The sequence below is a fragment of the Jaculus jaculus genome, chromosome 2 (genome assembly GCF_020740685.1).
Source record: "Jaculus jaculus isolate mJacJac1 chromosome 2, mJacJac1.mat.Y.cur, whole genome shotgun sequence".
Classification (NCBI taxonomy): domain Eukaryota; kingdom Metazoa; phylum Chordata; class Mammalia; order Rodentia; family Dipodidae; genus Jaculus; species Jaculus jaculus.
In genome coordinates, this window is record NC_059103.1 from 205,007,796 (window position 1) to 205,150,438 (window position 142,643).

The 142,643-nt window shown below is 51.0% G+C and overlaps 1 protein-coding gene and 1 long non-coding RNA gene across 3 annotated transcripts; one reads left to right on the forward strand and one right to left on the reverse strand.

Moving 5' to 3' along the window:
- Nucleotides 1-843: 843 nt before the first annotated feature.
- On the reverse strand, nucleotides 844-5,374 carry LOC123458484. Its single transcript, XR_006635678.1, has 2 exons — nucleotides 5,239-5,374; nucleotides 844-2,949 (listed from the first exon to the last, which is right to left on the reverse strand). It is a non-coding gene; the product is annotated as an uncharacterized LOC123458484 (long non-coding RNA).
- A 466-nt stretch (nucleotides 5,375-5,840) lies between these two features.
- St3gal1 (ST3 beta-galactoside alpha-2,3-sialyltransferase 1) lies at nucleotides 5,841-98,458 on the forward strand. Of its 2 annotated transcripts, XM_045142957.1 has the most exons (10): nucleotides 5,841-6,035; nucleotides 27,053-27,197; nucleotides 62,463-62,515; nucleotides 79,752-79,859; nucleotides 80,270-80,727; nucleotides 88,543-88,739; nucleotides 90,427-90,606; nucleotides 91,854-91,899; nucleotides 92,936-93,055; nucleotides 94,895-98,458. In XM_045142957.1, the coding sequence occupies exons 5-10, from the start codon at nucleotides 80,431-80,433 to the stop codon at nucleotides 95,066-95,068; spliced, it is 1,014 nt and encodes a 337-aa protein (XP_044998892.1). In that variant the 5' UTR covers nucleotides 5,841-6,035; nucleotides 27,053-27,197; nucleotides 62,463-62,515; nucleotides 79,752-79,859; nucleotides 80,270-80,430; the 3' UTR covers nucleotides 95,069-98,458. The 2 variants fall into 2 exon arrangements, with proteins under 2 accessions (XP_044998892.1, XP_004656236.1); XM_004656179.2 differs by lacking the exon at nucleotides 79,752-79,859.
- The last annotated feature ends 44,185 nt before the right edge of the window (nucleotides 98,459-142,643 follow it).

The window sequence follows — 142,643 nt, forward strand, 5'->3', positions numbered from 1 at the left end:
TGCTTGTGGCAATGTGTTGCTTACGGTGATCCAAGGAAGTTCCCTCAACTGGAAAGGCTAGACCCATGGATACTGATGCTTCAAAGCCATGGTTCCCAGGCATCCTTCAGCCCTTGGCATTAGGAAGTGCTGCAGAAACAATGAGGTGTACCAAGCAGGTTCTCATGTGGGGTCCAGCATAAGCCTCTGGGTACCTATGTACCTCGTGGCCTGGAAAATCCACAATGACCAACATTGACATGTTCGGCAGCCCAGAGGGGTCAAGATCTGTATTGCTCACAAGAACACACCAGCATATATTTTTTAAATTTATTTAGAGAGAGAGAGAGAATGGGTGCATCAGGTCCTCTAGCCAGTGCACACGAACTCCAGATGCCTGCATCCCCTTGTGCCTCTGGCCTATGTGGGTCCTGGAGACGCAAACCGGGATCCTTTGGCTTTGCAGGCAAATGCCTTAACCCTAAGCCATCTCTCCAGCCCCCAGAATAAAATTTACCAGGAAATTCTGGCTGAATCATGCCTGCTAATACAGTTATAAGAACTATTAGCAGTAGACTGAGAAATACACAGGAGATCTGGATTGGTTTCCTGAGAAAATGGGGAGCTCTTGAAGCCTTAAGGGTTTTTAGCTTGGCAGGGAGCTGGTGGGAGGAAGAGGGAGTTCTGGAACACGACCATGACTGTGTCTGGCTACAAGCCACAGAACTGGGGCCAGCAGTGACTTAAGCAAAGTAACTTTCTTGATTCGTGCAACAGTCTGGAGGCAGGTTTCAGCGTGGTGTGGCGATGACCAGATCTACTGGTGTGGCGTATGACTGAAAGACAATACCTGACACCATTGACTTATGAAGTGAAGAGTGCTTTATTAACACCAGGGTCAGACAATTCCATTGGTTTAGCTTCTGGCGAGAGCAGTGGACAGCATAACGTCGTGGTCAGATCCATGGAGGAGCAGTCACAACTCCAGAGAGTGAGACAGACAAGTGCCCAAACCCCTTTCTGGAGCATGCGCCAACGACCTAAAGACCTCACATAAGGTCCCACCTCTTAAAGCACAGTTATCTCCACATCTAACTTGGGATCAAATATTAACACATGGGCCCTTGGTGGACATAAACAATGAAACTCCACTGAACCACAACAAGCTGTGTTCTATGTTAAATTTTTCTAGTTCTTGTCCAGCTGAAAGGAGCTTCCTAGGCTTACTCTATGGTTTTCCTTTCTCCTGTTGGGTCCAGGACCAGATCTGGGACCTCACACATACAAGACAAAGGCTCAGCCATGGAGCTGCATGTGGCACCCAGGACTTAAGTCTTTACAGTATGTTTTGTCTCAACCTGCTGGTTCGAGGTGGGGTTCAACCTCATCCCCAAGCAGAGACTAGTGTGGCCCAGTAACAGACACTGAGGCGCACCGGTTTAGTACACGAGAAGAGGTTAGTCGTGGGGGTTCTGCTAGATCAGTGCTTAAAGACTGTCAAGGGTGGAGGGGATGGTGCAAGATTACGAACCCTGTCTCTGTGGAGTGCTGGCCTTCCTCATGGTCACTCAGGGGTGGACACATGATGCCAGGCGGCCCATCTGCATTGCTGACTCATGAGTTTGTGTGTGTGGGGAAACTCAAATATGGGGGAAATGGGAAGTGAAAAAGGGTTGTTTCCACAACTGCTACAATGTGGAGGGAATAAGACCACAACCATGCAGTTAAGATTAAAGGTAGCTCAGGAATAGAGGACGTTTTGGACAAGGAGAAAGCAGAGTACATGTGTGCGTGCGTATACACCCACATGTTGCAGCTTCCTACATACTGAAAACATTGCTTAAGAAAAACGGGGAGTTCTCCAAACTCGTGAGAAACACTAAGACTCATGGGGCCCGTTCCTGAGGTTATGCAAGCAGTGAACTACTGCCGGGGAGAGAAGAGTGGCCCTCTGCTGTGCAGGGAGCTCCGGTGATGCCATCTTCCTGTCAACACCCATGCTGGAGTGGGACTTTCTCGTGAGGCAGTTAGCTGCTTTTGAGTCACCCATGTTCCTGTGACCTCAATAATCTTATTGGTTCACCAAGCTGACTTGTCTCAGTCACTGCCCTGTCGATCTAAGGGAGAATAGGTATCAGTATCCCCCCAGGAAATGTAACACAACTCAATTCTACCCTACACTACACAACGCACACACCAAACCAGAGACAGGCAGTCTGTCCTTCCTGCTGCCCAGGTCTGGCTTCACTATGTTCATCCCTACATTCACCCCTTTTCCTAAGCAAACATGAAACACCTCACAGCCCAGAAACATAAGGAAAGCAGTGTCCCCAAACCCGGAGCATGCACAGTGGGCCAGCGCCTCTGCACGCCTCCGGCAAGCTCTATCCCCTCTTCTTTTCTGCACAATCACCCAATGGGATCAGAACCCATTAGCACCTTTCCACCAGCATGTGCCAAGAAGGGGGAAGGGAGAGGATGCAATGAATTTCCTGAGCCCTCATTACTGAAGGCGGCTTTGCTGTGCTCTGGATACATATGAAGGTGGAGAAGCACGGAGCCAAGTCAGGGCTCCCAGGAGACCCGCTGGGCAGGCACTCCCTGTAATGACTGCTTGGGGTAGTTCTCTGGTAAGGCCTGTTGGGAGACACTCAGCGACCAGAGGAATGCCCACATACACCTCTGGCCCACAGCCCCGTTCCTTCGCTTCCGGAAATGACCTGGGGTGTCAAGGCTGCTGATCACGTGGAATGGCACACAATTAAAAGAGAAGAAGAGGAGGGCCGGCTGGAATATAGCTCAGTTGGTAAAGCACTTGCCATGCACACGTGAGGTTCACAGTCAGATGCTCAGGATCAACATCAGCGCTGGGTGTGTAACCCCCGGGGCTCCGGAGACAGGAGGCAGGGGGAGCGCTGAAGCAAGCTTGCAAGATCAGCCGATTCTGTGAAGTCTTCCTTCAGTGAGACACTGTCTCAGTAAGTAAGGTGGGGAGTGATTGAGGCAAATGCCCAACGCCAACACACGCACACGCAAGAAAATACACACAAGCACGCACAACACGTAAACATAGGAACAGAAAAAAAAACAAAGGGAAAATGTCACGAAAAAGAGGCCACACCATGTTACCTGAAAACAAACGCCATGTAACAGAAAGGAAGCAGGCAGCTGGGGGAATGGCCTTGCCTGGTCCCACCACCCACATTGGAAACAGATGTTTCTTTTCTGCATGTTTCTCCACCACATCACTCAGGAGGGCGAAGCCAACTTCTCACTGTGGAGTCACCCAGGGAACCTGCCAAAACCTAGGGCAGAAACAGGTTTGGGCTCTTGGCTGCAAAGTGGAACAGCTGGATAACCTGGGGCTATTCATTTGCCTAATCTGAACCTCCAAGCAAAGAACATACAAGAATATAGTAGGATAGGAATCTATTAGTATAATTTCCCCCATTTTCCTAAGTGATTCCCTATGCGCCATTTGATCCTTACAACAAAGACACCCACTAATTCACCCAGCAATTTTTTTATTTCCCTAGGTAGGGTTTCACTCTAGGTCAGGTTGTCTTGGAATGCACTGCAGTCTCAGGGTGGCCTCCAACTCATGGCAATCCTCCTACCTCTGCCTCCTGAGTGCCCCGCCCCACTCATCACCCAGCAATTCTTGACTACCATGTACCCAGCAGGGAAATGGTACAGCTAACAGGGAGCAAGGCTCAGCAAAATCTCTGGCTATAGCGTCCTTTGCCAAATCGAGAGGTGCTTGGCCAGCAAGAACGGAGTCATGCAGGCACCAGGTCTCTGTCCTCCCAGTGAAGCAAGCAAGGTGAACCCTCAGGTTGTATTCCAGTGATGAGACACCTGGGCAGTGAGCCAAACTGGTGGGTACCAGGAAAGTGGTCCACGCTGGAAGCCGCTAAGCTAGGAAAGATAGTAGCAGGCTCTACTGAACTATCTGCCCTCCTTTCCCAGAGGCCTGAAGAAGCCAGTTGAGGCAGTGTCTGACCAGTCTCAGAAAGAGCAAAGCTGGCACGAGGCTTCCACTCAGGACCAAGAGCTGACCCCTTGACACCAAAACCAACCCAAGATGTCAGGCGAGAACGCTCAGTTAGCACAGGGCATGGAACTCCTGGGGAACCTCTTCTCCCCAACTTCTGGACAGCAGGGGCAGCCAGGTGGCAGGTGCTTGTTGGCAAGGGTATCTGAAGAAGGCTCACATAACATGGCTTTGGTTCCCTTGTTCCGGCCCCTTTCGTTTCCCCCTGACAAGTGGGGCTTGCCCCTATTCTGTCTCTTCCTTCCCTTTCTAGTGGTTAATTTCCTCAGCCTCTCCTCCCCTTTTTCCTTTTAATCAGTCACCCTTCTACTTCTCTTTTCTTTAAATATATCTCTTCTCCTTCCAAATACATGGAGTTTTCCCCAGTGGCTTCCTTCCACTTCATCCTCAGGGCAGGCAGGAGTGCGACACTAAGTCCTTCCCTCCCCAGCCAGCTCAGCCTGAGCTCTCAGTAGACGCTAAGGGCAGTTGCAAGGGCTCTTTTGCCATGCATGCATGATTTCATCACTACAATACAGACAGTGATAGGCCTCTCTGCAAGCGAGGACAGCGGGACATGAAGCTAGGAAAGCGGAGGAAATTCCTAAGGAGCCCGAGATGGCACCGCAGGAGTCTCCCCCGGGCGGAATCCCCGCGCAACAGCACCGCGGAAGAGTGAGCAGCTGGGCGGCCTTCTCATACCACCGAGGCTGAGCTGAGAAGCAACCCGAGCTTGAAAAAGGAAAGCACCCCCCTACCACCAGCCCGGGGGCGCTTTGCTTCCTTCCTCAACATTCCATGGAAAAGTTGCCCGGGTGATAGTTCCAGTAAGGGGCTAAGAACTGGAGCCCGGATTTTTCGAAATGCTTCTTAAATGCGGCATTCAACCTCCACGACCGACGCTCTTTGACATTCGGAAAAATACTGTTCACCGCCCTCACTTTCCGAATAAAAGGAGGTCCAGATAACCGCACACCTAATCCTCCCAGACCAAAGCCCGGGGGATGGAGGGTGCGATGCCCTCCACGGGTTCCACTGCCAGCCTCGCGCTGCGGGCTCTGCATCCGCGAGGCCAAGCGCCGCGGCGGCCAGGGGAGCAGGGCGGGGGTGCGGGGACCGCGATGGCCCGCTCGGCGGCTCCCAATCCCGGCCGCGCAGACTGGGGATCCAGCCTCCCCGGCCCGTGAGCCCCTCCGCGCTGCTCCCTCACCCTCCCTGAGTCCCACCTGGAGTCCCGCGCCCTTAGGGGCAGTCAGTAGCTCGGCCCGATCGCTAGAAGGGGGATCGGACCCTCTCGCTGCCGGGTATCCGACTGGGGCTCGCCAGGGTTTCCCCGCCAGCCAAGTCCTCTCTTGGCGCGCGCATCGCCTGCTCCCCGGGGCTGGCCCCGCGGGCTCCGAAGCTCGGGCCGAGCCTCGCCAGCCCGCCGGCCTCGGCCCGAGAGCGAGGACGCGCCGAGTGTCCCCGCGGAGTCCCTCCAGGGGCGACGGTCCCGTCCCAGCGCCCGCGCCTCCGGCGGCGTCTCCCCCGCCGGGCCTCCGCCCAGCCCTGCCCAGCCCAGCCCGCGGCGATCCACGTGGCTAGGCAGAGCTATCTTCGGCTCGCAGGAAGCCCCGAGCCCGGGGAAAGCCGGGGAAGAGCCGAGCCCTGGGCGGCGGGAGGGGCTCCGGGGCGCGCAGGGGCAGGCGCTGGGCGGAGGAAGGGGCGGGCCGCGCGTGGAGGAGGCGCTCGCCCGGCTCTGGCGCGCCGCGGACCCCGGCCCTGGCCTCGGCCTGGCCCAGCCCAGGAAGGCGGCCCCTCCGCGGACGCCCCGCCTCCCACTCGCGTTACACCCGGGGGAAGGTGTTCCCGAGACCGCTCCCATCCTCACCCCGCCTCCCGCTTCCCCGGCGCTAGCCTCCGCCGGCGGAGCCCACTATGCCAGACAGTTTCGACACTTTGCAAAGACAAAGAGCCCGAGACCGGAGGAAGGAGCGGAGAGAAGAGGAAGCCGAGGAGGACCGGGAGATGTGAGATGACCCGGGTGAGTATTCGGAACCGGCCGCCTCCCCCTTAGAGGTGCCTCTCTGGACCCCCCTGCAAGCCTCCACCTAGAAACTCCGGCGTGTCTCCCGCGGTCTGAGTGCACCCAGAGCCCATCGCTGCTGGGGTGCGAAAGGGACGGCGGCAGCGGGAGTTGGGGTTCGGGCAAGGTATGTGCTCTAAGTGCGGGGTGATCGTCGTCAGGACCCTGGGACGGAAGGGGTTGGGAAGGTTCTAGGAAGGTGTGACAGTGTGGGTGGAACTGCAGACCCTCGGGGCTGGGAGGGAGGCACTCGGTAGGGATCTCCCTTTATCCCTCTCTCTCTGTCAGCCACAGCGAGCACTTAGGTGTTGGGGCGAGGGTCAGGAAGGAGGTTTGGGCTGGGGGACTCGGGGCTCTTAGGTACTTGCTGGAGAAGCTGTTTGGAACTCAGCCTGGAGCCTGAAGACTGTCCCAGGCAGTCGTCTCCTCGGACCGGCCCCGGTGACATTGCGCCCGGTGGATCTCCCGGTCCGGGGCTGCGAGTAAGAGGAGACGCCACGGGGTGGCAAGGTCTCGGGCTCTCACGAGGAACCGGTGCCTGGAGCTGGAACACCCCGGAGGGCGCGTGGAGGCCACTTGTGATCTGGACCAGAGGCAGTGGGACAGGACAGTGGAGTCTCCCAGTCTGCTGTGAGCTGGCGTAGATTGGAAAAGGGACTTTCGTCCTTCTCCCAACCCCTCTGCCCCGGGACACACGCTGCTCCAGATGCCCGGGAGAAGTTAACGTTTGGGTAGCTGGTTGCGACTTGGTGAGAAGTGAGAGGGTTTCGTGTGTGCCAAGGGAGCACCGCAGGGGTGATGGTGGCAACTCGAAAACTTGGAGTCAGCCCCAGCCCCGTTAGGCTTAGCAGCTGCCAAGAAATAGTGTGATAAAAGTTAGCAAGTTGTATGCGTCCCAGCGCGTGTGACCTGCGCGGACCCGCCTCGCCCCTTGGACAAGCGCACTGTGGACGAACAGTGACCACGAGGCAAGACGACCCTGTAGGGATACAGCTAGTTTGGTGATCCAGGACCCCGGCCCAACTTTCAGCTCCAGTTTTCTCTAGGTTTGAATGTTTGAGCGTGACCTTGCGGAAGGAAGTGCGGCTCAACTCGAGATGGGATTGAGTCTGTTTGTGTCCCGGCTTGGCACAGATGCGCCCGAGGGCACCTTCGCCCTGCTCTACGGCGTGGCGTAGTCTCAGGGGAAAGGGAGCGGAGATTCGCGGGGCTTTTTTTCTTTATTTTATTATTTTATTTTCCGCTGGAACCCGGAGTCTCTCCAGCATCCTACAGGAGGGTCCTGGCTTGCGCCTACTGCGAACCTGGCGTGTTGGCGCTCGGCGAGGCTATACGAAGCGCGCGAGTGGGTGGGTGGGTGGGTGGGGGCTGGGCTGGTCACTGCGTCTGGGTGGGGCGGCGAGTCCCGCACGGCTGTGACCCCGAGAGCTGGGGCCAGCTCGGCATGTCGCTGCATTGAGCATTAACTCGTCTGCCTTTCACGTGTTTCCGCGGAACCCTCGCCTCTCCTAGCTCATCACCCTCGTGGGTCCCCACGCCCCACGGATCTGTGCGGAGATGGTTCCCCAGGGAGATGGTAGAGCGCCCACCCCTCCACGGCTGAGTATGTGAGTGGGTGGGTGGGTGCGGGGAGATTTTCCATTAAGAATGCCAGTCCTGAGCAAGGTAAGAGGCTGTGCAGTTGCCACCGCCGCGGGTGGCACACAGTAGGTGCTGACGCCGAGTGCACTGGCGAGGCCTCTGGGGGGCGGGGAAGGTGCTGGCCGCGGCCGGGGTCATCCCTTCGCCGCTTCCCATTCCTTCTGCCGGATACAGATCCACCCACGCGGTCAAGCCCTTCCCGCTACCTGACGCGTTGAGCACCTACTGTGTGCCGGCCATGTGTCTGGACGCTGCTGGCTGGCGCTGTCCCCGGGTTTTCTTTCTCGGTGCAGCCCGAAGCGCCCGGGAGGCTGGAAAAGGCATGGCGCACTGCCCCCTGCCGGTCGCTGCGGATTCCGTCGCTTGGCTGCTCGGGGTCCGGAAGGCCTGTCTTCCTGCACCTCCGCCTCCCCCAGAGAAAAGAGCCAGGCTGTTTTCTGAACTTCAGAAAAGGGCTGAAAAGACTGACCAAAATTCACCTTTCCGTGTCCTCTGAATGTGCCTCAGTTTTGGGTACAAGGAGGGGGCGTCGCAGTTATCCGCCTCTGTCTCCCCGAGCCTTTCAGAGAGGCAGTTTCCATGTCCATAAAGTGGGGCCATTGCTACCCGCCCCAAATATGCCCACAGAATATATGCCTTACTTGTGACCGTGTGAGCAGATGTTTACTGTGCAGCTGAGGCACAGTGTATCCGGGTGCATATGGGCATGCCCTGACTTGAGGTTTGGGGGACAGGAAGTCCCTCATGCAGCTTCTGCTGATAAAGGCTTTCGAGTGTCTTTGTCTTTGGTATTTAGTCTTCCTGCATTTGTTAAGAGCGGTTCTGCCCCTGTAAGGACCCCGCCTGGGCGGAGCAGGGGCTCTTCAAGCCCCACGGCGTTGGCTGCGGGCCACAGCACCCCACCCAGCTGTGTAGAGCCAGAGAAACAGGAAATGTTGCTGGAAGTGACCGCAGAGGTTTCTGAAGGGGGTAAGAGCTCAGCTCTCTACAGCTCTGTAGCAGCAAGCGGAAGCCGGGCTTTCTGAGCTAGTGGCTATAGATGGGGTTGGCCCCCGCGGCAGGCTCAGACCGCCCCCTCTCCTAGGCAAGCTAGAGCTCCTGAACTGAAGACTTTCACATCTTTGCCTCTGAGCAGTCCTTGGTCCCACAGACACGAGGGAAAAGATCCATGGTGGCCCCTAAATTGAAAGATGGGTTCTTGGTCCTGGATCTTCAGGGCGCGGGAGGATTTTGCGTCAGGTGGCACCGTCTCACCTTCCAGCAAGTACTCCTCCCGATGTGTTAGGACTGTGCCCTAGAAGCAAGTGGCAGGCAGACACCCCCCCACCCCCAGCAAAGAGCCTCCAGATGTGTGCTTTTGACCCTGAGGTCAGGTTACGTCACTGTAGTTGCTGACTCAAAGGGTTTATATTTGGACAGGGCTTTGCTCTATGGAAGTTGAACCTTAATTCACCCCCAAGCCCTTCCCAACCCCCCACTCAAAAAAGACAAACAACAGAGAAAAAGTCCACCATCGGATATCCTGTGCTTGTACAGTGATATCTTTCCCATAGATGTATCCCAACATCCCAGTTGATGCCTGAGACTTTAAGTAGTAAGTCACCCTATCAACTCAGGCATTTTTAAAGATAGGTTTTAAGTTTAATTAATTAATTTATTTGAAAGAGAGTAAAAGAGGGGGGGGGGGGTAGAATGGGCACACCAGGGCCTCCAGCCACTGCAAACAAACTCCAGATGTGTGTGCCACCCTGTCTATCTGGCTTATGTGGGTTCTAAGGAGTTGAACCTGGGTCCTTTGGCTTTGCAGACAAGCGCCTTAAACATTGAGCCATCTCTCCAGCCCAGTACAGGCATTTTTTAAATCTTACACTAGCGTGGTGCAGTTTAACTTTTATGTTAGGCATAATAAGGGATTAAGAGTAATTTATAATGTAATAAAACAGTTATAACTATTCAGCAGCAAAAGTTGCTTATGGACTGGGGAGGTGGCTCAGTTGGTTAAGCACTTGCCTTTCAAGCATGAGGATCTGAGGTCCATCCCCAGGATCCACTTAAAAATACTGGGTGTGGTGGTAATCCCAGTGCTAGGGAGGCAAAGACAAAAGGCTCCCTGGTGTCAATTGGTGAGCTGTAGGCAGGTGAGAGACCCCATCTCAAAAAAAGATACACAGGGGCTGGAGAGAATGGCTTGGTGGTTAAGTGCTTGCCTGTGAAGCCTAAGAACCCCGGTTGAAGGCTCGATTCCCCAGGTCCCACGTAAGCCAGATGCTCAAGCTGGTGCATGTGTCTGGAGTTTGTTTGCAGTGGCTTGAGAACCTGGTGTGCCCACACTCTCTCTCTTCCCCTCTCTTTATCTCTGCCTCTTCCTCTCTCTGTCACTCTCAAATAAATAAAACTAAAAATTAAAAACTATATATACAGCATTCGTGAGGAACAAAATCACCACATGCATGTACACATATACACGCCGTCATACACGCATACACACAGACACCATATGCACAAATCAATAAAAGGTTGCGCAAAACTTGCAAGTGTAGGTTTTTTGAATTCCGGTTCATAGTCTTCGGTTTTATTTGTTTATTTATTTGTTTCCTCTTCTCTTACTCTTTTCGTTGTCACAGTTTTTGATGAGGGAAGTGAAGTGACTCGTGGACTAGGGTACTAGCACAGTACTTTCCAACGAGTCCTTACTGTGTAGCTGTACGTGTTTGCACGGCCCGTGGAGAGCTGACCTGATCGTGAAGAATCCTAGAACAAGGCTTTCATGCAGCCTGGTCCAGTCACGTGACCTGTTTGGAAACTGCACATTCCCTCACAGTCCTGAGAACCTGAGAGCTCTCGCCTGCTCTAATTTGGTCAAAGGAGCCCAGACCTGGGCCCCCGTGAGAGCCTGCATTTGAGCCCCTGTGCCAAGGCTCAATTGCTTTGCAACTTGGCACTGGAGCTATTCTGGGTCCCAGGTCTAGGTTTCACCCTGCGAGGCTGGAGGCTGCTGGCAGTCACCCTGGGTCCAGCAAAGCCTTTCTTTGTGCACACAGCCCCCACCTCCTTTAGGTTTGCTTGCTTTCCTCTTCAAAGCCAGCCTGGATTCCCAGCCTGCCTGGGGCCACACCACAGGCCTGTCCCCTCTCGCTGGTCAGGGTGGCTTCCCACCTTTCTCATCCCTCACTGGGCCAAGTCACTTCCCTGGAGTTCTCAACACCAGTCATTTTGTTGTTGTTGTTATTGTTGTTTTTCTTTGTTTTTTATAGGTGATGGCCCTGAGTTTTTGACACCACAGTCTAAATCATCTCAGCAAAAGTTGAGCGATGTCGGAGGGACTCCCGAGTTAAGCACAGTGCTAAAAGAGAACAGAATGACCTTGCTGGGGCCTCTTTATCCATGAGCTGAAAGTAGCCTTAGAGATTATTGTGTTCAACCCTTTTTCTTTGATGGAAAACTATGAGTCCACAGGAGGGGACCTCACCAAGGCTGTGGGTGACAGAGCTGATAGGTTAACCCTTTATGCTCCGTTTTCTCCAAACCCATACCTTCCAGTTCATGGGAGTTTCAGTATCTTCCCTGGAAACTAGCGCATCCTTTGGGAAGTCTGGAATTTGCCTTCTTTTTGGTTACATTGGTGAGGAGGGTTGGACGGTTTTGATTCTGAGCCTGTGCTTATGGGGATTTATTTTGCTCTGCTTTATTTTTTTTTTTTTTGATTTTTATTTATTTATTTGAGAGCGACAGAGACAGAGAGAAAGACAGATAGAGGGAGAGAGAGAGAATGGGCGCGCCAGGGCTTCCAGCCTCTGCAAACGAACTGCAGACGCGTGCGCCCCCTTGTGCATCTGGCTAACGTGGGACCTGGGGAACCGAGCCTCGAACCGGGGTCCTTAGGCTTCACAGGCAAGCGCTTAACCGCTAAGCCATCCTCCAGCCCTATTTTGCTCTGTATAACTTGCAGGGTGTTGGAGATGCCCCCGGGGTAGAAAAACACATATTCCTTGTCCCCTTGCTGTCCAGTGGGCCCCGATGTCCTGGGGAGATACACTGGAAGATAAAGAATTATACTGTTATGATCTGTACCACTAGGAAAGCAGCAGCATGTGCTGTGAGGGGCTAGACACTAACCTGAAGCAGAGCAAATGGACTCTCTTGTTTGGTACTTTGAAGTTATCCTAAGTGTCTTGTATGCTATGGGTAAGAACAATAGAGATAAGGAGATAGCCGACTTCCCAAAGTCTTGCTGAGGAAGGGAGGCGGGGGAGGGCTGAGGGCTTGGTGCTGAGGTCCGGGATTCCCTCGCTGTGCCCTTTGCTGGGTCTGACTCACATGCTAGGGGCTTACGCAGCCTCGCCGGTCTGCAGGACCCTTAACCTCGCAAGCTTCCATCAGTTGGGTCTCAGTGTGATTGTGTGTGAAGCACAGAGGCCCTCATGGATTTGTTGTGAAAATACAGTCTTATGCTGTGTTTGGAATATTTGACTGACACCCATGTGTATGAACCTCTCAGATTTGGACAGCTGATTTGGGAGGGTGGAGTTAAAGGGCACACACTCACACTCACAGCAGGGAGAAAGTGCTGGTTATTGTGGCCACTGCCACCGGCCAGGTGGGTGAGGGAGGAGGTTAGATTTTTTTGTGCCTCTGTATTCCAGGTTGACAGGACACATGGACGTGTCCCCCTGGGCTTTGGGGACACAGAAAGGATAAAGGGCGAGGGGTTCCATGCCGGGGAGCCCCAGTGCCACTGAGTTCTAACTGAATGAAGTGTGTTTATCAAGAAAGATGGTGGTGTACATCTTTAATCCCAGCACTCGGAAGTTCCGAGGTAGGAGAATCTCCATGAGTTCAAGGCCACCCTGAGACTACATAGTGAATTCCAGGTCAGCTTGGGTTAGAGTGAGACCCTACCTTAAAAAGTAAAAATAAAAAAGAAAAGAAAGTGGGACACCGTGCCAGTACAGAGCCTGTGTGGAATGTAGGACGGGGTCGAAGAGCTCAGAAAGCTCTCAGAAGACCTGGAAACAGGAAGCTGGTTTTGGGGAAAAGTGGCTTAAGAATGACCCTGCGGAAGGAGCAGGGTCTCAGGCTGCTCGGGAAGCTTCCATTTCTCACTCGGCGTGGGTTGTCTGAAACATCTGATGCTCTTCTCTGTGGAAGGACAAGTTCTTAGAATTAATAGCCAGAACAAGGGCCTGAGAACTGGCCCAGAGCACTATAACCAGGAGCGGGGACGTTGGAGGAAAAGGCTCATCAGCCCTAAGACCCTGGGCTGCCTGCCTGAGCCACCCTGTGACTAGGCTGGAGATGGGGAAGGGGAATGGTTCCGGTGAAGTTTAAGGGGTTTGGAATGAGTTCCACCTAAGTGGTCACCATTTGAACACTCTTGGAGACGTTGCTGGTGTCCACACAGTTCCTAGCCAAAGGGCCCAGCCCTGGCAGGGAAACCCAGGGCCTAGATTCAAGAAGTTGAGTCCTGGGTTTGCTCTAAACTTGGTTGTTTAACCGTCTGTTAATCTTCCTTGACTCTCCACCTCTACCTCTGGGAGTTAGGAGGAGCCTGGGAGAAAGGTATATGAGCATACTTGCCTCCCTGAGAATTTGAGTAGCCTCAGTCTTTAAATATCTTGTCACTTTGGGTTTCAGTAGGAAACATGATTGGAGAATTGAATAAGGGGCATTTTTCCAGAAGTGGTAGTAACATTTACGGAAACCAGCAAGAGAGGCTATAGTATTGTGTGGGTACCATCCTGGAGGGGATGCAAGGGGAGGGAGGGGCTAGGATCACTGAGATACCACTTCTTGTCATCCTGATGGGCTGGCAACACAAGGATCCACTTCTCACGTCACCCTTTCTCCAGTTTTTGCTGCTCTGCACTGCCCAGAAGCTTCTACTCATAGCCTGAGGCAGAGAGCTTTTCCCAGTAGCCTATTTGGGAGGGTAGGGTGGAGGCCTGCTGGGTAGTCTCCAGGGATTATGCACACACCTATTATCTGATTGTGCACCAGCCCAGGAGGAGGAATAGATCCCTCTCTGACAGGTGAGAAACCCCAAGGAACTGAAGGTTGAGTCCCTCACCTCATAGTGGGTAGAAGCCCAAGTTTAACCCCTAGCATTAGATCGCCCCTAGTAAAATAAACGTGTCAAAAAATAAGATGGTATCAAGATCTTTTATGTTCTCTGTTGCTATAGCAAAATGTCTAAGGCTGGGTCATTTGTAGAGAAAAACTCGCAGCACTAGAGATGGGATGTCCAAACAGTGTGGCGCGGACTCCGATGGGGTCTCCTGGCTGCATCCCATCATGGTGGATGACATCATGCCTGGAGCATATGTGACCATGGTGACCCAGGAAGCCAGAGTGTGGAACGAAGGTAGTCTAGTCACCTCACACAAAGTCTCAGCTCTTAAAGGTCTTCCCATCTCTTAACATATCCCCCTTTGGGGACCAAGCTTCCAACATGTGACCTCCTGCCTCTGCTGCACACAGTGACGTCCAGTGAAGTCCCATAGCCCCACACAGAGCCTTGCAGATGTTGTCAGAAGCCTCTTGCTGGAAAGCAGAGGGGCCTAGGGCTAGGGTTTGCCTGGGCTTCGGTGCAAGGCACAGAACTTGCTGCTCTGTCATCACATTCCTCACCTGGCCAGGGCCTCCATTTCATTTCCTGTTTTGTCATGCAGGTAGACTTGGTACAGTTGATGCAAAAAATAAACTAGGTTTTTATTGACAGAGTCACCGTACCTCCTGACTCATCAGGATTGCCCAATGAATGTTGGGTTTTTATTCCTATGAAGGTTCAGCTTTTCACAGATTGGTGTGGGGACGTGATACGGTCCATGGAGTCCTTTTAGTATGTTCCGGGTTTTTACGTAAGGTTGAGATATTTATTTGTTGAAAGTTCCTTCCTGTTAGTCTGGGGGTGTTTGAGACATTTCTGACTGTGTGTAAATTTTGTTTTGTTTTGTCCTCTAAAATGACAGCTACCTAACCAGGGATAAGTCTGAACATTTTGAAGTGGATTTAAAGTAAGAGTTAAAAATGATAATAATTCAAACCAGCTGAGAACAACAGAACATTAGTGCCAAGTGACTTGGCGGAATAAAAAGGGGGCTTGTAGAGAACTTTAGGAAAGTCCACATTGTCATAATCCAAGAAAGCACTTACTCTGAATGTCAGTAGATACAGGTAAAAAAAAAAAAAAATCCGAATAGATTGCCTTGTGGTACACTTGGCTGTGTTAAAAACAAAGCAGTAACAAAAATCCATTTGAATCCACAGCGCACTAAGAGTGGCTAAAAATTCCCTTCATGCATATTTATTTAGCAAAGAGCTCTTGAGAAAAACCCAACCAGAAAAAACCAACTGAAACAAGCCAACTGCTTCTCTAGCTGCGAGGATGGAATGACTCCAAAATATTGTTTCATGCTGAACAAGCCCAGAACAACTGCACATGAAAGATGAGAATTCATCTAATTGGGCATTGATGTTTTCAGAAATAAAAGGGTCAGTGGGAAGAAAAGAAACGCACACGACCATGAACACGTGCGCGCACACACGCATGCACGCACGCACGCACGCACACATGCACCTCTTTCTTTAGATCCTCATAAGACTATAGACTGGAGCCCAACATGACTCTGACTTTGTTGGGCAACGCACGAAGGGTTCTATCCTCTGTCCATCGTAGTGGACCATAGTCACTACAGGACCAGAAAGAGCCTCCAGGGTCTGAGAGTTCAAACTTCTGTGTAGCCAGCCTCAGTTCCCCCATTCCTGAGTATCTGTAACCAGCCTCAGTTCCCCCATTCCTGAGTATCTGCAGCTAGGAACCCCCATGGCCCTAGCTCCCCTGTTCCGAGTGCCAGGCTAGAGGACCAGAGGAGAGTCCTCCCCACTTTGCAGATCACTGTGTGGATTCAGAGGGAGAGGTGAAGTCTCATCATAACACCGGTCTCAGTGCCCAGGTATTCTATTGGCCTAAATTTTCCTTTCTGTTTGGTGGGGTGCCCACACATTTGACAGCCTGCCAGCCACAAAGTCTACCCACAGCTGACACACACTGCCCCTACCCTTCACAGCTGCCCAGTACAGTGATGGATGGGTCAGTCCTGTGGCTGGGAAAGGGCTGATCAACCTCTACCGGTGAGCCGCACCCCAGTGCTCCCGTCTGTCTGTCTGTCACCGTTGTCAGCCTGTGCTCCTCCAATCTACGTGACTCAGCCATCCGGCTGCTGCTTGTAGCCCTGGAGAGGAAGTTCTAAGTACACTGGAACTGGAAGCAGGTCTGGTGGGGTGGCAGCTCAGCCCCTGGACGTCCCCCAGCACAGTAACTGCAGGGCAGGCTTTGGGGGGTAATGGGAGGTGGCAGGGTCCTGTGGGAGAGACTCTGTGGTCCCTGAAGAACGACAGCTTGCAGGAATACCCCAGACGCTTGGCTCCATTCTTCGGTGAGCCCGGGCCCACAGGCTCAGGAGACAGAGGGCAGTGGGGAGAAAGCCCTAAGAGTAAGTGCAGGAATGTTCCTTGCACATTTGGGGGCACAAACAACCCTAAAGAATCGAGCAGAGAAAGTGATTTCAGCTGTCCATAATTTCCTAATGCTGGGATAATTGAGAGATGGAGTGTCTGTCTGGGCTTCTGTCGGTCCACCTGGAGCCCACAGTCAGCGCCTGTCCTTGGCTAGGCCATGGGGCACTGTCTTGTCAGATGCTCACCCTTCTGACCTTATAGGCTTCATCCTTACAGCAGCCTGGACAGTCTCTGTGCTTTTCTGTCAATCCCATTTTGACTGATGGCGAAACTAAATCCAGAGTCGCTAACATAGGGTCTCATAACTGGAAAGTGGCAGAGGTGGAATTCACCCAGGCACCATGTCACGTAGCTTTCAGCATCATCCTTCACCCTGTCTCTGTCTGCATTGGGGACTCTGAGTGTGGGGGACGGGTAAGAAAATCATTCCCATGCGTTTGCTGCTGGCCTGGCCCCTCGCTGTGCTGCATTTGGCCTGTATGTACCCTTTAGTGAACTCAGCGTCTTGTCCTCCTGGTTGCAAAGACGTCCTGCGATGCTCCTCTAGCCTCTTCTGGAGCCCAAGGCCAGCAGGCCTGCCCTCTTGAAGGATGCGCTTGTGGTCAGCATTCTCACTGGCTCACGTTGCAGCGTGGCTCTCCAAGTTGATCTGACCTTCTCTGGGCTCTCTTGATTTAAAGAGCTCCACTTCATTCCACTAGTCAGGGAGCGTTCATCTTTTGACAGGTTGGCATGTATTGAATCCAGAGAGTCCGTGGTGCCTGGGGATCGAGGGGGGGGGGGGTGAGGAAACATCATATGAACGTGTCAGGCCTTGGAGACAGGACGGGCCGGCGAGGCTGAGCGGCGAGCGTGCAAGCAGGCCCTGAGTGTCCCCAGCTCCCTGGGCGGGTGCCTTGGAAGACAGGGACATCTACTTCAGCGAGCTGAAGAGTAAGTCGAATGCATGACGCTGGCCGTTCCTCTTTTTGTTTTCTCAATTTTTAACATTTTCCATGATTATAAAAAATACCCCATGGTAATACCCTCCCTCCCCCCTCTCTCGCCTTTGAAATTCCGTTCTCCACCATATCCCCTCCCCATCTCAATCAGTCTCTCTTTTATTTTGATGTCATGGGCTTTTCCTTCTCTTATGATGGTCTTGGGTAGGTAGTGTCAGGCACTGTGAGGCCATGGCTATCCAGGCGATTTTATGTGTGGAGGGAGCATGCGTAAGGAGTCCTACCCTTCCTTTGGCTCTCACATTCTTCCCGCCACCTCTTCTGGCGGTTCCTTCTTGCCAACACCTTCTCAGCAGCGAGGAAGGTGCCTTGCTCTTGTCAGTGGAAGGCATGGCTAATCCCTCCACCTGGCGCAGTCTAGGGATAAAGCCTGTTGCTTAGGAAATACTTGAAGCCACAGACAAGGGTGTCTTTGTGGGGTGTGCAGCTGGTTATTTCTAAAGCCTGATCTTCCATTTCAAAATTCAGTCTTTTGGTGAAAAAGGAAATTAAAACGGAGGGGGGAGATAAGGCAGACAGCTGGGTTGTCCCGCTGCCGCCCAACTTCAAATGAAAAGCCAGCTCCGCTCCCTGTGGTGGAACAATTAGGCAGGCCGCACGGCAGCCTGTTGCTGTCCCTCCGTCTTTATCTGAGGCGCGGAGCCCACTGGGCTTGCAGAGAAACAGATCCTATGCCGGATCCTCAAAGCGGAACGAAGCCTGGGGGTCCGTGGAGCCACTGTGGAATCAGATCAACTCCCTGCCTGGGTGGGGGAGAGTCCTGTGGTGTTTTCCAGTTTTGCGGAGCCATGGGCGTATAACTGTCACTTGGGTTGCGTGGGGAACAGTGTGTGGATCCCATGAGAGGCCACAAAGGCTGTACTCTCGGCATAGTGGGAGATGAAGAATTGTGAAGTCTTAAGTGTTCGCAAAGAGGCTTAGCAGTGCTTTTGTTCAGCCTTCCCCTCCCCCACACTTCAGTTATTCACCCATGATTCACGCATTGATTTATTGATTTGCATGATATAAGCACTAGTTGATTTTGTTTTGTTTGTTTGTTCTGTGGTTTTTCTGAGGTAGGGTCTCACTGTAGCCCAGGCTGCCCTGGAACTCACTACGTAGTCTCAAGGTGCCCTTGAACTCATGGTGATCCTCTTGCCTCTGCCTCCCAAGCGCCGGGTTTAAAGGCAGGCATGCGCTGCCCCGGCTGCCCGGCAAGTGCTCCTTCTGTCTCTGCCTTGCTGTGTGGCCTCGGAGTCAGGTACAGAGCATGAAGTGAGTGGATACGCGGGCAGTGCTTGGGACGGTGTTGCTAAAAGAGTATGCTCAGTGACCTTCCGTCACTCGCCTCACCTGTTCTGACCCTCCTCCTCAGCCACCCTGGAGCCCCTGTCCCGGCTGAGACTCTGTAGACTTGCTGAGTGGACGCTCGGTCCACACTGGCTCAGCAGGTCACCAAGTCCTACTTGGTTGGGACCTTCCCTAAGCATCTGTAGTAGACAGCTCTGCGCTGCTGGGATGAATGTCCAAACTAGACACAGTTTTTAAAATTATTTTTAATGTTTATTTGAGAGAGAGAAAGAGGCAGATATAGTCAAAGAGAGAATAGGCGTGTCAGGGCCTCTGGCCCTTCAGATGAACTCGCCCTGTACATCTGGTTTTACATGGGCACTAGGGAATCAAACTGCTGTATTTAGGCTTTGCAGGCAAGTGCCTTAACTGCGGAGTCATCGCTCCAGCCCACACCAGACACAGTTTGTCGGCTGGACTCCAGGATCTGACACCTCCTTCAGCCAGGTGGCTTGAGATCCAAGTGACAAGTTTATTTATTTATTTACTTATTTGGCTTTTTGAAGTAGGGTCTTTCTCTAGCCCAGGCTGACCTGGAATTCACTATGTAGTCTTACTGGCCTCAAACTCACAGCGATTCTCCTACCTTGGCCTCCTAAGTGCCAGGATTGAAGGAGTGCGCCACCTTGCCTGGTCACAAGCTTAATTTTAACACCTGAGTCCATGGAGGACACACGTTGAAACCGTCGTCACACCATCTGAATTGAAGCCTAGAGCTTTGTCTGGCTTTGCAGCATCAAGGTGTGTTTGCTGAGCATTAGAGGCCCTAGCGGCTGGAGGAGGAACAGAGGACCCTCGGCCTTGTTTTCTAGTCAGACTCACAGGTGCCCTTGCTCAGCCCTTGAAGGATGTTGGTGTCCCTGTCACACTGAAGTGGCTTGCCCTGCCCTTCAGCACGCCAGAGGTGGGCCAGGAGCAGCCTCCAGGCTCACCATCGTGGACAGCACAGCATCCCAGCACTCTCCACACATCTTGGAGGGATCCACTCCAGCGAGTGTGCAGTGGCCTTTGTGCATTCTGACCTACGTCTGTCTGTCCTCTCCCATCCTTCGAGAGTGTCCTCCAGGGGATGCCATATTCGGCATGTTCTGGACCATTTCTCCTTCAGGGCAGGACTGGGGTCACCATCATTATCCACGTTCTGGTTCCCTCCCACTACTCACTCAGCTTGTTCCTACCTTTGGCATCACCGCCCTTGGGCACCTTAGACTTTTCCAGGTCTCCTCCCTCCCCTGCCAACCCTCACCGGCTTCTCTGCTTACCCTGTTTGCTCATTGGCTAGTCCCTTTGCACACGGATCCAGCCAATCTCCCTGCGTTTCCATTCTCCACAAGGTCCTGTTCTGACCCGAACTCCGGTTGGGAAAATCCCATTCAGTTGTCTACAGGGCACAGAGTGCTGTCGTTCCTCGGGTCTAAGTGTGGTGGAGTGAGCCTAAAATGTCTCCCATAGTTTTACGTGTTTGTGATCAAGCCTTATACTTAATCCCCAGCCGACAGAGCCCTTAAGAGGTACACACAGCCTTGCTGGAGGAGGTTTAGCGCTGGGAATGACTTTTGGGATTTTATAGTCTGACCCACTTGCCAGTGCTTGCTGCCTCACTTTCGCTGCTGACGAGTGGCAGGGTAAGCCTCCTTCCTACTCAGGTCTTGCTTTCTGTGCCATGGTGAAACTTCCCTTTGAAGCTATGGGATGAAAATTGCCGTCCCCTCTAGGAGCTGCTGCTGGTTGGGCGTCACGCCCAGCAGTGTGTGTGTTGGGGGGCAACCGCTGCGCTAGGCTGGGCCTCCTTCCCACACAGTGCACTTCTTGAAAGTGGTGCCCAGGACCGCTCTTGCCCCACCCAGGCGGAGCCTTCCAAGTGCTCACATGAGGTAAGCTGTGTTCGTCCTGGACTTCTTTACAAGTGAGCTTAGATATTAGTTTCTATCTCAGTTTCTAGAAGATACTATTCATATGACTGTGACCAAGTTACATAATCTCAAGTCTCCATATACTCAGCCTCAAAATGATGAAAATAGCAGTGCATGTTCACACGTGTGAGCATACCCCCCCCCCCACGGGCCATTATGAGCATTAAATGGGGCTTTGAAGTGTAGGTTGAATGACAGATGACAGCTTGGAAAGTGCTAGTCAGCACTTAAAGGTACTGTCTGCTACTACTGCTAGTGTTCCACGTTATTGCTTTTAAAAATATTTATTTATTATTTGTGAGAGAGAGGTAGAAAGAGAGAGAGAGAGAGAATAGGTGCACCAGGGCCTCTAGCCACTGCAAACAAACCGCAAGCACACATGCCATCTTGTGCATCTGGCTTATGTGGGTACTGGTGAATTAAACCCAGGTCCTTAGGCTTTGCAGGCAAGCGCCTTAATTGCTAAGCCATCTCTCTAGTCCCACTTTGTTTTTGTTGCTGTTGTTTTTTGTTTTTTGAGGTAGGGTCTCACTCTGGTTCAGGCTGACCTAGAATTAACTCTGTCATCTCAGGGTGGCCTTGAACTCATGGCGATCCTCCTACCTCTGCCTCCCGAGTGCTGGGATTAAAGGCGTGTGCCACCACACCCGGCTACACTTTGTTGTTTTAAAGCAAAAGGTCATATTCTTTTTAATCCATTTAATTTTCAATATGGTCCTGCCAATAGCTGGAGCAGATACACTTTGTATCTTACCAACGAGTAAGTCCCAGAGAAGGCAACATTTCTAAAAATCACCCAGCTGCCTCCCGTGTGGCACCCCGAGAAGCCGCCATGGTGTTTTGGAACATAGCATGCCCGGGGCTCTGAGCAGAGTCCTGTAACGTGCCAGGGCAACACTGGTATCTGGCCAGTGTTCAGCCATTCAGATGACCATTTTCTGCTTGGATGAGAAAAGCTATGATTTATTAGGCAAATTGGCTGTGTCTCTCCAGGAATGATGTTGAGTTTTATGTCCAGTGCCCTGCCCTGCCCTGGGAAGGTACAAAATTGGAAAACAGTCTCTCGTGAGATTTACTGTACGGTACTGTGAAGTGGAAGGCACGTCCCGTGGCGCAAGGGGGCTGTGGATGGCAGATGCACTAATGGGGTCAAAGCAAGAATGACTTGTGTACCCGGAGCAGGAGAAAGAAGCACGTAAGCATGATTTGTTTGGCTGGAATTTATCCTAATCTGTGCTTCAGCTTGTCAGGAGGCATGTTTCTTGCCTCTAAATCACAGCTTCTTTTTTTTAAAAAAACTTATTTATTTATTTATTTGTTTGGGAGAGAAAGATACAGAAATAGGCAGGTAGAGAGAGAGAGAGAGAGAGAGAGTGTGTGTGTGGGGGGTGGGGAGGGTACGCCAGAGCCTCCAGCCACTGCAAACAAACTCCAGATTTATGTGCCACCTTGTGTATCTGGACTTATGTGTGTCCTGGGGAGTTGAACCTGGGTCCTTTGGCTTTGCAGACAAGCACCTTAACCACTAAGCCATCACTCCAGCCCTAAATGACAGCTTCTTGCTTGGGTCCTAAGTCTTAGAGAGTTTGGTATCTGATGCAGTTGGCAACTCTTAGTCACCTTTCCATCTCTGTGAGAAAGTACCTGAGCAGAGCTTTGCGGAGGAAAGGTTTAATTTAATGTGGCTCATGGTTTCAGTGCATGGCGGCTGACTCCGGCGCAGTGGACCCGAGGGGAGGCAGCGCACTGTGGGGGCGCATGTGACCCAGGAGGCTGCTCAGTACATGGCAGCCAGGAAGCAGAGAGGAACGGGAAGAGGGTGGAAACAAGAAACATAGTTTGAAAACTGGTTCCCAGTGACCTGCTTCCTCCAACGAGAACCCCACTTCCTAGTTTCCATCAAATTTATCAGTGGAGGGCTGGAGAGATTGCTTAGTGGTTAAGGTGCTTGCCTACGAAGCCTAAGGACCCAGGCTCGAATCTCCAGGTCCCACGTAAGCCAGATGTGCATGGTGGCGCATACATCTGGAGTTCATTTGCAGTGGCTAGAGGCCCTGGAGCGCCTATTCTCACTTATTGTTTCTCTGTCTTACCCCTCTCTCTGTCTCTAATAAATAAAAATTTAAAAATCTTTAAAAATAAATAAATAAATAATCCGTGGAAATAGCCATTGACAAAGTGAGAACCTCAAGAGTCACTCACTTCCCCAAAGCTCTTCAGAGGGCAGCTAAGCGTTTGACCCATGAGCCTTCAGTGTTATTCTGCGTTCACACTGTAAAAGCCACCTCAAGACCAGGGTTGCATTGCTCCAAGGAGAATCCCAGGCTTGGCTTGGTGGCCACAGGTGCCAGCTGTACCGATGCTCCGAGGGGAGCAGAGCTGCATGTCAGCCTCGTTCTCATGTTTATGTGTTATGGTACAGAGCAACCAGGACATCTCTAGTCATACATATGCACAGTGCAGCTCGGTCCATACCTATATTTTCCATTAATTTATTTGAGAGAGAAAGAGACAGAAAGGTGAGTACGGATATGCCAGGGCCTCCTGCCACTGCCAATGGACTCCAGATGCATGTGCCACCCTAGGCATCTGACTTTTATGTGGGCTCTGGGGAATCTCACGATGACCATCAGGCTTTGCAAGCAAGTGCTTTTACCCACTGAGCCATCTCTCCAGCCACGGATCTTTATGGTGAAAATATAACTATTTAGTAACATGTGATCTACATAAGGCCCATATAGCTGTTACCTTCTTGTTGCTGGGACAAAACACCTGCACCGAAGTGGCTTATGGAAGAGTTCATTTTAGTGTATAGATCTGAGGGGAAGTTTCCTCACAGGGAGGGAAGCATGGCAAGTCTGAGCAGGGTCCTGGGTCACATCTCCATAGCAGTAGGAATGAAGTAGTCTGAGCACTGAGCTTGGAGATGGGCTGTTTTACTCACTAGCAATGAACCTCCAGCAATGGTCCACCTCCCAAAGGCCACACAACTTTCCCTAATTCCCACCAGCTGAGGATTAAGTATTCCAAACACTTGAGCCTGCTAGCTCATTTCATTCAAACCACCACAGCCCAATTCAAGTACAGTCACATTCTTTTGTAAAATTTTTATTTATTTGAGAGAGAGAGAAAATGGGTGTGCCAGGGCCTCTAACTACTGCAAACAAATTCCAGACACATGTGCCACCTTGTACATCTGGCTTATGTGGGTACTGGGGAGTTGAACCTGGGTCCCTAGGTATCACAGGCAAGTGTCTTAACCGCTAAGCCGTCTCTCCAGCTCACAGGCACACTCTTAATTGATTGATATTCAGAGATTCATCTCTTGTTCATTTATTCTTCATTTGACAATGATTATTGTCTCCTCAGTAAGGTATATAAAATCCAATATTGTTCAGTATGATAAGCAGTGGATGGGCGTGGGGGAGGAGAGTGATGGTGAGGTGCAGACCCTCCCCCTCTGCTGAGAGGCTCAGTCTAGGGAGCTCTAGGAGGGTAGGGCTGATGAGACACCTGGAGGAGAGAAATTCATGCTGCATAAATGAATGAACCAAGCCAAGGCAGCCAGCCATAGGTACCCCAAGATAAGCCCCTAGCCCAGTTTAGAGTTGAGAAAAAAGCACATAAATGAACTTAAAGGAAGAGTCATTTCTAATTTACATTCTGTCATGTGAAAAGTAGTGATTGGAGCCAGGCATGGTGGCACACACCTTTAATCCCAGCACTTGGGAGGCAGAGATAGGATTGCCGTGATTTCGAGGCCACCCTGAGATGACATAGTAAATTCCAGGTCAGCCTGAGCTAGAGTGAAACCCTACTTCAAGGAAAAAAAAAAGTAGTGATTGGTCTGGGGACGTAGCTCCGTTGGTCAAGTGCATGCGTAACATGCGTGAGACCCTGGCTCTAATTCCCAGTACTGCAAAAAGAAAAATAAAGTGATTGACTTCCTCCGTGTGCCAGGAGGAAGCCCCTCATCTTGGTGGTGGTTTAAAAGGCCAGGGGAAGGGTCCTATGGAGACACTGTATGCTGGGAACTGTAGTCAGCGGGCGGGTCCTGGGAAGTGCTGCATATGACGGAATGTGGAGGGCTCCTGGGAAGCCAGGGCAGGAGAGGGGAGGGTGCAGGCCACTGAGGGGAGACCTAGTTAAGGTTGGCGCAGCCCCTCCAGCTGCTGCTCAGAGGCAAGACCCCTTCTGCCATGGATTTAGTGAGATGGTCCGGAGGCTGCGGCTGGGGCTCCTTCCCCTGAAACTCACTGTAGTAGACAGGATTGGGAGGTGCGTGTTCTGTGGCCTTCCACACTGGGACACTGAACTCCGTGGCTTTCGCTCCAACCCCCTTCCTGTGTCATCCATGTAAACATCCTGTCCCCATCAGCAGCTCCCAGTAGACTGTTTACAGTCACCACGCAATGCGGTTTCAGAGCCAGACCAGTCCTTTGGACAAACCTGGCTTCCCTGGGTCTCTCATCCTGCCACTGTGCATTGAAACTGCTCTCAGGTCTTTCTCCTCCTCCTCAGCTCTACCTCCTTGCCACCACCCACAGGCTGCTCTGCTTCCTAAGCTGCCATGGCCCACCCTGGGGAGGAACCAGGGGGCCTGTGTTGGTTAGTATTCCCTCAGGGCCCGGCACAGCCACAGCTCTGTTTCTCCGGCCCTGGGTAAATACATTCCTTCTCATCTGCCTGGCTTGGCAGGGGCCTCCTTGCCTGTGATGGTCTCACATCCAAATGTGGGGCTCAGCTGGGCTGCCTGGGGAGCCCTGAGCCTCCCCACTCTGTTTCTTCTCCACACGCCAGCCCAGGTCAGGTCAGAGGCAGCAGAGAGGAAGGAGAAACTCAATGCATAAATACTCTGTCTGTGTGTGTGTGTGTGTGCAAGCATGCACGCTCAGGTGTTTGAACCTAGGACCTCAGGAATCCTACACATGTGCTCTACCACTGAGCTGTACATACCCTGCTCTGTACATCAGCACCATTTGAGCCTTTATTTGTATCACATTTGCTGTTGTGCCATTGACCCCAAGCAAGGCCAACGCCAAGCTCAGATTTCAAGGGTGGAGAGCTCGACTCCATCCAGTCTCAGGCGAGGCAGAGGTGCTGGATGTACAGGTGGCCTCTTTCTGGTCACTGCCCTGGCCCTGTTGGGCCAGTTTGCTCATGGATGCTCTTCAGACCGTAGTGGCCCGTCCGTGACATGGGGATCGTGTCATCACATCACATCGCCGCAATGATGTCAGGAGAAAGTGCGTGGGACACTCATTTCTGGTCTTGGGGCCCTGGGTGAGAACTCCGCTGAGGCTCTGCTGTTGTCCTCACTGTCTGAGGAATCTTCACTTTCGTAGTGACATGTATCACATTCGTTTTTGGCCCTTGGAAATTCTTTCCCCTAGCCTTACTTTTTTTTCTTTTTTGGAATGAGTGTGTGGTATGTGTGGTGTGTGCAGGCATGTGGTCAGGGGAGAAGAATATCAGGTGTCCTTCCCTGTCGGTTCATCTGCTTGTTTGTTTGACATGGACACTGTCTAACTGACCCTGGAAGCTGCTGTGTTTGGTCAGACTGGCTGGCTTGCCAGCCAGCACTGGAGTTACAAGCCTGCATGGCCCTACCCAGTTGCTTATATAGATTCTAGGGAATAAAATTCAAGTGGTCTGTCTGGAGAGATGGCTTTAGCGGTTAAGTGCTTGCCTGTGAAGCCTAAGGACTCCGGTTTGAGGTTCGATTCCCCAGGACGCATGTTATCCAGATGTACAAGGGGGCGCACACATCTGGAGTTGGTCTGCAGTGGCTGGAGGCCTTGGCGCGTCCATTCTCTCTCTTTCTCTATCTGCCTCTTTCTCTATCTGTTGATCTCAAAGAAATAAATGAAAACTGAACAAAAAAATTCAAGTGGTCTCAGGCTCTCATGCTTGTGCAGCAAGCATTTTTACTTGCTGAGACATTTCCCTGCTATTTTTCAAGCCTTTTGGGCTTACAAAAATGGCATCTTGGGTTGGAGAGCTGGCACAACAGTTAAGACACTTGCCTACAAAACCCAAGGACCCTGTGGCCTGGTTCAGTTCTCCAGTTCCTGTGTAAAGCCAGATGTCCAAGGTGGTGCTTCATCTGAAGTTCGTTCATTGCAGTGGCTAGAGGCCCTGGCCCACCCATTCTTTCTTTCTCTCTCTGTCTCTCTGTCTGCCTCTCTCAAATACATAATAAAAAAATAAGTATTTTTTAAATGGCATCACATTTATACCTTGTTCAGGTAGTGGCTAAGTTAATTACCCCAACACACACACCACTCCTCTATTATTTCACATTCTTTTTATTTATACTGACTCGGTCACTTCCTCCTTAGTTCTCCCAAGTGTCCCCCACATCCTGTGTTCCATCGCCTTGAGACTCCTGAGTGCATGTTTCTGCCCTGCGGAGAGTGAGGGGCAGAGGAGGTGCCTGTGCAGCAGGAACGTCCGGGTGAGGGAGTGGACAGCTGGCAGGATGCCTTGTCATCATCCTGAGTCATCTGGGCAAAGGGGTGGTGGATGGGGTGAGTGTTAGAGCCAGCGTGTGTTGTCTGTCTTTCATCCTCAGGTCTGACCTTCCCGAATTGGCAATGGCGCCAAGAGGCAGTGGTCCCCTGCAGGGCCAGTGGTGAGCGCGGCGCGGCGCGGCTCGGAGCAGTAGGGCAGGACCATCTGGGTGAGGGCAGAGGTGGACAGTGGCTCAGCCCCCGGAGGTGAGTGACTAACAACCCCCACGCGAGGGAGGCAATGTGCTGTCTTTTCCAGACTCTTCTGTTACTTAGGCTGTGGGACTGAGTGGGGGAGGAGAGGTGTTTCGTCTTCTCCAGATCGTCCCTGAATTACACAGCGGGTGGAGTTGCTCTCTTTTCCTGTAGCACGGAGGGCTCTGCAGGACGAGGTGTGCCCCTGGAAGGGACACTGTCCTGCTGAGGCTCCCGGGGGCGTCGCTCTTTCTCCTGAGACAGAGCTTTGGGTTCTTGTGACAACTGGTGAGTAGACCCTGGGATGGGAGCGTCCTTCAGTGGCAAGTGTGTCATCCCAGGGAAGGCCTGGCCTGACCGCTGCTGTGTTGTGAAGCATGTGTGAAGCCAGGAGACAGATCCGACGAGCCACTTGCTTTGTGCGCCCTCCATGCACATCTGAAGCTGGCCCGGGCTTTCTGGGGGATCGCCCTTTCCCCACCAGCTTCTGTGCCTCTCTGGGGAGCGTGTGGTCCTGGGTGTGCACATGGCCCCTCCACGCCCTGAGCGTGGTGCTAGGCAGTGTGTGCGTGGGGGGGGGTGGTGTAGGGCAAATGCACATGGGTACACACCCATGTGCACACAGACGTTTACATACCCACTAATACTTGTCCACAGCATCTAGATTATTCCTAAAGTGGCCTGTGCACACATGGCATCTACAGTGTTCACACCTATGCCAGAACTTTCCTGAAATTATGGTTATGGCATTCTTGACTGAACACCGTTCCAACTACCACATTTACTAAAATGTGATTTGGGCCCTGTCTTAGACCCTTTATTTTCTGTTACTATTGATGTCAACATGTAACAGGGTTTTGAGGGTTCAGCAAAAGTTTGTGAACTCTAGACTCTGTTATTTGTTTAAATCTTGTTTTAACAAAGAATTGAAATAAACAGACAGAGAAGGATAGAGTGTAAACTATTACATTTATTCAGGGGAGTTCAATGGAAGGAGTGAGCTGAATGCTCCCTAAGTCCTCATGTGGGAAGCTGAGCACGGGCATAGAGGCAGAGGTGACAGGATTCTTTTGTTTGTTTGTTTTTCAGGTAGGGAAATTAGGAAAAAGCCAGAGCTTAAAAAACTAAAAAGTAGAGGCTGGGGAAATGGCTCAGCTTTCAAGGCACTTGCCTGCAAAGCCTAATGACCAGGCTCAATTCCCTAGTGGCCATGTAGAGCCAGATGCACAAAGTGGTGCATGCACCTGGAGTTCATTTGCAGTGGTTAAAGGCTCTGGTGTGCTCATTTTTCCCTCTTTGTTTCTCGCCTTGAACATAAATAAATAAATATTTTTAAAACACACACACACACACACAAAAACTAAAAGGTAATAAGGGAGTAGAAAAAAATATACCTGTTAGGTCAAGATAGGCTTCCCAAAATGTAGTCACCAAAGACAGCAGGATGAAGACAGACGCAAGGAAGTGGGTCATCCACATTCTTCAAGAAACCACCCAGCCTTTATCCTTTCCTTGCCTAACAATGCCCGCCCCCCCTCCCATGATTTCCTGCCTCCTTATCTTGTAAGTCACCTGCTCACTGTTCTGGTGTCACACCCTGGCTATCTTAACCCTGGCTATCTTAAATCTCCCCTAAAGAAGCCTTTTTTTTTTTTTTTTTTATTTTTTTTATTTTTCGAGGTAGGGTCTCACTATGGCCCAGGCTGACCTGGAATTCACTATGTAGTCTCAGGGTGGTCTCAGACTCATGGTGATCCTCCTACCTCAGCCTCCTGGATGCTGAGATTAAAGCATGCACCATGACACTGGCTAGAAACCTTTTTTGTTTTTAATTCAATTTTCCCTTCCTCACCTTCCCCCAACTGAAGAGCACTGAAAAGCCCACTGTCCGGAATCTCAGGTCGGCTGTGCTCCGCTCTCGCGAGTCAGTCCTGGCAGCCTGTGCTTTTCCCGAAGGAAAGCTTTCCTCTTTGCCTCCGAGTGGTTTGCCTGGTCTTGGTCACTCCTGACCCTTACAATATCCTTGCCAGAGTTGGAAAGACATGGCCCTACTTGTATTGGGACCCCTGAGATTCAGGCTTGGAAAGACGAGCAACCAAAAAGAAGAGGAAAGGGAGGAAGCTGCTCCCACCCAAGGCCTTTATAATTTTTTTTAAATTTATTTGACAGAGAATGGCTGTGCTAGGACTCCATTATGTGCCCCTGGCTTACGTGGATCCTGGGGAATCAAGCCGGAGTCTTTGACTTTGTAGGCAAACACCCTAACCGCTAAGCCATCTCTCCACTCCTATTTACGGTTGTATTATAGTGTGCTTAACCCTCAGGCTCAGGTGAGTTAGAGAGCGCTGATGGGTCTGGGCTCGGGAAGAGGCTAGCACACCTGAATAGGGGGCGAGAGAGAGCTACTTGGATGGGACTGGATCACAGGCTGAGTCCCAGTTCTGTTGAAACAGGTGGTGTGACATCTTGTTTGGTTCCCTCTTTGGGCCATCTTCTGACCCGGAACCTGAAAATAAAGCTACTTGGCTAATTCCCTCCCAAACCCAGAGGCCAAGTACAGATGAGGAAACTGAGACCCTGAGAAGCTGACAAAATGGTGACAGATCATGCAGTCAGGAAAGGGGCCACTCACCGTGGGCACCTGTCGGAGTGCTGCCTGAGCGGAAGGTCCAGGAGCTCCTCACACACACAGGACGAAAAGCAGAACAGACCATGGGTGTCTTGGGTACGTTTTTTTTTTTTTGTTTTTTTTTTTTGCTCTGTCGAGGTAGGGTCTTGTTCTAGCCCAGGCTGACCTGGAATTCACTATGCAGTCTCACGGTGGTACTCAAACAGTGATCCTGCTCCCTCTGCCTGGGATTACATGCGTATGCCACCACGCCCGGCTTTGGGTACTTTTCTTTTTGACACTGTGACTCAATACCCATGTCTCAGTTACCCTCTTATTGCTGGGACATGGGAGGTCAGGGTTTGTTTTGGCTTATGTCTCAAGGGGGCATTTCATTTTGGCAGGGGCAGGCCACAGCAGACATCTTGTCTCAAGTGGCTGGGTCTGAACACTTACTGACTGGGCTGGATTCATCATCCACAAGATCTGGGCTGGTGGGATGGCTTAGTGATTAAGGTACTTGTCTGTGAAGCCAAAGGATGCAGGCTCAGTTCCTGAGGACCCACGTAAGCCAGATGCACATGGTGGTGCATGCGTCTAGAGTTCATTTGCAAAGGTCTCATTCTTGCTGTCTTTCTCTCTCATTAAAAAACAAAAACAAAAACAAAACTCGCCATCTGCCCCAAGTGACGCACCCCCAGCAAGGCCCCGCCTCCCAAAGCCTCCACCAGCTGGCGGCACCAAGTAGACGTCTTAATCTTAATGAACATTCAAACCACCACAACCTGACAAGAGCCACTTAAGGGAGGGCAGATTTATTTTGGCTGCCAGGCTAGGGGGTTACAATCCACCCTGCTTCCAGCTGTGGAAGCAGGAGCTTGCTCCCATTTTCACAGTTGGGCAGATCAGAAAAGAGAGAGAGAGGGAGAAAAACCCACGAGGCTCCTATCCCATGACCCACATCCATAAAAGTTCCCTAGCTTCCCCAAATAGCACCACCAGCTGGAGACGTGAGACTAAAGGAGGACATTTCCCAACCACACCATAACCGAGGGCGTGTTCATTACGAGGCTTCCTGGGCCCTGGCCCTGGTGATGGCAAGCTAGTGGACTGTTGGTGGGCACCTTCGCTCACACCCAGCTCTGTGGCCCCGTCCTGTAAGAGGAAGTGCACACATACCCGGCACAGTATGCCAGTGCACGTGTGAAGGCAAGGGACACCCAGCGCTGGCTGTGCTGGGCACGTGGCCTGAGCTCAGGGCGGGTGTGGAACTTCAGAACGGAGCCTCTGCCGAGCTCGTGGTGGGCGCTTGTCCTGGAGCTTCCTTGGAAAAGTTGCACTGGCAGAAGACCTTAATTTCAATGCATTTGCATCCCCTGCTCCCAGCAGAATACACTTGGAAAATGCCAGCTTCCCTCATGGGTCCACAAGTGTTTGTGAGCTCTTGGAGATCCTGATGGTATTCTAGCCCAAAGTCTGGGGGGTTCACATCCTAGCCAGGGGTGAGGAAGGACAAGAGAGGTAGGTATATGAATGGCAGGTTGTGGAGCGGGGGGAGGGCAGAGACACAGCATGTGTGGGCACCACAGGCCCAATGCCAGGTTTCCGCAGAGCCTGACCTAACTGCTGATGAGCGAGAGGGGAGTGCGGAGGTGAAGGTGGCAGGGGACTGTTGATCACAAGTCAGGCCCCCGGTGTATTTCCTTCCTCCCAGCGGTGCTGTGGCCCTGCAGAGAGCCAGGCCTCAGAGTTATCTCCTCTCCGAACAGCAGACCTTGTCATCAGCCTGAACAGCAATAGCCTGCAGGCCAGGCACGGGAACCTGAGATAAGAAGGCATCCTGGCTGTCCTCAGATACAAACCTGCCTAGCCAGCCAGCCAGCGGGAGATGCTGGAGAATCCCTTACTGATACTCATGGAAAGGAGAGCAGTGGTCTCCCAGAGTGGGGCCCCATCTCCCTGGAAGAGGGGAGACACAGAGGGAGGGAACAGGCCTGGCTACTGCTGTTCCTCTGTTTTATGGAACAGAGGCGGAGAGTGTTTAAGTAACTTACCCACAGGCCATGAGTAGGCGGATAGTGTGTTTCCTAAGCCTGGCTCAGTAGCTATGCTCCTTCTCCATATCCTTGCTCCTAATTTTTTTGTTATTATTATTATTATTATTATTATTATTATTATTTTAGAATGAGTGAGAGAGACAGAGAGAATTGGTATGCCAGGGCCTCAGCCACAGCAATTGAACATCATACACTTGTACCATTTGTTATTATTATTTTATTTTAGAGCAAGCGAGAGAGGCGTGCCAGGGCCTCAGCCCTTGCAATCGAACATCATACACTTGTACCACCTAGTGGGCATGTGCGACCTTGTCTTGTCTCACCTTTGTGCATCTGGAGAGTAGAACATGGGTCCTCAGCCTTCACAGGCAAGGAGCTGAACCACTAAGCCATCCGTCCAGCTCCTTGTTCTTAATTTTTTCATGAAAGTTTCTTCTATCCCGCAGACACCTGGAAGGGGTCAGGAGCAGGAGTACGGTTAAGCATAGTGCAGCCTAGAATGAACTGAGTTTGTGTTGAGTCTGTGCAGTTTTTCCCCAGGACGCTGGAGTTCTCTGAGTGTGGGTTGCAAAAGGGGAAAGCCCACTTGTGACCACAGAGAGGAAGACTGAGGGCTGGCAGTACTGCTCCCCGCGTTCAGTCTTACACACCTCTGTTGTATTGTTAGGACAGGCTCACTCACTCACACACCATTCATTCAACAGGTTTGTAGTGAGCTGTGTCATGGTCCTTATCCTGAGAACCCAGTGGCCAAGGACAGGAGCTTGGAGTTTGCACTTAGGATGTCCATTGTCCACCCACTATGAGCTCTCAGCATTTCCTGTCCTTTCCCTCCTGTGCCAGCTGCACTCCTGGCAGCCTCCACTGGGACCCCAGTGTCCTCAGGACCCATCCTGCCCTCTGCCTTCTGCCTATTGGCAGAGCATACCCGAGCACCCACAGGTCTCCGGGCGGGCTCCAGAGTGTGGGCTCTTGCCAGCTGCCCGCTAGAGGCTTTGCAGGTATCTCCTTATCCTCCGTCCATCTGGACAAGCCCACAGCCGACGGCAGGCAGGCCCTCTCCACGCCCTCAAAGGGCCGGCTTGGTCCCCAGCCATCCCGAGGGAGGAGGCGAGGCCCTGGGGACTGGCTGATCCCGCTGCCTGCTGGCCGTGTGACCTTTTCCTTCCAAACCTTGTTTCTTGGTGACCTGAGGCCCTCCCCGCCCCAAAGGGAGATGGATTTGCAAGCTATAGAGGGTTTAAGAGAATGAGCTTGGGGGTCAGGAAACTTGGCTTGCCCCACTGCCTGCTTTGTTCCAGCCCTGGGAGTTTAGCTGGTGTTTCACTTGAGACTGTCTAGGGGTTCTGGGTTGGTTTTCTCTGCCAGTTCAGGAATTGAGAGGCAGGAAAGTATTTTTTAAATTATTTATTTATTTTAGAAAGAACAAAAGGCAGAGAGAGAGAGAATATGGGCCCACTATGGCCTTCGACAACTGCAAACAAACTCCAGACGCATGGACCACCTTGTGTGTCTGGTGTATGTGGATAGGGGGAATTGAACTTGAGTCCTTTGGCTTTGCAGGCAAGTGCCTTAACCTCTAAGCCATCTCTCCAGCCCAGGAAAGTATTTTAAAAAGAATAAATTTTATTTCTTTAGAGTAGGAGAAAAAGAAAAGAGAGAATAAGCAAACTCCTCACAGATGAGGAGGCTTCCAGAGCTGTAAAAAAAACCCCATAGTTTCTGTGGGAATTGAATGTCACTAAGAGGAGAAGGCCTATCTGTCCAGTGTGTGATTGGTTGGTTTGGTTGAAGGTGAGAGGCGCTGATTGGTTTATAGCGTATCCAGTACTATCCAGAAGCTCATCAGGTCTGCTCACCAAGGTGAAAACTCCTCCAGGCCAGGAGGGAGGAGAACCTGTTGCCTCCTTTCCCCATCTTGTATTAATTATCAAGGTCTGTTACTAATCTACCCAACCCAGAAAGCTGTCTCCTGCGGTATTTCACACTTTTCTGAGATCCGTGGGTAATAGGGGGCCAGCGATGTCCACCTGCTCGCATTGTGACCTGTAGCAAATGCTGAGTAAAGAACTGACTGTTACCGTTGATCCTGAGCCACTACGGTGGGCATGGCGAGCTGTAAGGACGGGAGTCAGGCCTCCCTGGCAGCTCCCAGTGCTGCGGGCGCACCAGAGACTTCCTTATGAAGAAGGGAAGTACACATTTCCAGCCCGCCCCTGTGGCCAGGGCCAGGATTAGAGGAAGAAAGGGCCATGGGAGGGGACGTGGAAATTTCCTGTGTGCTTCTAGAAACCTACCCCATAGGCAGAGTCCTTCAGAAATGACTAATCTTTTCTTCTGGTCTTGTCCAGCTGATAAAGTGTTTGAACATTCACAGATTTTACAGATAACCTTAGCTGCAAAGGCTTCTCATTTTATTTATTTATTTGAGAGAGGGAAAGAGGGAGGGAGGGAGTGGGAGTGAGAGAGAGAGAGAGAGGGAGGGAGGGAGAGAATGGGCTCCCCAGGACCTTCAGGAGCTGTAAACGAACTCCAGATGTATGTACCACCTTGTGCATCTGGCCTACTTGGGTATTGGGGAATCCAACCAAGGTCCTTTGGCTTTGCAGGCAAGTGCCTCCTTTCCCTGGCCACATCCCTGATAGCCCTGGGACAGAACCCAAGTTCTATGCAGGAAGGACCAGGACCGCTGTGAACCAGACACTGCCAGGGCTCCATTCTTAGGCAGCTGTCACCTCATCCCAGAGCAAGGGCCTGTGAAGCACTGTGTCACCCTGGGTGGGGTACCAGTTCCACCTTATCTACAAAGGACAGACTAGGTAATGGCAGGGGTAGCCTGAATAAATTAATATTCATAAAAATGCTTAGAGGCATGGTTGTTGCAATTCTGTCTAGTGGCCAGTTTTATATACAGAGCTTGTAAGTGTACATTTATGCAAAACACTGCTCTTGCCCCAGAAGGAACAAGACATTATTTATTCTGTACCAAATATGAGTGACTGGGCTGGCTACATGGACTCAGCTTGCCCCAAATGACATGAGTGAATTAATTACCCCCGGGGAAATGGTAACATGAACAACTTTGTATAGTCTTGAACAATCAAGTCATAAACCACTTTTTAGTGGAGACCATAGGTAGGTCGGTTACAGCAAACCTGGGAAGTCTCTGAGATGGGTGTCTGATATATGTGTATTTTTTTTTTCCCACTTGGGGTTGTGGAAGCTAATGGTCTGTTAATGTGGCCCAAGGTTTGGCTTGAAGTTAAAAGGTATTAGTTCAGTTATAGAGGTAGGCATTACAGGCATTTGTCTATGAAGGGGGACTAAAGATTATTTTGGCTTTGCTCCATTCCAACTCTCACTATCACTGGAACATATATATATACATATACATTCTATATCTCTATCTATCTATCTATCTATCTATCTATCTATCTATCTATCTATATAATGATTTATTTATTAGAGAGAGAAAGGCAGACAGAGAGAGAGAGAATGGGCATGCCAGGGCCTCCAGCCATTGCAAACAAACTCCAGACACGTGTGCCCCTTTGGGTCCCAGGGAATCGGAGCCAGGGTCCTTAGGCTTCCCAGGCAAACGCCTTAACCGCTAAACTGAGCCATTTCCCCAGCCCCTCTCACTGGGGTTCTTATCACTCACCAGTTTGCAGAATCTTCAGCAGAGGTGTGGCTTTTTCGGGGAACCTGAGTTCACAGTGGGGGGGGGGTGGGGGGACTGCAGTGACTAGAGATGGAGGTACTTCCTGTCTTCCATGCCTCAGGGACCTGGTGCCCTTGGGGTTTGCCTGTGTCTTTTCCACCTGGAGGGCTGTTCCTCCTCCTGATTAATCTCACTTGTCCTTCCTTCTTCAAAATTCAGCACACATGCTTCCCCTCTCATTTCCATCTTAGTCAGAGTTCTTCTCTCAGCGCCTCTTAGCCCCTGCTGTCCCCCTGTCACCTGCCTGGTACACTGGACAACTGTTGATGGCCATGGGCAGAAGCCAGGCTGGTGCTTCACCCATGCAGATGCGGAGCCCTCACCTGCTTCTGCATTTCCAACATACTGGAATCTGCAGTCGAAGCCCAGCAGTCTTCCTCTGGTCTCAGCCTCCAGGGCCAGCCCAGCTGCTGGACCCAAACCACAGCCACAGGCAAAGGCAATGTGCTGGGCAGGTGGGGGCTGGGCAGAGCTGGGGGCGTGCTTCCCTCTTCAACTTCTAAGTCCCTAGCCAGCCCAAGACACCTCGTCTGATCTGTGTCCCCAGTTCTGGAGAGCCTTTGTGACTCGGGCCCCTCTCCTGTGTTGCTCACGGTTCCTTCTGAGTGCTGGCCAGAGCAGACAGTACATCAGTGCGCCTCTCTCAGTTAAGCACACACGCTCGAGCAAGCCTGCTGCCCTTGCTGAAACCAGTGGCCAGACAAGCAGGAGGAATGAGAAGGGTCGTGGGGGTTGGGGGAGAGGGGAAGCAAGCCTGCCTGCCTGGGATCCATTTGGCCAGTGTTGGTGCTGTCCCACACGTCCAAGAGGCTGTTCGGGGCAGACACGTCACCATGTTGCTCAATGGCCTTTGTGTAAACACTTTCCCCAGGCACTAAAGTTATCCTCTGTGCTTGAAGGGGGGTTGGGCGGAGGTGGGGGTGAGAACAGGAAAGGATTGGGGAGCTGGGGACACAGACTTGTTTTTCTCTTCATCAAGCAGAATGGGATTAATTGGCTTGCTGTTCTTAGCACCTTCACAGATAGGGACTCCCCCACTTGGAGCCTCCTGAGGGACGGGGGGGGGGGGGGGGGGGCTTCTTGCCATCAAATCCCTTGCTGGAACAAGTGTTTCTGGGATTGCCCTGAGCAATCATTGCACTGTGTGGTTGTGTAAAGATCCAGCAAATGGATTGGAAGTTGTGGTCCCCCCTGTATTGTTCTGTGAATATAATCAGTGTGTACATCTTCTTTATCCCTGTCACGTGGCCTGCACTATCTAAGGACACTTCCCTTCATATAAACCGTGTCCCTGGGGCAAGACCCAGGAGAGAGAGACTGGGACTGCTTGGAGGTGAGGGTTCTTGGCACCTGTTGGTCACCGTGACCTCGCTATGGATGGAAGCCAGGAAGGAAGATTAGAGGACAGGAGCTGGAAGATGATCCCTGTGACACTGGGAGAGGGCCGGGGCAAAGGCCAAGAGCTCCCACAGTCACTGTGGGATCGTGTGACAGGCACGTGGATCTCCTTTCCATGGGGCCCGGGTCCTGGAGCAACAGGAGCCTTGGAGACTGGCCGGGCGTGGTGGCACACGCACTCAGGAAGCAGAAGTGGTAGGATCTCCACAAGTTTGAGGCCACCCTGAGACTACATAGTGAATTCCAGGTCAACCTGAGCTAGAGTGAGACCCTACCTCGAAAAACCAAAAAAAAGAAAACAAGGAGCAGGAAGTGGGATCAGTATCCCTTGATGCAAGGGAGTGACTGCTGGAGCCTCCCGTTTCTTGAGGACTAATGGGATTAACGCAGCAGCTCGGCTTGTGGGTTTACACTGGAGTTGAGGCCCATCTGTCTCAGGTCAGCTTGAAACCTTGGGCCGTTGGCATCCTACTGGGCAAAAGCAGCACATGCAGTCCTTCTGTCACTTTGGGTGTCTGCCATATCTGCAGACCCTTTGTGCCTTCCTCCCAGGGTGCCACAAATAGGAATTCTGCAGAACCTGGGACTTAGGGAATTCTTAGTGTCTTCGGGCCTTGAAGGGATGGACTGACCACATTCCAGGGAGATTCAGGGTCTAGCGGAATCCAGTAGCCCTGGCTGCACTGAATCCACCCAAGGGCAGAGACAAGCTCATCTATAGCAGAAAGGTCAGCTGAGTCACAGTGGCCCTGTCGACACCTCCGCCCTTCCTCAGTCTCTGAGAGGTCTGTATGAAAGCCTGTGGGGATGGGCAGGTGAGGAGATGGGTACTGAAGGTGTCCTCACACACCCGCGTGGGGGCATGCACATTGAACCTCGTCCCAGCCCCAGGAAGATTCAGGAGGTTTGTAGGTGAGGTCCAAAAGGTGTTCTTTACTGAGGAAAGGCAGTTTTCAGGTCTGCTGGTCACAGAGCGCTCCTCCACACGGTGACAGGAGCTCTCGTACGTGCTTTAGCTCTCCTGATACACATCATGTTACGAAACATTGAAGAATTCTTAATTATTTTTTTTGTCATTTCCAAATAACAACTCTCTATTGTATAGTGACATTAGCAGCATTTTATTTTATTTCATTTTCTTGGGGCAAGGCTGACCTGGAATTCAAGATGACCCTCCTACCTGAGCCTCCCTCGTGCTGGGACAAAGGACATGACGTACCATGCCCAGCATCAGGAGCCTTTTAATGAAAACTACTTAATCTAAATGAAAATCAAATCAGTGAGAAAGTGGTGTTTGCAGCTTTCCACACCCCTTCAATGCTTGGCTTGAGGGACAATGGAGTTCCTGTTGCTGCACCTGAGTCTGGGCGTAGGAAGGCAGAGGAAGTCACAGCGTTAGGATGAACGTGGCTCTCATACTGTGGCCTCCTCCTCAGGACTTCTTGGCCCACTAGAAGCACTTGCTGGAACAAAACTCTAGTTTCCTCTCCTGCCCCCTTCAGCCTTCCTTCCCCCCTCTACTCCGTCTGTTCCAGGGCTGCAGTTGGAAGCCCAAGGTCAGGTCAGCTGCCTAGGGGTCTGTGATGGAGGGGCTGCTCCTGGTCCGTGTGTGGTGAGTGCATGAAGCATTTGCCGTTTAACTTCCCTGTGTCTTTTTCATCCTTTGTAAAAGGGGATGATCGTACCTACTTAGAGGATTATTACAGGTCAAAGGCATCAGTAGTGTAAACTCCTATAGCCGGACACATAGGAAATGCCTACGTCATGGATGTGTTTCTACAGACGCACATATACGTGCATTTGATATGTTTACTGTATTCATATACATGTAAATACTATGTTTGTTAATATGCGTATGTCCACACAAAATATGTAGCTCTCTTATCAAACAGAATAAGAAATAGATTATTTTGGAGCCAAATATAAGTGGCTATGGCCTAAGAACACAGATTCAAATTGCCCTAATATCATATTTCCATGTGGTAACAATTTCATGAAATTTTAATAGTTAAAGAGTAAAAGAAAGCCATTGAAGAGGGCATTTAGAAAATATACTGGTGGAACCCCCGGTAAGTGGGAGAGATCTCTGCTGCATCTTTCAGGTTGGTTGGGGGCCTTCTTCATACATTTCAACAGGATTTATTTAGGTCACAGGATATTAGGTCAGATCCAGAGTGGATGCTAATAGGCCATCACAGGGGCTCAGGTAGCCCAAGGTAATTTGACTGGACCTGAGACATTCTAACCTCTCCACACTGAAATTCGAATCAGCTGATGAGTCTTCTGGACATTCGAAGTAGGTGTGGCTGCTTTCCGGAAACTTCCATTCACACACATCAGTTACGTTCATACTGTGTGTATGGATGCACAGACACTACATGTACTAAGGCAAATTTTAAAACCCCAGAGGTCGCCCTGGCAAAGGTTACCCATTCCATGGCACTTCTGAGCTTCAGACTGCTGAGGAACCTGTTCTTAAAGCCACGTCCTGTCAACACTCGCGGGCTGAAGGACACTGGGGCCCTGTGTTCAGGAGGCTGCACGAAGCGCACTCACACATGTGAGGGCACGGATGAGACCTGGCTTGCGACAGCCCCCTGTTCTCCCGGAGCTCCTGTCGAGGCTGCTGCCAGCTCTTGACTGCAGTCCACTGTTTGCTGGCGAAGCAAGTGATTTCCCTCAGCACCTGTCTGGGCACCCCAGGAAGTCAGACTCAGGCCCTTGGAGTGGAGAGCATTTTCCCAGCCTTCTCAGCCTGGACGCCCCCCGGGTGAGCTGTGGGAAGGTACGGGTCTCCACCTCAGGCAGTGCACTGGGGCTTGTTAAGGAAGCCCGAGGAAGGTCCCCAGAGGCCATTGGCAAGATCCTCAAGTGACATTTCTGCTGAAGATGATAATTGTGTGTCGGTGCGGAGATTGGAGGGGAAAGAGGTTTGGGGAGTGCTGACCCTTGGCGCGATGGGAGTGACTGAACCCCGTAAAGAAAGCTACGCAAAGCGCCAGAGGCCTGGGTGCAAGGGGTGTGGACACCAGGGAGAGCAGCTGCGGGGCAGGGGAGCACACCAGCGGGGCACGGGCGCCTGGGGGAGGCCCATGGTGAACAGTGCTCTGGGGTTTCACAGGAAGGTGGAGCCGATGGGTATGGTCAAGAGCAGCAGGGGCTGAGTGTGTCAAAGTGACCATGGTGGCCTTCGGTGACCCTATACTTCCAACGGCACCGTGTCCCTCATCATGCCTCAGTGACATCTTGATGCCTTCTGAGTCCATACTGGACTGGGATCCCCCTTCCCTTGGTCCCATGTGTCCCTCCAGTCTGTATGTCTGTCCTTCTGCACACGGGCCTCCTCACCGCCAGCTGCCGTCCCCCATCGGCAGGCCGTTCCTGGTGGGGACAGGTCGGGGGGTCCTGATTTTCATGACCTCCTTCCTGTCTTCACACAGGAGCAGTCCTGTCTTTCAGTCCACAGGACATTCTCAAGTGTACCCTCGCCTGGGACACTTGTACTCTGTCACCAAATACAACCACTTCTCTCTTCATAAGAACCCCTTCTGCCATTTGCCTATTATATTCCCCCACGAGATCCCAGATTCCACACCCACTCTACCCACATCACCCTGCAGAGACTTAGGAAGCCATACCTCGGTACCTCTGCTAGGCAGCTTGAGGGCCCAGCAGTACAAAGTTGGGTCCCTAGCTGTTGCAATCACGTTTACATTGCTGGTAGAAATCACCCGACCAAGAGCAGCTTTGGGGGAAAAAAAGGTTTATTTTGGCTTACAGACTCGAGAGGATGCTCCACAATGGCAGGGGAAAACGATGGCTTGAGCAGAGGGTGGACATCACCTCCTGGCCAGCATCAGGTGGACAACAGGAACAGGAGCGTGTGCCAAGCACTGGCATGGGAAACTGGCTATAACACCCATAAGCCCATCCCCAATCTACACCACATCTAGGAGGCTTTAATTTCCAATGCCATCAGCTGGGGAACCTAGCAACCAGAATACCTAAGTTCATGGGGAACACCTGAATCAAGCCACCACAGAGGCCTTGCCTGCCCAGTGCCCAGCATGTTTCCTGTGGTCCCACATCAGCCTCTGCAGACCCCTGGAAGGCATTACTCACTAATTCCTCAGTTTCCTTGCCCTTTGCATAGACTGGCCCTTCGTCCCTTGTCCCTTCACCTACAAGTAACTCACTGGCCCTGCATAGCTCACTGGAAAAGCAGCTGGTCCCACGCCCTGACTCACTGATGGTCTTACTGGGCCACACTGGCCTGAGGGGTTCTGACCCCCTGAAGACGTGTGGGCCCCTGGGTGGAGATAATGAATGTGGTATAGGTATTGAGTGTGATGGAGCCAATTTCTCATGTGCCAGTGTGACACAGGAACTTGGGGTGTTTTGAGAGCCTTCCTTGGCTCCTTGTGTAACCTAGGAGTTAGGTGCTGGGCTGTCATGACATTCACACAGAATTTCCACTGAGTCAGTGACCTCCAGGCTCTTTTGTTACGAACTCACTCAAAGAACCAAACTCTACACAGCAGAGGGTTTGTTTAGGGAGATTTTATTCTGGGGGTTATAGATCTTAAAGCACTTACAAGAAGCCATGAGGAGTGAACAGAGAGCTCATGCCCTTGAGAAGGCAGGAGCGGGGTTCCTGGAAGTGAGGAAGCCCCCTTTCGACTCCCAGGACTCAGTCTCCTAAGTCCTGAAGGCGGGCTGAGCTAACCAACCCCACACCAAGTTTCTATGTAGGGGATCAAGTTTAATCCTTCAAGGAATCCAGAAAAGGGAATTATTCTAGGAAACTCCTTTCTAAGGATGCCCTCCGGTTGCTTTTTTAAAGGAGAAACTTACCTAGGGGAGTTCTTTCCAGGGAGGGACTCAGGTTGAGCAGAAGCCACATGCTTCTGGGACTTCTAGCCAAGTGCCAGGACGGGCTCCAGGACATCCCCCGTTTTCACTGTGGGGGCTCTGTCCCCCCAAACTGCCTCAGAGGTCGTCTTGAACTTGAGCTCTTGAAGCCCAGAGCAGGGACGGCAAGTGGTTGCCGCAAAGGACCATACAGTCACCACGTAGGGTTTTGCCCGCCAGACTGGCTGCTGGTTACTCAGCTCTGCCACGGTGGCACATAGTTGGCAGCTGTGGCAGCATGTGGCTGTGGTTGTTTACTGGCCACTTGTCTACAGACACGGTTGGGGGGGGGGCGGGTTCAGCCCACGGACACCCTTTTGTTGAGCTCCGGGCCTGACTTCTTCCAGGCCATAGGGAAAGGCAGCTTGTGTGACCCCTGTGGTCTAGTGACGGGAGGGTCTTCCAGGGTGCAGGTGGACCTGCTGCCAGCTCTGCTGCCTAAGCCCCTACCGGAGAGCCTGCTCAGTCTGCTGCCCTTCCGCCTCCCCCAGCTGTGTGAATGGGTCAGTGAGCCACTGGATGGCTAAAGTGTGGGCACCAACCCCAGCAGGAAGGCTAGGGAGGGGCAGGGCATGATCTTTGGAACCTGCAGTTCAAGCCCCTCCTCACATTTGCTATTCTGGAGTGGTTTAAGGAGCTGTGATAAGGGTGGACCCGGTGCCCTGGTTTGGCTGGATAGGAAGGTTCAAGCTCAGCCTGCCATCCTCTGACGTCTGGGAATGGCCCCAGTTTCAAGTGCTAAGTCCCTAGCCTTGCCTTGGGTTGACTGTTAACTTCTCCAGGCAGTTGAGACGGGGCTAAGGAACAGGAAGTGGGCAGTGTTCATGCGAGATTTCCCATGGCCAGCGTTTCCTGCTTGTCACGTGCCAGCCTGGCTACATGGAAGGCTCTGCAAACACCCTGTCATCACTTTGTCATGGGAACCTATGTTGTTTGGATCCTTGTTTTTCCACAGGGCAAACTGAGTCATAGAAAAGTTACCTGCTTGAGGTTACCCAGCAGCTGAGGGCAAGCCATGATTTGAACCCAGCAGTCTCATGCCAAAGTCCTTGCTCATATTGGCACAGTAATGTGCAAAGGAAGGGATTCAGAGGCACAGGGACACCTCCACACCCTTACTCCAGATGGGAAGAGCACTGCCTGGAGGTGGGCAAACAGGCAGCATCTGCCTTCTTCCCCTCTGTCCACCTCTACCCATAGTCCCACAGTGAAGCACCTATCACCCCATCCTGGGCTAAACTACAAGAGAGGGCAATACAAGTGTCCACCTTGGTTAGCTTGGCTGGGCCCCTGAGACTAGAATGAGGCCCGTCAATATCAAGTCTGCACTCAGGTGGGTTTGGGCAAGTCTCTTGCCTCTCTGACCCGCCGTTTGCTCATCTGGTCACTGGGGAGACAGGGCCAGGTTGTCCAAGTTGTCCTGAGAGCTGAGCACGTGATGGTTTTGTGCGCCACATGGCAAAGCCCCGGCCTTCCACACACATAGCTTCCTGCCCCTCCCCGCATTCCGTCTCCGAGCTGGCCCCATGCTCACCGTGCTCTAAGAAACTGACAGGCCCACCTACCACGCCAAGCCATACAGTGCTGAGTGCCCACTCGGATGCCAACTGTGTAAACTATGAGTCCAGAAAACCACCCCGGGCTGTCTGTACCCAGAGCTGGGCTGCTGGCTTCCTCATGCCATGCTGGGTAGCCCCCGCTGCCCGCAGCTGGAAATTCTCCCTGTTCCATGCTGACTTGTATCTTATAATCCTACAGCATCAGCCCCCTGGCCCTTGGTGGTGGCGTCTAGGGAGGCAGGCATCTGGGTAAAGAGGAAGACATGGCCGGCTGAAGCAAGCCTTGTGTCAGACAATCCACGTGAGGGGCCCTGGTGAGTGCGTGCGGAGGCCTCTGGATGGCTGGGGAGCCTCAGGGGGGGCTTCATGGGCTCTGTCCACCTTCTTGGCTCCTCTTCTACATCAATCTGCAGGCCTGGCTTAGAATGAGTACTGAGGTATAGTGAGACTGTCTTGTCCTGAGAAGGGGCTGGGTCTGTCTGTCTTGTTTGCAGAGGGGCCTCCTCAATTAAAAGCTTCTCCAAGTACAGACTTTCCCTGGGGTCCTAGGCCAACCTTCCAATTCAAGGCTACCTTTGTAAGAGCTGAGGAAGCAGGGTGTCCACTTACCTGCCAAATGCTAATGCCACCTGTGGGCAAAAGTGTTCTCTGGTGGTCCTAAGTCTGTGTCCAGGCTCCACGTGCACGAAGCTGCCATCCTGAGCCACTGTCCTCCCGCCCCAGGGACGAGCATGAGCCAGAGAACAGATGGCTTCTTGTCATAGCCTCTTCACCCCACGTGACCAGGACCATTCCTTGTGACAGACACACCCTGGTATTTCTAGAGTGCCATCTTTCTTTAATTTAAGATAAATTTGTTGGTCATGTTTTTCAATCAGAAATGTACTCTAGGATTGCAGAAGGAGATTCAGAAAGGCGCAGAAAACAGAAAAGTCCATGAAAAATAGGCACCCTAATTCCCACAGAGCCACCCTTTTGGAAACTGCCTGTCTGTCTTAATGTGTCAGGTCATTTTGTTTCTCTGGAATTGTGACTCAGCAATGTTATCTTCTTTCCTCCCCAATAAAACTGGAGCCGATATTTCTCAGTGCTGTTGTCCAGCTGATAACAGATTGCCAGACCTTCCGTAGGATGACTTACCTATTGTACCCTAACCGCTAAGCCATCTCTCCAGTCCCCATGACTTACCTGTTGTATCTGGTACTTTCTTTTTTATTAATATTTTATTTATTTATTTATTTGAGAGAGAGAGAAAGAGGCGGCAAGGGGGGGGGCACACCAGGGCCTCCATCCACTGCAAAGGACCTCCAGTTGGATGTGCTCTCTTGAGCATCTAGCTTATGTGGGTCCTGGAGAATTGAACCAGGGTCCTTTGGCTTTGCAGACAAAGGCCTTAACCACTAAGCCATCTCTCCAGCCCAGGTAATTTCTTTTCTATATGTTTTTTCAAATTTTTATTAGCAACTCCATTATTATGAAAAATACCTCATGGTAATACCGTCCGTCCCTCCCCCTTTACTCACTTTACCCCTTTGAAACTCCATTCTCCATCATACCCCCTCCCCATCTCAATCAGTCTCTCTTTTATTTTGATGTCATGATCTTTTCCTCCTCTTATGATGGTCTTGTGTAGGTAGTGTCAGGCACTGTGAGGTCTTGGGTATCCAGGCCATTTTGTGTCTGGAGGGAGCAGGTTGTAAGGAGTCCTACCCTTCCTTTGGCTCTTACATTCTTTTTGCCACCTCTTCCGCATTAGACCCCGAGCCTTGGAAGGTATAATAGAGATATTACAGTACTGGGCACTCTGGTCACTTCTTTCCAGCACCATGATACCTTCTGAGTCATCCCAATGTCACTGCCATCTGAAAAGAGAAGATTCTATACCAAAAGTGAGAGTAGCATTAATAAAAGGGTATGAACATTAAGAGAAGTGCTTACTGCAGCCCAGGTACTTTTTATTGCTAGGACAAAACCCCCAACTAGAAGCTCTTTGGGGAAGAAAGTTTCTTTTGGCTTACGCCTTACAGTTTAAAAGAGAAGTTCATTGTGGCGGGGAAAATACGGCGTCAGGAGGAAGTCTGCTAGTGTGTAATCCAGAAAACTCCTCACAGTCAAGACCAGAAGTTTGTCTCTTGAGTGATTCCAAATCTTGTCAGGTTGCTAACCAGAGATCAACCATCACACTTTCCTAAAGACTTCTGTTTGTTTATTTGAGACAGAGTCTCATGCAGCCCTAGTGGACTTGAGCTCTCCAAATAACCAAGTCTGCCTTGAACTCCTGACCCCCCCCCCCAAGTGCTGGGCTGAGAGACACACACTTCACCCTGTCCTAATGACGTCCCTAACGTGGGTACACAAGCATTCTGGTTCTTCTGGTAAAAATAGAATGCTGATAAACATCTCTGGGCACAAGGCTGGCTGAACGTTGAGCCAGTTCCTGGAATAGGTTCCTAGGAGGGGGATCCTGGACTGGAAGCAAAGTTTGCTGAAGCTTTCCACCTGTGACGGAGTGTCCTTTTGCACTGTGGTGGAGCAGAGCTAGTGGGGACCAAGTCTTGGCAGGGACTTTCTGCTGAACAGGGTCAAAACTCAGGTGGCCCTGGTGCCGCAAAGGCAAGCCCGGGCTGGGACCCAGCATTCCGTATTGGTGACTCGGCGGGCGGTCAGTCGCGAGAGTCCAGGGGGTCTGGTTCAGATTTCCTCCAGAGCTGGGGTGAGGTAGAGCCCCGAGTAGCCACAAGTGTCCGGGACTATATTAGTCAGGGTTCCCGAGAGGAACAGAACCAGTAGAATGAATTGTATTAAAAGGGAATTTATTGGATTAGTTTATGGCAGTCAAACAATAGCAGGTTGTAAGCCTGAGAATCTGGGAACCCGGTAGCTGCTCAGTCCACAAAGCTGGATGCCTCAGCCGTCCCAGTCCAGCACTGAAGGCCTGGAGGTGTCCTGGAGAGACGCTGCTCCTCAGTCCACGCTGCTTTCCAGTCCACACTGGAAAACAGCAAGCCGGCAGCCAGGTGGGAGGAGAGGAGAAGACCTTCCTTCCCAGACCTTCTTTTGATAAAGCCCCCGCCTATAGGGGCCGCCCACTCTGGGGAAAGGGCTCACCCTGGGGGAAGGATTCCTCCTTTAGTCAATCCTTCCTGGAAGCAACCTCAGAGACCCACTTATGAGGAATGTCTGTGGATTCCTAAACAGATCAAGTTGACACAAACTTCACCATCGCAAGGACTAAAAGTTTCCCTGCTGTCTCAGTAGGGTCCGCCCCCAGCAAGGTAGGATTCCCTGCAGAATTTACGCTGAATAATGGCTGCACGCAGACAGCCAGCCCCTCCAGCACTCTTCATTCATTCCTTCTTCCCAGCCACAGAGACATTCAGCCTGTCTTGCTTTTTTGGCTGCATCCTGTGTCCTCCACCTCAGTTCTATTTGTGACCAGGCATGTTCCTGATGTGACTCCCCACCCTACCGGGACATCAGCTGCTCCATGCCAGGTACTCAATACAGACAGATGGACGGACGTAGGATGAGTATGCTGAGCTGTAAAGCTGCTCTCCTGGCTCCTCAGACCCCACAGTTAGTAGTAACAAGTACTGAGCTCATTCTTTTTCTGAGCTCTGCTGGCGTGCCTTATATTGTCACCTCAGGAACCATGACGGAAAGGCTTGATTGTTTGATAGTTTGGGGAGCTCTGGTATTTTCCTAGGTTGGGGATTTCCCTGGGGTTTGTTAACACGAGGAATGGTGGCACTCTGCCGTTAGTAGGACTGGCTGCTCGCGGCTGGGCGTCGCTGGCATCCTTGTAGATTCACGTCACCAGGCTGATGAGGGTCAAAGGATGTCTCCGAATATCTTCGCATCTCTATCTGAGGGAGGACTCTGTGTCTGCCCTATCTTTAGCCTCGCCCCTTGGCTTCCCTCCCAGCCCACTGTGGGCTTGCTTCTCTTCTGGACCTTGGCATTGGGGCTAGACAGACCCAATTTAGCTGCTCTGGTAGCGTGTCCGGCCGAGGTCATGAGGTGCCCCTAGCTCTGGGATGAAAGGCTCTCCAGTCTCAGCCAAGGACCTCAACCTCTCTGAGCTTCAGGTCTTTACAGGTAAACTGGGGATTTTTTTGGGGGGGGATGGAAAGAGAGGGTACAGGGTTTCAAAGTAGGATCTCACTCTAGCCCTGGCTGACCTGGAATTCACTATGTAGTCTAGACTGGCCTCAAACTCACAGCCATCCTCCTGCTCCTGCCTCCCGAGTGCTGGGATTAAAGGTGTGCAGTGGAGTGAGGATTTTAAAAGCACCAGTTGGGAGGGTTTTCATGAGGACCAGGAGGTGTATTTGACACAGAACACAGCTGAGGCAGGTGGGAGCTCCTGGTGGGGCTTGGGGGCCCCAGGGGCAGGGCTGGCCTGGAATCTTTGTTTATAGCTTCCAGTGGGCAAGAAGACAGACCTGCAAGGCGTCATCCAGTGCTCCTGGAGGAAATGATGGGTTGGTCTGGATGCCCCCCCCCTCCCGCCCAACTCCCATCCAGCCCTGAAATTCCACAATCAGGAAATTACTGGGGAGAGAGCTTCCCTGGCAAGATCCTTCCCAGAGTTTACCAACGAGGTCTTTATTGCTGCACATGGTCATTATGGGAGGCCGAGCTCTGGGTGTGCCTCTCTGCTGTCTGTGTGCCTGAGACGCTGGTGTCTCCACAGTGGCGGGCAGGGTGCTCCTCCTAGCGCCTGGGTGCCTGACAGATGGCCAGGCAGGGGTTCAAGAATGTGAGGGGCGGCTGTCCCATGTCACCGCGCCAAACATCTGCAGGGGCCACACAGGCAGTACAAGGGGTGACAGGTCTGGGTGAGACAAGAGGGAGTGGTGGAGTCTGGGGTGAACTGAGAAACCCTGCAGACACTGGTCATGCATGGGGTTAGCCACCGTTTAGTTCAGGAGGTAGCCAGGGCTAAGGGGCAGCCCAGGGCCTGGAATGCATGTGAAACATCAAATTCTTCCCACAACTTCATAGTTTTGTCTGTTGCTTCTCAGCACCTGCAAAAGGTAACATTTCCATGACTCTGACTTAGTGTCCCCAGTAAATAATGCATGGGGAAACTGAGGCTCAGAACGGAGGGATCTGCCAGGGAATAACCAACCCCGCGTCCCAGTCTGGCTGTGAGAAGATCAGAGGACAGGCATCTGCTCAGTGTCACACAGCTGATCCTGCAGTGTCCAGAGGCCCCTGGGGGCTTCTGGGCTCTATCCTGGGAAGTGTCCAGCCGCCATGTTGCCAAAAATGTCCCTGTAATGGATTCAATAGAAGGCTAACCAGGAGCTCGGCACAGGGTGAATTCTCAGTGCTGCCAGCCGGAAGGGAATAGCTCATAGCGGGGAGTCATCAAGGGGCCGCCTGTGCTCACTGAGCCCTCATGCTGCTGACAGCAACTGGGGCCTCCTCGGAGGGCTTTACCCAGGCTCCGGGTGGGATGCTGGAGATTAAGGAGGCCCGCGCTGCCTTGTGCGCGCACTCTGCCCTGGCAGCCAGCGCTTCTGCTGAGCACTTTAGATCCCATTTGAGAAAGTCTTGGGTTATTTGTGGCATTCAGCCATGGCCAGGACTTGGGGATAAAGTTCCAGAGGCTGAAGGCTGGTCACCTCCTGCTCCTTCCCTTCCTGTCCCCTGTTCTTTTGCCACTGAGGTTTGTGGTGACGGCACACGCCCAGGCGTCCTCCCACCAAGTCCAGCAGGGAAAGGATTTGCCTTCACCATGCCATCAGAGCCTAACCAGAGCTTTGCGGCAAAACCTTGGCTCCAGTAGCCCCATCAAGGTAGGCTCAGCACCTGTTCCGGTACACCAGTTCAAAAGACATCTTGATGGTGAGAGAGGGCATTTAATAATTGTATCCTGGGAAGGAGCATAGAAGCGGGTCCAGGGGCCCCAAGTTGGTTATCTCTAAGGTTCTAATTCCAGCTTTAGTTTACATTGCATAAGAATTAGGCCAGGACAAGAGATGCACCCCTTTAAGCAGTCCTAACTGATGTGCGCTCCAGCCTGTTGCTGTCCCAGCTCAGGTCCTGCCAGGCAGATGCTAATCTGTCATCACTGTCATTGCCCAAGGGACCAGTCTGGATCCTACAAGATGGTCTGCTTCTGGATGTAGTTCCCCCACCATCAATCGTGGTTCTCATATGGAGATTGGCTGCCCTGCCTGCAGGCCTGGCTGGACTAAATTTGAGCCTCTGTTCCTCCCTTCTTTCCTTTTGAGAGAGAGAGAGAGAGAGAGGGAGGGAGGGGGAGAGAGATTGGGCACACCAGGGCTTTCAGCTGATACAAACAAACTCCAGATGCATGTGGCTTACGTGGGTCCTGAGGAATTGAACCTGGGTCCTTTGGCTTTGCAGGCAAGTGCCTTAACTGCTAAGCCATCTCTCCAGCCTTCTTCCTTAAAGAAGAGTGGGGCAGGTTAGGTATTCCTGCTCTCTAGAAGATACTCCTGGAGTCACTAGCACATCTGCCCGCAGAGGTCAGCAAGATGAGGAAGGGAGGCAGAACGAGCTAGAAAACCTGCAAGCCTGAGTAGCAGCTGGACTTCTACTGGATGGGGAAGCCCGCCCGCCCAGAGCCCTGACTGGTCAGTCAGCGTGAATGAAGAAGGAGCCGGTTGCTCCATGACGTAGCTAGTATTGCACAGGTCCCAGAAAGCCGCCAAGTCAGCCTGCTGGTGGGAAAATTCACCCCGGCCAGAAAGAAGGAGGAAGTGAGGTCGCCGTCTTTGCCATCTTGGTTTAAAATATACCTCCTATGAGGAGCTCTTTTCCCCCAGCCCTGGAAACTGGCTATTTCCTATAGTGTTTCAAAATGAAGGCAGACATGTCAAGCTTTATCCCATGGTGAGCTACTCCGTGAGGGCCTGTGCTGTCTAGCAAGACAGTGTCTCAGTGCTCCTTCCGAGAGGAAGCTGGTGAGACCGTCCAAGGGCCCAGCAAGTGCACAGAAGGCCCTCACTGCCAGAGCTATGAGCCACTTCACACAGTCACCTCATGCCCCCGGCCTCTGGGTCCTGCGAGTGTACCTCATCTGAGGTGACTACTTCTTGCTGACCTCAGATGACTGAAAAGCTGATGGCATGGTGCCTCCTGGCCTCTGATCCTGGAGGCATCCTCCCCTGGGGCCCAGAGAAGGGGCTGGAGCTGGCCTCCTCCGAGAGGCCACTCAGTGATGGTTTCTTCCTAAGACCTCCTGCCCCATGACACAGAAACATCCAGGCTGGGGCTGGAGCGATGGTTTAGCAGTTCAGGTGCTGGACTGCAAAGCCTGGTGACCGAGTTTAATTCCCTAGTACCCACGTAAGCCTGATGCACAAGGTGTCACAGGTGTCTGGAATTTGTTTGCAGTGGCTGGAGGCTCTGGAGTGCCTATTCTCTCTATCTGCCTCTTTCTCTCTCTAACAAGTAAATAAATATTTTTTGTTTTGTTTTGTTTTACGAGGTAGGATCTCACTCTAGCTCAGGATGACCTGGTACTCACTATGTAGTCTCAAGGTGGCCTTAAACTTATGGCGGTCCTCCTACCTCTGCCTCCTGAGTGCTGGGATTAAAGGTGTGCGCCACTACACCCAGCTAATAATTTTTTTTTTTAAAGAAACATCCTTGGTGGAAGATGGAGGTCTGGGAGTCCAGGGTGGACAAGTATGTCACAAGGACAGAGGGACATCAGGGAAGGGGTGTGAAAGGGGACTGGAAGAGGACTTTGTCCTTCCTTCAGCAATCTTACAGGCAAGCACCTGGACCTGTGAGGCATCTCTTCCTCTGCTGACCTGGAGGGCAATCTTTTCTGCTCCTCCTCCCTGCAGCTCTCTCTGACCTCCCACTGGGCTTGGCTTCCAGGCCGCTGGGGGCCTCACTTAGCAGCTCAGAGGGGTCTCCTGGGATCAGGGGCCTTCCCAGCTCTCCACTGCACTGCCTGCAAGGGTCCTCACCTGAACCCAAGGGGTGTTCCTCCCATTGCTCTCCTAAGGGAGGGTAAGTCATCTACTTAAAGCCACAAGCCTCTGCTGCCCGCAGCTGCAAATTCTCCCTGTTCCCCTCTGACTTGTATCTCATGAACCTACAGCTGTCAGCCCCCTGACCCTTAGTTGGGGCTTCTAGGGAGACAGGCATCAGGGAAAGAGGAAGACATGGCTGGCTGAAGCAAGCTGTGTATCAGAAAAGCCATGTGAGGGGCCCTGGTGTGTGTATGTATGTGTGGGGGGGTGGGGCTCTGGATGGCTGGGGAGCCTCAGGAGTCCTCATGGGCTCTGTCCACCTTCTCAGCTCTTGCTCTAAAACAATCTGTGGGCCTGGCTTAGAATGAGTAGTGAGAATTGGTGAGACTCTCACGTGTCCTGAGAAGGGGCTGGATCTGTCTGTCTTGTTTGCAGAGGGGCCTCCTCAATTAAGAGCTTCTCCAAGTACAGACTTTCCCTGGGGTCCTAGGCCAACCTTCCAATTCAAGGCTACCTTTGTGAGAGCTGAGGAAGCAGGGTGTCCACTTACCTGCCAAATGCTAATGCCACCTGTGGGCAGAAGTGTTCTCTGGTGGTCCTAAGTCTGTGTCCAGGCTCTGTATGGTTGAAGCTGCCAGAGGCGAGCATGAGCTGAAGAATAGATGACTTCTTGTCATGGTCTCTTCACCCCATGTGACCAGGACCACTCCCTGTGACAGACATACCCTGGGATGCTACAGGTGTCAAGAGTGCCATCCTAAGTCTGTGTCCAGGCTCCACGTGCACGAAGCTGCCATCATGAGCCACTGTCCTCCCGCCCCAGGGACGAGCATGAGCCAGAGAACAGATGGCTTCTTGTCATAGCCTCTTCACCCCACGTGACCAGGACCACTCCTTGTGACAGACACATCCTGGGATTTCTAGAGTGCCATCGTTCTTTAATTTATGATAAATTTGTTGGTCATGTTTTTCAATCAGAAATGTACTCTAGGATTGCAGAAGGAGATTCAGAAAGGCGCAGAAAACAGAAAAGTCCATGAAAAATAGGCACCCTAATTCCCACAGAGCCACCCTTTTGGAAACTGCCTGTCTGTCTTAATGTGTCAGGTCATTTTGTTTCTCTGGAATTGTGATTCAGCAATGTTATCTTCTTTCCTCCCCAATAAAACTGGAGCCGATATTTCTCAGTGCTGTTGTCCAGCTGATAACAGATTGCCAGACCTTCCGTAGGATGACTTACCTATTGCACCCTAACCGCTAAGCCATCTCTCCAGTCCCCATGACTTACCGGTTGTATCTGGTACTTTCTTGTTGCTGGGACAAACCCCTCAGCTAAAAGCATCTTCGGGGAGGGAAGTTTCTTTCAGTTTACAGTTGGAAGGAGAAGGTCATTGTGGTGGGGAAGTACGGCGGCAGGAGGAAGCTAGTGTAATCCAGAAAATCCCTCACAGTCATGACCAGCTTTCAAGAGCTGGGAAGGCCTGTGATGTCAGCCTACTTGCAAAGCTAGCCGCTGCTCCTGCTGGCATAGATGCTCGCGTCCCAGAGCAGGGACGAAGCCTTCACTCCGCCTGTCACACCAGGCAGCTTCTTATCCTTCCTGCTTGCTCCCGAAATCATGGAATTTTCTGCGGAACTATCCACGATTTGCTGCCCTATGTGACTTGATTCTAAGGGACTCCATCACATTTATGGTGGCGCTGCTGGCATTGGGAAGGGGGCCCCGCCCATCCTGGGAACCCGGTGATTCTTGGCCGAATGACCTGAGGGGCTTACAGTGCTTCCTGAAGGCACGGGCCCAGACCAGGCTTGTTCTGAGGGTCTTGTTCCCAAAGAAACCATCTGGAAGAGCACCCCGTTTCTGAGGTCACTGCTCAGCGCCGACTCACAGAGTGTCCAGCTCTTGTAAGCAGAGTCTGAGGCAGGGGTTCAGCGAGCACAGGTTGCCAGGAGAGATTCCAGGAGGGGGTGGGAGAGCAGGACCCAGAAGAAGGAGGTGCTGGCTTTCATTCTGGTGCTGCCCAGGACCCTGGGGTGCGGCCTTTTGTGGCCCGCATCAGCCACTGTCTGCAGGCTGTCCAGGGTAGAGGGGTGGAAAGGACATGTCCCAGGGGAAGCCTTGGTAAGAAACCTGAGTGCCATGGAGGGACCTGGCTTAGTGTCAAGAGCCAGAGCTGGGCTTTCCTTAGGTTGTGGATTTCTTTAATGACACTTGGGGTGACTTTACTAGAAAAGGTGGGTGTTAGGTGTCTAATTCTTTGTCTGGGGCCTAGCTATCCAATAGCCCTAGGGTCAAGTGGATTGCTTTAGAGACATCACATGTTACTAGTCTTTCCAAGAAAGGGGAGGTGTTAGGAGTGACTCCAGAAGCTTGTGTACTGTGACGCTCTGGCAAGCTCACCCATGAGGGGGGACGTTGCCCCCCTCCCCAGGCTGTGTGAGGGACAATTTTAGTTTCTGCTCTACACAAGCAGGCTGCAGGATAATGCTTGACCGGTGGCCAGAGTCCCAGTCCAAGTTCTGAGGCTGGCCTGCTGCATGACCCCGAGAAAGTCATGCCCCTCCATTGCTTCAGTTTCTCCTCTGAGAAGCAGGACCGAAGGCTGTGTGCCCTCTGTCACTGTCCTGTCCATTCTGGCTCTGGGCTAGGGATACCAGTCTTTCCTTCCCGAGGAACTGAAGCCTCTCCTTGCCGGTCCCCTGCAGTGATCACCCCACCGCCAGTGCAACGTGGGCCCCCCCCCGCCATCTGCCTGGGAGGGGTTGCGGTGAGCATACTGTTTGCATCCTGTCCTGTCTGTCCTCAGCCCCTGACACCCACACTGAGCTCTTCATGGGTGCACGGTGCTGTGCTAGGAACTTCATGCCTCTCCTCCTGACTCCTTGCTGCAGACATGGGACATGGGTGCACTGCCCACCCCCTTTTTGCAGATGAGGACAGAGGGTCAGAGAGTGGCAGTGGCTGATCCACGCCGCGGCCGGAGCAGGAGTAGACGGGTAGTTCCTCCCTCCTCCGTTCTCCCAAATCAGATGCTTGCTGGTAGGAAGGGGAACCGCTGCAAGTCGAACTCCCAGTTGTCTGCTGGGCTGCATAACAAATGATGCCCAGACTGGTAACAAGTCATGCTTAGATGACACACAGATGATCTGCCAGTCACTACAGCTGTGAGGTTTGGTGCCACTCCAGTCTGAAGCCAGTCAGGAAATAGGACATGACATACGTGTGACGCGTGAAAGGATTTTCACACTCACGGAGCAGGCACGCATCCTAACAGCTCATGCTCCAGTGCCCGGTGCAAGTGACCTGGCACAGTCTGGCATCGGTAGAGTAGGGGCGATGTCCTCTCTCACGAGTTGAGGTAGGGCCCGATGAGAGAAGGATAAACATTTGCATAGTGCGGTTGACCACCAGCCCCGAGGCTCCGCAGCCAGAGGTCCGACTGCGCCTCCCTCGGCTGGCCATCGCGCGGCCATCAGAGTGCAGTCCGCAGCCCTGCGCCTCAGCTCCCAGCTCTTAAGATGGCCTGGTAATTCGGACCCCATGTTCCTCTCTGATGTGGCCATAGCAATAGCAAAATAACCTCTGGAGGCCAGAAGCATATTGCCTTTTAGCTCTGGAGGCTGGGAGGACGAGATCAGATGTTGGGGTTGGTTCCTGGCTTACAGGTGGCCGCTTCTCACTCTTCCTCACAGTCCATTTCTCCTTGGCAGTTTGATGCTTAGCTGGAGTTCTGATTTGATTCCCATGGTTTATTTATGACAGCCTTCCAGGGAATGATCAGTCAAAGATACGAGCTGTTGCTATCGTCGTCCTGGTGTGATAACGACTCTTTTATCTGAGGCCTCTTTCCTAATTCAGGGGCACATGAGGTGTTCAGAAAAATAATGCTTTGGACTCTGTTCAGGGTAAGGTTACCTAAGGAACTCTGGGCCGCCGCAGCACAGTCTCATGCCTGACACGAGACATGCCTCAAGAACAGCTGTCCTAGCAGCAAAACCTCAGCAGATGTCATGTGCTGGTGGCCTTTTGTCTAGGGTAGTTGGGCAGCACTCAGAGCCAATAGTCGAATTGCATCTTTCCCAGATAAGGATGCTAAGGACCTCAGATGATTAAGAGATGAAAGGCAAAGTAGCCTTATTTTAAACATAGCTATATCTTTTTCTCTTACCTTTTTTTCAAAATTAATTTTTGTTTTGTTTTTGTTTTTATTTTTTGAGGTAGGGTTTTGCTCTAGCCCAGACTGACCTGGATTCAGTATGTAGTCTCAGGGTGGCCTTGAACTCATGGCAATCGTCCTACCTCTGCCTTTCGAGTGCTGGAATTAAAGGCATGAGCCACCACACCTGGCTTTTTCAAAATTAATTTTTATTTTCTTATTGTGTGTATGTCTACAGGTGCCAGGGTCTCTTGCTACTGCACATGAATGCCCAACTGGCATTACATTAATGGCTGAAGAATTGAAGTTCAGGACACCACTATTTGCAAGCAAGTACCTTTAACTGCTGGACCATCTTCCCCAGCCCCTTCCTTATGACTTTTAGTGACTTGTAAGACATTTAACTTTTCAGTGTCACTACAACTTGGTTGTCTTTTGCTAAAATACTGTCTTCTGATACTTATGAGGCAGAAAAATGAGTAAAAGGGGCCTTTTAAACTCCAGGAGTCAATGAGATATACCTAAGACTTAGAGAGGCTGGGACCTTACAGTTTTCATGCATAGAGAGATAATCATTATTTGTTATATAACATCATGGATGTAACCCCAGTTCAACTCCTTCTAATGACTTGGTAAATTTTATTATGTCATCATGCCTTACGATTTCAAGGTTAAAATTCAGTTCACTGAGTATTGGTGCACATCTTTAGTCCCAGCACTCTGAAGGCAATGAGTTGAAAACAAACCTGGATCTATAGAGTGAACTCCAGGCCAGCCTGGGCTAGAGTGTGAGCCGTTACCTTGAAAATAAACATGACAAAATAACATGGATAATGATTAACTTCACTTATACTGATCTGCTCACAATAATATTTATACAAATTGGCATGAAAGTGTTCTATCAAGGTAGCTACATATCAGGGGTGGAGAGATGGCTTAGTGGTTAAGACACTTGTCTGAAAAGCCAAAGGACCTGGGTTAGATTCCCCAGAACCCACATAAAACAGATGCACAAGGTGGTGCATGTATCTGGAGTTCATTTACAGCTGCTGGAGACTCTGTCATGCCCATTTTCTCCCTCTCTCTCTCTCTCTCTCTCTCTCAAATAAATAAATAAAAATAAAAAGATAGCTATATATTGGGCTGGAGAGGTGGCTTAGTGGTTTTGATGCCTTAGCACCCAAGTTTGATTCTCCAGTACTTGCATAAGCCAGATGCACAAGGTAGCACATGCGTCTGGAATTTGTTTGCACTGGCTTGAGGACCTGGTGCACCCACTCACTCTCTCTCTCCTCTCTCTCTTAATCAAATAAAATATTTTTAAAAATCTTTTTAAAAGATAGCTATATATCAACTGAGCTTTTAACAATTGGGAAAGTCATCTTGGCAAAATCAAGTTTTATTTAACTTGTTGATTTTCTCGTGTCAGCTTTATCTGAATGATGTATTTTTCTTTCGGGATTAGTTAAAAAAAAATACATTTGAGCTGGAGGGATGGCTTAGTGGTTAAGGCATTTGTCTATCAAACCAAAGGACCCAGGTGTCAGGAGCCATACAGCAAAAGCCTTTTTTTTTTTTTGCCTGGGCCTGCTCATAAACTGACTCATTATTCAGAAAGCTGGTCCATCCAGCTTTCTGTTAGGTACTTCTGGCACCAGTCAGCAGTCTGCTTCCAGAATCTTATCTTTAGCAAAAGGCCATTTTATGGTCAGGATGTGAAGCCAGTGAGGCAAGATTAGATGAACACCTAATTACATCCCCTCTAGGTTTCCTGACAATGCCTTGCCCTGGCCACGTCCCCTTCCCTCTACAACTCCTTGCCCTGGCCACGTCCCCTTCCCTCTACAACTCCTTGCCCTGACCACGTCCCCTTCCCTCTACAACTCCTTGCCCTGACCACGTCCCCTTCCCCCTACAACCCTATATAAACCTACATGTAAGAATAAACTCTCGAGGCTGTGACAAACACCTAGCATGGTATCCTTCTTGTGTCTGTTTGTCTTTTTTCATTCAGGTTATTTTTCCCCTTGCTTCCTTGTTCGACTCCCCACTGGCCAGGGCAAGTGGTGCCCCACGCTGGGCACCAGGTGTACGATCCCATTGTTTCTGGTAGTTGAATATTAGGTGTTTGGTTCATAGCTCCCAACACCCAGGTTCAGTTTCCAGGACTCACGTAAGCCCTGGCACACCCATTCCCTTTCTCTGAAATAAATTATAAAAGAAAAGAAGAAGCCAGGCATGGTGGCACCTGCCTTTAATCCCAGCACTTGGGAGGCAGAGGAAGGGGATTGCCGTGAGTTCGAGGCCACCCTGAGAATACAGAGTGAATTCCAGGTCAGCCTGGGCTAGAGTGAGACCCTAACTCAAAAAACAATTAAAAAAAATATGGGCTGGAGGGATGGCTTAGGGGTTAAGGTGTTTGCCTACAAAACCAAAGGACCCAGGTTTGATTCCCCAGGACCCACTTCAGCCAGATGCAGAAGGGGCCGCACACATCTGGAGTTTGTTTGCAGTGGCCAGAAGCCCTGACGCGCCCTGACGCGCTTACTCTTTTAAAATCAAGCTATCAAAGTTCATGTCTTTTCCATTTTAGATGAGGGTTATTTTCAAACCAACCTGGTTTTTTTTACTCATTAACCAAGTTCTGCCTTGCTTTTCTTGAAGTATATGTAAACAAACAGTTGTAATCGAGATTTTATTCGGCAAGCTACCTCTCAATTCTGGTATCATAAGACTCCCTATTGCTTAAAGATGGATAAGAAATGGTATTTCCTGCTTCAAGGTACCTTCAAGTTGCCTAATCTGAGAACATGGTCCTGTAGACACTATTGTCTACAGTCCAAAGATTGACTTAAGCCGGGCGTGGTGGCGCATGCCTTTAATCCCAGCACTTGGGAGGCAGAGGTAGGAGGATCACCGTGAGTTTGAGGCCACCTGAGACTGCATAGTGAATTCCAGGTCAGCCTGGGCCAGAGTCAGACCCCCTCAAAAAAACAACAAAAACAATTGTTTTCAAGATTGTTAACATACATTACCTACACTTAAAACTGAGGAATATTTAAAGATCAGATGCTCATCCTTTATAGATGGTTTACAGTTGTCACCAGGCAACCTAAATTATATGCCAGCCAAAATAACTTCAAGCTTTTATACCATTCTTTAACTAGATCTGTTTTGTAAAGACAATTTTAGATGTGCTCTATATCCACATTTTTCTTCCAGAATGGTTGTAATTGTCCTGGAGTGTTGAATTACTTGCATAAAAGTCAAAAGAAGCCTGGTGTGGTGCACGCATTTAATCCCAGCACTCAGGAGGCAGAAGTAGGAGGATCACTGTGAGTTCGAGGCCAGCCTGTGACTACATAGCGAGTTCCAGGTCAGCCTGGGCTAAGAGTGAGATCCTACCTTGGGGGAAAAATAAAAAGAGGTCAAAGGAGCAACCAATATTGTGGTATCTTCCCCTAGGTGAAGCAGGCCTCAGGAAATGACAGAATGCCTCTGAAGTGTGCTATAGCTCTTTGAAGTGACCTGTCTTCTTGACTAGAGAGGACACAAAGACCCAGAGGTTGGACCACAGGCGGGGTGCAGTTGGCCTGAGGAGGGCCGAGATGGAGGAGAAAATAGTCAGTGCTTTCAGGGAAAGCTACAAGGTCAGCAAGACCCTGACTTATCCTAGAAAACAGCATGTATGCTAAAAATAAGCCACGGGCTTCTCTCAGGTACCTAAAAATCTCTCCTAAAGAACCACAATCGACCTTAAAAATACACATTTAACTAATTTTTTTTTGTTGTTGTTTTGAGGTAGGGTCTTACTCTAGCCCAGGATGACCTGGAATTCACTATGTAGTCTCAGGGTGGCCTCGAACTCCCAACCTGAGTGCTGGGATTAAAGGCTTGTGCCAACACACCCAACATGCAACTAAATTTTGCCTATCTACTTGTTCTTGAATACCAAGCAGGAGAGTACAACCAAGCAATGTAATGATATAAGCAATGATTGAGGCTTACAGTCTTTCCCATCTAACTATGACCAGAGATACCCATTTCCTTTTACTCTTGTGCTTAAGGCTAATTACGCTGTTTTTAAATGAACTTTGAATCCTTTCCTGTTGTCTTTATCAGAATATTCTTACTGTTTGTCCCTTTAATATTTATTAATTGGGCTGGAGAGATGGCTTAGTTGGTTAAGTGCTTGCCTGTGAAGCCTAGGGACCCCAGTTCAAGGCTCGATTCCCCAGGACCCATGTAGGTCAGATGTACAAGGTGGCACATGCATCTGGAGTTTGGAGGCCCTGGCGTGCCCATCCTCTGTCTCTATATCTGCCTCTTTCTCTCTCTGTTGCTGTCAAATCTCAAATAAATTAAAAAAAAAAAAAGAATTAAATACCTGGCATGGTCGTGCATGCCTTCAATCCCAGCACTCAGGAGGCAGAGGTAGGAGGATCAGCATGAGTTTGAGGCCACCTTGAGTGTATTCCAGGTCAGCCTGGCCTACAACAATACCCTATCTCGGGGGGGGGGGGAGAATTATTAATTAATTTGCAAGGAAGGAGGAAGAGAGAGAGAGAAATGGGTGCAACAGGGCCTCTAGCCACTGCAAAAAAAAAAAAAAAAACACAGGAACTCATCTGTCTTTATGTGGGTACTGGGGAATAGAACCTGGGTCACTAGGCTTTACAGGAAGGTGCCTTAACCACTGAGCCATCTCTCCATCCCTGTTTGTCTTTTTTGAAATGTTACATCAAGTTCAAAGGGAAGACAAAAAACAGGATCTACACACAAATGGTGACAAGACATGATTCTGATTTACAAGACAATTTGGAAAAGCCTTTCCATCACGTGCCTTTATTTAGACCCCATCCATGGGGTCTGTAATGGCCACACCTTGCTACGCAGGTTGAAGCAGCGAGAGTGGTCTGCACATGTCCCTAGGGACATAAGGGCACCGCTCACGTCTGGGGAGACTCGCTCTTAAAACCAGTCCCATGGAGATTTGCATGCTAGTTCAAGGATGGCTGGGCATCTTGCTGCTTCATGGGTGAAGCAGCAGCCGACTCTTGCCTGGGGGTCTCTCTGTATTCTTGAATTTGAGTGACCACCCGTGCTACGCTGGAACTCTGTGGGCAACACATACCTCGCCCATCCCACTCAGATTTCTGCCCTTGTTGGTGTCACTGCTCTCAAAGGCTGTGTCTGAGATAGTCGGTTTAGCACAGGCCCCTGTCAGCTGGCTAGGAGGGTGTGCGAAGTCATGAAGACAGTCGGCCTTGTCAAGCAATCCTCCTGGTGTGACCCAGCCCACAGTGCCAGAAAAGAGCACCATGTGAATTTTTCTTGGCCTCCACCCAGCTCATTGCTGAATTGGAATGCTCTGGCCCTCCCGACCTCAACTTCCTCATCTGGGAAATGGGTACAGGGACACTGCCTGTAAGATGTGCAGCATCTGGTCTGGAGTTGACAGTGGTGATAGTGGTGACAATGGTGGGTGTGATGGTGACTGCGGTATCACATGTCACTGCTGCTGCTGCTGGGTGGTGATGATGCTGGTGATGGTGACTGTGCGGGACCATGGTGACGTTGGTAGTGATGGCAGTGGCGATGATGAGAACGGTGGCGATGTGGTGGTGGTCATGACAACAGCAGGGACGGTGATGAAAGTGATGAAACCCTAGTCTCCAGAAAGCATTCACGGGGGCTGGAGAGATGGCTTAGTGGTTAAGCACTTGTCTGTGAAGCCTAAGGACCTTGGTTCAAGGCTGGGTTCGCCAGGACCCACGCTAGCCAGATGCACAAGGGGGCGCCCATACCTGGAGTTCGTTTGCAGTGGCTGGAGGCCCTGGTGCGCCCATTCTCTCTTTCTCTCTCTGCCTCTTTCTCTCTCTGTCACTTTCACGTAAATAAATAAAAATAAACAAAAAGAAAGCATTTATGGCGCACCCCCTACCTCAAGTGCTCTCTCTACCAACGTTACCCTCCGAGCTATCTCAGCAGCTGGCTGTTACTCTTTACAGAAGAGGAAACTGAGGCACGGTGGCAGGAAGTGGTGCTGAGGGGTGCAGCTGCTGGGTGACCAGGCCATCTAGTCACACACTCATCCTAGGCTCCGGGTTATCAGTTATTGATGGCAGCCCTTAGCAAGTTCATGTTCAGGGGAAGGAAGGGGCTGCACAGAAAGAAAGCTCACCCCCCTCCACACCACAGGCCATTTTCCTAGCCTTTCAGGAGCTAGAAGCCCTCACCTGATAGTCTCTGAGGGCTTGCTCTCAACACATAGGGCAAAAGCTCAAACAGCCACCAGGCCTCCTTAATTCTCTCTCCGCCCATTGAATCCCCAGCGGTTTGTTTTCTGCTCCACAGAAGACTGTTCCAGAGCCAGAGTCCCCTTCTGGAACCCTGCCCCGAGTGTGACCTTTGACCTGCTGCAGGCACCTGGGCTCAAGGGGGTCACAGCCTTGGATGTGGGGTCTGCGCTCCACCTCTGTGCTCACCCTCTCTGGATCCCAGTCACAGTCTTCCAGCAGGCCCCTCTTCTGGGAGGCTGCAGCCGTGGGTTCCCATGGGTTCGTGGGGTGTGATAGAAGTCAGCTGCCTGGAGCTCCCCTGGTGGCCCAAGTGGTTCAGACCCTGAAGCAGGCGCTCCATACTTGGCATTTGGGAACGGAAGTGGTCTTAGACACCCTGTTTCCGGACCTCTGCTGTTGTGGTTTGGAACAGAAAGAACGAACACAAGGCCCACGGACCCAGGCTGTCCTCCCCACGCAGGGTGGCTGAAGTGGCTGCCACTGCACAGGTCCAGGTCATGTGGGCTCTACAGCTCAGCTGGGCAGATGGCAGCAATGTTATCCTTACATCTCCCGGTCCTCTCCTGGTGGCAGGCCTGAGCATTTATTTCTGTTTTTCAGATGAATACCGTGAAACTTAGAGTGGTTAAGGGACTCCACTGAGCACGTAGCAGGTAAGCACCCCATTTTTCTCCACTCAAAACTGTTATGAATCACTTTAAACCTCTCCCAAGACTGTGCTAATGGCTGGGCTGTGACTGTTTTGTCATTTGATCGCCTTCTGTAGCTTTGATAGCAGAAGATCTCTGGGGCAGAGGACTGAGAATGGAGGTGGTAATTGGTCAGGTCACTCCAGAGACCCAGCACCCCTGGGTTGGGGAATGGATGCTCAGGGACTGATAGGGATCCTCCAAGGAAGCCTCTCTGAGAACCTGGGATCTATGGGAAGCAGGGCTCCAAGCCACAGAGGGGCCAGGTGTCTCTTGTGCCTATTCATGTCACATCCTGTCGCAGCCACAGAGGCGCCCACAGCCATGGTTTGGCCTCTCTTGACACATCTCTGGGCAGTGTTTCAGTTACTGTGCGGTTCTGGAGTATTTTGGGGCATGCTGTTTTTATAAAAGAGGAAGTCGGAGGGCTGCTAGGTCAGGGTGATTGAAGAGATGGGACCTCCCAACACAACGTCCCAAGGCCATGGGCCATTTGGGACAGAAAGTAGACACTTCCCGCTGACCAGCCTGTCTTCCCTGTGAGGACTGTGTACCTCTCCTGACACCCGGGGCAAAAAGAACCTTGGCTCCTGGGCTCTGATTGCTTTGCTGTGTCACACATCACTATGCTCAGCTTGGGAACATGGGCAAGAGAGACAGGTGAACTTCCAGGTTGATGGGGATGAGCAGAGACAGGCGAACTCTCAACTTCCAGGTGGATGGGGACGAGCAGACAAACAAGTAATTCAATACGCAGTGGAATGTCATCTCCTGGTTAAGGCTGAGAAGAGAAATGTAACCAAGCCAGGGAGAGTGTGCCGATTCCGGGCTCAGAAGGCTGCTGTGTCGAGTGGGGTGTGCGTGAAGGGCCCAAGGTTGGGAGTGCTTGGTCCACAGTTAAGTTTGATCTTGGCTCTCTGTGTTGGCCTCCCTATCCTTCTGCCACATAGTCACCATTCCTCTCTGCGTCCCTGCTTCTGTCAGCTCCAAGTGACCATAGGAGCATGGCAGAGGCTAAGGGCTTTGCAGCAAGAAAAACCAGGCAGTTGAACGGGGCAGAAGCAAAGTGTGTCTCCAACTGGAAGCTATTTGCTGCGAACTGTCCTCTGCCGATTGCACGCTCTATTGAAATTTGAAATCACCTCACATTGTCACTCTGCATTTATTTTCCGAACCCTTTTCAGAGCTAGGGATGTGGGCCCTCAGCACACTGCCGTCGCTGTTCAGGCCCATTGTTCCAATGGGCAGAGCTGGCAGTGCCATTCGGAAACCAAGGCTGTTTAGCTCTGATTTGAGGGAAGGGGCCTGAGGGGAGGCCGAGGCCGGCGACCTGTGTCCTGGTGTGTGGTTCCTGTCAACTTTCACTTCTCCATTACATGGTGGCTTTGGGCACCTGCCAGGAAGCTTCTGGGTTATGTAGGAAGGGGCACACACTGAGAGGTGGTAACCCCTGTTCTAATCTCCATGCCATCCCTAGTGTACAAATTTAGGCTAGCCCTGTCCCCTCTGTGAGCCTTAGATGCTGAGGCAGAAAGGTGGCATCTGTCCCCATGCTCCTCTGTGATCCTGAAGAGCGACAAGGCTTGCCTTCAAGGCAGTCAGCAGGGACACTGGGACCCCGCCTCTCGTCAGCACCTGTTTCATTCCCGGGCCTCTGGCTCATTAGCAGAGAGATGTTCTGGAAGCCAGAACAGCCTGGCGCTCCGGCCTCAGGCGTCCAGGCGCAGCTCCTGCCACTCTCGACTCCGCTGACCCACCCGGGGCGGCAGAGGCAGAAATCCAATTCCAGAAGCAGCAGAATGGCTTTTTTCCTTGGGGCCCAGAAGGACTTATTAAGTCTTCCATTAACTGAATATCATTCAGCCAGAAAAAAAAAAAAAAAAAAAGAGCCCTCCAAAAGCCATTCTGCATGGCTCTGGGCTAGGAGTGCCCATGAGTGGTTCATGAAGAATGTTCCGGCACTCTAGCCCTGTGGGGTTCTTGCTGCTTAGACCCATCCCCACCCCCGGGGACGAGCACAGCTGGACCAGCCAGACCATCTCAGAGAGCATCATCAGGCTGTCCATCTGTCTGTTGATCTGTCTATCCATCTGATATAAAACTGACTTAAACACAGAACTTTCCCACCTTGACAGTTCCAGCACAGCCTGGGCCCGGTCCCCACTGGGCAACTTTTAGAAAGTTCTTGGCTAACTCACCCTCCCAGTCCCCAGAATGTACACATTCACAGACTTTCCCTTGTCCCCCAATGTCTGGTCCAAATTCATTATCCTATGTTCCTGGACTGACGCCGCTGCCTCCTTCAGGTGAGTGGATTTTAATTGTCATAAAGACCCTGGGAGGAGGAAATGAACTGGACATGGGCACAGATTTCTGCTCCGTCACCAACGTGCCACCCAGGGTGATTTTATTGATGATAAAAATACATATGTGGGGAGAAGAGTGAGGTGCACCATCTGGGATTTTTGATTTTGTCATGTTGATGAGCAACTTTGCCAGCCTTTTCCTGTCTGCGGGGACTCCAGAGGATGTGGCACCAAGCCAAGCCTGGGGACGATCTTACCCCCTGAAGTTCTGAGGGGCCAGGAGAAGGTCTGAACTGAGCCCTGCACATGCGGGCTTTGCAGTACGGAGCAGGAGGCAGGGGTCCCACCATCTGTGGCAAACAGCCCGGTGACAGTGTCTACTGTCTTGGGACCGGCTGTGGCTGGCCTGGGTGTTCACATGACCTGTGGGAGCACGTGGGATGAGAGTCTGTGGTGCAGTCAGGTTCACGTTGCTGGTAGGAATCACCCAACTGAGAGAAGCTTGTGGGGAAGCAAAGAGGTTTATTTTGACTTACAGGCTTGAGGGGAAGCTCCATGATTGCAGGGAAAAGGATGGTATGAGCAGAGAGTGGACATCACCCCCTGGCCAACGTAAGGTGGACAATAGCAACAGGAGAGTGTGCCAAACACTGGCATGGGGAAACTGACTATAACACTCATAAGCTGGCCCCCAACAATACACTCCCTCCAGGAGGTGTTAATTCCCAAATCTCCATCAGCTGAGAACCCAGCATTCAGACACACCTAAGTTTATGGGGGACGCCTGAATCAATCCACCACAATCTCCCAACCACAGCTCCCATCAGTATGGCTTACATTTGAACCAGGATCTCTTAGTAACTAAGGTGTAGATTGGGAAAATAACATCACTGGATGTATTTTGGGCTCAGTATCCTTATCTGCAAAATGGGGGTGGTGCCTGTCATTCAGCTTATTATTAAAGGCACAAATGATCACTCTTATAGGATCTTAGTGGGTACAAAGAAATCCAGAAGGGGAGGGGAAGAGGATAGAGGGAAGCTCAACCAAAGGCCCAGCCCTCCAGCTGTATGTTTTACCGCCGTGATGTCCACTGATCCCAACGTGGTCTGGACAACAAAGGTAGGCAAAGTGGCTGTGGTGACAGGGACGGTTTCTCCAAAGAACTTGTGTTTGACCCAGCATCCTGATTTGAGCGAAGAAGGAATGGTCTCATGTGTTGGAAGAGCAGTTGGGCAGAGCAAGATAGTCTGCATGTGGTCCCTGGACCTGGAGACTTGAGTTTTGCGGCGATGACGTGTCTGGAGGGGGACACAGAAAGGCACAGAAGCTGCCGTCAGACAGTAGGCAGGCCCGCTCAGACGGGACCTTGCTGCTGTCTCGTGAGCCAGAATTGCGCTCTGGGCGTGGACAGACTGTGGAGCTTCTGGGTCATGGAGCAAGCCCAGAGCTGGCATGGAGAGGTGGGGTCTGGGGCTGGGCTGAGTTTTAAGGATGGCAACTAACCTGGCAGAGGACACAAGACTCCTCGGTCAAGCGCAGGCGCTGGGAGAGCTGCGTAGGGCATATTGGGGACCTCATACAGAGAGAATCTAAAGGCCTTCTGCTCAGTGCATATGTTCGTACAGAAAGCAAGTTCACCCCCCATGACTTATCCTTTTGAGGTTTGATTAGTCCTTCACTTTGCTGAGAATGATGTTTAATCTGAGCTCCAGCGCACAGCACATAAACACAGAGAGAGACTTGAAAAATACACCCACCAGTTTTCTGACAGTAGGGAAGGACTGAGGTCAGGAGAGAAGGTGACAAGGACCCAAAGAATAGACAAAGAAAACATACCAAGGGTTGTCTCTGTGTGGATGAGTGTACCACTCGCTGAGCTGTGCCTCTCGTGCATATTTAGCCCCCTGCAAAGATGCCAGGGTGCTCGAGGGCCGGTGTTTTGCACCACCCTACAGACAAGGTCCTCCCGAGAGCGCCAGCTGCCCAAATCAGAGAGCTGACTCCAAATGGAGGTGTCCCACCCCTCACACTGGATGCGTCCCCACGTGCTGACCACCCCTGCCCTCCCATCCTTGAGCCAAGGGGAGTGGCCACCCTCTTCCAGGTCTGCCTCTCACCACTGGTGCTGGGGGGTGATAAAAGGACACCTGTATGTTTTCAAGCAAATGAAGCAGAACAGGTTGGTGGTCTTAAGAATTCACGCTCCACACATGGGAAGCTCTTGGATGGGTAGCAGCACACACATTGTCTGGCTTCCTGCCCCCAATGCTCAGAACGGGCCTCAGGGTGGGAAGGGTTCATACTGACCTCACAGCTGGCTGCCTGGGCAGAGCTGGGGCAGGGTGGTTCCCTCCCATCACCTGGCTGCCAGTGCTACCAGGCAGGCATCTTTCTCCTCCAGACTGGCTTCCCTGGTCAGACAGAGGGTGAATGGTATCTGCAGTCACTTTGTGAGGAGCCAGCTGGATTGGGGTAACCGTCCTCCATCCACGTGCAAGGGGCTCCACAAAGGGCCCTGGCACAAGTCCAACCCATTCTCAGAGAAAGAACCTAGTAGGAAGAGCTTGGGCTCTGTAACCACAATGCTTGGGTCATCTTAGAGTGACTTTGCACCTTCTGAGCTTCATTTTCCTCATCTGTAAAATGGGTACACCTATGCTTTTGGTGAATGAAAGAAAGTCCCCAGAGCTGATAGAGCGTGACCCTGGGGATCGGGAAAGCATTCCAGGGTCCATGTGCTCACCGAGAAGGGGCCAGTCAGGGCGGGGAACCCCTAGTTACAGAGGCCAAGGCCTGCATTTTGCCTCTGTTCTTATAGACAGAGGAGACACTGTAGTGTTCTCTGGTTTGCAAACAACGGGGAGGGCTGCTGACTGTGGAGGATCCACTGATCCACTCACACAGCTGACCCGAGGTCTGGAGTTGAACCTTTCGGCACTGTGACATGATGTTGTCATCGCCAAATGTGTTGGGCCACATTCACAGCTCTCCTAGGGTGCGAGCTGCTTGTGGACCGCAGGTTGGGCATGCCTGACTAGCGGCTGCCAAGCCAATACTTGACGTCTCCCAAGGCCTCTGTGGTCAGTTAAAGGGCAGGATAGGAGATACCTTTGTGGCCGTTAACTGAAGAAGTGGGGCCTGGCACAGGTGCTCTGTCAGGTAAGAGCAGAGAGAGAATGTCTTCCCCCAGCATACCTTACTCATCGCAAGTGCACCGATGATGGAGAAACACTAGTGTCTTTCCTCATGGCTCTGGGTCTCCTGTTCCCCGGAGCTTCTCCACACTCTGGAGACACGTCTCATGGACCAGCGGTCCTCGCTGGTTTCAACTCGCTGTGCCTGACTGCCCAGGCTGCCTGGCAGGCCTCCCACAATTTCTTGCCTCTGCCAAGGCTTTGCCAACACTGCTTTGTCTCTGCTGCTCTGTAAGCTCCTTGCACCTGTGACGTGGGTCCTTCTGTGTGCACTGGCCCCGTGCCTCCATCCCCCACGGGGGACTGCTCAGCAATCCCGTGCATAGGGCCCTGTCCCGCCTTTCCTGGGCTCAGCAGAGGTCATAGCAGGCAACTAGTGCCTGGCGGGCTGTCGAGCTGAAGGACGGACTTTTCTTATCTCTTCCCCACAGGGGCTGGACAGCTTCATTCAAGACCCCTCTGCACTTAGGGCCACCGTCCAGCTCTTGATGTCCAAGGTGGCTGCCACACACTCTGTTGGTGGCGCTGGCCTCCCTTGGCTTATACCACAGTAAATCTCCTTTCTGGACCCTGCTGGAGATTGCCCTAGCCCCACCCAGAACTTTCCAATACCCCTGTAATAAGAAAAGTGAAAATATCTCATGGACGTCAGGGGATAAAGGAGAAAGGGTCTTCTCGAAACCACATGTCCACTTTTCAAACCTCAGCTCCGAGGGGCCAGGCCTCGCTGTCACTCACATAGGTGCATTAGAAGCAGCTGTTGGCCCCAGGGGCAGGCGTCGTGTGGTCCGGTCCAGGGTCCTCAAGTTACCTTTTCTGTATCAAGGTCACTCTACCACTTGAAAGGGGAACCCTTTCTTCCTAGGACAGGCATGCATGTGGCACCCAGACAGTGAAATCCCTCAGGTTCCTGACCACATTCCCCGATTCTGATGGATGTCTTCAGAGTCCCAGTTAGCCCCGTTCTATCCACACACATAAGAAGATTTGTGGGATTAATTCTTTTTGTACAGCTGAGAATATGAAATCATACCCACTGCCCCTCACATGACCCTAATCCTGGTTAATCAGGCTTCTCTAGGACTAGACTCTGACCACCGTTCTGACCTGCTATTCATACTTCAAGGGAGTCTTTGAACCCCAGCTCCCCAGCATGGGAATGAGGAGAAATGCAGGTGTGAGGGTCACAATGGAGACTGACCAACACTGCAGTGGGTTCTTCCACCTCTGTGCACCTCTTGACTGCTGGGAGATGGGTAAGAGGGTGCAGGAAAGAACAGCGAAACTGAGGCTAAAAAAACAAAAAGGCACGCTGGAGGAATGGCTCAGTGGTTAAGGCGTTTGCCTGCAAAACCAAAGGAACCAGGTTCGATTCCCTAGGACCCACGTAAGCCAGTTGCACAAGGTGGTGCATGTGTCTGGGGTTTGTTTGCAGTGGCTGGAGGCCCTGGTGCACCCAACTCTCTCTCTCATTCTCTCTGTGAAATAAATAAAATAGAATAAAAATAATAAAAAAAAAAGACAGGTTTCCTTACAGCCTTAGATGAGACCGGGCTGCTCTCTGGATGCCCACGCGTCTGTGCCCATGCCCTCTGCTCTTCCCATGCCCCAGTGATCCTGACCGTCCATGCTCACACACCGGCTGTGGCTCCCAGGCTGGCAATCCTAGAGACAGCAACACAGTCAGGCTCTGTCTATCACACTTATCTGCAGGGCACCCTGTTTTCCCAACATTATCTAGTATTTGCATTGCCACTGTCCCCTGCTGCCCTGGTCCTTCCTGGTGGCTTCAGTGTGTTGGAAGTGAAGATGACCTGACCACGTTCCCGTATTCTGATGTCGTCTGGTCAGAGGAGAGGAAGGACAGTGTGGCACTGAAGGGTAGGCTCAGGATCCAGCCCGTCTTTCTTAGCCTTGACCCCGAGCAAGCCCCTCCGTCAGTGGCCTCGGCCTCACACTCTGTCGAATGGGGTCGTTTACGCCGGCTCCACCGTGTGCTGTGGGCAGAAGACCTGCCCCTTAGAAACCCTCACATAAAGTAAAGCTACAGACAGATACCAAAAGCCCTGTGGGCACTTGAACTATCGAACTGAACTGAGCGTACCAGTTACTTTCCTCGTTGCTGACCAAATACTGACAGAAGCAGCTTAAGGAAGCGTTTGTTTGGGTTCACGGTTTGAGGGCACAGTCCGTCCCAGTGGCAAGAGCCACCATCACGGTAGGTCACGTTGTGTCTAGATAGAAAGCAGAATGAGATGAATGTTAGCGCCCCACTCTGTCTTCTTTAGGAACATTCAGTCTGGAAGTCAGCTCGCGGCATGGTGGATCTTCTCACTTAAACCTTGCAGGATGCTCCCTCCCTTCACGGGCTCACCCGGAGGCATGCTTTCTGTTTCTCTGGTGGTTCTAAATCCTGTCAAATTCCCATGGAAGAGTGCTCACATTAGGTATCTACAAAACCCATGTGGGGAGGTGGCACCCTCTGGGGTGGGCGAGCTGAGCGCCAATCCAAAGGGGAATCGTTTGTGTCTGCCAAGATAGGGGGAAGGGCAGGTAAGACCATTGGCCCCCTGATTGGGTTGGAGATGTGTCGTGGGCCTGTCTTCAGAAGCCCCGAGGATCCTCCTGAGAGCAGAGCGGGAGTCTCTACTTTCCTGCACCGGCAGGGCTCGGGAATAGATGGGCTTGGGTCACGGTCAGCTATGAGGTAGCCAGGTTGCAGGTTCCTTGCCGCTGGCTCCTGTGACCATTCACTCCATTCCCATGAGAAATGGTGCTTTCAAGTGATTGGAGACTCACCAGGGAGCCTGAGGAGGCATCACGACCCTGGGACTTGGAATGTGACCCACCTAGAAGTTAAGGTTGCAGAAGGAGCCTTTGGTTCCAACCCTCGCCACAGTGCACAAGGGTGGTATGAGCCTGGGCGATGGTACTTAATGATTGGCGAGCGCTACCCTGCAGCCATTGGAAGCTGGTCTGGGAAGATCCCATAATGACTGGCTAGTAGGTTGAGGGGCACCCAGGACCCAGGGTGGGTGAGTCAGCTGGCTGACTCCTGCAAATCCCATCAGCCGGGGAGTTTCCGGAGTAGCCTGGCTCTCCAGGGTGCAGGCAGGGATGCCCGGGCGGTTCTCGGGGAGCCCAGCGCCTAGGCCGTCCACACACCTCTGCCTGTGGTATCATGCAGCAGCAGGGCTGCGGCGCTCACCGGATAGGTCAGCCCACTGGCAGGACGTGGGCTGCTCTCCAGGTGACAAGGGAGGGGAGTTTGGGAAGGGTGATCTGCAAAGACATGGGCCGATGGTAGAAAATAACAAGGGTGGTGCCGTCTCTGAGGAGGAAATACTGGAATGTTCCCGAGCCTGGGGCGAAGGGACAAGAGCACTGAGACTTGCTGAGCCCCTCAGTCAAAGTGACATCTGGCAGGAGCCCTTGCCTGCCCTAGGGTGGTCTCCCGGGTAATTAGGAGCCTAGCCAGCTTCCCCAAGTCCTGCAGCCAAGAGTATGGGGACCACGAACAGAATCATTTTCTAAGTCAGTCAGTCCCAGGCACCCCAGAGCCAAGAAGAAGCACGAAACGCCCAGAGTAGTGGCTACGTTGTCCAGCGAGCTCTCAGCGCAGGCCCTGGAAGCCCTCTGTGTTAGGTGCCCCACGGGAGGTGCCGTTCAAGAGAGGCCCTGATTTTGCCTGCTACCAGCTGTAACTTGGGCACACCCCCACGAGCTTTTCTGTAGCCCGGGTCCTGCCTGGACTGTGGCTCTACTCCTCCCTCCGGGCCCCTCACTCCCACCTATTTTCCAGCTGTCCTGGCACCTGCAGCTCCTCCTTCAGGAGTCTCTGCCCTCCAGCCTGCAGACCTCGCGGGTCCTTACATCTCTCTCAGGACACCTGGCAGCCTTGTGCCCTGTGCCCTGTGCTCCCCGTGCTGAAGGCTATGAGGAGGGACTTCAAGAGAACATCAAGTATATGTAAACAGTCATGCAGTTGCAGAGGCAGTTCTGGTTAAAAGGCAAGTTCTGAGTCTACCAGGGCAGAGAGGGCTGAAAGTGCATGGAAATCGGAACTCAATCCCCTTCCGTCCCTGGGGTGACATTCCTTCTTTTCAGATGTTCCCGTGAAGGCCCTCACTTGGTTGGACGTAGCCCACTCACATGGTCAACAGTAATCTCTTTACTGACTGCTGGTAGGCATTAATATGTCTGTTAAACATCTTCCCAATAATAGACTTGTGATCGACCAAGGTGACACATCACATCTAACCACTGCGATGATGCTGTGCTCTGTAAGGACTCCTTCAGCCTCTGCCCCTCCCGAAGTTTCAGGAGGACAAGGACAACGTCACTCTACTTGTTCTGACCATGGTTTGCCCAGGCACTGGTCAAGAGCCCCTCAGCCTCCCGGAGTCACCTAGCAAAGGGCTCAGGGATTTTCCTTGTAGGACCTCACCCCGAGAAGCATCAGGAAGAGCCCCCCAGGCCTCCCTCACCTTGAGCTCTCTCCGTCCATTCAGTCTGAGGATGCCTCTGGGATCCTTCCCCTGAGAAGGTTAGAAATAGGCACACCAGGGACTGGGAAGATGGTCCAGTGTTAAAAACACATTCTGTGCAACATGGACCACCAATGTTCAGGTCCCCAGAGCCCGTGGAGAGTGGACGCAGGAAGTGTACTTGTCTGTGTTCCGATGTGCCCGCTGCAGTGGGAGTCGGAGTCAGGAGAATCCCGAAGCCCGTGAGCCAGCTAGGTTGATGTTCACAGTGGCAAAATGAGAGAGACCCCCGCTCAAGGGGAAGATGAGGACCAACTCCCTGGGCTTGTCTTCTGACCTGCACTCATGCTGTGGCTCGTGAATGCCCATGTGCACACACAAATCACACACATGCACACATACGCACACCACTCAGTACATCAGGCTGTGGAGATGTCTCAGCGGGTAGATTACTTTTCTTGCAAGCATAAGCACCACGGGTTAGATCCCCAGCACCCACATGGAATGGTGCTGTGTGTGCCTGTAATTCAACTGAGGAGGCCGACAGGAAACCCCAGGGTCCACTGGCTGGCTAGTCTCCCTGAATCACTGAGCTCCAGGTTCAGTGACAAATCTTGTCTCCAAAACTAAGGTGGAAAGTGCCTGAGGAGGATTCCTGCTGTTGACCTCTGACCTCCACACACATGTGCACCTGCGTGCTCCATCACCTACAAGTGTATATGCGCACGCGCACACAAAGAAAAAGAAAGGGCCACACCCGGGCATCCAGACCAGAGAAAGGAGGAGGTTCTGCGTAGACAATGGGTGCCCAGCAAGGGTTCAGAGAGAATTCTGCAGAGGTGCATCCAGGCCAGAGGGTGTTGCCACCCTGCACACCAGTCCCTGGTGCCCACATTTCCGCACACTCCCATGTGTGCACAGCACAGGCACATAGAGTTTCTCAAGGATTTTAATTATGTCGCAAGGTGCTTGATGCTGGGATCCACTGCAGGTGCACTGGTGCTGTTGGTGAATTTGGCACACAGTGCCTGCAGCCCCCCCCTCCCCACTCCACATAGCTCGTGATAAGGTGAGAGGAGAGACACGTGTGCATAGGCTGTGTGAGGCTGCTGCCTGCGGGAGGTGGCGTGCTGTTGTGCAGACCCTCAGTAGAAGGGACACACGCCATCATGACAATAGCAAGTACAGCAGAGTAAGTCTGCTGACCCAGAATGTGGTAAGTTTGCTTATGCCAGCATCGTCACAAAACAACTAGGCAGTATGGTAAGATACTATGTGATGACCACTGTGGTCACCCCAGAAATGGTGGTGTTTCGCCTCATTTATCTTCTCACAGGACCACCTTCATTCACGCACACATGGCCAGACATTGACTAAGACATCATCCTGGGCTGTAGAGATGGCTTAGGGGGTTACAGTGTTTGCCTGCAAAGCCAGAAGGACCCACATTTGATTCCCCAGGTTCCACATAAGCCAGATGCACAAGGTGGTGCGTGCATCTGGAGTTCATTTGCAGTGACTGCATGCCCTGGTGTGCCCATTCTCTCTCTTTCTGTCCTTCCCTCACCCTCTCTTGGTTTCTTTCTCTCTCTCTCTCAAATAAATAAATAAAAATAAATATGGGCTGGAGAGATGGCTTAGCGGTTAAGGTTCATTCCTGCGAAGACTAAGGACCCAGGTTCAATTTTCCAGGTAAGCCAGATGCACATAATTGGCACATGTGTCTGGTGTTCATTTACAGTGGCTAAAAGCCCTGACGTGCCCATTCTCTCTTTATCTCTCTCTTTCTTTCTCTCTCTTTTTCTTCCCTCTGACTGTAATAAATACATAAAACTAAAATCTTGAAAAAAATCATCTTGCAACATGTAGCAGTATGAGTGTTGAATAGCCCATCCAGAGGATCAGAAATTATTCTAGACATTTTGCATCCACAAAACTATAGATAGCAACAGTTCTGATATGTGTTAAATACTCATGGTTATGATTGACTTGGTAAAGTAGAAGGACTATATCTTTGGGAATGAACTCTCAAGACTGATCAACTAGCTGTTCATCTTTCCACTGAGCAGAGTGCAGTTTGACAGAGGCAGACAGGTCTGCGTGGGTCCTGAGCTGCCCCTGTGTTGGGCCTCAGGGTGGTACTGTTCTCTTTTCTCTGGAAGGTCAAGGAGAGAGAAGTCTCAAGAGCAACATAGCTGGTGATTGGCTTTATTTGGGACCTGAGGGAGTGACAGAGAACTTGTCACCATGGGCTAAAGTCACTATGGTCCAACCTTGTCAGATTTCCTACCTGGGCTTATCTTGGGCATTGGTGTTTTCTACAGGGAGCCCTGTCCAGCTGCGGCCAAGCCACCTGTCCACTGTAGGACCGTGGCCCAAGTCTGGGATCAGCCAGGCCCTTCAAGTTCCAGTTCTGTGGTGACTCCAAGAGGGTGGGCCTGGCATCAGCTGGTCAGAGAGAAACCAGACAGTAGAAAGGAGGGTTCCTATTGCCCTCTCTGGCCCTAGTGGTCACCTCCACATACCCTGTCCAGGATGCATGCTGCTACCACAGAGCAGGGACAGGGATGGGACATCTCTCTACCACAGTTCAGATGCCATGGCTCCTGGCAGGTGCAAGGTCAACCAGGTACCCTGTTAGGATTCAGGCCTTTACCACATCCTGCCCAAACCACTGGCAACTTTCTGTGCATCTCTGTCTGAAAGTGAGAGGCCCCAGACCAACCTGTGTGTGTCAAGTGGCTGGACCCCAAACCCACGTTAACACTTTACCTCCAGTGGCTCACTGAACTCTACACACAACCCCGTGGAGAAAGTGTCACTCTTATTCCCGCATCACAGGTGAAGAAACCGAGGCCAAAGCCCCAGGCAGAAGGGTTTCATTCAGGGCAGGGTGCTTACACGGGTGATGAAAGGAAGAGGGCGTGGAACCTGAGACCGTGAGGCTAGAAAGCCACGCAGAGTTAGCTTGGAGGTGGCAGAGACAGGTTCTGGCGTCCAGCACTCGGGTGGATGGGCAGCCACACAGTAGCCGCCACCACGGAGGGAGGCATAACCCAGACCCCACCATGCTGGTGTCCAGCCAGATGTTAGTAGTAGTCCACCTGGAGCCATCCATGCAGGGGAAGCTGGGAAATGTAGTTTCAGGCTTCCAGTCCCTGCAGCATGGTGTCAAGATGGAGTATGAAGGAGGCAAGGCCAAACGCTCCTACAATAAATAGACGGTGACCATCGGCCCTGGGGCAGCAAGAAATGGAGCTCCTCAGCTGTGGGCGGGCCCAGTGCGCAGCAGTGGTTCTGTGCAGTAGAACTCAGCTATTGAAGGCAGGCTCCTCCCTAGCTGGCCCAGGGCTTTGGTGTTAATGTGGGTCTATAGAATTCCCCTGGGAGGTTTCTGAACGTCTCCCTCTGCAAGATCTCCTGGGGGACATCTTCAGAGAGAAAGCTGTCAACGCAGTATCAGCTGCGTGTGCGCTGGGTACTCCTTCGCCACGGATGACACACGTGGCGGTGGCAGGAATCTGGGCCCGTGGGGCCTCCTGGCAGGACCCTCAGCACTGGCTCACTGGACCATGCCTGACATGAATTCTGCAAACGAGCGATTAAGGCACAAGTCACACACCCTTGCTCAGCAACATGGAGGTGCCGGGGCTCTGCTCAAGGAACCCTGTTTTAAGACCAGGGCCTCTTGTTGGAACTTCTTGCTTAGACGGGTCCCAGATGGGAAAGGAAAGGGGGTTGGCACCTAGACATTGGTTAAACGTCTAAGAGAACACTATTTGATGAGGAAAGCCAAGTAAGCTCAGCCAGTCCGTGGCCTCCCCGGATTACTGAGCGTGTATTAAATGCCAGCACTTCATGCCCATTTATTCCTTGAAGAGACATGATTTCCTACCACCTTGAGGTTCAGACTGGGTCGAGAGAGACAGGCTCATTCCCAGGGTGCCTCACCAGAACAGGGCGATTCAGCATTCACACCCAGGCCCAAGCTCACCCCCTCCAAAGCCTGTGATGTGTTCACTGTTGCCACGCACAGAGCTGCCAGGGCTCTTCCGGGTGACAGCTGGGACTCTGAATTGCCAGGTGTGGGGAACATTGTACATGAAGCAGTTCTGTCCAGTGCTGGTCCGAGAGATACTCATGGCCAGCCTCTCCTGCACACTCCCTGGATGGCCCTGGGAACCCGCAGTGACTGCATGCATGTGTGCTTACGTGCATGTGCATGCACACGCATGCACGTGCACACACACACACACAGACTCACACATAGAGAACGCATTGGGCTCCAGGGAAAGCAGTAAGGGCAGCAGTCAGTGTCTGGAGGGACTGAGGCAGCTCAAGCCGGCTCCCGCCACTCAGTGTAGCTCTCCCCTGCCCTGTAGTCTTTGATGCCTGATGCCCTTGGGTCTTTTAAATAACCCTGCTCCGGGACAGGCCAGCATTCCAGTTGGTCATTTTTCACAGGAGCCTTCTGGACTTTACAGAAGAAGGACAGCCGCACCCCTGTGGTACTCACACCCTGTGCCCCAGTGCAGCTGGTCACATTTGTGCAGGTTGCCCCCACACACAGCCCTAGGGGATGTTGTCAGCTCCGTTTTGTGGATTCAGAAGCAAAGGACCCAAGTTCAAGGGTCTGCCTAGGGAAGCACAGAAGCTGTTGTTTATTGTCTGTGTTTTTCTTTTCACCACCATCCAAGATCCTGGGCTGTTTCCACAATTAGAGTAGGTGGTTTCGAGTGGCCAGTGGCCAGGCCAGGGCTAGACAGCAGTGTGGGGAAGAGCATTTCTCCACAATAGCACACTTGAAGCCCGCCTGTGCTGGGCCGGCCTTTACTCTGTGCGTACCTGTTGTACCATTGAAGACAGCCAGATCTACAGAGAGAAGACTATGGGATGGTGGAGGGAAGGTACCTGGATCCTCAGAGAGTTGGCCAGAAGTCTTCCAGCCTGTGAGGGGAATATCCAACACACAAAGCAGCTGGTGCCAACCCTCTTCTGGGCAAGGTGGTGGTAGCACCTTCGTGTTCCCACCTGCCATCTGCTCACACCTGCAATGAGGTATGGGCGCCCTGGGACCTCTATGCCTGACCCTCCTCCCAGTGAACACCCAGTCCCTCGCATGTACAGGATGCCACCCCAAGACCCAGCAACCAAGGGAGAAAGGCTTCCATGTCTGGCTGTGGCAGAAGCTGACGCTAAACGGAGAACCCCAAGTAGCTTCAGCTGAGATGGCAGGGACCAGGGTACCCAAGGGAAGGGAGATAAGTTGGGGTACACACACTGTTTGCTGTTTCCCTCCTGTATCAAGTCGGTGCTGATTCCCATGAGGTAGAGCGTCAGGGACAATAGAAGAGAATGGAGATAGATGACTAAATACATAGAGAGGTGGAGTGAACAAGAAGTTTACCAGGTGTTAGACAGGTGGCTCCTTGAAAAGCCTGCCAACCCGAGCTCAAACCCCTAGCACCCAAAATGGCACAAAATGTGGCATGCATCTAGTGTTCATTTGAGACCCTGCCATGCCCATTCTCTCTCTTCCTCCCTCCTTTCCTCTCTCTCTCTTTCTGTCTGCTTTCAAGTATATTTAAAAAATTATTAAAAAAAATAAGCTTAGGGCTGGAAAGGTGACTTAGCAGTTAAGGTGCTTGCCTGCAAAGCTTAAGGACCCAGGTTCAATTCTTCAGGGCCCATGTGAGCTGAATGCACAAGTTGGCACACGAGTATGGAGTTCATTTGCAATAGCTAGAAGCCCTGGTGTGCCCATTGGCTCTCTCTCCCCCTCCCTCCCTTTCTCTCTCTCTCCTTCTTTCTCTTGCTCGCCCACAAATAAATAAAATCTTTAAAGAACAAGTTTACCAGGATAAGTCAATCCGACTCCAAGAGACCACACCCCAGAGCAAAGGAAATAATTCATATCCAGGCTGCTTTCTTTCCCTGTAGAGGTCCCTGCTAACATGTTGTGTAGCTCAAAAAAAAACAAAACAAACAAAAAAAAAAAAACAGTAGGAAATGGCAGCTAAATAGCTGGAAAGCTGAACTGAGCTGTGGTCATGTTGTTCGTTACTGTGAAGGAGCACCTGACAGAAACACTTGAGAGACGAGTGATCTGGGCTTGTGGTTTCAGGACATACCAGTTTATCATGGCAGAGACAATATGACAGCCAGGGTGGCTCTGTTTGTGGTGGTAGGCCATGACTTCCACATCAGTGAGCTCTGGTGGGAAGCTTTGGTTCCTGGCCTCCCTGCGTCCTGTGCGCATGGGTCTCCCGGGGGCGTCCAGGCAGCTGTGGAGCAGGGTCTTGAGTGGCCGTGAGTGTGATGGGAAGAAACACCCGGGAGACTGTCAGAGGACAGCTCGTTTACTTGTTAGGGGATTGGGCTGATAAGTGTTCATGTATGGCGGGAAAAGGTACGGGGTATGGGCCACAGGGGGATTGGCTGTGTGAAGGCCGCTGGCTGGTACCTCATTAACATAATAGGCTTAGGGTAGGGGTACAGGTCACATGGCCACGGGGAAACCAAAAGCTAAATCTCAAGATGTGCAGGTGCCCCAACTGAGGGAGCTGCCTCCCTCCTGCTGGTTCAAGGTGCGATAATGGGGTTCAGGCCCGCTGCCACCTCCTGTGGCCTGGGGCCCTTAGCCATGCCCGACAGCTCAGGCCTGCTTGAACCTCCAGTGACCTGGGGCCCTCAACTGTGCCTGACAGGAAGTAGTAGAAAGAGACACAAAGTCGTCTACTGTTGTGGCGGACTTGAAAAGAATTGTAATGCTGTGTGTGGTGGCACAGTCTGAACATAGTCCCAGCATTGGGGAGATGGAGACACGAGGATCAGAAGTTCAAGAACATCTTGGCCTACATAGTAAGTTCAAGGCCAGCCTGGACTCCATGAGACACTATCTTTAAAAAAAATTAAATAAATAACTGTGGTGAGTGAAGTTGTTCAGAGATAGATGGGAAGTTGAAAATTCACCAAAGAACTAGAAGTGATAAAAATTAATCAGCACAAGTAGGTCCTTACTGTACAATTCTGGCAGGTCAGGTGCAGCGGAAGCGAGTAAGCAAGGTGGCTTCCCTAAGGAAAGAACCGTGATCCTGGGTCATCTCCCCTCCGTGGGAGGCCCTTGTTGGAAATGTGCAGACATGATTTCTGTTGCAAGGTCACAGAATTTCATTTTTCTTCCTTCTTCCTTTTTCTATACAAATGACAGCTAAGCTCTGCCTTCCTGGAGATGTCACTTAACCGTCCATCCGTGGTGACAGTGTGGGAGCAACGAGGCTCTAAATAAGGACCTTTAGACCACACTTTCCGGAGGAAGGTAGCCAAGCAGTGTTCCTGCGTCCCCTACCAAGCTCTTTCCTACCATGTCCTTCTGAGTCCACACTCTGCTGTCCTTGGAATATCCCAGGGATTAAATAACTCCTGTCCTTCCAAGTCCACACTCTGCCGTCCTTCGATTATCCCAGAGATTAAATACCCCTGGTCCTTCCGGGTCCCTACTTTGCTGTCCTTGGATTATCCCAGGGATTAAATGCCCCTGGTCCCCTTTGAATGGAAAGCTAACCACTGTTCCACTACCACGCTTCATCGAGCCACATTCTCAGCTTTGCTCAGGCCACAAAGAAACAGTCCACGTTCATTCCCACACATGCTGAGGTCAGCACACCACGGATGGCCCGCGTGTGCTTCACACGAGTACCCGGAACCCAGGCCTGGTCTCTTCCACAGGAGGTGGAGATTGTCCTCAACTGCCTCTGAGGCCTCCTGAATATCCCAGGCCCTCTGACTACCCTTGCACTGTTGGGATTTTCCTCGTGCTTCCGCTCGGCTGAGAACTTCCTCCCACACACCCTCCCTTCCGCCCACCCCCGTCCAGAGGTCCAGCGATCATGAGGAAGAAGACCTTCAAGTTGCTCACGTTCCTTGTGCTCTTCATCTTCCTCACCTCCTTCTTCTTGAACTTCTCTACCAGTGGGGTGCCCACTGCCTGGTTCCCCAAGCAGATGGTCCTGGAGCTCTCGCATGGCCTGCGGAAGCTCATCAAGTCCCAGCCGTGCACCTGCGCACGCTGCGTCAGCCAGCTCAAGGTGTCCGCCTGGTTTGACCAGCGTTTCAACCAGACCGTGCAGCCGCTGCTGACAGCCAGCAATGCGCTCCTGGAGGAGGACACGTACCAGTGGTGGCTGGTGAGCAGAGCCAGGGCAGGGGAGGGGGCTGAGGGGCGGGCAGAGGTCCTCAATGGGTCCTGGTGCCCCACCAGGCATGTGGAAGCATGTGGTTATTGTTTGTTCACTCACTCATTCATCCCTTCACTCACTCATTCCTCAGAAGCTATTGTATGTGGGGAAAAGGATGTAGTGTGTGGGTGAGTGTGATGTCATGCACATGTCTATAAAGATTACGCGCTGAGGGGCTGGAGAGATGGCTTAGCGGTGAAGGTGCTTGCCTGCAAAGCCAAAGGACTTCTGTTCAATTCCCCAGGTCCCACGTAAGCCAGATGCACAAGGTGGCGCATGCATCTGGAGTTCGTTTGCAGTGGCTGGAGGACCTGGTGCGCCCATTCTCTCTCTCTCACACAAACACACACACACTCTCTCTCTGTATGTGTGTGTCTGCCTCTTTCCCTCTCTCAAATAAATAAATAAATAAAATTTTAAAAAAGATTGCACACTGAGGTTGGAGAAATGGTTCAGCGATTAAGACACTTGCCTGCAAAGCCTAATGACTTGGGATTGATTCCCCAGTACCCACATAGGGCCAGGTGCACAAAGTGACGCATGTGTCTGGAGTTTATTTGCAACAGCTAGAGGCCCTGGCATGCCCATCTTCTCTCTCTCTATTCACAAGTAAATGAGAATATTGAGAGAAAATTGCACACCCTGTGCACATGCCTATGAAGGTGAAAGACAGAATCCAGTGTCCTTCTTCATTGTCCTTATTTCCCTGAGACAGATCCTGTCAGTGAACCCGAAACTGCCAGTTTTCAGTCAGACTGGCTGACCAGTAAGCCCCAGTAATTATCCTGTCTCGGCTCCCCTCAACACTGGGGTGACAGGAATGAGCTACTGTGCTAGCTTTTTGGCGAAGGTGCCGGGGATCGAACTCGTCCTCATGCTGTGCAGCAAGCGCGTACTTACGGAGCCACCTCCCCTGTCCCCTCAGCATCTATCGTGTGCAAGCCAGACAAGGTCCTGCTGTTTTTGTTTCCTGTGGCTCCCTAATAAATGACCATAGATCTGGTGGCTTAAGACCACAGAAGGGTGCAGGTGGGGGCTGGCGGGATGGCTTAGCGGTTAAGGCGTTCGCCTGCAAAGCCGAAGGACCCAGGTTGGATTACCCAGGACCCATGTTAGCCAGATGCACAAGGGGGCACATGCATCTGCGTCTGCATACATTGCAGTGGCTGGAGGCCCTGGCGCTCCCCTTCTCAATCTCTCTTTCTCTACCCCCCCCTTCTCTGTGAAATAAATAAATAAATAAATAATGTTAAAAAATATTATAAAAGAAGTGTGCAGGTGGGGCAGTGTTCTGGAAGTTCCAAGTCTAACATCAAGGTATCGGCAGGGTGGCTTCCGGCTGAGGAGTCTGAGGAGCAGCCTGCCCCCACCCCTGTCTCTCAGCAGCTGCTGTCTCCCTGCTGTCCTTGATAGCCCGTGACAGTTGGCTGGGTCACTTCTGTCTCTGCCTCCCTCACATATTTTCTCTGTCTCTCTTGTTTCTCTCCCTCCTTTTCCCTCCTGAGAAGGACCCGTGTCCTCTGTTCTGGGGCACACCTGAGTGTAGACCGGTCTTATCTGGGGGTCCTTAAGTGTTTTCTCAAGAGGGCCTTTTTCTCCCAAAGAGAGCTACATTCTCAGCTTCCAGGGGCTGCTACCTGGACCTGTCTTCTTAGAGGTCATTGCTTCACCAGTACAATTGTCAAAGCTAGAAAAACTGGGGATATGGAGGTGGTTTAGTGGGTAAGAACACTTCCTGTGAAAGCATGAAGGCCTGAGTTAAAAATACTCTTCTTTTGATGACCACAGGAGAGACTGAGGGGAAGCAAGAAATGTCCGTGATTCTGCGTTTATTGAGCACCTCCTGCCTGCAGGCCTGATACATGGAGATGGAAAATGATCTTCCTCTTCCTGGACTGAGAGGTTTAGGAGAGAAGGGGGTGACACAAAGTCCCCAGCCCTGAAGACGTGTCCCTGGGAGGAAGTAGGCACAGGAGAAGACAGAGCAGGAGGAAGGGTGGGCGGCCCCCGTCACGCCCTTGCGGAGGAGCAGAGGCGATGCAGGCGGAGGATCAGCTCTCCGCCCCATCTCACTTCCTGGGTCCTGTCACTTTACTAATGTGCTTGGTGCCACCTTCTGCCCCTGCCGCTCGTATGCTTCACCCAGTGCCCACCCCAGCTGTCTGCATCCCAGGTTCGTCCCTGGACTGCAGAGAGCTGGCTCAGGCCACAAAAGACTTGGCCCATCAGCAGCAGGCATTTATTAAGTGTTCACTGTATACAAAGAACTACACTTAGCAACCAATCAGGAAAGACTGGGCACAGGTGTCTTTAAAGTTCTTCTGTAGACATCCTTTCCTGGTTCATGTCAGGGTACTTGAGTCGTTAACAGAGGGCACAGAAGGCCAGAACATTCCTCCGTTGACACCACTAACAACTTGTAGGACTAACGCAGCCCGTATGATGGTAATTAGAGTGCTGACCGAAAGAGCCAGGTTTTCCACCAGGACCCCATGCCTCTGCTCGAGGCTTTTGTGAAAAGATCCTCAGAGTCTCATCTACTGAGTATCAGGGACCAGATGATTCGAGCAGTCTGGGCCCCATCTTGCTGCAGAGACAGGGTGGGGCATTAAGGAGCTCACTCTGGAATGCGTCTTTAGTGCCTGTCTAAGTCTTTCCCTCTTTGCATGTTAGGACTTTAAGCTGGCCATCGTGCCCCTCTGTAGTGTCTGCCCATCTTTGGCCTACCAGAGAGAGGACCACGTGGGAGGGCAAGCTTCTCTGCACTGTCTTGTTTTCAGTGGCTTCCTCACTCTGCCAGGTGCTCCCTGCTCTCCATTTGTGGGTTGGGGCTCAGAGCTTTCCTTCTCAAAGACATTGCTTTTAATGAGTCATGAAAGCAGTCAGTAACGGTCCAGCAGACCAGGCGATGCTGCGCACGCTTACCAGGCACAGAGTAGAGAGGGCTCTCCGCTCACATCCGTGGCCCACTTTGAGGCCTCAGCCCAGGTCCACCCGCCCCCCGCCATGGCAAAGCAGGTGTGTCATGAAATGACTGTCCAGTAAATGTCCTTGCGTGACCGTGGCAAGCACACACACCGCTGCACTCCCCCACGGCGGTGACACCGTCACATCCTAAAGTCATTGTACCAAGCACAGCAGCTGTTCCTGTTTGGGGACCTCTACTGAGCCCCTGGCCCAGGCCAGGCTGTGCTCCTCTCCCCCGCCCCTGGAGAGGGGAATGGGGTCTCTTGGGAGACAGGCAGGCCTCTCCAGTGACTTTCTGCACAGTCTGTGGTATTGAGTGGCCCGAGCTTGTCTTAACTGAAGGAGTTTTTAATCTGGATGGTGTTTATTTCACAGTCGTTATAGAATGTATCTAGAATAACCTTTATCTTTTATTTTTGAGACTTGGTCTTACGAAGTCCAGGCTGGTCTTGAACTTACTGATCCTCCTGCCTCCACCTCTTGAGAGCTGGGATCACAGATGTGCATTACCACGCCCGTTTTCTGTGGTGCTGGAGATCAAACCCAGGACTTGAGATGTGCTAGGCAAACACTCTAGCAAGCGAGCTACATCCCCAGCCAAAATAACATTTATCATTTTAATCACACATAATTGTTTCATTAAGTTGACTCAAGGTGTTATATGTCACCGCCGCTTCCCACACCCAGCACTTTCATCTTCCCCATCTAAACCTGCACAAAACACCAACTATGCTCTCCTCCCAGCCTCTTGGAAACACAATTCTACTTCCTGTCTCAGTGAATTGATTTATCTAGATCAGGGCTTCTTAGACTTTTTCCACCTGAGACCCATATTTTGGGAGACACCCCCCCCCCCGCACATGGGAATATTAAATTAGTATACGGATACTGCGGAGATTGGCTCAGTGATCAAAGGCACTTGCTTGCAAACCTGCTGTCCTGAGTTCAGTTTAGCGCCCATATAAAACTGGACTCTGTGACACCCACATGAAGCCAGACACAAAGTGGTACATGCGTCTGTACTCTGTAAGTACAGAAGTGGGAGGCAGAGCCAGGAGAATCTGGAAGCTTGCAAGCCAGAGATCTGCTTCAGAAACAAGGCAGAAAGAGAAAGCAAATATCCCAAGGTTGTCATCTGACCTCTGCTCTCATATGTGTATGTGTGCACACGTGCACACACACACACATACACACACACACATGCTTAGATGAATGAATAGAATCAGTTACTAATCACAAGTCATGAGTAGTTTCATTTTAAAATGATTCTTTGATACATATATATGTATACATATATATATATGTATATATATGTAATTTTTACCACTTATCAAAGATGAAAGCAAATTTGCATACGAGTGAGATGAATGTGCTTAGTTGTCTGACACAATGCAATCCAAAGATACATTAACTTGATACCAACATGCTGAGAAATGACAGTAAGGAAATATTAAAAGTCTTTGCTTTTCTTAATTAAATCATGTTTCTGTTAGAGTAGATTGCTTTTTTTTTTTTTTGAGGCAAACCCAACAGACCTTATTTTTTCTAATGCTAGGGAGCAAAAGTGAGATAGTAAGAGAGAGAATTGGTGTACCGGGTCCCCAGCCACTGTAGTTGAACTCCAGACACGTGTGCCTCCTTGTGTACATGTGCGACCTTGCGTGTTTTCATCACATTGCGCCTCTGGCTTACGTGGGACCTGGAGAGTCAAACATGAGTCCTTAGGCTTCACACGTAAGCACCTTAATCACTAAAACCATCTCTTCAGCTCTAGAAGCAGAATTTTTATGTATAACATATGGTAACTAGTCTCAAGTCTGAGCTGAGCGTCTCAGGCAGAACTTGGTGTTGTGTGTAAAGTCCACGTGCTGCAGGTTCAGAACCAAGGTTGCTGAGAAGCCTTACTCTGCAACACACCCAGGCTAGCGCTGTGGGAGAAACCTCAGATTCATGATGCATTTGGTTTTGAATTAAGTTCTCATTCTTATGCATTCCAAAACCTTTACTGTTGCCAAATTTTTTATGATCCCCATATAATTACACTTCCCCACACAATGTCACGCCCACAGTGTAAGAAGCATGGGATTATGCAAATTGGCCTTCCCCTGCCTGGCTTATTTCATAAAACCTATTTTCAAGGTCCATTAGCATGGCAGCCATCAACAAAACCCCTTCCTTTTTGTCCTAATTTTATTTATTTTCAGAGAGCGCGTATGAGAATGGGCAGGCCAGAGATAGTAAACTCTACAAGGTCCATCGGTGTGGCAACCTTCAACAAAACCCCTACCTTTTAAAAATAATTTCATTTATTTTCAGAGAGAGAGAGAGAATGAGAATGGGCGTGCCAGAGCTAGCGCCCCTGCAAATGAACTCTACTCAGGCTTTGTGCGTCTGGCTTAATGTGGGTACTACAGAATAAAACTCAGGTCTTCAGGCTTTGCAAGCAAGTGCCATTAACCACTGAGCTATCTCTCCAGCCCCCTTCTTATTTATTGGTTTTGAGATAGGATCTCGCTGTAGCCCAGGCTGACCTGGAATTCACTCTTTAGCCGCAGGCTGACCTCGAACACACAGCAGTCCTCCTATCCCTGCCTCTTGAGTGCTGGGATTAAAGACATGTGCCACCATGCCCACCAGATATATAGAGTGTTATTTGGTTCATGCTTCCCACACATGCAGATATTACCTTTCACACACATTCTCTGTCTCAGGCGTGATGAGGTGTGGAAGGTGTGGTCTGAAAATAGTGCCTTGAGTTTCCCTGCAGCATGCTACATTAGTACATTCTTCATGATTATAATGAAACACCCAAGAAAGGCTACTTTATAAAGAAGAGTTGGGCTGGAAGGGAACACCTGCCTAGCATATGTAGGGCCCTGGGCTTGAGTTCCAATACTGACAAAAGCCACCAGATTCATTTGGCTCATAGTTCTGCAGGTGCAAGGACAAAGGGCTGCATCTAGGGACGGCCTTCTTGCCTGCTGAGTCCCCAAGCGGCCGACTTTATGTCAAAGTGAGCTTGTATCTCCCTTATAAAGCTATCCTAATTCAAACATGGCTTTCCCTGTCCCAGTCAAGGCAGCCCTGCCTCTAAACATCAAAGCCAGTTAAAGTCTGCCTCTGAAAACCTCTTCACACATTCGGCCTTGGGGTCTGGTTCAGTCACTTTTTCATTGCTGGACCCTACCAGAAGAAGCTTATAGGAGGAAAGGGTTTTTTTTTTTTTTCAGGCTTTCAGAACCCAGGCAAAGTTCCCTCACAGTAGAAGAAGCTGGCTCACTTCCACAGACCAGAGCACAGACATTGCCACCAGCCAGCCAGCACCCACGACCAGCCAGGGCTCAAGCTGCTCTTCACGCACTCAGTAGGTCGGCTCTACAAGACCCGGCCTCCCCTCCCCCAGTGACACTCCCTCCAGCAGGCTGTAGGAGACTAAGTAGGAAACTTAACCTTGTTTTTTTTTGGGGGGGGCGGGCGGGGTCTTACTCTGGTCCAGGCTAACCTGGACTTAACTATGGAGTCTCAGGGTGGCCTCGAATGCTCAGTGATCCTCCTAACTCTGCCTCGCAAGTGCTGGGATTAAAGGTGTGCGCCACCACGCCAGTCTTTTAACCTTGATTTTTAAAATAAAGTCCCTGAGGCTATAGGGGGGCATACATTCACATTCAAACCACCACGTGGTCCTTTACCATGTCTAGACCCCAGCATGGGCCAGATTGCCTCCCAATGGAGTGGGTGCTACACTGTCTTCACTGAGAGACAGGGGGGACTCCCAATGTACCTCCCCTGGAGAAGGCCAGACTCCTGCCTCATGAGGTGAGCAGGGGGAGGCCGGAATTTCCTACACATCCCCTTGTCACTGAACTGGACAGTGGCCAGCCCCTCCTTCCTTTGCCGGACCCCAGCCTCAAGGACTGAGCAGCCTGAAAAATCAAGATCCTAAGGGCCAGAGAGATCTTGTTATGAGTGTAGCATGAAAGTTTTCTAAAAGCCTGGATTCAAATCCTGGTTCACATTTGGGTCAAATCTCTCAACCTATCTGGCCTGAGGGCATCCTGCTCCTGTGGCTGAGGTGGCATGACACACCTAGGGTGATGACTAGCCAGGTACAGTAGACCTTACAAAGCATATCCTCAGGCTCTACTGTGGGTACAGTAGGCAGAAGTAGCCACGGAGGGTCACTATACAGCCTGATGGTGACTCTCCCCAGACTCTGGGTGAAGTGGGGACCCACCTGTCCTGGTTTTATCACTGAAGACTGCACATCTAGGGAACTCTGCATACCTGGGCAAGTCCAGGTGATTGGTCACCATTCTGGTTGCCTAGGGATCAGGGAGGGTGTCTCAGGGCATCTGGTTTATGAACTGGGTCTTGGGGTAGGGCAGCAGAAATGGGAGTAGGCTTGAGACTTCCAGAGAGAGAAGCCATGGGGTGGGGTGCAGTCTTGGAAGGATCAGAGCCACCTATAAACGTGTGGGGAGTTGGGGGCATGGAAGACCAGGTGTGAAGCCAAGATCTGAGCTGGACCCCCAGTCCTTACCCCACATGTGCCTGGCTCAGGTCAGCCATTGGCCTGGTCTCCGGTGGCCAGCGCAGGCCTTCAATACGTTATGTGCTTAGTGAGCACCTCCTCTCTGCTGAGAAGTCTTTAGTGACCTCAGTTGGGGTGGGGGTGGGGGCTGTGTCTAGCTGCCTCTGGCTTCTTGGCTGGCAGCTGGGTTCAGTGGCCAGGGAACCGGCCTACCTGGCTGGAGGCAGCAGAGCCAAGCTGACGTCCCCTCCGTGTCCCCATCACAGAGACTCCAGCGGGAGAAGAAGCCCAGCAACCTGAGCGACACCATCAGAGAGCTGTTCCGCGTGGTGCCTGGGAACGTGGACCCCGCGCTGGACAAGAAGTTAGTGGGCTGCCGGCGCTGTGCCGTCGTGGGCAACTCTGGCAACTTGAAGGACTCCTCATATGGTCCCGAGATAGACAGTCACGACTTCGTAGTCAGGTGGGTGGGGACCCTTCACCCAAAGCCACCTTCCCGTCCCCAGGGCACCTCAGCTGGGTAGAGAGCGTCTTGGCTCAGCTCAGAATGCTTGACCCCTCGCCGCACCTCCTGGTGCCCTGGTTCTCCTATCTCCACATTGCAGGATGGTGCTCAACCAGACACCCTTCATGCAAAGAGAAAACTTTCCCTAGGGGGTCTGCAGTTAGCTGGGGGCACTTGAGACCTGGGGACGGGGCAAGACTGATTTGAAGCCTCTGGTTCTATGGCTCATCTCCACCCATGGCTTACAGTCTTGGTTGTGACAGACTGTAAGCTTTAAAAAAGAAACTATTTTTGTTTGAGACAGAAACAGAAAGAGGCAGAAAGAAAGAATGAATATGGGCGCGCCAGGGCTTCCTGCCACTGTGAAAGGAACTCCAGATGCATGTGCCCTTTTGTGCTCTGGATTTACGTGAGCACTGGGGAACTGAGCTGCTGGGCCATCTTTCCAGCCCCTAGAACTATATAGGCTTTTAATGTCAAGAGAGCTTCCCTTGTCCCCAGGTGGATCTGTGTCCCAGAAAGAGGGACCAAAACTACTTGGACTTTCCTATTACCCAACTTATAGAGAGTGAGCAGAGGTGGGGCCCAGTGTTCCCCAGACACTTTCTAGACCAGTCCCCTAATTGCTGTTTCTCTGATTTCATGTTCTTATGCACACACCCCCCCCCCCACTGGCTTATTTGGTGTCCAGCTGAAGTGTCCGTGGTGAAGGGCAGAGTTAGGTTCATTGTCAGACAGACCTCCATTTAGAGAGTGGCTTGGGAGACTCTGGCCATAAAAGAAGCATCTTAAGAGCCGGGCATGGTGGCGCATGCCTTTAATCCCAGCACTTGGGAGGCAGAGGTAGGAGGAACACTCTGAGTTCGAGGCCACCCTGAGACTACATAGTGAATTCTAGGACTAGAGTGAAACCCTACCTCAAATAACCTATAAAAAACAAAAAAAGAATCTTGGGCTGGAGGGATGGCTTAGCTGTTAAGGCATTTGCCTACAAAGCCAAAGGACCCAGGTTCAATTCCTCATGACCCGCATTAGCCAGACGCACAAGGGGCACATGCATTTGCAGTGGCTGGTGACTCTGGCTTGCCCACTCTCTTTCTCTCTCTTTCCCTCTTCCTCTGTCAAATAAACACATAAGTAAGAATAAGTTAAAAAAAGTAAATATAAAATAATTTTTTTAAAAAAGGATCTTAATACACATCCTGTGTATGATGACCCTGGGCCCATAGTCAGTGCTGGGAGTGGTGAGGCTCACTTGAGCTCTTCAAGGAGCAAAGCCAAAAGCATTTTGGCCTTCCGTGGTGCTGGGGGTGGGGCTGAGGGCCTTGAATATGCTAAGCAAAGGGAGCCATCACCAGCCCTCTATAGAGTTTTTATTTGGAAATAAGCTCTCACTCAGTTGCCCAGGCTGTCCTTGAACTCACTTTTTAACCCAGGCTGACTTTGAACTTGCCTATACCTGTCTCATCCTCTGGAGTAGCTGGAATTAATCACAGGTCTGGACCACCTGGTCTGGCTGGTTCATGTTTTCATTGTCCCCATTGTACTGATGGGGAAACTGAGGCCTGGGGACCAACAGAGACGATGCTCCTAGGTGCTCTGTAGGTCCAAGGCCCCCGCCTTCACCAGGCCTCTCTTCCCCCAGGATGAACAGGGCACCCACCATGGGCTTTGAGGCCGATGTCGGGAGCAAGACCACTCACCATCTTGTGTATCCCGAGAGCTTCCGGGAGCTGGGGGAGAACGTCAGTATGGTCCTGGTCCCCTTTAAGACCATTGACCTACAGTGGGTGGTCAGTGCCACCACCACAGGCACCATCTCCCAGTGAGTATTCCTGGGCCTGCCTTGCTTTCACCCATGGGCTCCTTCCTGCTGCGCTGCCCTCAGAATGCCTCTCCACACCTCCTGCTCAGGCACAAGTGGGCCCTCACAGCTCCTCCTGCCTCCCAGCGCTCCTCCATGACCACCAAGCTTGTCAGATCCTTCCACTGAGGACCCCCAAGCACACCGTTATGGCTTGCTTCCCAAATGCCCTGGAATCCCTTGGAGGAGGGAAAAGACTCGGCATGTAGTAGACCCATATTGCTCTCCAGTCATGCCACCCTTTGCCCATTAAATTGTGACGTGGGCCAGGTGGTCCTGGACACGCAAGTTGTGGAGAAAAGTGGCCATTGGCTCCCCGAGAGCGAAGGCCGGCCTCGGCTCCCCAGGCCCTGCGCCAGCGCTTGAAACTTGCCAGCTCGCTTGTTCCTCACAATGGTTCTTAATTCCATTCCCCCAGGGAGGAAACTCAAGCGGGGCCAAGCCACTCACCCAAAACCGAATTTGACCTGGAGCCTGTGCCAACCATCTGGGTCCAATTCCCAAGCCCTTGGCACTTCCTGGAGGGAAGTGGCTTCCATTTCCAGATGCCTACATATCTTCTGGTCCAAGCCCAGGTCTCTCAGTGTAGAGTTAATGTCAGGACCCGAGGTTCCAGGAACTGCATGGAGCTCTGCCCACTGGGGACAAGGGTGTGAGAGGGAAGAGTTCAGACAGGAGGAAGGGCCAGGCTTCTGGCTGTGCACTGACCTCCTGGGTACGGGCCCCACAGGCTCTCAGAAACTGGAATTGTTTCAGTTAGATCTCATCGGATGTCAGCCTTCATTGTATCTTCTTGGTGAGGCCCCGTGACCTCTTAGGTGAGCCTGCGACAGTCATAGGCTACCTCTGCCAACATTAGCCAGAGTCCCCACTACTTAGTGGGCACATCTATCCCTTCAAGATGGTGCCATCTCAGTCCCCTTTAGGCTCCTTCAGGCTGTGCTTGAAGCAAGTTTTCACTTTAATTTTTTTCTGGGAAGCTGACCCATCCAACCACAGAACATTGTGGAATCAGCCAAGGTCACCTCATAGCGTCCCTGTGGAGGGGTTTTGTTTCTGTGGGTAGGAAGGTGGCTCATGAGACCATGAGTTGGGGACAGGAGAGGACTCACTCTCCTGTCCCTGTGTCAGTTTCCAGAGGGTGCCCAGAGCTGCTGCACCCAGGCGTTTTCTCCTCATGTTAACATCGTCTCTCTCCCTAACCACAGCACCTACGTACCAGTGCCCTCGAAGATCAAAGTGAAACAGGACAAGGTGAGTGGCATCTCAGGCCTGTACTGTCACTCAGTTTTCTGTCCTGTGTCTTAGTGCTGCCACAGCATCCCTGGGGGCCCCCGTTGGGTTCAGGCAGTTCCTCCCAGCAGGCTTGACTGCTAAGGGCAAATCCTCAAACCCCAGACTGGCAGCGATACCCTGGCACTTGCTGCAGATGTGAACACTCAGGCACTCAGACCTACTCCAACAGACTTTGGATTGGCTTCCAATTTTCTAGCTCTCCCAAGCCTTCCAAGAGTGCCACTGCAGACTACAGTTGGAGAATGAACTCCTGTGTGCTGAGCAAAGCCAGGCTCACCTCTGTCCCTGGCTTCCTCAGTGGGCCCCCTGGACCTCCTTGGTGCCGGCATAGGAAAGGAACGGCGTAGGATATGTCCTACACCAGCCCGTCACACATGCCGCCTTACTTCAGTAGACTCACAGAGGCCAGTAACCTGTCAGCGACACACGTGCCAGGCGAGACTGACATCTGCCTGTGCCCCCAGCACCTGTCCTTGGGCCTTGGGCTGCGCAGTCCCAGGAAGAAGCCTCTGGTGTGTGTGTGTGGTGGGCTGATGGAGGGCAAGGTCTCCTAAGACCCCGGCACTTGGGAGCCAGACTTAGAGTTGATTATGCAGTGACCCCAGAGTGCTCCACAGGGACTGGTGACAGGCTGCCCTGCGCTGCCCTGAAGTCTGTCATGCCACACTGCCTGGCACTACGCTACTCACTCCTGCTGCTTGCTGAAGCACTCCTTCCAGAACCTCGGGTCTCGTGCTCTGGCCTGTGGGCGCTGTCTTTTCCGTGTCGCCACCCCCACTCTCTGCTAACTGCCCCGCGCCGTGTAGCTGCTCTCCGCTCTCTTTCTCCCCCCGTGGCTCTTCTCACCCTCCAGCCCCCCCATCAGGGGTGCCGGTCGCTGTCCCTGGTCCCCCTGCCAGCACGGAGCCCACAGGCTCAGCAGTGTTTAGCAGGGTCGCTGCGTGCCCTCTGTCCTGTGGCCGGCTCCCCTCACCCAGACCCGTCGTTCCCGCAGATTCTGATCTACCACCCAGCCTTCATCAAGTACGTCTTTGACAACTGGCTGCAGGGCCACGGGCGGTACCCGTCCACCGGCCTCCTCTCGGTCATCTTCTCCATGCACGTCTGCCACGAGGTAGGTGGGTGGGCCACCCTCACCCAGGCTCCGAAGACTCTTTTGTTGGCAGGGGAGAGGGCGACAGGAAGAGTCCCCCCCCCCCCCCCCGCACCTCTGAATGCCTGTCTCGCCGGGCCTGTTGAGGAATGGCAGTGCTCTGTGAGAATGTGCTCAGGAGCAGGGGTTCTGGAAGGTTCCATGAGTCACCCAAGGCAGCGGGGCTGGCGGGTGGCAGGGTGCGGATTCAGCTCAAAATGAAGACGTGATGTACCTGCTCCTTTTCTCGTTGCATTGACAAATCAGCTTAAGGAGGAGAGGTTCGTTTGGGACGTAGTTCAAGGGGGTACAGTCCATCAAGATAGGGAAGGTGTTAGCAACAGGTGCTGGTCACATTACACCCCAGTCAAGAAAGACAGTGGGACGCTGGCTGACACTCAGCTAGCTCTCTCCTTTTATTCAGTCTGGGATCCCGGCCCTTGGGATGGTGCCTCCCACCTCAGTTGATCTTTCTAGAACCTCCCTCACAGACAGCTCCAGAGGCTTGTCATAGTGATTCTAAGTCCCTTTGACACAATCACCCCTCACAAGTGGATTCCAGCAGGACTGTCACAGCCACAGGGGCACCCTCGGTAGCTTGTCACAGCCACAGGGGCACCCTCGGTAGCTTGTCACAGCCACAGGGGCACCCTCGGTAGCTTGCCAGAGTCATCGGGAGGGCCCATGCGGTATTCAGGTTGTGGCAGTGGTATAGTGGTGACCTTAGCTACCTTCCAACATTCAGGCCACAACCCTGACCTTTGCTAAAATTTCCAGAGGTGCCAAGCGGGCACCCGAGGCTCCTGCTGCCCCTCCGTGGGTGAGAACAAGGACCCGTGCCAAGCTATCAGGCTGGGAGTAGATGTTGCACGCTGCGCAAAGGATCAGCCCCTACCTAGCAGCCCTTCTCCCCGGTGATTCGTCCGAAACCAGCAGAACTCTCGTGCAGCCCAGCCCCAAGCTTGCCATGTTGGTTAGAACCCCAGAACGTGGCCTTGAGAGCTGCACCACCCCCTGGGATCCCTTTTAGTTCCTACTACCTCCGGCCAGTTGATGACAGTCCCCTTGAGTCTACCTCAAAAATGCCCCTCCCGTTTCTCGTCTCCACTCTCACCTGAAAAATCCCTGAACGAGAGCAGGTCTATGTCCATGCAGGGATTTACTAAGGAACCATAATTGTCATGAAGCTGACCCCTGTCACCAGCCCTGAAATTTGTCCTCTAGCCCACAGCTGGATGGCCTGTCCCTTCCCTTAGGGCCCCTTGGAATGGCTCATTCCTGGGTCTCTTCCAAAACCCAATAGATGGTTCCCTCCATTAAACAGCCTCCTCTCCCTCCTCAGTGCCTGGGGAGCCCTAAATCGAGCCTTTGTCCCTCCAAGCGGCCCTCTGCCCATGACTGCCATAAGTTGTAAGGGCTCAGGCCTGATGTCCCCAGCACCTGCCAGATATCATCCGAGGAGAGTAGATCTTGCCCGAGTTTTGACATGCCCAGCATGATGCTATGTAAAGAGGAAGGGTTCAACACTGTTTGGCCCCAGGTGCTGGCCATGCCTTGGACAACATGAGTGCTGGTCTCAGGAAGGGCGGGATCGGTACCTTCCACCTGCCTTTTTGTGTCAGTGCTTCTTGACCCCGCTTCCCAGGTGAGGAGAGTGAAGCTCCAACAAGTGGTCTGAGGTGCCGGAGGCCAGTCTTGGAAGGGAAGGCCATTTTCCCACCTGCAGAGCCTCCTGCTCCCCCATCTCCCCTGGCCCCAGGCCTCCCCGGGGCTCGTGCTGCGGCTGTGCCCTCTGAGCCTCTCCGTGGCTTTGCCCCACAGGTGGACCTCTATGGCTTCGGGGCAGACAGCAAAGGGAACTGGCACCATTACTGGGAGAACAACCCCTCGGCAGGCGCCTTCCGCAAGACCGGGGTTCACGACGCGGACTTCGAGTCCAACATCACCACCACCTTGGCGGCCATCAACAAAATCCGAATCTTCAAGGGGAGATGACGCCACCGCTGGTTAAGGATGTTCATAGCACATCACACCTCTCGATTTCCAGCCCTAGCATCTCACCAGAGCCAATCCATTCTAGAAGCTTCCAGGGCTGGCCACAGGGTGTGCCCAGGCTCACTTGCAGCCTCTTGCACCCCTACGTTTGGCAGCATCTCCTCAGCAAAGCCGCCTGATTCTCCCAGGGTGCGGGAGGACTTTCCCGCTGCTCTTCCCAAGCTGGGGGACAGTATGCAGAGAGTCTCCGAACATGACAGTTATTTTGACTTCTGGGTTTGGGAGGGTGGGGGTGAGTCCTGAGGCCTCCCATAGTCTGACAGGCTGGCACTTTCTAGAGAGGTCCCTCTGAGACTGCACCTGCACTCTCTGGCCTCATCGGCAAGCCCTGACAGCTGTCTGGGGAGCAGAGACACACTGGGCCACGCCTGGAGCGAGATGCTGCCCTCCTTTGCCCGAAGCCTGGCCTCTTGCTTGGTGTGCCAAGCCCTCGGCCCTTTCTTCTTGAAGCTCACAGTTGATGGCAGGGAAAGGCTTCTGGCCCTACCTAAAGGTCATCATAGAAACCTGGCCCCTTGTGTCCAACAGGTCCCGAGGCCTCTTCCTAAACATGTCCCTTTGTCTGATCAATCTCCATGATGACACTGATGGCCAAGAGCAGGTCTGACTACTTCCATGTGCCTTTGAACTTGAGAAAGAAATGCATGCATTTTGGCTGCTGCGAGGCATAATCCTCAACTCAAGAAAGGGGACCTCCACCAGCACCCCCTTTTTCTGCATAGCAAGGAATCCCTCTCTCTTTTTTGTTCTAGCTTCCTAAGCCAGAGCACAACTTGGAACAAAGCTCCCATACTACCCCGCACAACCCAGAGGGTGTTAGGCATGGGACGCCCACTCATATTTCCTCACACTGTTTGCTTCGGTGCCCCTGACCTTCGGAGGCTAAACAGGGGCTCCTGACAACCAGCATCCTTCCCTGGGGCCTAAACACTGGGCCAAAGTCCCCTCCGGCTGTCTCTGCGGTGTCCTTGGGGGCCAGGGTGGGGACGCTTCAGGACCAGCGGCTGGTGCGTACCTCATCTCTCTCCTCTGCTGTCCCCTCCTCTGCAGGCTTCCTGATTATTTATCGATTCGTTAATTCAGCTGACACTGTGCGCTCTGGCCTTGCTGCTGTTCCTGGTGCTTTTGTAGCTTCCTGACGCTTTCCTTACCTACTAGGTAGAGGTGGGGGGGGGGTGTGTGTCAGGGAAGGCCCCTGGGCATCTCTGATGGGCAGAGGAAGACAGCGCTGGGAGTTTGGTGGGGGCACCAGTGGTCTTTCTTGGGGTGAGTTATGTCATCTCCTTTCCACTAGGATATGTCTCCCCTTCCTGGCTGAAGGCAGAACTTACTCAGGCTAGCGCCTCTCACCTCAGATAAGTCCCTGGGCAGGAATGGGGCAGTGCCTGTCACCTCTGGTTCTAGATGGTCGATCAGAGACATAGGCATTCCCTAGAGCCCGCTGAAGCCGCATCAAGGCCGGCTGAAGGGTGGTGACTTGGGAGCCATGCCTGTTCCCTTGCTCAGGGTCTCCCTGGCTAAAGGGAAGTTTGAGGGCCTTAGTCGGTGATCACACACGGCTTCAGGCCATTCACAGGCGTCCCCAGAAAGTAGACACTAAGACTAGAGTGTAAGGATCACCTTGCTGTGTGAAAAACAGAGGACCGATTCCAGGGACAGACCTGAGTTAAGTGAACATTGGCTCAGAGTGCAGTACAGACCCCTGAGCTCAAACCTTGCTAAGAGCTGAGCCTACATCGGGGTGCCGGGTTCGGGAGGAGTGCTCTGTCTACTTCCTTGAATCTCTCCGTATGAGAGGCGCAAGTGCGGGTTCCAGAACTTGGACAGTGATCACCTCTGAGCTGAGTGTGGCCCACTTCACTGCTCTACCCTGTCGCCCTCTCTCCCTCTTCCTTTTTGTTCAGCCCTGAAGCCAACACTTTTCCTGTAGCCCAAAATCTTCCACCATCTCTCTGGTTTAGCAATCTGTTGTGGCCACAGCTAAATGTGCTAATTGACTTAAGGCAATTGGAGCTCTGCTTGGGGCATGAGTGATTGGGGACCAGGCAGGGCCCCTGATTTGCCCAAAGGGACTGGACTGGCCAGTAGTCTGGCAGAAGCCGGGACGCTGAGCCAGAAGCCACCAAGGCAGGGGCGAGAGGACACAGATGCACAATGAGTTGTCTTTGCAGTCCACAGTGAACTGGGGCGGGGGGGGGGGGTGACATCAGCCCCTCCACTGCCCCCGCCCCCTTTTAGGGGAAAGAAAGAGGCAGGCACCCAAGAAGGATGAGGCAGAGGAAATCATGACATGCTTAAGCACATGCCTTTAGAGACTGACCTTCAGGTGTCAGGCGCCCACTCAACAAACCACATGGGCTGTGCTGGTGGGAGAAGCCGGGCCCCAGAAAGCAGAGCTGAAAGGCCGAAGCCAGCCCCACTCAGCAAGGGCCTGGAAGGACTGTTTTAGGTAAAAAGCCTTTGAGGGTCCCAACCGGAACGGCAGCGTCTTCTGTGGCCACAAGGGGTCGCGAGAGAGGTCCGTCTTGCCTCCCTGTCAAAGGTGAGAGGACCAAGCCTGAACCAAACTGGGAGACTCAGCCCTGAGTGCCCACTGTGGCCCGCCAGAGGCCTGGGTGCCATTGTGTGCCTTTGGGAGACAACAGCCGAGGGACCATCGGTTCCATCATGGCCACCTGGCTTGTGGCAAAAGTGACCCATGCCCCAGAGGTGATCAGCCCCCTGCCACCCTGCTGGCCAGTGTTGAGATGGAGTCCGCTCCCTCTCGCCTGCCCTTCCTGGGTCCCGGTGCAGTCTGACACGAGTGAGCAGCCGCAGGAGTCTCCAGCTCTGGGCGCAGCCGTGTGGACTCCGTCTAGCAGCGCAAGCACCCCACCCAGGCCCACCGCTGAGCGGCCTCCACCTCTGGTCTTCCGGCCCGTGAGGGCCGTGTCCCCTCCCCTGTCCGCCTCAAGCACGCGCGGTGGCCAGCTTTAACCCTCTAACAGGAGCCTTGTTAGGCCCTTGCCTGTGCCAGTGACTGGACGTGAGCCACTCGGTCACCCCGCTCTGCACAGTCACCTTAGCCCTTCACTGAGTCCCTCTCAGAGCCAAAGCCCCTCGAGCACTTTCTGTCCTCTGCGATTGGGCCCCCCCCCTTCCCCCCCCCCCCCCCCCCCCCCCCCCCCCCCCCGGCTTCTCCACGTGGCCCAGCGTGACTTCCTGGATGTGATTTTGAATGACGTTGGTGAGTCTGCCTCCCTTGGGCCCCCCATCCCTGCTGTTTTATTTATTGTTGAATATTTCCAATGATCCGAATCAAAGTGAATAAAAAAAGCTATTTTATCTTTCTTTGCTGTGTTTGGTGCTATTTCTGGCCAGGATGTCTGTTCAGTCCTGAAATGGCCCCTTTCCTCATCTACTGGGGCTCCTGGGGTAGTGCCTTTCCCATCATCAGATGCCTGGAAGAAGGTTCAGGAAATAGAGCAGAGCCTTCCAAGCTCAGCTGCGTCTTTACCCACTGTGGGAATCACCTGGCATCTCGGAACCTCCCTTCTCTCACCTATCAAGTAGGCGTGTCTATACTAAGGGTGTGATCAAAAACAAAAGTGTTCCAGGAGGCCTGGGTGACACGAATCATTAGTTGTAACATGTGCTTATCTAGCACCCAAGGGTGTACATGAGTCCTAACCTCTCATTTGTTTTTTTTTTTTTTTTTTTTTTTTTGTAAGAAACAGTTCTAGGAGCCCCATATTGGGACTTTGCCATGTGAAATGGGCATAGGTGCCAGCCATCTCCCATATATGTGGTATTTAGCAGTGTGCACATACCTCCCTCCCCACCCCCCAGTTGTGAATTCTCGCTGTAGTTCCGTGTGGCTGGCAAACAGTGGAGGTGGATAAGACTGGATGGTGTAATGCCCATGTATACACGTGCCCCGCGTTAATTCACGCAAAGGCCTTAGAAAGCCTGGTCCACAGGGAGCCTTCGACGCCTGAGCGGGAGTTCAGCGGTGCCAGGAAGGATGGGCTGCAGCCCGTCTCGTCTCCCCTCCCTGTGGATGTGCTTTCAGCGTCACGGCTTTCACAGCCATCGCCTCTGCATCTTCTCCAAGTGGCTTTCTTCAACTCCAGAACTCATTTTCTCCATCATGTTTCTGTGCCACTCCCGGGCTGGATGGGGTGTGGGGAGGGATGGTGGCCTGTGCTCACTGAGGATTTACAACTTTCCCCTCCTCCCTAAGACCCAGCTTCCTCCAGACTTTGCTCCTGGTTGACCATACACTTCAGCTGCAATGTGGGCAAGCGACCACAAGGTGGCGGCAACCACAGTCGATCCCGGAGAACAGCGCCACAGCCGCCCAGAGGCCAGGTTCTGACACATCACCAACGCGCCTGCTCTCAGGCTGGAGCCCATGGAAAACGCAGTAACCAGGAAGGCGCTAAGAGTCTAAGGACAGTTTTTTCAGGACCCTCCAGGCACCTCCTGCATACAAAACAATGGTTAAAGCCAGTGCCCCCTCCTCTGCCCCATCCACTGCAGAGATGGGGAGGACTTGGTGAGGGCCCTGGGCTGCTCTGCGTGTGGGCTGGCCGGCCCAACCAAGAGCTCAGGCACTGAAAAGAGCTTGCGAATAGGCGCTTTGTGATGGATTTATTTTATTTTATTTTTTATTTCGGTGTGTGTATGATGGAGGACAGAGGACACAGCTTTCCTGTGTCAGTCTTCCCCTTCCTCCGGGTTTGAAGCAGGGTCTCATGTTTTTATGGTTCCATCCCAGGCTAGCTAATCATCAAGCTTCTGGGACATTCTCTGGTCTCCTTCCGTCTTGCTTGCAACATGCTGGAATTGCAGAAATCACCAAGGCTTTCAGCTTTTACCTGGGCTTTGGGATCTGGGCTTGAGCTTCATGCAGTAAAGCCATCTGTCCAGCCCCTGGGGACATTCTTATTTATAAGAATTACTTTTGTGTGGGGTCTGCCAGGAATTGAACCCAAGACTTTGTGGATACTAGGTGAGTATTCTACCGCTGAGCTGTAGCCCCAGCCACTGCAAGGACTTTTGTTGTTGTTGTTGACGTAGGGTCTCACTCTAGCTCAGGCTGACCTGGAATTCACTATGGAGTCTCAGGGTGGCCTTGAACTCATGGCAATTCTCCTACCTCTGCCTCCCCAGTGCTGGGATTAAAGGTGTGTGCCACCACGCTTGGCAAAATGTGTATCCCTGGATGGCCTCAGACTCCTGATCCTCCTGCCTCTGCCTCTTCAGCAATTTCCTACCGGCGTGCTCCACCACATCCGGCCCCTGTGAGGATTTTTAAGTGTCTGCAAGTACTGGAAGGAAGGCTTAGGTGAGCCATTGGCCGTTTGGAGACTTGGCGCTGTTGCTTTATGCAACTGTCCCATATCGGCCCCTCTGCCTTCCTTTTTCCTTGTTACTGGTTTTCCAGTGTTTAGGGATAAGCCTTACGTGCCCCTTTGCCCTTTTGGAATGCTGCCATGTCCCTTGGCAAGGAGCAGGCATCCTCTTCCTCATCAGCCAGTCACAGAAGACATTATCCAGCTAGCCTCAAGCTCGGGCTCTACACCCCTGAGTTAAACACACATACAGAAAATTTCAGTGTGTCTTTGGTGAGCAGACCCAGACCTTTGTCTTGTCATTTCCTGAAGAGAACGGTGTAATGACTTCACGCATTGTTTCCATTTTGTGCACAGTTAAAAGGAATCTACCGTGAAGTATGCAGGAAGGAGATGTATGTATATAGGCATCATGAAAATACACCAGCGATTTTAACATCCCCATATCTGTGTATCATCAGAGGGTGCTGCAGCCAGTGCTCCAGTGATAAAGAAAAAGGCTGTGTCCTCAGAAGCCTGTCTAGAGGGCACCAGGGATCCAGCTTGCCTCTGCCCCAGGGGAGCAGATAGGGGGTACCCAACTGGCTTCTGGGACCTCTGCTCCTGCTAACGAGGGATTGGCTTCTGCTTCAGTCTCATTACCTCCCCAAACACCTCTGGGAGTCAGATCCACACATGTGCCACGGCTGTGCTATCCACTGTGGGGTGGTGGTACTGATGTGCTTATTTCAAAACCCTGTCGCTCCCTTTCCCCCCAGAGCCCACAAAGGGGCCTGGCCAAGCCCTGCGTCTCACAAAGCAAAGGGAAACCTCTTTCATATATCAGAAGTCAAAGCCTTCCTAGTCACGTGCCACTGGAACTTGGGGTCTTCCTGGAACTGAGGGGGTTTCGCTCAGAGATGCTGCTGCCCCTTTTCATACCCCATAACATATTTTTTTAAATTTCTTTATTTGAGAGTGACAGAGACAGAAAGAGGCAGATATATATATGTGTGTGTGTGTGTATATATATATATATATATATATATATATATATAGAGAGAGAGAGAGAGAGAGAGAGAGAGAGAGAGAGAGAGAGAATGGGCATGCCAGGGCCTCCAGTCACTGCAAATGAACTCCAGACGTGTGCGCCCCCTTGTGCATCTGGCTAATGTGGGTCCTGGGGAATCGAGCCTCGAACCGGGGTCCTTAGGCTTCACAGGCAAGCACTTAACCACTAAGCCATCTCTCCAGCCCCCCCCCCATAATATTTTTAAGTGCTTGACTCCAACAGTGTGGACTGAGTTGTATATTCAGGTACACACACACATCCACATGGGGTGGGGGAGAGAAGGAGGGAGAGAAAGAAAGAGACTGCATCAGTGAAGTCCTACTTCAGTCCTGTGTGGTTCTTGGACATGGGAATCTCTGGGAGGTAATTCAGGTGGAAGGATGGTGGGGGAGAAGTCTGATGGCATTGTGACTTGATAACAAGAGACCCCGGGGAGCATTAGTGTTCTCTCCCCCTTCCCCTCTCCCACTCTCTCTCCCCCTCTCTTTTCACCATGTGGGGACACAGGATGTGGAGGTCCCCAAGGAGGCAGGGCCGTGTGTCTGAAGTGTGAGAATCCATCAGCACACAGAATTTAGCACCACAACTGGCCACAGGGAGGCCCTGTGCCTCGAGCTCGCAGCAGACACCTGGACCTCGTCCCTTGGGTCCCTTGCTGCGCCAGCACTGTCCAGCTCCCTCGGCAGTCTTGCGTGACCGCCCCTCACCTGCACGCAGCTCCCGCTCACACTCGGGGCTTCGTGACTGAAGCCTGATGGAGGTAATTTAGGAGAGAGAATGGTGGGGAGAAGTCGGATGGCATTGTGTCTTGATAACAAGGGAGCCCGGGGAGCACTAATGTTCTCTCCCCCTCCCCCTCTACCACTCTCTTTCTCTACACAGTGGCCCTTTAAGTGCTTGCGCGTTTCTGGGGGCTGGAATGCAGAGATCAGGGTGGGGTCAGGGGCAGGCTGGCCTCCTGGGCTTGCACAGTACCCTGTGCCCCAGACTCACAGGACACAGGGACAGGGACTCTCGGCTGTGTTTCAAGCCTGAGCAGCTGGCATAAGCCCCAATCACTGATTCTGCGCGGTGGAGCAGCCCAGGGTCCTACCACTCTTGGCTTAGAGCGCTGCCCAGAGTGCCCAGTGATGGTGGCCACTAGAGGGTGCAGGAGAACCACCTCTTGCTAGGTTGATTTTGAAGCTGAGCTTGGCTAGAAGCCAGAAGTGTTTAAAAATCTCATAGGGAACGGTGCACAAGGGAGTAGGGCCCCTGAGCACCCCCTCAAAAAAAAAAAAAAAAAAAAAAAAACCACACAGGCTTTTGCCTTTGCTCTTGGCTGCTCTCCGTTGCTAGATGGTAAGTCCCTGTGGCTGAAGACAGCACACATTTTGGTTGTCGTCTGTAGAGAAATCAAACTGGAGCCGAGCTGGGATCTTTCTCCCTGCTGGTAGGCTTTCATAGTACCAGAGCGACGATGCGGGCTCCTGGGGGAGAAGAGTCTCCAACAGTCTCACCCAGTGGTGAACACTGAGTGCTACACAATCAACCTGGGTAAGATATGCGCACTGGTACATACTGCATAGTGCCAGAGTGGCCTGACTGTTAATGGGGAAAGCCAACTGCATTATTCCATAGGAGGGAATTCATGCCTGGTACTGTAACTGTGGTCGGATCCTGTGGTGGGGGAGGCCATAGGCCCTAGTGGGGGAAACTACTAGTGTTGTATTGCTAAATGGGCATGCTGTGCTCATCACATTGCCTTCTTTTTTGTTTGTTTATTTTTATTTATTTATTTTGACAGTGACAGACAGAGAAAGAGGCAGAGAGAGAGAAAGAATGGTCCTGCCAGGGCCTCCAGCCACTGCAAACGAACTCCAGACATGTGCGCCTCTTGTGCATCTGGCTAATGTGGGTCATGGGGAATTGAGCCTCGAGCTGGGATCCTTAGGCTTCACGGGCAAGTGCTTAACCGCTAAGTCATCTCTCCAGCCCAAATTGCCTTCTTTTTTATTTTTATTTATTTATTTGAGAGCAACAGACAGAGAAAGAGGCACAGAGAGAGAGGGAGAGAATGGGTATACCAGGGCCTCCAGTCACTGCAAAGGAACTCCAGATGCATGCACCCCTTTGTGCATCTGGCCAATGTGCATCCTGGGGAATCGAGCCTCGAACCGGGGTCCTTAGGCCTCACAGGCAAGCGCTTAACCACTAAGCCATCTCTCCAGCCGAAATTGCCTTCTCGATAGCTACATTTATATCTATAGATGAGAGCTGCTCTCAGCTCTGGTTCCCTTTTACTGTGGGAAGTGGTTGCTACAGAGAATCGTAACTGGCCAAAATACCAAGAATGGGAGACTGCTGAGTGCTCGGCTGAAAGGCTCCAGGGCTCAGGGAACATTGCAGAAGGGGGAGGGAAAGCGTCAGAGCCAACGGATGGGGAGGAGTGCCGTGGAATGCTGTCTTCTGAACATGATCTGGTCACTGTGATCATGAGCTCACGGCCGCAGTGGTCACCTGCACAAGACTGGGCGTGGGTTCTCACCATTCCGTCATGGTTGGAGGAGAGGCCCCACCCCTCCCTGAGGAGATGTAGGTCTTTAAAGCTTACTGGGGAGGGCGAAGCATTCTCTTCAGTGGTGTAGCCACTGACGAGTTGCATGTGCCCCAGTGAATAACACTGCCCCAGTGCTCATGGAAGCAACCCTAACCTAGCTGAGCAGGTCTCACACACACACACACACACACACACACACACACACACACACACAAGCATGAAAGTAAAAAAGAGATTAGTTAGAACAAAAAAAAAGAAGGAGTTTAGTGGGGAGGGGCATGCATAATAATGGGGATAAGTATGATAACTAAATTGTAGTTGTATACATATGAAATTGCCAAAGCCAAAATAAATTGGTATCTGTCATTTAGCTAAGCAAACAAGTCAAGAGCAAAGGCTTGTATCCAGTTGATGTAGACTGAAGCCCCGAGCCAGTGTGGATTGGATGACAAGTGCCCCGTGGTGTTTCATTGCCGTGTGACACACTGCCATCCAGGAGCCCCAGGTCTGGGAGTGGCACCGGCCTCCACGTGCCCGTTCCTTACGGCTGCTTTGTGATTTCGAAGCTGTGTCGCCTGTGAGGGAACCTGACCTCCAGCTGGACAGCGACGCTGTGGGCTTCCTTCCGAATGCCTAACACCGAGCACAGTACTGGGTACCAGGCAGGTGCCTGAATCCAAGCCATGTTGATAGCCAAGTGATGTTCTATTGAGATAGACTGAGGATGAGCCGGCATTGAGTGCTCCGCACCTTCCATCCCACTGTCCGTGTCGGCGTGAGGGCCCTACCTGCTTCTCCCACAGAGCCAGGCAGGTAGTCTCACAGACACTCAATTTTATGCACAAGTCTAGGCTTTGAGAGGCGAGCCATCTGGACCAAGCCCACACAGCCCGGCAGTGGTGGATCCCAGGCTCGGCCTTGCCGGTGCTGACCCCAGGGACCCGGCAGCCTCTCCAGAACAAGCATCACATGCGTGTACTGTGGCGGCTCCTGATGCTGCATCAGGCAAGGCCCAGGCCAGGCTCCTGGAGAGGAACTAGGTTGGGTGTGGCGTGAGTCCCATCTAATGGTGACATCTGTTCCACACCAAGGGCCGTGGAAAAAATCCTCAGCTTCTCCCCACATAAAGGCACTTTGGCAGGGAACTCTCTAGGCTGGCTGATGCATCACCTGCCAGCCAGCCAGGGGAGCCTAGGGACTCCTGAGAGGTTTGCTTTTTCCAGAACCGGTTAGGTGGAGGGATGCAAGGATGATTGCGCAAGTTCAGCTCACACAAGGGTCGCAGGTACGCTGAGCAGTGTGCAGAAGGAACCATAGCTGGTCACAGGGGCGGGAAGTGGGTAAAATGAGTGTTCTCAGGGACGGGAGATGGGTACCACGGGTGTTCCCAGGGACGGGAAATGGGTACCATAGGAGTGCCCAAGGACAGGAAATGGGTACCACAGGGATTCACCAGAGAAGGGAAATGGGGGAAAGGTCGCAGCTTAAGGGTCAGTCGTCCTGTAGCGCCTATGGCCTCCTTCTCTGAGTTCTTTTCAGGCATGTTCCAGGACCCTCATTGTCCAGCACCGCCCTCAGGCAGCCGTGCTCCTTAGCCTCCGAAGACGAGCTGCTCACTCCTCACCCTGGTCCCCAGATCCATGTGTCTTCTGAGACTCCGTCTGGGTTGTCCCGAAGTCTCAGCTTCACAGAACCAGAGCTCAGTCCTTATCTTCCTCTGTCCTTGGGTCCTGCGCCCCCCTGCAGATCTCCATGGCAGGACAGCGTGCCGGGCCTCGGGGCGGAGGGCAAGGCGTCGGCGCCATCTGCTCCCACGTGCGCGCCCACCACGATCGCTCGCTCTCTGGCTTCTGGAGGTGCCGTTGTTCAGCCCGCACTTCTTTCTCCCTGGTCCACGCTCCCTCAGCGTGACTTGAGGATCATGCTACCTTTCCAATCGGGTCATTTCAAAGCCACGCTCCCCTACCACTGCTTTTGCTACCTGTCTCGCCACTTCCCAATCCACTCTCCATGCCGTACACAGACAAATCTGTCTAAAGCCGGGGTGTACAAGTCAGCCAGGGCCGCAACAAAGCCACGCAGCAGTCTGCATGTGTGCTGTTAACTGGCCAGGCTCGGCTCCCTGGTCCGGACAAGTGGGAGACAGGTGGGAGGACAATACCCATCCCCAGAGCACATTTATTTATTTTTTGTTCATTTTTATTTAGTTAGTTGAGAGTGACAGAGAGAGAGAGAAAAAACAGGTGCGCCAGGGCCTCCAGTCACTGCAAATGAACTTCAGACGCATGCGCCCCTTTGTGCATCTGGCTAACATGGGTCCTGGGGAATCGAGCCTCGAACTGGGGTCCTTAGGCTTCACAGGCAAGCGCTTAATCACTAAGCCATCTCTCCAGCCCAAAAGCACATCTAAGATTTGGTTTCTGTCCTCAAACCCTGGTGAGCCAGATCAAATATCTCAAATTCTTTGACATTCTTCCTTTATATCTATCTGGTCATGCTCCATGACTCCTTTGCCTATTAGAAAATACTGGCAGTGATTGGGTAACTAAACCCTGGTCTTAAGAATCTGGAAGGTTCTAGTTCTAGAGCACTTCCTCTTAGAAGCCACCACAGTACAGAGAACCTTCGCAGCCCGTGGAGACGTCTGCGTGGACAGAACCATGGCTGCGAACAGCCTGACAACTGTGATCCTGGAATGTTGGGAGGACATTCTCTCAGTCCCCGTGCCGCTGCCTCAGCTTCTACCCGGTGGAGCTGCGGTGAGTCACGCCCACTGAGACCTGCCCCTATCGCAGATCTGTGAGCTGGGGAAATCGGGATTGCTGCTTTGAGCTCCTACATGTTTGTTACATAGTAACCAATTACCAGAAGAGATAATTAAGGCCAGAGTCAAGTCTTAAGTCACCACAGGGTTAGAGATGAATGTTCTTACAAGAGAACAAGGCATCATGACCACTCACTTGATCCACCATGGTGACTGTGGTGCCCACAGACGCACACCTTTACCGGTTCCCATGGCAAGATAAGGACCAGTCGGCGAGACCTGTCGGTGGGAATGTAAATGAGATTAGCCATTTTGAAAGTCGGTATGTAGATTCCTCAAAGGAGCAAAAATTAGAACTTCCTTATGAAACAGCTATCCCACTTCTGGGAATACAGCCACAAAAATGAACAAGGTACCTCTGTGCCCCCATGTTCGTTCCAAAACTGTCCACGACATCAAGAGATGGAGCCAACATGAGCATCCATTAATGCAGACCCAGGTGAGGAGTGGGGTACCTATACGCGTTGAAATTCCATTCACCCTCAAAACCGGAGGAAATCCTGTCAAGTGTGACAACACAGACAAGCCTGAAAGACACTGTGTAACATGAAATAAGCACACATAGAAGGACCGATGTTGAATGGCCTCATTTGTATGTGGAATCTAGGAAAGTTAATATTGTAGAAGCAGAGAGGAGAGCGGTGGCTATCAGAGGCTAGGGCTGAGTTGGGCAGATGTTGGTCAAATAATATAAAGTCTCATTGGAATATGGTGACTAAGTTCAAGGACCCGTTGTACCACAGGGTGGCCAAGATCATCGCAGTGAAGTGTGCTCGTGAAAATGGCAGAGTTGATTTTAAGTGTTGACACTACCAAATAACAAGTGAGTCAGGCAAGGAGGCCAGAGAAGGGTTTCCAAGCAGGCAGGGAAACTGCGTGCAAAGCCTTCCTGCTTCTCTGTCTCCTCCTTGTTGAAGGAGGCGTGGTAAAATCTCCAGAATAAATTAGGAAATCTATGTAAGCCTCTTAGCATAGCTGTTAGAATATGGGGAATGTCCTAAAAAAGACCGACTGGGACTCGAGGCAGTATGAAAGCAGCCCGTGTGCATATCTTCTGAATCGTTTCTAACTCATTTGAAAAAACAAACACTTCTGGAATACCTGCAAGAATGGGATGAAATAGTCGCAAATAATATCCCTGTAAAGGGTCTAGTGTCCAGAATATATCAAGTGACCGTACAACTTAACAACAAAAATTAAACACCTGATTAAAAAGTGGAAAGATTATTTGAATCAATATTTCTACAGAAGAGGTGTGCAAATGAGCAACTAAAACATTAAAAGACTTCCATGCTCATCAGTCATTAAGAAAAGATGTGCTGGGGAGATGGCTTAGCAGTCAAGGCCCTTGCCTGCAAAGCCAAAGGACCTTGGTTCGATTCCCCAGGACCCATGTAAACCAGATGCACGAGGTGGCACATATATCTGGAGTTCGTTTGTAGTGGCTAGAGGCCCTGGGATGCCCATTTTCTCTCTCTCTCTCTCTTTCTCTGTCAAATAAATAAATAAAAATAACATGTGTTTTAAGAAAGAAAAACAAAGCAAAACCATATGTCTCCAGGTGGGAATGACTGTGGATAAGGACCAGGAAAGTAGAAAGGTTCTGTGAGATTGGAGAAAGAGGCTTTCAGGGAGGGAATGGGGAAGAAGATATTTACGTGGGAGAATGTAGGCCAAATGGTACAGTGGGGAAAGGGGGTTGAGAAATGGGATGGGGAGGGAGTATCAATAAAAAAAGAATTTTGAAAATGTCATAAGGAAACATGTTACTTTGTAAGCTAATTTAAAATAAAAGTTTAGGGCTGCAGAGATGGTTCAGCAGTTGGGCCACTTGCTTGCAAAGCCTTATGACCCTGGAGTCTACTCCCCAGAACCCACGCAAAGCCAGACGCGCAGAGCAGTGCATGCCTCTGGGGTTCATTTGCAGCAGCTGGAAGCCCTGGCACGCCCATTCTCTCTGTGTACCTCTCTCTCCACTCACAAATAAATTAGTAAATAACAATTAAAGGTGAAAAAAACAACCACCCAGAACTGATCCCCGTCACTCCGAGGCCAGATGGAATCGGGACCGACCGTCAGTGGAAAATAACAAGTGCCGAGGAGGAGGGGAGAGTGGGCACACTCGTGCAGTCTGCCAGGAGAGACAGAGTGCCACCACCGCTGGGGAAAATAGTTTGGCAGATCTTCAAAAAGTTAAACAGAGCTGCCCTGTGACCCAGCAATTCTGTTCCTAGATATGTAGCTGAAAACAGGCTCACAAACACATGCTTGGGCCTCCAGCAGCACTGGTGCTGGCAGGGAAAGCGTGGGAGAGGCCTTTGTGTCCGTGAACAGGAGAGAGGTGGGACCGGCTGGCCCATCCACACGGTGGAGCAGTGTTCAGCTGCGACAGGAACGAGAGCCCAGCTCAGGCTGCAGTCTTGAACCTGGAGCCTGTGATGCTCAGTGAAGGAAGCCGGGCCCAGGCTGCTGCCCCGAGTCCATACATAGCTTGCAAACACTCGGAGACAAAAGGCAGAAGAGTGACCATTGTTGTGGCCTGATCACAGGGTGGTACGTGGGAGGGCACAGTGAGTCATTGCTTAAGGTTATGCTTTGGGTTTGGGGTGAATAAAAACTCGGGCACTAGATGGAGATGGTGATCACACAACGTGAATGACAAGCTGCCACCCAGTCATGTTTTCGAGTGGCTGATTGCGTGTGGTCAGACCTTCATCTCCATTTTGAAACCTATAAAATAAAATGAAATGAAACCTATAAAATAGAGCTAAGGCAGTAAAGTGCTTACCACACATGCATGAGGACCTGACTTTGGATCTCCGGCACCCACATAAGAGTCAGTCATGGTGACGTGTGCCCACAATCCCAGCACTAGGCAGACGACAAGGAGAATCCCTGTGCTCACTGGTAGCTAGACTACCCAAGTCAGTGAGCTCTAAGTTATTTTTTTTAAATATTTTTATATTTTTTATTTATTTATTTGAGAGAGAGAAAGAGGTAGCGAGAGAGAGGTAGAGAGAAAGAGAGTGGGCACACCAGGGCTTCCAGACATTGCAGATGAACTCCAGATGCATACAACCCTATGTGCATCTGCCTTACGTGGGTCCTAGAGAATCGAACTGGGATCCTTTTTCTTTGCAGGTGAATACCTTAACCGCTAAGCCATCTCTCCAGCCCAGCTCTAAGTTCAAGGAGAGACCCTGTCTCAAAAAATGAGGTGGAGAACTATTGGGGAAAACCCCCACCATGGAATGTGCACACACATGCACTTACACCTGCAGACACGCATATGAGCATGCAACACACATGCACACACACACACACATATAATGCATGCACACCACACCACACACATATATGCACGTGCACACACGCACACACACACACATGTGTCTATAGAATAGCAAAAGAATAAACATGTTTTTTCAGGTCTGTTCTCACTTGGTAAAATGAGCCCCACGAGGGGACAGTGTGGGCTAATCCCTCTTCATGGGTGTGGAAAGCAACGCCCTGGATGGTTTAAAGAACTGCTCCACTCTCACAGGGTCTCAGCAGTAGTAGAAGGAACAGATGCGGACTCGTGACGACCCCTCCTTAGAGGAGACTCTGGGGTCAGCCAGCAGCGCTGCTGGGCTTATAGTCTGAGGACAGAGCGGACGAGACACACATTGAAGGTTGAGTGAGTCTCAGACAGCAGTCTGCCCTGTGCTCAGTGAGGAGGATCCTTCCAGAAGCCTGATTGCAGGGTACAGGTTTCACTTTCTGGGCAGCGGGCCTTTGGGATGGAGGGGAAGGAGGCTCAGAAACGGGAACTCAGCGAGGGGAAAGCTGAACCCTCCCATTGTCTGTTGGTCTGTGGAGGTTTCGTCGAAGTTTCTGAAGAAATCGGAGCCCATAGAAGTCTTCCAAAAATAGACCTGTGGTTGTATTGCACGTCCTGGAAATGGACTTCCTGTTACACAAACTGGCTTCCCTTTGCCAACTGAACTTTCTGAATAAAGGTGGAAAATGCAGAGCCCTCAGCCAGTCTGTGTCACTGCAGTGTGGCCAGTGTGTGTCTGCCCGTGGTGAGTCACTTAGGCACGGCTGAAGGTGCTGGAAAGCCAGGACTGGGCAGGTGCCCCCTGCGCGGATGCCCCAGGGCTCCAGCATGATCCAATCAAACGGTGGTGGGAAGGCCCTTCTGCTCCACGACACTTGTCCTCCAGCATGGTAGAACCAGGGCCATCGCTGCTGGGGACAGGGACTTCCGGTTCCCTGGAGAATCTCTCTCTGCCCTCTCCAGCATTAGCTGGAGGAGGGTCCATCTGTCCCTCTCCGTCCCCTAGCTCCCAGAGCCCCAGTACAGCCACCAGCCCTCTGGAAATAAAAATAAAAGCCCTGCTCTCCTCCTAGTGTGTCTTTTTTCTGTGCCTCCCTGGGAGCCCTTCAGGGAGGCTCTCTGTGAAGCTTCAATGTCTAGTCGTGCCTGGCATCCAGTGGTGCCCCACAAGAGCTGGTCGAGTGAGAAGGACAACGATTTTTAAAAGTTATATAAGTAGAAAGGAAGGTCAATAAAAGTGTTTGTATCAAATGCAAAGTACAGGGCATCATTTTAAAGTCACGAGAAAGCCAGCTTACCCTTTCTTTCACTGTGGCTCCCATCTGAAGGTTAAAGTGTGTATTAGTCAGCTTTCTGTTGCTGTGACAAAACTTCATGAGACAAACAACTTAAAAGGAGGAAAATTTTATTTGGCTAATTGTTTCAGAGGTGTCAGTCCATGGCATTGAGGCAAGGAGTTCATTGGTAAGGGTGAGTGAGGGAGAACTGCTCACTTTTTGTGGCCTAGAAACAAAGAGAGAGGGGAGCTGGTTGAGATCCCAAAATCCACTTCAATAGCATGTTCCCAGTGACCTAACTTCCTTCCACTACCTCCTAAAGGTCCTCCCCCACCCATAGCACCATAGACTGGAGACCAAACCTTCAACACATGGCTTTTGGGATTATTTAAGACCTGAACCTAACAGAGGCCTGGGGTGGGCGTAATTCCTGGAGGCCTTGCCTGCTCTGATCCTCAAGGAAGACCAGTGTTCATGTCATTAAGCAGAATTGGGGGACCTACCCATGGCCAGAGGCTCTGTTCGGGGCATTTGGGACACTGGGCTCCTCTGGAAGGGTCCACTTGAGGTTGGCCTGCAGCAGGAGATCATCTGTGCTCAATTAAAGTGTGTGCAAGTTCTGACTGCTCATGAGCTCCGGTCGCTGCGGTGCTCCAGCCTTACACAGAGCCTGGGGGCAGGGTGTACTGCTCCACCCTGGGAGGGTAAGGTGACTGCTTTCCAAGGCACACCCCAAACCACCCTGCAGTCTTTCATGAGGTCTCCCTTCAAAGCAAATCAGACCTAGGAGGAGTTCGCCAAGCTGAGATTGACGGAGCCTCTGGCTCGGCGGCCCAGCCTGCCACGGTGTAGGGTAGGGCAGGGTGGTATTGAAGGTGGGGAACAGGGGTCGGATCTGTTTGGAAGGAGACAGCCTGGGCTGGGAGCTCTGGAATGCAGCGTCGTGCAAGACTGGGTGCTACTGAGGGACATAGGGTCAGAGGTCAGAGGAGCAGGAAAGTAAGTGCTGGGGAGTGGTTGGGATGGGATGGGGAGTAAGATAAGGTTGATGATAACCAAGAGACACTTTCCCTTTCACCCTGAGTGGTCTGAAACCTTCCTGAGCAAAGTAACCTTCCTGCCACTAAAGGTTAGCCACAGTTCTCAGTAGACCTACAGCTTTTGATGCCTCTAGCATCGGCGCCTCGCCTCACCCCCGTTGCTCCTCTTACCCTCACTGCTCCCTATCTTACCATGCTCACTGCTAGGTGAGTTCTCTCCTCCACATGCTTGTCCTCTCTGCTCTGGTATTCATTACCTTCTCGTTGCTGGGGCAGAACACTCGACCCACAGCAGGTTATGGAAGGAAAAGGTTGATTTCAGCTTAGAGTTTCCAGGGGAGGTTTCATCATGGCAGGAGCCAACAGCCAGGTATCCCATTGTCACATCAGCAGGAATGGAATAAAGAACAGGAGCTAAGTGCGGCAAGCACAGCTGGGGCTATAGGACCCCAAATCCTGCCTCCCCCATTAACACTCACTTCCTCCAGCACGGCTCCACCTCCCAAAGATTCCATAGCCTTCCCAAGCTGTTCTATCAGCTGTGGCTTAAGAAATCAAACACATGAGGCTATGGAGGCATTTTACGTTCAAACCACCACAGCTCCCCACCTCAAATGCTTTTCCCTGGATCCTCTACAATGACTCCTCCTTCATCTGATAGGCATGCCAATCTATGTAATAACCAGAAGTGGTCCCTTCTATTCTTTGTGACCCAGAGGCTAATGACAGTGCAAGAATCAGTACTCAAAACAAGCTGTTAAAAGTGTGCCTGACATCCCTCACCTCCCTTTTGAGGTGGCATGCTGGGACCTTCAACTTTGTGACCTCTGGGTTTAGCACACTGCCTTTCTATAATGTTTAAAATAGGAGCTAGCATTTAAGGGGGTGCAGACTATGTCCTATGGAGGGACCCGCCATACCTTCACATCAGCAGACAGGGCAGCTTTGAGTCCATCATACCCACAGGCATGCAGCCTTGAACTCTGAGTGAGAACATGTGGTATGCCTGCTGACGCCTGCTGCGATGCAGACATCATCATTGCCATTGGTATCACTTTTGTCATGCCAGCCCCATTGTGTTCAAGAGAACCACAGATGCTTGTCTGTTGTCACAGAGCTAGTAACAGGCAGATCCAGGATTCGAACTGACCACCAGGTTCCATAGTCAAGCTTTTAAGTGGATCCTCTGTTGGTTTCTACAGTGCTTGGCTGCCGTCATGTATATGTGTTTCAGCAAGAGATAGCCCATGAGGTTAATCTCTTAGGAAGAGCTAGAATAGCAAGGCATTTCAGAGGCGATGGTAGTTAAAGCACACGGTGACAGATCGCAATGGAACCCCTTCTAGGCCCACTCTTCTGTGGAGAATGATGCTGCCTAATGGGTCTCTCTTTTGCCTGCTGCAGAACTGAAGCGCCCCCTGCTGGAATAGGAAGATCTGGCTCTGCCCATAGTGCTGTGTGGACTTTGGGGCAAATTTCTTAATCTCTCTGAACCTCAAAGTCATTGTCTGAAGATTGTGAAAAAGAATTTGAAGGACTGACTAGAGCTTGCTTATTATGGTGCCACAAACATCTCAAAGGCTGTAGAAGTGGTTGTAGTTGCCTAGTCCACTTTTTATAAATATGGTAAAATTTATAGTATAGACACTGTGTCTTTGTTGCGCCCTGCCTGTGCCCCAGAGGCCTGGTTGATGCAAACTACTCTTCCCAGGCTTCCTTGCCAAGGGCTTCTGCTGACTTCAGTGAGTTTCTGGGGGAGACCAGAGGACTGACTGAGGGCTTGACGGGGCTCCGGGGCTGATTCTGTCCCTCTTGCTGTCTCCTAGACGATGGTCCCCAGTGGCCTCTGTCAGGAGGTGCCTGCCGCAGTCACCTGACAGGACAGTCTTGGCCTCTGGAATCAGACACCACCCGTCCTGCAGCCCAGAGAAGAAAGCCTCAATCCTCTCAAGTCCCCTGGGGAGTTACTAGAACTAGCGAATGAAAACACAGGAAGCTCTGTTACATTTACATTTTACAAATCCTTGCTAGTATAATTATGTCCAAATTTGCATGGGACATAGTTGAAACTAAATTTTCTCCAGTGCAAATGTCACTAGCTATCTTGGATTTTCCTGGCAACCCTGCCCCTAAGGCTCTTCTGGGCCTCCAGTGCCCTGGAACCTGGTTCTCTGTCTCCCATTTCCTCTGCTCAGATTTGGGTAGGAGTCTTTCTGTTGTTGGATCCCACTTGACAGACAAGTTCGGCCCCCTGTGGGCCAGGGGCTCCCTGGCCTCACCAATTCCATTCAACTTTCTGCTCCTCCAAACAGGAATTAAAAATGAACATTAATTAAGTGTGCCTATGTGCCAAGGACTCAAAACCTTGGCAAAAATAAAACACCCTGTTGTTTTAATTGCTGGCATCAGAGCACCTCTGGGAGGATTTTGTTTAGGAAACATCTTGACAAGTCGGGTGGGGCAGAATGTGAGCCTGGAAAGAGAAGTGACCATAGAGCTTTTGTTTGAGAAAATGAGAAGATAGGTGTTTTGTATTGTTGTTTACTTGTTTGGGTTTTTTTTTTTGTTGTTGTTGTTGTTGATGTTTTGCCTGAGGGCAGCTACTGTTTTAATGTAAATCAAAATACTGGTAGGCCACGTGGCATGATGCTCTGGGTCAGGAAGTGTGGCAAGGCGGCGCAGGGCTCATCTCTGCCCATGACTGTGCTGCCCTGGTTGGGTCATTCACCTCATCCAGGGAAATGCATCTGCGCTTGTTACGGAGGGGGCCTCAGCTGGGGCCAGCAACGAGCTCATCCGTCATGGCATCTTATGTGGTCGGGACAGCTGGGTTCTGATATGTCCATTCAGGTTTCCAAAAGCATGTATCTCAGTCAGTTTTATGCTGTCATTAATGGAATACCTGAGGCTAGAATGAAAAATTGAAGTTTATCTCTTGCCATTCTGGAGGCTGGAAGTCCAAGATCAATGAGCCGAATCTGGGGAGGGTCTTCTTAATATTTTATCCTGTGGCAAAAGGTAGACTGGCAAGATAGCATGAAAGAGGGAGGAAGGGGAGAGGAAGGGATATGACAGACAGAAATACAGAAATAGAAGTAGAGAAGCAGAAGAAGGAAACACAGAAGAGGAGGGCAGAGAAGATGAGGGAAGGGAGAGACTACAAGACTTCCCCTTTACATAAATTTTTTGAGCTGGGCATAGTGGTGCACACCTTTAATCCCCACACTCTGGAGGCAGAGGTAGGAGGATTGCCATGAGTTCAAGGCTACCCTGAGACTACAGAGTGATTTCCAGGTCAGCCTGAGCTAGAGTGAGACCCTACCTCGAAAAATAAAAAAAAAATTATTTTGAGACAGGGCCTCATGTAGCCCAGGCTATCAAACTTGCTATGTAGCTGAGGATGACTTTGAACTTCAGAACTTTCTTCCTCTACCTCCAGAGTGCTAGAATTATAGGCATACAGTCCAACCCTAGGATTATGCAGCACCTGAATCTGACCCATGTCTCTGCCCATGCTAGGTGAGCACCCTTCCAACAGAGCAACTCACCCTTGAATCAGGATGAGCTAAGGAAGCATCACGACGTCAGCTGTTCACAAGGGCGGAGACCTGTCCTCGCAGCTGCACCGGGGAAACACCTCCATCACATGAGCCTAGGAGGACACATTCCAGCCACAGCAGCAATTGGTCCCCACAGCAGACAACACAGAGGCTGCCGTGTCCCAGGGACAACTGTAGTCTTATTTAAGTGGAATAGCCACAAGCCTGGTCAGAGTCATGGGGAGGGGACAGAGAAGAGGGTAGCAGAGGCCCCTGAAGCAGAATGTGCAAGATGGGAGACAGGGCTACGTTTACCTTGGAAAGAAAGCATAGTCTGCCCCCCGGGGACCGAGGGGAGGCCAAGGAGGAAAAGGAGGACAGAAAATACCCCGGAGGGAAATGGCAGTGACATGTCCAGGCAAGGGAGTGGAACATGCAGGCGTGGGGATTGAAAACTCCCGTGGATGGTTCTTGACTTCATTTGGCGGTACTCTGCATTGCTGTGCGGTGAACACCCTTCTCTGCCCTCCAGACTTGAGTATCCTGTACACACACAGGCTTGCAGAGCAGCGTGCACGTGTACAGTGTGCGACTATGAATGTGTGTGTAAGTAGCTGTATGTATATGCACGTGTGTAACTGTATGTAAGTGTGTGACAGAAAAGGATGAATTCACGTCTGACCTCTTACACTGTAAATGAAGATTGAATAACATACCTTAAATTGAAGGCATTCGACAGAAAGGAAAACCAGATGCAAGACCTCTGAACCCTTGAGCTCAGACTCCTAGTGATTTGTAGAAACTTGGGTAGATATCCACAGAGCTTAGATAGAGGAGTTGTGTAGACACCCATAGAGTATGGAAAGAGAAGTTGTATATACATCCACAGATTGTAGAAAGGGGAGATGTATAGACACCCACAGAGTATGGAAAAAGGAATTTTGTACATACCCACAGATTGTGGAAAGAGGAGATATGTAGACATCCACAGAATGTGGAAAGAAGATTTGCATAGACATCCACAGATTTTGGAAAGAGGAGATGTGTAGACACCCATAGAGTGTGAAAAGAGGAGTTGTGTAGACATCCACAGGGCGTGGCAAGGAGGGTAGTGTAGACATCCACAGGGCGTGGCAAGGAGGGTAGTGTAGACATCCACAGGGCGTGGCAAGGGGAGTTGTGTACACATCCACAGGTTGTGGCAAGGGGGGCTGTGTAGACATATACAGGGCATGGAAAGGGGGGTTGTATAGACATCCACAGAGCGTGTCAAGGGGATTTGTGTAGACATCCACAGAGTGTGGAAGGAGAAGTTGTATAGACATCCACAGAGCAAGCATGGAAAGGGGAGATGTGCACACATCCACAGAGTGGAAAGCAGAGTCGTGTAGACAACCAGTGAGCAAGTCCAAAAGCTCCAACTCCTCCTTCCACACTCTGTGGATGTCTATACAACTCCTCATTCCACACTCTGTGGATGTCTATACAACTTCTCCTTCCATACTCTGTGGATGTCTACACACAGCGCACACACTGCACACAGCCCACGGCACACACACCCACTTTACACACATGCTCACTGCACACATGGCCACTGCCCATATAGCCCATGTACACATGCTCACTGCACACACAGCTCACTGCACACAAAGCACACACAGTCCACTGCACAATGCCCCTGTACACACACCTACTACTGCACACATGCTCATGGCACACACAGCAAGGAGAAGAAGGGGCATGAAAACCATAAAAAGAGATTGGAGGAAAAGAGTCAGTGGAGAAACTAATTCATACTTAATGGCCAAACCAAGTCTGTTTGAGCAGATAAGGTCTAGGTTTAAGAGCTGAAGGACTTAAATAGCCAGTTGGTCCAATATTTGTGGAAGAGCACTCTAGGTGGAGTTGAAAGCAAGTAGATATCCCAGAAAGAGAACCTTATTTGGTGTGTTTGAAGAACAGGAATGAGGCCCACATATGATAGGATGGTGAGATTAAAAATAGGATAAGACGATGCAGCCCCACCCCATGGACAGAGTCTTTGGATCTTAAGCTAAAGTGCCTTAGGAGCTGTGGGAGACCTGCAGCAAGAGAGTAAGTGAAGACCAGAAATGAGCTTTGAATTTCAAAGAGATCTTAGCCTGATTCTAAGGAGCAAGGACACCATTCCCAGTGTTTGAATTATCCTATCAACCTTTTCTGGGGGGTGTTTTGAGGTAGGGTCTTTCTTTCACCCAGGCTGACCTAGAATTCACTATGTAGTCTCAGGGTGGCCTCAAACTCACAGCAATCCTCCTACCTCTGCTTCTAGAGTGCTGGGATTAAAGGCATGTACCACCATGCCTGACTAATTTTTTAAATATTTTATTTACTTATTTGAGAGCAAAAGTGGCCAAGAGAGAGAGAGAGACAGAGAGAGAAAATGGGCACACCAGGGCCTCCAGCAACTACATGCAAACTCCAGCTGTATGTTCCACCTTGTGTATCTGGCTTATGTGGGCACTGGGAATCGAACCTTGGTCCTTAGGCTTTGAAGGCAAGAGCCTTACCGATAAGTCATCTCTCTAGCTCCCCCGCCCCAACATTTTTAGCCTGTCTACACACAAAAAGATGTTTGGAGTGGGGATGCCATAGGGCCTTTTTGAACCCATGGGGGAAAAAAGAGGGCAAAGGTGGCAGTAATTTGCCTAAGATTACCCATGATCCGTTCTTGGCCAAGTCTGATTTCCAAGCTAGGCCAGGAGAGAAGCCATGGTTGAGATGAAAAGCCAAAGCTTGAGGAATATAAAGGTCGGGCATCATAGGGGTGTTTCTAAGGGGTTGAAACATGGCAACATGCGGGCCTTCCCACTGAGGGGATACTCTCTGTGGCCTCATCTACCTCTGCTGGTGCCCAAGGGGCCCAGGGAAGACGTCTGGAACTCTGTGACTCAGGGTCACTGGGAGGCTTGATGACTGTGGTGGTTTGAAAGGATGGCTCCTTAGACTCAGACCTGCAACCTAGTCTCCAGTGGGCAGGGCCCTGCTGGGGAAGAGGTGCGTCGGGTCTTTAGTTCTGGTGCGTGGACATCAGCTCCGGCAGTTCCCTACTCATTGGTGTTTTCTGGCTGTTTGGTGGTGTCTCTCTGCTTGGGTCTGTGGAAGGGAGCCAACTTCTTCCTCTATTGATGGTGTTCCCTTGGAATCCATAAGCCTGAAATCAACCCTTCCTTCTCATAAGCTGCTTCTGGTTGGATGTTCACCCCAGCAACATAGACCTGGTGGAAACAGTGGCCATTAAGACAAAGGCTCTGTCAGCTGATCATGCAGAGAGAGCTCAAATTTGGGTGGGCTGAGACATGATGTCCTTGCTCTAATCCTCAGAATCTGGGAGCATGGTCATCTGGTATATTCAGATAGGACTTTGTAGATGTGACAAAATTGAGGATCTTGACATAGGAAGGTTATGGGTTTTCTAGGGCCCAAGGACATTATGAATGTTGTCATTGGAGGGAAGCAGGTGGACCAGATCCAAGGCAGGCTATGTTGGAGGGAGGAAGGACCTTTAACCAAGCGGCAGCACTCACCTCCAGAAATAAGCCTCCTCAGAAGCCTCCAGAATAAATCAGCCTTGCTTCAGTTTTCAGCACACAGAGACTATTTTCAGACTTTTGAGTCTAGAACCATTAGGTGATGGGATGTTGTTCTAAACTGCTAAACTAGTGGTGATTTGTTACAGTAGCCATAGTGAGTTCATGTTTTAGTTACTGTTCTTGCTGCAACTTGAACCCCTTTGAGGAGGATTTGTTATGGTTCATGGTTTCTAGTCCATCATGACTGGGATGGTGTGTTGGAGGTATTAATGGGGAGTGGGTCCTCCCATCGTGGTGGGTTAGGAACCAGAGAGCTATGTTTTGTTTATTTGTTTGTTTTGGAATAGTACTTATCACAGCTGCTTTCCAGCAAGCAGAAAGCTAACCTGGAACCAGGGCTCAGCTATAATCCTCAAATGCCAGCCCCTCAGTAGGGTATATTTGCCAGTCAGGCTCTACCTCCAAAATGTTCTTCAACCTCCCAAAACTATGCTACCATCTGGGGAGCAAGTGTTCAAACGCATGAGCTTGTGAAGGGTGGTTCACACTTAACCCACTTTCACATACAACCACCAACCAAGACGGCTGTCCTGGACCTGGAACTTTGTACCAGTGGTTATCCATTTCATTTTCTTCTTCCTTTTCCTGTTTCTGGAACAAAGATTATTCTTGAACACTTTGTCTTAGAGGCACCTGAGAATGTTAATCAGTTGACACCCACTGAAGTCCCTGGCTCTGATCAAGCTTGAGTGACCTCGAGGTACCAAATGAGACCCTGGGCCACTGAGGGGGCAGATAGCTAAGCTCCCAAATTGTCCTGAGTAGGTCAGGTGCATAGTTCATGTCCCATAATAAGCCTCGTGCTCCAAGTAGGCAGGGTTCAAGGGACACACCCCTAGAAAACACAGAATAACTGGGTCTAGAAGAGGCTCTGGTATTCCTGATGAGCTGGGCCCAGAAAACCAGGGCAGCCTCTGACCCTTGACCACCTTGGCTGAAGCAGGGGCCCTGGCCTCCTCTGGACTGGTAGGCAGCTGGCAGGAGGTGGCAGGGCTGGTTAATCAGTATGGTGCTTGTTTGTCTGGTTTGGCACTTTGGTGACTCAACACCACTTGGCCTATTTATGAGGGTTTGTGATATCAGCATTTCATAAAGTGTAATGAATAACCAGGATCCTGAGGCTGCCACCTGCCTTTTACAATCACAGCTGATAGGACCCAATCTCCAAGAGGGTTTTGTGTGGGGGGCAAATCTGACCTGGTTGAGTACATGTGGCCTCGTGTGAACAGAGCAGCTGAACTCTGATCCAGCTGGCCATGGGTCCGAGTACCACTCTCCTCACCAGCTGTGAGGCCACAAACTCCAAGTTTCTTGGACTCCCCATGTCTGTCTCCTAGTATGTGCCTGTGTCTTTTCAGGGAATACTATTAACCTAGAACTTTAAATCAGGAGTATACAGTTTAATGGAAGGCAAGCAAATGATAACATCTAAAGGACCTCTTAATTGCCCCGAAGTGAAACAGTCCCGTGAGAACAGGGGCATCCATGCAGGAGGCCAAGAGATCCAGGGCCTGTAGAAGAAAATGAATAAAGGGACATCTACAAGATGAAAGGACAAGCCAGCCTAGTACAGATTCATGACTCTATCTGTGACTTGCCCAAAGGCCTCTGCAGTAGAGTTTACAGAAGAAAACCCACCACCACCAGCACCACCACCACCATCAGCACCAGCACCAGCACCACCACCATCACCACCACCACCACCACCATCAGCACCACCACCACCACCATCACCACCACCATCACCACCACTACCACCACCATCACCACCACCATCACCATCACCACCACCATCACCACCATCACCACCACCATCACCACCACCACCACCACCACCATCATCACCACCATCACCATCACCACCACCACCATCACCACCATCACCACCAGATCCACCACCACCACCATCACCACCACCATCACCACCATCACCACCACCACCACCACCACCACCACCATCACCACCATCACCACCACCACCATCACCACCACCACCACCACCACCACCATCACCACCACCATCACCACCATCACCACCATCACCATCACCACCATCACCACCACCACCACCATCACCATCACCATCACCACCACCATCACCACCACCATCACCACCACCACCACCATCACCACCACCATCACCACCATCACCACCATCACCATCACCACCATCACCACCATCACCACCATCACCACCACCATCACCACCACCATCACCACCACCACCACCACCATCACCATCACCATCACCACCACCATCACCACCACCATCACCACCACCACCACCACCACCACCACCACCATCACCACCACCACCACCACCACCACCATCACCATCACCACCACCATCACCATCACCACCACCACCACCACCACCATCATCACCACCACCACCATCACAAACACCACCATCACCACCACCACCGTCAGCACCAGCACCACCACCACCATCACCACCACCATCACCACCACCATCAGTACCATCAGCACCACCACCACCACCACTGTCAGAACCACCACCATCACCACCACCATCATCACCACCACCACCATCAGACCATCAGTACCATCATCAGCACCACCATCACCACCACCACCACCATCACCAGTACCAAAACAGGTGGCTTCACCAGCCCTGGCTCAGGCTGACTCACACTGTCTCCAGTTCTCATACTGTTTCTTCATCCATGAACTTCACAACACAAGCTGACTGAACATCTTTTTTAATAAAATACTTTTATTTTTATTTATGAGCCGGGGGAAGATAATGAGCAACCCAGGGCCTCCAACCACTGAAAATGAATTCCAGATGCATGTACCACCTTCTGCATCTGGCTTATGTGGGTACAGAGGAATTAAACCTGGATCCAGACCTTGAGCATCTTTTTTTGTTTTTGTTTTTGTTTTTCAAGGTAGAGTGTCGCTCTAGCCCAGGCTGACCTGGAATTAACTATGGAGTCTCAGGGTGGCCTCGAACTCACGGCAATCCTCCTACCTCTACCTCCCGAGTGCTGGGATTAAAGGCATGCGCCACCACGCCCGGCTTTTGAACATCTTTTAGATGTGTTCCATCTAAAATAAAGCACTATATCCAGATGTGGTAGCACACACCTATTATCCCAGCATTCAAGAGGCTAAGGCAGGAGAATTGTTACAAATTTGAGGCTAGTCTGGGCTATACAGAGTGAATCCTTTTCTCCAAATATGTATTTTTTAAAAGTAACAAAAATGTAAGGTGGTGTTATGGGTAAGATAAGTATAAGCTAGAAAATTATAAACAATAACCCAGTTGCTAAGATAATCATATTGAGTATTCTGAAATATTCTTTTGAAAATATATATGTGTGTGTACCTATAGATGTATATATGTGTGCACATACATATACACCCTATTGAACCACACAGTGTATGTACATTTGCATTTTGTTATTTATAAAAACACAATCATGTTTTAGACCTTCAGTTTATAGTCAGTCTGTTTAGCATATCATCATCTGGAATGACCAAAGTTTATTTGTCTGATCCCTTCTATTTGATTTGTACTTTTCTTAACTTTTGTTATAAATAATCCTATGACAGTTTTCAACATAGGCTACCATTTAGGTGTTTGCTTTCTTTTGTTCGTTTTACCTTGTTTGTTTTTTAATGATTCCTCAGGGTGTGGTCAGAGGAGAGGGAGGTAAGAAGTTTGTTTTCGCTTGTGCATATGTGTGATGTGGTGGTGGAGTGGGGTGTGTGTGCGCCCATGTGCCTGCCTGAGGCAGGCGGCTCTCTACCGCAGAGGCCTGAGCAGAACTTGGGGTGTCCCTCTCCATCCCTCTTCCACCAGTTCTCATGTTGAGTCCGAGTCTCTTGCTGATCTGGGAGCTTGTTTTTTATGCGCCTGGGTGATTCCTGGCTCTCTACTCCCCGTTGCAGGACTAGGGCTACAGGGGTGCATGCCATACCCAGCTGTTTACGCTACATCTGGAGATGCCACCTGGGATGCTTGAGGCCCTGGTACTTGTACAGGACGCGCACTGAATCTCTGCGCCAACTCTGTAGCCCAGTCAACTTTGAAAGGCATGTGAAGACGAAACTGACATGTGGCAATTTAAAATATTTTTTTATTTTTGTTTATTTATTTGACAGTGACAGACAGAGGGAGAAAGGGAGAAAGAGGCAGAGAGAGAGAGAGAGAGAGAGAGAGAGAGAGAGGGAGGGAGAGAGAATGGGCGCATCAAGGCCTCCAGCCATCCCATGCATGCGCCACATTGTGCATTTGGCTTATGTGGATCCTGGGGAATCAAGCCTTGAACCGAGGTCCTTAGGCTTCACAGACAGCGCTTAACTACTAAGCCATCTCTCCAGCCCAACATGTGGCAATTTTGTCCCAAGCAAGAGCTGTGGGTATGAGCTAAGCATCCAAAATGGGCTTATTTCCTTGCTAGGGCGTGTGGGAGCTACTTTCCCTGTTCTCAGGAGTTTATTCTCCCACTGTCCTTTGGGCTAGATCTTCTGTTCTCTCCCGAGCCCAGGGTACCAACCTCCGGAGCCTTGGCTTCCACGCCTGGATGCCTGCCCCGAAGCTGCCCCTGCCTCCCGCTCTCCTAGGGGCAATCACCTCCACAACAGGAATCTGCCTTGCACTGTGGCCAGGAGGGTTCCAGGAGAACCTGGCACAGCAGAAAGACTTCTGGGAAAGCCACAGCCCACCTGGCTGGTGCCTGAGGCAGACTTGGCACCCCATGATGGCCCACTGATGCAGCCTCTCTTGTCTTCTCAGTGGGAGGCAAGACTGGAAGAGCCAGAAGTGGAGGCTGTTGCAGTCTGCTGGTCCAGCAAGCTCCCTTGAAGCCTGAGCACCCCTCACTCCAGACTGTTGTCTTTTTTGTTTTGTCTTGTTTCCTTTATCTTGACAGCCTCACGTAGCCCAGGCTGGCCTCCTTGAACATTCTGTGTAGCCAAAGCTGGCCCTGAACTCCTGCCCCTCCTCTGTGCAGTTCCTGAGTGTGAGATCACAGCTGCTTTCTTCCTGCTGGTGACAGAAGGGGAAGAAGCTGAGACGTCTTTCTGCCTTGGGGTCTGGACTGAGGAAGGAGCCGGGGTGTTCTCCTTTCACTCAAGTGCCGCACCCTGTCGATGTGGGCCTGGTTCCCATCCCGCCTGCAGGTCGCAGGAGAAGAGGGATGCCCACCCCGCCTGTCCCAGGAGTGGATGACACTGCCCAGCACGGTGCCACAGTGCCAGCCTGCCGGGGGGCCTTCAGTAAGGATGAGCTGCTGCCATTGTTGCCCTAGGCTGGCTGGGAGGACAAACCACCAACTCAGTGTCTTAAAACAGCACCAGGTTATTATCTCACAGTTCCGCCGAGCAAAACCACTGGAGTCAAGGTGTCAGCAGGCTGCCTTCCCTCTGCGGGCCCTGGAAAATGTGTCGTCTGGCTGTGCCCAGCTTCTAAAAGCTGCCTGCATTCCACAGCCAGAGGCCTTTCGTCTGTCTCCAAGGCCGGCGGTCACATGCCTCTAACACAGTCGTCAGCTTGTCACTCTCCTGCCTCCTCCTTCTCCACTGTAAGAACGTTTGAGGTTGTCCTTTCCTCACACCTGCAGGAACGGACTCCTGTCTTCAAATCTTCACTTTCTCCACATATGCAAGGTCGCCTTCCAAGTCAAGTGCTGAATCCTCAGGCTTTGGGGTGAGGACACACATCATGAGAGCCCACTAGCTGTCCTTACCACACTCTTTTTAAAATTAATACAATTTAATTTATTTAATATATTTAATTTACATATATATATATATATATATATATATATAGAGAGAGAGAGAGAGAGAGAGAGAGAGAGAGAGAGACAACTTCTATACTTACAGACAACAAACCATGGTATTTCCCTCCCCCCCCTTTCCCCTTCATAACTGCTCTCTGTCATATCCCCTCCTTCTCTCCATTAGTCTCTCTTAATTTGATCTCTGTCTTTAGCATGTCCATTGGGAACCTATCCCACCCACCGTGTATCTTACTGTGAGTTTCTCATGAGCTAATGCTGACGTAACATAAACAAATGAGCAAACTAAAGGGCCTGAGGTTCTGTAAATTTTTAATTTTTAATTTTAATTTTTTTACATATTTATTTGCAAGCAGTGAGCAACAGACAGACAGACACACACACACATACATGGAGAGAGCGAGGGAGAGAATGGGCATGCCAGGGCTTCCAGACACTGAAAACAAAACCCAGGTGCATGTACCACGTTGTGCATCTGGCTTTATGTGGGCACTGGGGAATTGAACATGGAACCAGGGTCATTAGGCATCGCAGGCAAGTGCCTTAACAACTGATCCGTCACTCCAGCCCCAGAAATGAGATTCTAAATAGAAAAAATAGGGACAAAACGAGGGAGACATCCAGAGGAGAAATGAGAGCCAGGTACAAGAAACCAAAGCATAAAGGTGCCACGAGAAGGCGGTGCCTCCAAGGCGTTGGCCCACAATTGCCGCTTAGCCCAGACACTTATGTAGAAGGTGTTGAGTCAGGCTAGAAGGGCACTGAGAAAATAACGGAGGGAAAGAATAAACCTGGTAATTGAGCAAATTACATGCCATGGTGTGGCGCTTGGGCTTTGTTTAGTAGACCACGGAGAGAAGATGAGGGGCTGGGAGCGTGGTGTGACATGGTGAGAGTTCCAGGTGGCATAAATGGATGAATGAGATCAACAGACAGATCTCAAAAGACAAAATGCGAATGGTCAACAGACATGAAAAAAATGTTCAACCTCGCTAGCTATGGTGGTTTGAATATAAAGGTACATCCCCCACGGCCTGAGGTATTTTAAATTAAGATTAAGCCCTGCTGGATAGACGTGTTGCTGGGGGTGGATGTCCAGTCTGGCTGTTCTAGGTATATAGACAGTCAGTTTGAGTTCTGGCCATTTGTGTTTGCCAGCGTTGGATCTCTTTCTCTGCTATGGATGTATGATGAAGTCAGCTCGCTTCTTCTACAACAGTGAAGCTTCCCTTGGAGTCTAACAGCCGGAAGTAAACCCTTTCCTCCTATCAGCTGTCTCTGGTCAGGTGTTTGTCCCAGAAGTGAAAAGGACACTCATAGAAATGCAAATCAAAACTAAACTGACAGTGCATCTCACTCCAGCCAGAATGGCAACCACCCAGAAAGCAAGCAACAGATGCTGGTGAGAATGTGCCGAAAGCAGAACCCTGAATGCTGTTGGTGGGGATGGAAACCAGCCAACACAGTACAGAAATCTGTGTGGAGGTTCCTCAAAACTTTCTCCATAAAAGCCGGGCACATGCCTTTAATCCTAGCACTCACTCGGGAGGCAGAGGTAGGAGGATTGCTGTGAGTTCAAGGTCACCCAACATTGTTCAAATAACCCCATGGTCCAAGATCTCTTAACTGTGAGCTGTAAAACCAATTAATACATAATGACACAGAATAAACATCACACTGCAAAAGCTGGCATTGGACATAGGAAGGGAAGAATGAACCCATGCAAGATCCAAAACACCACAGGGCTGACATCAAATCCTATAGCTGCCAGTCTGACATCTCTCACCAGTGATAAAATCCCTGCAGTTCTAGTTCTGTCCCTCCAGCTATGCTGTTCACAGCGCAGGGACAACTCTATCCTGAGCTTGCAGATCTCCTGGCAGCCATCCCATAATTCTGGTTATGGTGTCCACTGCAACCCACAGTTTCATGGCTCCAGTGGGCCTCCATTCAGGGACTTCCAACAAGTCTGCTTCACATTGCCCATGGCCATTTCCAAAAAACAAAACTGCGTAGCAAATGCAATGGCCTTCTTTTTCCTGCACTTGTTATAGTCCCCTAGTACCAGGTGGGCTACCTAGTTATTGATCCTTGGGGGAATAAAGCCAACTTTGAAAATCAGCACACTCCTTCAGCATTCAGGACCCTCACTTTCAAATGTATCTGTGTTCTTTCTCCTCTCCCAGTGCACAGCAGCTGGCCTAGTCTATATGGTGGTAATCTCTCAAACAATTGCAGCTGAGTGGGCATTGCATATATCCTGAAACTTTCACATCTTTCTATGCTATATCCTTCTGCTCACAGCAGTCCATTGCTATGTGGCACAATCCTACAGACGTTCTCAGGACACAGGAAGAATGCAGTAAGACTTGCCTACAAACAGCTCTAGCCCAATCCAGACAAAGTTCTCTACCCCTCATAAGCCAAACCTCACAGTCCATAGTTCTTACTGTATTTAGGTCTTTCAACTCTGACCAGAATGGTCCATCAGACTCTGACTTCAACACTGCAAGGAATCCCTTTGACCAAGGTTTTGAATCCTTCCACAGTCCTCCTGCAATCATTGCCCAAAATGTCAAAAGCCGTACAGTCAGATTTCTAATAGCAACAACCTCATGCCAATTTTTTGTTGTAGTTACCTTCTTGTTGCAGGTACAAAACACCCAACCAATAGTAGCTTATGGAAGGAAGGTTATTTCCTTTGGCTTGCAGTCTTGAGGGGAAGTGCCGTGTGGCAAGAGCAGTGGCTGGACATAATCTTTGCCACAGCTGGTGGACAACAGCAGCAAGAGAGTGAGACAAATACTGGAAAGCAATAAGCCTGCCTCACACCGCCCCCCTAACACAGCTCATGCAGAAAGGTTTCAGTCCCCAAATGCTGCCAGCCAGGGACCTGGCATTCAGAACACATGAGTTTAGGGGTCACCTAATTCAAATCATCACAGTAGGATAGTGTGAATTGGAGTATATGCCAGAAAACATTCCAGATCATCATCAACTACCTCCCAGCCATGCATGCATTCAATTATCCAGTTATCCATTTTAACTCATCATCTGCCCATACAACTCTCCATCCATCTTTTAATTCATCTCAAACACACGCATCCCTTCTCACCTCCTGGTCCCTACACTCCATACTATTGGTTCTCTCAAAACTAGCTTTTCTAGAGCGTGTGCTCTGTTCCAGACCACAGAATTCTCTATTTGCTCTGAACTGATTTGACATTTCACATGACTCCATGCTTAGCATTAGCCTGTGACCAGAAGATCCTTCACCTCAAAGTCCTGAGTTTTGACAGTTGCCTTATCATGCCTCTGTGGTAACATTAAAACAACAACAACAACAACAACAACAACAAAAAACGCTGCTGACCCTGGGGCAGAGCTGGGCTGAGGAGTCAAGTGTGAGGTTCTCATGATCACACTTTAAGAAGGACCTGAGAAGATTGTTTGCTTGTATCTAGGAAGCCTCCAAAAGTGGAAAAGGAAGGCCAGGAGGGAAAAGACACTGCTATGCTGGGTGTGTTCCTGGGAAGGCCTCCCCTGTAGCCTGAACTCCTGTCCCTATGCTGGTCAGAGAACCCTCAGATGGGCTGGCTGGTGAACTCGGCCTGTACCCACCACTCCTGCTCTTTAGGCCTCGCCCCGTCACCAGCCCTTTAGACCTTACTAGGGCTTACACGGTGGCTCCAGAAGGGAAGCATTTGTCACCAGAGGGCACAGGAATAGGACATGAAAGCATCAGTGGCAGGTAGGTGACCAGGTATGCAGGTATCATCCCCAGGATGCTGTGACCAGTGAGAAGCCAGTGTGGCCTTGTTCCAACCCCTCACCAGATCCTTTATTCCTGATCCTCCTGGGGGCCATGGAAGAGACATTCTAGGTGAGTGGGGATGGGGACCCACCCTCATCACCAGCCCATCATTTTCTGAGATGAGTGTTCATACTCTGCATGACTGAAGGACCCATAAGGCCAGCTGCCAGCCCAGCCATGACCTGCTATGACCTGCCATGACCTGCCATGCCTTACCATGATATGCTATGACCTGCCATGCCATCTAACCCAGCCCTGACCTCTTTGATGATACTAGAAGTCATGTTTGCTTAGCTGATGAAGTCTGGATATGATGGTTTGGATTGTCAATTTGATAGGACTCAGAATCACCCAGAATAGAGCACCAGGGTGTACCTAAAAGGGATTGTCTAGATTGTCATGCCTGTGAGCGATTAGAAAGATGAGAGAGAGAAGCTGCATGCCAGTGCTCATTGCTAAAAGGGATTGTCTAGATAGTCATGCCTGGGAGGGATTAGAAAGATGAGAGAGAGAAGCTGCATGCCAGTGCTCATTGCTCTCTGCTTCCCACTTGCTGATGTGACCAGCTCAGCCTTCTGCTCTTGTCATTTGCCTTCTTGGCTATAACAGAATGCATCTGTCTGGAACTGTAAGCCAAAATAAACATTTTCCTCCCTCAAGTTGCTTCTTGTCAGGTATTTGCTCACAACACTGAGAATGTAGCTAATTCACAGGATAATGCAAAACTTTGGAAAGACAAAAAAATGACCTGAAATCCCATCATCCAAAGATAAATATGATCAATATTTTTATAATGTATCTTCCGGATTCTTTTCACTACACATTTTATATGATTGAAGGTTGGTTTTAATGTACACAGTTAATATCATGCTTTTTATGTAACATGCCCTGAGCACTCTTTTCATGATATGCACATCACAAGCATAAACTTGATAACGGCTATTATTGCCACCTGTCATCTGTCTTTATGTCAGTTGCTAACTGCACAATAGCTGGCCATTGAGCTTGTAGCAAATGCCTGTTGGTATAACAAGCTCTCTGGTGACCACCCTTATGCACAAAGCTGTTCCATTCTTTCTATCTTTAGGATTCCACTACTCCTATTGACACCCAACCAATAAGAATATTACAATGAAACATTCCCTGAATGTGAAATAAGGCCAAGTAAGAGAGAAGTCACCAATGCAGTGTAAAATCTGCCAGGAAAACTTCTACGAATGGACACTAATCTGTTTTAGTCTTTTTATAGAGTAGGGCTGGAGAGATGGCTCAGCCATTAAAAATACTTTCTTACAAAACCTGACAGCCTGCATTTGTTTTCCCAGCACCCCACGTAAAGGCAGATGTACAAAGTGGCACATGCATCAGGAGTTTGTATACAGTGGAAAAAGACCTGGTGTGCCCATTCTCATTTTTTTCTTTCTTTGTCCTTAAAAATAAATGAGTAAAAACATTGACATCATTTTAAAAATTTTTATTATTAATTTTTGACAATTTCCATAATTGTAAACAATATCCCATGGTAATTCCCCCCAAAACTTTTCCCTTTGAAACTCTACTCTCCATAATATCTCCTCCCCCTCACAATCAGTCTCTCTTTTGTTTTGATGTTATGATATTTTCTTCCTATTATGATGGTCTTGTGTAGGTAGTGTCAGGCACTGTGAGGTCATGGATATCCCGGTCATTTGCATCTGGAGGAACATGTTGTAAGGAGTCCTACCCTTCCTTTGGCTCTTACATTCTTTCTGCCACCTCTTCTGCAATGGACCCTGAGCCATGGAAGGTGTGATTGTGATATTTCAGTGCTGAGCACTCCTCTGTCACTTCTTCTCAGCACCATGGTGCCTTCTGAATCATCCCAATGTCACTACCATCTGAAAGAGAAAGTTCTCTAACCAAAAGTGAGAGTAGCATTAATATATGGGCATAAACATTAAGAGAAGTGCTTACTGGGCAGTTTGATGAGCATAGTATATACTTTTAGCCAGACAGAAGCAGACATTACACTCCTAGGCCTCATGACTACCCCTGTTGTAGGTTTTCAGTATTAGGGATATATTCCCTCCCATGGAGCGGGCCTCCATTCAAATTGGAGGACAGTTGGTTTCTACCATGACAGACATGCCACTATTGCACTCATTGTCTCATTCGGCCTAGCTGACCAGATATAAGGCTTGAAGTGTCCACTGTTTGGTATCTTCACTGGTGATTTCTCTCTCTCCCACTGAACTGCATGCAGTGTGGCTTTTTACAGCTTTCTGTCAGCTGGTATACATGGAGGAGGTTTTCAGCTCAGCCCCAGCAGGATTTCTCAGTGACCTTGCAGCCCAAGTATGTGGAGTCTTCATCCATAGGGTCTTACCATCTATACCCCATAATGTTTTGGGGGCATCAGGGACCTCCCTGAACAACAATTCACTGGAAGATATCCCATCCCTGGCACTGAAAATTTTCTAATAATAATCTATGTCTTCTGTATGTTCCATTGTCCAAAAAAGCAGGTTTCCATATGACTTATTTATATCCTTTTAGATTGATTAGCCCTCCCTCCACCTTTCCTTTACTCAATCTTTTCCTCTGACCTCACTTAGAAATAGACAGAGACATCTTAATAGTAAGATTATTAGCAACAGAACAACCTGAGAGAAAAAAGAAACTGTTCTATTTTCTTTTTTTTCTTTTTTTAAAATTTTTATTAGCATTTTCCATGATTATAAAAAAAATCCCATGTTAATTCCCCCCACACACACTTTCTCCTTTGAAATTCCATTCTCCATCATGTTATATTTTCTTATAATGATTAATATCTTCTATTTAAAATTTTTTATTTAGTGTTTATTTGCAAGGAGAGAGAGAGAATGCTAGGGCTTTCTGTCACTGCAAACAAACTCCAGGTGCATTTGCCATTTTGTGCATCTGGCTTTATGTGGATACTTGGGAATCAAACCCAGTCCATGAGGTATTTCAAGCAAGCACCTTTAACCACTGGGCAAAATTATCTATTCTTACTGACAATTTCTTACATTTATTCTGTCATGAGTAACACAGAACTGTTTAGAGGTAAGTTCCAGCTGCGAATATTCTTCCCTTTTGGCAACAGAATCCAACTACTTAAATGGACGTTCTGCACAGCTACAAAGGACTGCATTCCCAGCTTCCCTTCACCTAATGTGACCATGTGAGTTGATTTTAGCCAGTGGGAGCAAAGTAGAAGTGTCTTATAGGATATCGCGGGAATTCTGTTCCAATGATTCAGATGAAATTCACCTCTGGTGGGCACACTTCTGTGAGTAAGACAGAATAAGATGTAACAGCCATCATGTAAGGAGGCATTCTTTCTTGTTCAATGGATAAAACAGGTTTCCCTGTTAAGGAAGCCATGTGGTGGGAACCTGCAGACAGAGTTTAGGAGTTGATGAAGATTAAGCCAACAACCTCCAGGGACAGGAGCAGAATACCTTCAACAACCACAAAAACTTAGAGATCACTCAGTACAGCTTCTAATGGGGCCACAGCTCCCTGGATTGCACCATCATGAGACCCTAAGCCAGGAAATTCAGCTAAGTCATGCTAGTACTTTTTAAAAAATATTTTATTTATTTATGAGAAAGAAAGAGAGAATGTACACGCCAGGGCCTCCAGCCCCTGAAAACCAAGTCCAGCCACATGTACCACCTTGTGCATATGGTTTACATGGATCCTAATCAAACTGGGCTCCTTTGACTTTGTAGGCAAGTGCCTTAACTGCTAAGCCATCCCCCCAGCCCCATGTTGGTACTTTGATCAGAAAAACTTATATCAGAACTGTAAGCCTAAGTAAACCTTTTCCTGGAGAGGAGCAGAAATCCTGCCAATTGATACCTGCTGACTCTGCTTTGGTGGAGGAGAACTCTAAATAAATGGGATGGAATGCTTGGAAGAGATACCTCAGGGAATGGGCAGCAGTTATCTTCTCGTTGTTGGGTCCAAATATGACAAGAATTAGCTTAGGGAAGGAAAAGGTTTACTTAGGCTTACAGTTTCAAGGGGAAGTTTCATCATGGCAGAGAAAGCAAGGCAGGAGTAAAAAGGTGGTATTACATCTTCACATCAACAGGAAGGAAGTAGCAAGAGCAAGCTGGCAAGCAGGGATGTGCTATGAAATCCCAAGGCCTACCCCACTGTGATCCACACCCCCTAACAATGCTCCACCTTCCCAAGACTCCACAATCTTCCCAAACAGCACCACCAGTTGTGGATTAAGTATTCAAACACATGAGGCTATCGGGGACAGTTTACATTTAAACAACCACAGAACGTTTGTCTCATTCAAGCTGGAGCAGAGATGGTTAACATGAGAAGGACATTATAGATGTCTGAAAATATGCAAGGCCACAGTAACTTAAGTATAACACAGGTGGTCAAATTTCTAGGGTTACCAAGCCCTTTTTTGCTAAGGGTAGAAAATTAAGTTCTATGTATTTTGAATATAGTATTTTAAATAAGATCCTTAACAATTACCTGCTTGAATAATTATTCATATGACAAAATTGTAGATGACTGTAGAGCCAGAGCTAAGGTGTTAGAATATAGTGCCTACAGTTCTAAGAAGGTAATGGTAGGTAGCTACTTGGAAATCAGAAGGATTGGAGGCCACTGAGGTTGGACCCTTCCCTTATAATTAGTTTTGTACCTTCCCTCCTGTATCCCTATGAACACATTAATTTTAAGGAAAGGGAATTGTGTCAACACTAACCTCTTTAGAATTTGAAATGCCATCTAAAACAAGGAAAGGATGTCACAATTGCTCTTCCTTAAGATTTAAAATACTACATGAAAGGATGGCTACAAATGAGACATAAAGGGAAGATGACAGAGGTTGTAGGACTTTGTTGAGACCCCTCAAGGCAGGCTAAGCCATGTCTATCTTTATAGATTTTTGGTAAAGCATGTCTACTTTTATAGATTTATATGTTTTCTTTAGTTCTTTTATGTTTTTCTTTGTTTTCAAGGTAGGGTCTCACTCTAGCTCAGGATAACCTGGAACTCACTCTGTAGACCCAGGCTGGCCTTGAACTCACAGTGATCCTTCTACCTCTACCAGAGTGATGTGCCACCCTGAGACTACAGAGTGATTTCCAGGCAAGCCCAGGCTAGAGTGAGACCCTACCTTGAAAAACCATTAAAAAAGAAAAAAATAAACAAGAAACAAAAGGTGTGCACCAACACTCCCAGCTTCTTTCATTCTTTTAAAAACTTCTCTGTGATATAATTTTTGATCCAAAGAATTACATCTGACTTGTATCTCTGACCTTGATTTTATGAGTTTCCAGGAACATTATAAGGTTGTTATGTAGCAGAGGTTATAATCCAAATGAGCCTGTAATCATCTAGACTCCTCTAGAAACTGTGTATTTCAGAAACTAAAGATGCAGCATAAATCCTTCCAAAACATGGAAGTTGGTATGGTCATTTCACTGTGAAATGAGCCACTTAGCCTCGTGTGTTTGAGATTAAGCCTCTTAATCAATCTACAGCCCATGGACCCTTTGGGCAGTGGGGCCTTGCTGTAAAAAGGTGTGTCACTGGGGGCTGGCCTTGAGATTTAATAGTCCAGCCCTACGGAATATCTAGCTAACTCTCTTGCTGCTACCTCCAAGTTCATGGGACAAGAGATGATGCTGTGATTTCCCTGCCATGAGACATCCCCCTGAAACTGTCAGTTGAAATTAAAAAAAACCCTTCCTTCCATAAGCTGCTTCTGGTTGGATATTTTGTCCCAGAAATGAGAAGTTAACTGCCACATTGGCATAGTGATCTCTGGTCATTTTCCACTCTGCCCCCATGGAGAGTGCTTTCCTCCACAGTAGGCCCTTTAGTAATTTCCCACAGTCACCCTTGAAGGTACCCTAAACTCTATATCTTGTTGGGCAGAGGTTTCAAGGCGTGACCTGAGGGGAGGCCAGAGTGAGAGCCCAGTTGCAACAATGTAGCTAAAAATGAGGAAGGCTGTGCCCAAGAGCAGCCATCACCACCATTTTGAAGAAGGAGAATAAGCAATAGGTTAGAGGGGAGATTCTAGAAACATCAGCATTAATACGGGAAAGAAGGTGACTAGCAGGTCTGGAGCACCTTCTGTATCAGGGCAACATGTAGCGACAGACAATGAGCTAGAAAACCCCCAATGTCTCTGAATGTAGGAGGAGGATGCTAAGTGAATGACCTAGAAAAGGTGAGGACTTGAATTTTTGTCTTGTCCCAGCTTGCTAGTCCACTTCCCTTCTCAGGTGTGTCTCTCTAATAGACTTTTATCTATTTCTGTCACTAACCATGTGTCCATGGTCCAATTCTTTCTCAGGATACAAGCACTGGACTCAGATCTACACCTATAAAATTATCCCGCCGTGACCACCAATAACCAGGCTGTCTGCCCTCCAAGATCAACCCCACAATCCTTAAACACAAGGCAGGGTTTTTGCTACTATCTTCTTTTTCATAGTTGATGTTGTAGTTGCCCTCCTGTTGCCGTCACAAGCATTCAACCAAAAGCATCTCATGGGGGAAAAGTTGTTTGTCTTGGCTCACAATCTTGAGGAGAAGCTCCATGATGGCAGAGGAGACTGTGGCATGAATAAAAGCTGGACATCACCTCTGCCACAGCAGGTAGAAAGCAGTGCAGGAGAATGAGCTGAATTCTAGCAAGGGGGAGCTGGCTGTAACACCCCTAATCCCTGTCCCCCAAACACACCTCCTCCAGCAAGACTCCACCTCCAGTATTGCCATCATCTGGGGAGCAAACATTTGAAACACACAAGTCTAGAGGGGACACCTAATTCAAACCACCACACTGGAGAAACTGAGGTTAGCAGGAGTGCACCCAGTTGGCAGGCTGAAATGTACACAAATCCAGAGCTAAGGCCTAAAATCCAGTGTTCACTCTAACAAAGGTCAGGCTCCTTTGTTTCTGACTTCTCTTGTTTTCCATGAAATTCAAAGCTGGGTGGGTAAAGAAAAGAATTTGATAAACTTGCTCCAACCTGGAGCTTTTCCCAGAGCTCTGGGGGCAGGGAACCAAGTTCTGCTGACAACACCCTCTCAGCCAGAAAGGATTTTAAACAGCCATCCCTGCCCACTGGGTCCTGTTTGTACCACGGAGTAGAGAAAGCCTGAAGCACGCAATGCTCGCACACAGTCCCTGCACCCCAGATTCAGGGCAGTGTGGGCCTGCTCTCCAGGGCAGAGAGCAGAGCAACGTGATCCCCCGGCACGAGATCCTTCTGACAGAGCACAGAGCCCCTCTAAGTCACCTCCTAAATGACTTGAGAGCAAGTGTAGAGAGGGAAGGACTTATCCCTAAGGGGTGAGAGGAGTTCTCCCTCATTCCACTCCAGACCCAACAAATACCTCTCCTTTTTCCCTGGCATGTGTGCAATGGCCAAAGGTCCAAGGGGAACTTCCCGCACAGGATAACAACTCAGCTGGGCCCAGCAAGAAATCTGCCTCAGGAGACCACGGCTTGTGAGAAAAACAAGTCCACACCACAGGTTGTTTTGATTTCTTCCTTTCCAAACCAGCAAGGCACTTTCAGTGGGCAGCCCCATCTGGCCCCTGGGTAATGTGAATGCTTTTGACCTGGGAGATATCTATCCACTTGTGTTGTTGCTGTTGCTGTTGTTGTTGTTGTTATTGGAGACAGTGTAGACACCCTCAGGAGTGTCTCAGGCCCGGGTCTTGGCTCAGCCACTGCCTTGCTGTGTGATTTTGACAAGCCCCATCCCTTCTCTGAATGCAGCAGTCTCGTGTACTGGAGAAGGGGCCATCAGGAGTCAGGGGCTGCAGACAGGCAAATCCTTCCAGAGCCCTGGCCTGGGCAGGCTGTGTCTCTGTAGAAGTCTACCCCGACTGTCTGCAGGCCCTTTAGGCATTAGCCTGGAGAGTTCACTGGGTCTTTTTGTAAAGTAGGCTCTAGTCCAAAAAGATGGGCAGCTCTGCTCCTCTGAGGCATGAATGGCCACAGAGGAGTCAGTCATGGGGTGGGGATTGTTCTGTGCCAGTGGATATGGCAGCACAGGTCTGCTGAGGCCTTCGCCAGGCCACCTGTCATAATCACCAGTGTGTCCTTTGTCAGCCACAGTGACCTCTCTTTAGGTCCTCAAAGCAGGCCACCCCTGCCTACCCTCTGAGTCCTCCCCAGGAGCAGAAAGGCTCCAGAATCCATGTACTTAATCAGATCCCCAGTGGATTCCCACAGAACCTGGACTAGTGGCTTGAGGATCTTAGTTTCCTCAGCAGTCCATGGGATTGTGGGAATCTACAGTTAAGACCCCCTCCCCATTGTAACTAGAGAAACCCATTATCCACGGAGAGCTGGCGAAAGAGGACTCAGCCACTCCCTGAGCCTCCAAGAAGCTGACCAAGATGGTGTCTGAATATATACCCTACAGGGCCCTGAGGGGGGGCCTGGCTGCTCTGACTAGGGGGTGGAGGGTGCTCAGTACACAAGGTAAGGCTGGTGAGCCAGTCACAGACTCCTCTTCAAAGACCATCTCTGGTGGTCCAGTGAGGCCCATGGACCCTGAGGTGCATTAGGTAGATCCACCCAAACCACATGTAGGAAATCCTTTATTTGGAAAGAGAGTCTGCGGAGTTAGTGAATAGCCAAAAGATGAGGTCACTTTGGGCTTAGAATGGGTCCTTCATAGAGAAAGGAGAGGGGAAAGGCCATGCGGAGATGGAGGTGTGCATAAAGGGGTGTGTCTGCCAGCCAGGGGAAGGCAAGGGTTGTTGGGCCATCAGAAGGGGGGACACACAGGGCAGACTCTCCTGGAAGCCTGCATGAGGAGCCAGCCTCCCAGCACCATGGTTTTAGACCTTGGCCTCTGGGAGTATGCAAAAATGTGCTTCATTCAAACCACTCGGTTCTGTGGTGTCTGCTAAGGCATCCTTTATAAGCAGCACAGAGCAGGATTCAGAACTCTGTGTGTGTGTGTGTGTGTGTTTTCTAATTTAAACCCTTTATTGACAACTTCCATAAGTATAGACAATAAACCATGACAATACCCTACCTCAACCCCATTTTCTTCCTCCCCAATCCACTCTCCGTTGAATCTCTTCTTTCTGATTAGTCTTTCTTCTATGTTGGTCTCACCATTTTCCCCTCCTATTATGCAGGTCTTGGGCCGGTAGTGTCAGGCACTGCGAGGTCACAGATGTCAAGACCATTTGTGACTGGAAGATAGAATTGTTAGCAGCACTACCCTTCATTTGGCTCTTACACTTGAGTATGCGCATATGTTATTGCTGCTCTCACTTTGGGTTAGAGAAGCTTCCCTTTCCAGATGGTGGTGACCAGTAGGGTGACTCAAAACTCAGAAGAGTACTGAGAAGGGACAGTGGAGTGTCCAGCCCAAGACATCTCTGTCACACCCTCCAAGGCTCAGAACTGTGATTTTTACACAACAAAATGAATCCTCCCCACATGTGCTCAGAGTCCTCCCTGTGCCCTCGCTGCAAAGTACTCTCTATCCTGCCAGAGTCCTCCTCACACTACCCTAGAGTCCTCCTTGCACCTTACATCCAGGAAGATGCTCCGGTTTTTCCATCGTACTGATGCATGGGGGAGACACAGGTATGCAGCAGTGCGGGTATAATGTTGTGGCATGTGATGTGCATGTGGGGGTATGTATGGTATTTATGTACGTGTGTACTTGTATGTGCTTTATTCCTGGACTACATACATGTGCCTGGTATGATGTAGCTTGTGTATGGCTCATATGCATGGATGTGTGGAATGTATGATGTGACTTATGATACATTGTAGCGAGGGTTGTATATTTGGTAAGTGTGTGTGTGTGTGTGTGTGGGGGTGGGTGGGTGTGCATGCCCACGTGTGCACAAGCGTGTGTGTATGTTTCTGAGAAGAGTAGAATCTGAAGGGTGCACACCCTTCTGGTCTTCCATGAAGCACTCAGCTAAGCCCTGGCTATGGCTGCACTTGGCAATCTGAAGCCTGTGGACTGGAAGTCTCCTGGGCTGTATTCGCCACACGTGCTCACAGGCTTGTGGAGAGTCCAGAGACCCCAGCTGGGACACCGCTGTGGCTCCCACGGTTCTGACTGGTCTGGGCTCTCGGCCATGTCCCCGCAGGTAGCGCAGCCTGCATTCTCTGTGCTGCTCATGCTAGGTAGAGTGAGCGGCTGCAGGCTGGGCACTCAAGCCCCTGGGTCTGTAGGCACTGGGTGGGCCAGGCTGCAGGGAGGTGACTTCAGACCAGCCCCCATCTGGCCCAGGGCCACCGCCAAGCAGGAAGAGAGAAGTGTTTGCTGTACCGCGTTATAAATACCTTGGGGGAAGTCTCACTTCCCGTTCTGAGGGTGCCTGAGACCTGGACTGGGCTGTGGGATCTCTATGCTTCTGCCAAAAGGGCAGGAACCTGGGAATTGCCTATTCCCTTCTCCTATTTAGCAAGATAAAGGAAGCTTCCCAAAGGGCTCAGATCCCATGTGAATGGGTAGAGACTACAGATGCCTCAGTAAGCCCAGATAACTCCCACAGATTCCAAGACCCTGTGGTCTGACCAACTCCTTCCTTTCCTGGGGAGCCTTCCTCTCCTGGGGAGCCTTCCTCTTCTGTAACAGTGCCTCCTCTCACTTCCTCCTGTGAGCCAGGTCCTGCCCGCTGTGGACCTCCTCACGTGCCAATCCCTCCCCAGAATGCCGCTCTTTTCCTTCTACCTTCCATTCTCCCTTGAAATGTTTCCTCCCGAGGCTTGACTTGAACCAGGATGGCTCCCTTGTGAAGCCCCTTTCAGCTCAGAATCAGGCTTCTCAACCAGGATACAGGAAGCTAGGCAGTAAAGACAAGGACCCTCAGGTCCCAGAGGCTTAGAGGTTTCTTTCTTGCACACTCTACATGTACAACAAGGATGTGGGAGGGGCGGATGGGTCAGCAGTATATAATCCGAACATCATAGTCACTTGGGTTCTGAAACTGCAAGTATCACTCGTGCTGGCCTGTTTGCCTAGCAGAGAGAAGGAAGTGTGAGGACAGCAGCTGGGATTTTGAAGCTTTCATCCAGAAGTGACAAACTTCACATCATTTTACTGACCAGAGGAGCTCCCACAGCTCTAGAGAACAAGAAAGCAGTAGATGTCGGGCTAGGGAGACTGCTCAGCAGTTAAAGGTATTTGCTTGCCAACCAAGCTTTGATTCCCAAGTACCCGTATAAAGTCAGATCCACAAAGTGGTACATGGGTTTGGAGTGCATTTGTAGCGGCAAGAGGTCTTGGAGGGCCATCTCTCTCTTCCCCCACCCTGTCACTCTCTCTCTGAATATGAGAAAGAGGCACAGAGAAGGAAAGAATGGGCACACCAGGGCCTCCAGCCACTGCAAATGAACTCCAGACTCATGTGCCCCTTTATGCATCTGGCTTACATGGGTCCTGGAGAATCGAACCAGGATCCTTTGGCTTTACATGCAAATACCTTAACCACTAAGCCATCTCTCCAGCCCAACTCAGGGATTTTATTACATTTGAGTTTGCAGCCTCAGCCCCCAGCAGGCTGACACTCTTGCTGTGAGGTGACATATCACTGGGGGCAGATATGAATCCCAGCCCAAAGGTATGTGGAGTGGCCTGAGCTCTGGGGGTCCTGATTGCTGCCAGTTCTGCTTGGGCCTGATGATTTTGGAGTCTGCTGGTTACTGGTGGTCTCTCCTTCTCTGCTGGGATTTATGAATGGGAACCAGCTTCTTCTGCCATTGATGGAACTTCCCCTGGATCTGTAAGCCTCCTTTCATAAAACCGGTTTTGGTTGGATGTTCATCCCAGGATTGTAAAGCTATCTACAATACTCTCTTTTTCTCAAATAAATAAAAATATATTTTTTGAAAAATTGAAGTAAAGTGTTTTGAAGCAGTCCTAGTGTGAGCTGTAAAAATGATGACAGCTGTCTATCACCCTGTACCCAGGTCCCTTCACAGTGTGATACTGTAGTTGCCCATCAAGAGATGAAATGTATTTCCCCATTCCTTGAGTCTTTGTCTGCCTTGTAACTTGCAATGGTAAAAGAATGTGGCGGAAGTAAGGCTGTGGAGCGCAAGACCTAATGTTCAGAGGCCTAGAACTGTTCACCTTCCTGACATAAACAAGCCTGGGATAACCTACTGAAGAAAGAGGCAGGTGACCCAGTCACCCCGGCACCCCTACCCACAGTAAGCCAACTACTGGACATGAGTAAGGCCTTTTCATACCAGTGGGCCTTCTCCTGATGTAGCAGAAAGCCCAGCCAAGATCAGCCAAGCCTGACCACATGACCACAGCCACCCACTGACCCATGGACTTGTGGGCAATAAGCAATGTCTATGGGTTTGGGCCACTGGACTTGGAAGTGGTTCATTATACAAAAATAGCACACTTTATAAGCCCTAAGGAAAATGTGGTCAAAAACATTTTCTGAATAATTCAAGATAGAAAACTCTCTTGTTTTTTCTATCAAGCCCAGGATGGGTCCTAGGAACTAGAAATCCTGACTAAACCTGTCACACATCTGTGACTGCAAAGACCTATATTCCATTCCCAATTTCCCCTACTCACTCACATAGGCCACTAGCTAAGTCCCTTCAGTTTTGTGTCTGGTTTCCTAGATTAAAAACAGCTACCAAATCTGAAGTCCTCTGACGATACCATCAGTGTTACAGGTGGGATTTTCTCTAAGCTATTCTCCATGGCCCGTGATTCCCTGGAGGAGTGACCACTGGAGGATGAGATGCCCCAGTGACTGCATGGCCACATGGATAGAGCCAGAACTCAGCCCATTCCAGGAGAGGGCAGCATGCCACACTCAAGTCCTCGTGGGAGGGGGAGGTTTCCACTCCTGTGGGAGCTTCAGCTATCACTAATGACCTCCCAGCCAAGAAAACTCTACTGAAGTACAGCGAGTCCTTCCCCAGAGCCGGGGCTGGGTCTGGGTCCTTAGGGTGCAGAGGAGCTCTCTCACTTCTTGGGTCTTAAGATCTATTGGGATATTTCAGAAGATAAGAAAGGCTAAACGTGAAATCAAAATGATATCCCTGGGATAGAAAGATGGCTCAGCAGTTAAAGCACTTGCCTGCAAAGCCTAATGGCTTGGCTTTGATTCCCTACTACCCACGTAAAGCTAGATGCACAAAGTGACATGTGCATCTGGAATGAGTTGCATGGCTACAGGCCATGGCATGTCCATTCTCTCTCTTTCTTTTTTATTTTTATTTATTTGTTGATTTGTTAGCGAGGGGGAGGAACAGAGATAAAGAGTGAGTGAGAATGGGCATGCTAGGGCCTCTAACCACTGCAAACAAACTCCAGAAGCATAGACCACCACGTGCATCTGGCTTATGTGGGACCAGGAAA

Bases quoted from the DNA above. Each gene is read 5' to 3' on its own strand.
- St3gal1 (XM_045142957.1), top strand. From the start codon at position 80,431: ATGAGGAAGAAGACCTTCAAGTTGCTCACGTTCCTTGTGCTCTTCATC. The intron at 88,740-90,426 runs GTGGGTGGGGAC...CTCTTCCCCCAG, and splicing joins AGTCACGACTTCGTAGTCAG to GATGAACAGGGCACCCACCA. The intron at 91,900-92,935 runs GTGAGTGGCATC...TCGTTCCCGCAG, and splicing joins TCAAAGTGAAACAGGACAAG to ATTCTGATCTACCACCCAGC.